Genomic DNA, 144,179 nt, shown 5'->3' with positions numbered 1-144,179 from the left:
TCAACAGGAAGGAGATCTTTTTCTTTATATATTTAAGCACAAAGGCAATTTTCTTTAAGAGATACATTGTTCTAGAATAAAATGAAAAAAAAATCATGTGGTAATTTTAAAATACAATACAGTTAGAGATTCAGCACAAATCTAAGGAAAGGCTCTAGGCTATCCTCAGATTCATCTAATGCTGCAAGGGCCTGAAAGGGGGAGTTCAGTAAATGTTCATATTAAACTGAAAGTGAAATGGATTGAACAAGAGAGTTGCAATGCAGGTTGAATGAAAGATCCCAGGAACTGTGGACTTCTGCTGTTATTTGCACACATAGTTTTGGAATCAATAGCTTTGCTCAGCCAGAGTTACAGTAAAAAGAAGAGTCCTCAAGGACTCTTGACCTCTAAGGCCACCAGTGCAGAGATGATGGAAATAGAGTCTGTCAATGTGGTGGGTTTTTTTTTTATTCAGTGAAATTCCTCCCCTGTGGGTTCTGGTTTTGACATAGTTTTCTGAAGGCTATTGCAAACAGAACTGAGCACCAGAATGTCAGCATGTATATTAAGGTTTACTGGGTGGTGGATGGAAACCACTAGCAGGAGGAACCCATGGCTTTATATATACATACATATACACATATATGTCTCTATATGTGTATATATGTGTGTATATATATGTATATATATATATGTATGTATTTTGAAAATATGAAAATGTAACTTAAAATAACAAGAAAAATATGACTAGATGAGAACAATTCATCTGACACATCTTAATGTCACATTTAAAGTCTTTGAAACTCTTTAACAATTTTTGAGAAAATAAATAAAACTTATGTTACTGAATGGTATGGATAATATACATATATCCAGAGATCAAATGAAGGATAATAAAGTATACTGATGAAGAATTCAACAACTTCTGTAGTGAGCTTACCTTTTTCTTGTTCATCAGGTTTTATTTCAGCAGATGTTTGATTTCATGGCTCTTTCTGGCTTTTAAGTTTATCTTGCTATAAATACTACTTAACACTATAAAATATCCTCTTCATTTTCAGCTAAAATTTTTCCTTAGTTAATTTTTTGCATTTGTTTTGGGAAGAGAGAGATGGGAAAGGAGAACAGGAGGGAGGCTTCAATTTGTAATTATTTTCTTATTTAGCCAATTAATTTTTTTTTTTGTGATTAAGGTGTTTTGGAGCATTTGAAGCTCACAGAGTGATTTAACCTCCTCTAGCAGCAGGTATTTTGTTTTTATTTGAAAGAGCATGTCTGGGAGTCTGTAACATTCTGTTGAAACACACAAAGTATTTTTGTTCTACCATTACAGAATTGCACTAGAATAATAAGACCCTTTCACAAAGGCCCTTTTATGTCCTCTTTTGAAATTGCATACAGTATTATGTTACTAATGTAGGCTTGTAAGGTTTTCTTTAAAATTGTCAGAGAAATGAATGTAAAAACCCCTCTGTGCTGGTGGAAATAAACATTATACAGAATAAAAACTTAGGACATTTCATCTTCCTTTGCTGTGCAAACAAATAGGCAAGTCTGGTGTTGTTTGCTGAATATTTGTACTGTATGCATTATTTGCAGAAAGACATGAAAAGCTAAGGAAAAACATCATAGACTGTAAAATATGATATTTGAAACAGAACATGACAGAGTGACTTATACACTTATGACTTAAACACTTTAAGGAACAGCCTTATGAATTATAAGTTAAAGAAATGGCCTAGTTGCTAATACATAATTATGACTAATTTAATATTTTTTAACATGGAAGCTAATAGACATCTGTGTAGCACAATTGAAATTTTTATTAGGAAGTAACTATGTACCTTGTATATACCTTATATGTATTTTATAAAAACCTCTCAGTTACACAAGTAAAACCTAGAATACTTTTACCCTATACATAATTCTGTTTCATAATGACATGAAACAGAATCCAAACTGTAGAGTGATATTGTTAATACTTGACATACTGTGAGATAGTTATTTTATTTCTATAGCATTTCAGATCTTTTCCGCACCGTTTAATTGTCTTTGAAATAACAGAATCTTAGACTGGTTTGGGGTAGAAGAAACATTAAACCCCCTGTATTGGGCAGGGACATCTTCCACTGGACCAGGCTACTCAAAGCCCCATCCAGCCTGGCCTTGAGTACCTGCAGGGATGGGGCATCCACAGCTTCTCTGGGCAATGTTTCAGTGCCTTACCACCCTCACAGTAAAGAATTTCTTTCTAATATCTCATCTAAACCTACCCTCTTTCAGTTTAAAGCCATGGCACCTTTATCTATCACTACACACCCTTGTCAAAAGTCCCTCACCAGCTTTCCTGTAGGCTCCCTTTCAGTTCTGGGAGGTGCTATAAGGTCTCCCCAGAGCCTTCTCTTCTCCAGGCTGAAAAGTTCCAACTCTCCCAGCCTGTCTCCATAGGAGAGCTGCTCCAGTCCTCTGGTCATCTTCATGGCCTCCTCTGGACTCATTTGAACAGGTCCATCTCCATCTTCTGTTGGGGACCCCAGAGTTGGGTGCAGCTCTCCAGGTGGGGTCTCAGGAGAGCAGAATGCAGAGGCAGAATCACCTCACTCAGCCTTCTTCCCACATGATTTTGATGCAGCCCAGGACACAGCTGGTTTTCTGGCCCACGACTGCACACTGCTGGATCACTCTATGTTGAGTTCTTGTAGACCAAAGCTCTGAAGTCTTTTCCAGAGCTGTTCTGATTCCATCCTCTGCTCAGCCTGTATTTTTGCTTGGGGTTGCCCTGATCCAGGGGCAGGACCTGGTACCTGGCCACATAGAAGTCCATGATGTTCACATGTGCCCACCTCTCCGACCTTCCCAGGCCCCTGTGGATGGCATCCCATCCCTCCAGTGCGTGGAAAAGCTGCTCCAAAAAGCTTGGTGTCATTGGCAAATTTTCTGAGGGTGCCCTCAATCCCACTGTCCATGTCACAGACAAAGATGTTAAACAGTGTCAGTCCCTATACCAGCCCCTGAGGGACATCAGTGGTCTCCACCAGTGACATCACTGACCTCCAGGAATACAGTGAACATCAGCAAATGAAATCACCAATGTGGGGACATGCTCTGATATAATCTTCATTGTGACCTACTGCAGCCAACTCACCCACACAATTATATATTTATCATTTCCTATGTTTTTATCAGAGGTACATGGTTATATGGAGAATATTAGCTCATCACAGATCACAATGGACTATTATAGCATTTTGTGATTCATAAGTCCTTTCTAAAGGAAGATTCCAGCTGTTTTGGAGGCAGCATTTAAAGTATATATCCAAGTCATATTAAGTCATATATTAAAGAAATTTTGCTACTCATTAAAATGTTTCATGTGGAATCAATGCTTTTCCTATTATTAAGAACAAGAAAAATAGATGATTTTACAGAGACTTTAAAAACATTCTTTAAATTATCATATGCATTATTACATTTTCTATCCCACATTATAAATTATAACAGTGATTACTCAATTAAATGACAATTCTCCTTGACATTAAACCAGTTTATTATGCAGAAAGACTTCTGGATTTTTAAGTATTGGCATTTATTTATTATGAAAAGACTAGTTATTGGTCAAAGATAAATTAACTTTTAGTAGTCTTCTTTGTTTATCTTATTTTGTATTATGATGCCACGCTCTACAAGGTAAAAATTTGGCCCTGTAACAAAACCTAGCTCATCTTCAGATCAATATTGATTTCAACCAGAACCTTACATGCATTCAGCTTTTAGGTTGTCTTGATCCAAATGCAGAACTTTTATGCAAAACTTGTATGTGACAGTTTAATTAATCATATTGTCTTTGGCCCTATCAATCCCAGTAAGTTTTTTCAATGAGAGCTTTCATCACAAAAATATATTACAAACTTCATTCTGCATGATTTCTTCTTGTTCTTTGTGAAGTGAATTTCATTTATTCATTTATTTTATTATTTTATTATAATACTAAAAATAATATAGTTATTTACCTCAGCAACAGGGATCATGGAATCACATGGGTAAAGAAATCTGGATATGTGTTTGGAGTTATAATTACATTGCTGATGCTGCCCATGAATGAAAATAGCTCTTCAGTAGGTGTATACAGTGGATTGCTCACCAAAGCAAATAGATTTAATTGATTTAAATGTCCATGACTCATTCACAGCAAATTTGGTTTGAAAAGGGGTCAGCAAAGGAGTTTTGAAAAAGGTGTAAGCTCCTTATATTCAAATCTCTTTTACATAAAGTTAAACATATGGGTGTTTTTGCAATGTCATGCCTTCACTTTTTTAATTTGATTGATCCTTCAATGAAAGAAGATCTAGGGGCAAATACTAAACCTTCTTTTTGCACAAGCTTCCTGCTCTAATTAACTGGGTGGGATTGTTCCCATTCCCATTCTGCATATATACAGATAGCTCTCCCCTAGCATAACTTCACTTTTCTTTCTCACAATTTCCTGTATACCTTTACCCAGCAACTTATTTCTCAATCTTGTTAATTTAGAACAAAAAATTATTCTATTTCCCAGCAAGAGACAGTAAAATATTGACCTCACTTAAGCCACTTATTTCAAATCAGAAGGATCTTACACAGTTGGGCTTTTGTAAAGTTGGAGAAGGTTGCTAAGCAGGCATAAAAGGAAGTTAGCTTTTGTAAAATTTCTCACTAACTGAGGATTTTATAGAATAGATGAAGTTTTAGTCTTCAGTCTAAGAATCTTTCATCAGCTTTTTCTAGGAGAAAAAGGATGGGTTGACAATTTTGGAAAAAATCAAATTATTCATTCTCTGTGAAAATTATTTTTTTAATTTGACTAAGAAATATAACAGAAATTTACTCAAAATGAGGAAAGGATAAGCTTCTAACTAGCAATTAATTTTAGCAGCTTTTATTTGAAAGCACATTCATTTTAAATACAGAGTGCTTTACAGCAAAGAAAGTTCTTTTTTTTGTATTGGTTTCATTTTCTCTCTACGTAGAAAGCTATGACCTTGGATCATATTTAATAAATTTTTCAATTGGAGCTTCCAAAGGCACCATCAATTTTGCATCATTTCTCTCACCAGCTGCACTTTTGTTCACACAGTTTACCACATATGCATGGACAGTTACATTCTTTATTCTAAACAGGATACTTTGTCCTTTTAAATTTTGATGTTTGTTTTGACAAGACCAAAGTAAGAGGCAATCTCCATTAAAAAAAAAAAATAAATCTCTTACAAGAGCAAATTTAGAAGTTTTGCAAGCCCCCACATTCACATTTACAAGAAAACTTGACTCACTGGTTTGGGGAGCACTCTCCCTTCCCAAACTGATAGTTAAAACCCTGTTGTAAGGAGAACGATTTTTAGGTTGCACTGTTGAAGAGCACTTGAAATAATTCTACCTGCTATTGAGTTTTTAAATATGTATTTTCAAAGTTAAAATTAGAGTCTCTTTTAGCAAGTAATATGTTTGACAGTGCATCGTATTTCAGATTCATGAAAGAAAAAAACCAAGAAACAGCACTCACTTTTTTTCTTCAAGTATAGTTTTGCTTGGTGCATTTGCAAACACTTTGGTCTCTACTCACAGAGCTGTGCAGGCAGCATCATGGGAAGTGTAAGTAATTTCACACATTCACTTCTTTCAGCTCTGTGGCACCAGGAATAAACCTCGCATTTCCTGAGATGCAAGACAACAGCCATCTCCTGCATTTCACTTTCTGTCTTGAGAAAGGAATTTTTTTTCCCTATAGCCTAAGTCAGTGATAGGGGGAAAAAAAAATGCCTTATGATTGGATACACCTGTCCTTGTTTATGTTTAGTTAATTGGTGGCTCATCTCATACCAAGGCAGATGTCTCAGAGAGATGCCTATCTGCCTCCTTTGACCTCTCATCAAATCTTAATGAGTAACTTCAATTAGATGTCATTTCACTGACAGGTAAATGTGATACAAATCCTAACCTCTAACTCTTAAAACACTGCAGTGCCTGTCCTTGTTGAGACCTCATGGTGAAATACAGTTCCCTCTCATAATATTTAGACTTGAGCAAAACAGTAAGTGATGCAGAAAATATTTGTACATACAAGCATAGTAACAGGAAAACCAATGTGTCTGTTAGGAAAACACTCAGTTTGTCAAAGTAGAGCCTGTAATGCATAACAATAACCCAGCGATGCTGGTGGATTTGCAGAGCTTCATCCCACTGGGTACCCAGATACCTAAAGTGAAAATGGACAAGTCTCAAGTGCACAGTTTAAGAGTCACAGAGTCATAAAGTTGGAAAAGATATCCAAGGTCATCAACTCCAACGTTTGACCACATAGCAGCATGCCCACTAAACCTCATCATGAAGTGCCACATCATGATCTGCTTGTTTTTTGAACACTTCCAGGGATGATGACTGCATCACTTCCCTGGAAAGCCTGTTCCTCAACCACTCTTTCAGTGAAGAATTTTGTTTCCTAATATCTGACATAAACCTCTTGCAAAAGTTGAGGCTATTTCCCACTGTGCTATTATTCTTCCAGTTGCCTGGGAGAAGAGGCGCTCATCTCTTACAACCTCCTTTCAAGTAGTTGTAGAGAGTCAAAAGGTCTCCCCTGAGCCTTCTTTTCTCCAGACTAAACAACCCCAATGCCCTCAGCTGCTCCTGATGTTCCAGACCTTATATCAGCTCTGCTGCCCTTCTCTGGACATGCTCCAGCATCTCAATGTCCTTTTTGTAGTGAGGGACCTAAAACTGAACGCAGGATTTGAAGAGAGGCCTCACCAGTACTGAGTATAGGTGGACAACCACTGCTCTGGTTCTGTTGGGTCACTGGTTCCTGGTTGTCTGGTGTTTCACCTATGATTACTGTTACTTTATCCTGAATGAATGCTCTACCACTATGATAAGGAGTGAAAAAAATTCACAATCTCTTTCTCTGTCAGATTTTTTGTGCAAAGTCCAACCCTGTAGGCTTGATTGTACAGAGGGTACTGTGGGTGGAGTCATTCCAGTGTCATGGACTCACTAAGCCAAGCAGCAAGGTACAGAGTCATGGATTGAGGGGATTCTTAACAGAGCCTTTGGGTACCTTCAATGGCAGATTCTACCTCACTTTACCTCATTAGTGTGAGCCAGTATAACAGATACACACTGGAACATGAGAGCCACATAGCAATCTAAATAAAGCCATGCTGCTGTTATATGTCCTATGCCTTCCTATTTCACCCTATTTGATTATAGCTAAGGTATGGAAATTAATTCTGGATTACATACATTCAGAGCCTGAGACCTTTAGCTGGCTTCTGAAGGACAAGCATTTATAATATTACATTGATCATCATGGTGTGAGGTTTGCTTTTGGGCTTTGGGTGAAGGTATTCTGACTAAAACAAGGAAGTGTGTAATGTGGAAGAAAATGTTTTCTTTACATTAAAGAGTAATGAATTTTTATGATTAGTAGAATTAGAACACATACCTATTGCCATGGTTAATCTTATTTTGCACAACCTTTGTAAATGGAGCTTAGGACATGTTAGGTAAAAATCCAATTTTTAATGATCTTTCAGAGTGCAGTCCAGTAGATCTGTACCCAAGAAAACAACTGATGGAAAAAAAAAATAAAATTAGGTTCTATAATTCAGTTTTATGAAGGTAACATGAAGCTGGAAGTAGTGTCATAGACCATAATTATATAAATTACAAGGTGCTATCAACCTTGAAGGAACTGAAATGATAAACCAGAAAGCTGTAGGAAATACAGAGAAATTTAAGCAGATTGACAAGTGTGACCATTTAAATATGAATAAGGCATACATTTCTAAATTAACCTGGCTGTTTACCTGAGTATTTTTAAATAGTGTCATTTAGGCTTTTCTACCTACCTGTAAAAATAATAATAATAATAATAATAATAATAATAATAATAATAATAATAATAATAATAATAATAATAATAATAATAATAATAATAATAATAGTAATAATAAAACTTTGAAGACTATTTCAGAAGTGAGCAGGTAAACAGCTACCTTAAACACTCAATGAAGTCTAAATTTATGTATATACATGGGTGTGAATATATATGCACATACTTTTATATCACTCTCTCTATATATAGATATACACACAGGTATATTTTACCCTTTTCTTGTAACTTGTCAGTTATTGCCCACCTATTACACTCTCTTTTCTGAGTTAGCTCCAGATAATCAGATGCTGATTGGGAATGCTAGAATACACTTTCTGATGATTATGTGTTATTTTAACAGGAGAATGACAATAATTTCCTGTAATGCCACTTGTTAAGGTAATTATGCTATAATTGCCTTATCAAGGTGTCATAGAGGAGAGAGGAGAAACTTTGAGATTTCACAGCTGCTGTCATGCTTTGATAAAGTGTTATCTTGAAAATATATTAGCAGTCATCAAGCTAAATTTATACCCGTTGTTTTAAATCAGAAAAAAATCTATCTTGGGTGGGGTATATGACCTCTGCATTTGATGTTTCTCAGACAGATAATTAGGGAGGATGGATTATCTTTGTTTTAAGGCATAAATGTAACAACAGATTTGCATAGATAAGAGTATGTAAATGCAGGTTTATGAAGGTGTCTGTAGTTTTCAAAGGTGAGAAGCTGCCTGCTGTGAAAAGATAGACTCCAACTGTAATCTTGGTTTTAGGTTGCAGTTACTTGGAAATTGTTTCTGATGTAGAAAGAGAAATGGAAAGTGAAACAGAGAATGTGACACCTCTAAAGTATGAATATGACAGGTCTCATAAACATGTTTTTTAAATTATTTTTAAAATAATTAGATAGCCTTAATAAGAGCACTCTCTTCAGGCTTACTGAGGTTTACTTTCCAAGACATGTTTAACAGGAAAAAAGGCTTGAGCTCTGCTTCTTTGGGCCAGAAATGCAGAACACCCAGTGAGAATTTCAGGTATATCAAGTTCCTGTCATCGGGGCAAAATCCAGGTGAAATGTATTATTTCCCATCCCTAGTTTTGCAATAATGTCCAAAGTGATTTTTGTTTTTCACACTCTGTTTAGTCATGCATCCAAGAACTGGGAAATCGAAGTAATGCCTGTGGAATACACCCATTGTGCATCTGATCCTACACTGCCAACTATACACTCATACTCATGACAATAACTCAGAGAGAAGTAGCCACTACTTCAGCTTGGGATGACTAATTGTCTCTTGAATGATTATTAGTAAGGATAAGGCCAAAAGTAATACAGAATTAGGCTCATACTACCTAAATAATTTTTTAGACTTGCACCCGATATCAGCAAGAGTTGAGGGTTGAGTACCTTACTAGATCTAGCCCAAGTGCATGCTTTAAGAAAGGCAAATGAATGTGCATATATTTTTGTGCATTTACATCTGTTTCGTACCTTCAAGCAGCTGATGCAATATACCATGGCAGTGATTATATAAGCAATCCACAGATAGGTACACTAGCTTGATTAATGTCAGATCTTGCACTGAAGCACTTCCCCGATCAGAAAATTGAGAAACTAAATTTGGAGGAGGAAGCATTTTTCTGCTCTTCTTGCCATGTCTTTCCTTCTCTCTGAACTATTTAGAGATGTGCTGCTAACAGTGCTGTGTGAAGTATTTTCTGTGTGAAGGTTCCATGCAGAATATCAACTTCAATTCCTTGGATTATACAGTGCAAAATCTGGTACAAGAAGCATCACTGACAGTTTTGAAACAAATTTGGCAATCCATTTGTCAGCTGGATAAGAAAGAGTTACATTTCTAAAAGTGCTACTGGGACATTTTAACTGATCCATCCACGGAAGCTCATGCTCCACCAAATTTACCAGGTCATGCTCTCAAACTGAGGACATTCTCCTATCTGCTTTTAACAGGTTAACTTCTCAACATCAAATGTATTTATTACCAAAACCTCAGAGAATGTCTAAGAATAAGAAAGTGACCACGAAGTCATACCATTTGTGACTCTACTAATAGGAAAGAATGAAAGCAGAAAAAGGAAAGAACAGAATTCAGCATGTAGAGGGATTAGTAGAAAGGATCTTTGGGTAAAATGGTCTGAGAAACAAAAGGTGAATTTGCATTTTTAATCTGGGGTACTAAAGGCAGAAAACCAATCTATGTATTCTAAGGCCTTCTGAGGCATAAAAGAAAAAGAAAAGTTAATGGTTTTACCATAATTTTTGAGTATATGAAAGAAAAACAATATTTTACAAAAACTAGAACAAAAGGTTCTTAATCAAAACAAATACAAGGAAAATAAAGAAACAAAAAACACCCAAACCAAACTCATCATGTGGGACTAAAATGAAAATGAACAATAAGAGAAATGGATTGTAGATAACAAAAATAGAAGCAGCAAAATGAAAGCTTCCAAAAAATGAAAAAAGAGAAATGAAAGTTACATGATGTGACTGGGATGGAAAGCATATTTGGCATTTCATAGATAAGGCAGCAATATTAATACTTTTTACCTTCTAATTTTTATAAACCAGCAAATACATGGAATAAGGGCCTGAAATTAGCATATTTCTAAGAAAGAAAACATATGAGAGGTAAGAACTGTTTATTTTACTTTGATTTTACTCACTGTCAGTCCCAGAAAACCTCAAAATACCTAAGTTATTCAACAACCACTGAGCTATTTCCTTGATAACACATAAAGAATGAGGAATGTCCAAGTGGCCTTCAGAATGAGAAATAAAATAAAAGAGGGCTTGGGTTTTCAGAACTTTCTATCATATGACAAACCAATTTACCTTTTTAAATGGCCAAGAATAATAGAACAACATGGATTTGTAATTTTAGCTACAGTCAAACTGATTTCCTGGTTATGTTTCACAACTTGACTTGATCCTGATAAACCTCATTTAACTCTGAAAATGCTCTTGCTGAAGAAAGAGTTGGGAGCAGAAGTATTTTCCAACATAAATTATTCTTTAATTCCACAATATCATCACATTTATTGTTGAAGATTGAAAGAAAGCATGGAAAGTTTGGAAGAAAACACCATCTGGATAAATTGGCAAAACTATCCATAATCAGTAAAAAAAAAAAATAAAATCAAAACTCAGAGAAGGTGAGAGCAGAAAATTGCTTGCAAGGAATCTGAAAGTTAGCATCTGAAATTTGGACTTTAAAAAAAAAAATCCACCCTATTAACCAAGGGCAAGGTTTTGGCTTATTATATAACTATCTGTCCTTTTAAAAAAGGAAGTCAAGTTCTGTTCTGGATTCTTCTGTTTGCAAGACAAAAAAAGGTAGATGTAGAAAAATTAAGTAATGGTTCCATTCTAGCTGTGACCTCTTAGACTTCATGTTGAGCATTCTGTCTGGTTTTATAAATGTTATTTTAAAAGGATTAAAGCTATATCAGCAGTAGTTCACAAAATATGAGTGACAATGCTGAGGCTGTTAAACACACTTTATGAAAAAGGTTAAAAGAATTTTTGAAGTCTTTTAACAAAAAAGTGGGGATGATTTTGCTGTAGTTCCAGTACACAAAAACCTCTTTACAGAGGATACTGATGTGCAATGTATCTATTGTGTCATTGGACAATCAAGCTAGAATTAATGCACATAGCGTGCACCTAAGACACCTTTGGGTAAAATTCTGTCAAATATGAATTCTTGTTATAAAAACACCAAAGCACTAGAACAGATTATTGAGGAGTGCAAAGGAACATCAATAGCAGATTTCTAAGGGGAAGTTAGATAATCTACCAGTGATAGTCTGAGGACATGTGAACCTGCTTTAACAGGGAAGGTTAAATCAAGTAAATTCTTGACATTTTTCCTGTATTTGCAGTGCTGATAACAAATAGTTACCATTAGTTTTTGGTACGATCATAAAAGCTGCAGAAGGAACTGCCATTCACATAACACTCTTCTCTGTTTATCACCATGAAAACTTCATCCATTTGCAGTCATCTGTGGTTCAGTGACAAAACCAGTGTCTCTCTCTTCAAACAATACTCAAATGCAGCCAAGTTTGGGAGACCCCAGTCAAGGTTTCTCAGAGTCCTTCCTCCCTCACTTGTTTTACAAAAGTCTCACCAGAGACTGCACCATAACAGAGTTGGCTGTGCCCCCTAGGAGGGCCAGGAGAGGCTTTATCTCACTGTGCCTCTCTTTTCAGTACTTCTTGTATTGGTCATCAAATGGATTTTCTCTGAGCCCTAAAAGAGAGAGAGAGGGAGGACCTTAGGCAGTAAAGCAAGAACAAGACTTTTTAAACTGATGAGCAGCAACCACATTGCTCATGAAACCAGAACTCATGAAAAGATGGAGAATGGGAGACAAAGGGTAGAGTCATGTAGCAGGAAGAGGCAGAACTGCTGGGGGCAGGATGTGGTCAGAGACCAGCAACCTTCTGTCAGGATGGATGGGTGCTGCCATGTCCTGCCAGACTGGGCTCACCAGCAGCTCCCACCTCAAATTCCTCACCAGTTCAACAGATGTTTAAAGGATAGATTAAGGAGGAAGGACAAACTACAGAACCTCTGTGCAATTTGAGGTTTTTTCCTCTATTTACACAATTTTAATTTGCTGAAGTCATTAGTTAGCAGCCGCTGATTTAGTAAAGAGGCTCTCCTGGGTATGCTTGTGTGTTTAATTTACAGCGTGTGTTTTAGTGAAAAATTTAAGGATGAAATGAATTATTAATCTACACACACTCTGACATTTAGATCAATAGAAATGTACTTCCAAGCAAGTACATTCCTTTAATGCCCACTGATGGCTTTATGGATAGAGATACTGTATTGCTCCTGTGTTTCTGTTAAATGACATAAGCCATCATTTTAAATCATGATGTCAATTTATTTTGCTTTCTTGATTTTTTGGAATATTTGATGTCCCTGGTATATGTTAAAAAATAAATTTTATGAGATGGCTTTTTTACATTCACTTTGCATTTATTTTGATGTTTTGAAGCTTCACAAATACATTTCTAATGTCAAATGTTTTAAGATAGGAGATAGTGGTCCTGCTGGTCTTAGAACAGACAGCTAGATATTTTGCAGCCAGAGGACAGAAGACCATTGGAATACTCAGGTTCAAAAAATCAGAATATCCTGACAAAAACGTGCCTTGGAGATATTTACTGGTTTTTACTAGAACAAAACTAAAAATACACAGCATCCCAGTGAGGAAAACTAACAAATACTGACAAGGCTTGGCCTTGTCTGAAGGAAAAACATGTAGCAATTCATTTCTGCAGGAAACCCTTCTCTGTGCTTTAACAGTATTTGAACACTAATAAGATTGAACATCCCCTGCTTGTGTGGAGAACCACTCAGTGAAAAAAGAAGTTTTGATTTTCCTTTCTTGCAAAAATGTGAGAATGGTTTAAAATCTGAAATGTAGTTTAAAAAAACAATCTTTTCCTCAACATTCCATAGTTTTGAAAGGAGTAGAAGAAGAATGAAAAGAAGGAACATTTGTAATTTTGTGTTTTCTAGTAGAAGAAATATCATTTTTTCACACAGTCAAATTTTTATCTAACTTGCCTAAGGATGGAGTGACCCACCATCATTTATTTTCTTCCCAGACTATTAAAAAGTACAATAGTTACAAAATCATGATTGCAAGCTATGCACATCTGTTAAATTAACTAAACAAAACACAAACTTAGCAGGGTTGAAAGTGTCTATAACAACAGTGTGTTGCCTGAGGCTCAATGAGTCTGTGTGAACAAAACTGCAGTGTTGACCTCCCAGAGTTTTAATGTCTTTTACTTCACCCTTGAACTGAATAAAGGCACTTAATCACTCTTGGGAGGCTCTTCTGGTTCCCAATAAAAGTCTATTTCGCTATTATTCTTTATCTTTGTTTTAAACCCATATTTAAAAACAATTTCAAAAAACATAAACCCTCCAGTTAATCTTAAAAGGTGGAAAATTATTCAAGAGACTGAAGTGGATACTGCTTGAAAACAATGTTTTTATTATTTGTTATAAACAAATAATAAAATTGTTATATTATTGTAACAATAACTTCTTATTTTTAAGGCAGGAATTTGGAGTCCTCCTTGAGACCTTTTAGAGATCCAGGTATGCACAGGGCTGCCTGTGATATCTTATGGCTTAAATTCATGCAGTCTCAAAGATTTTCTGCAGATATTTTATACATTATGAATCCTTTGATCAACTGTGAAAACAAGAAAAAAAATGCTTGTTTGAAGTCATAGTTGCCCAAGCCACTTAATTAGAATGGGAATGTGCAGATGTGGGTGGAAGTGGGTATTTGCTATCACCTTCCATCATGTAGCTGAGGGCTGACCTGAAGAGATTTAACAATGTTTGTGGTAGTAGCAGTAACCTGGGGTGCAGCTATGTTAGAAGCAGAATGCTCACAGAGTGGGAACACAGCTGGGATGATTCCCAGGTACTGAGGCGAGCTGGAAGTGCTCGTGCTCAGCCTATTATTCCAACTAAGGCTGCCACAGCATGGAATGTTCATTTGCTTCATTTGTGTGAATGTAAGTTCTCCTTTGTTCTTACACCTGTTTATTTAAAGTAACTTATTCTTGTTTTATAGGTTTTTGGACAGGGGTGTTATGCAGAAGATACAATGCAGTATTTCAAGTGGTAAAACTGGGCTATTGACTAGGAAAATTAGAAAGATTCACTGTGAAGAAAATTCAGTTTTCTGAAAAACAGAGTGACAAAATGAAAATTTGACCTTGTTTAGCTGTGTTTCTTTGCTCTATCAAAATTCATAAATTTGCTTTGCAAGAAGGTATAGCATCATAAGAAGTGAGCTGAACAAATTACATGGCCAAAGAAAGATGAACTGTAAAAAACTAGATCAGTTTAACAGGTCTCATTTAATTATACTGTTGAGAAAAATAACAGCCTTGTAATGTTTTGGTTTTTTCATGTGCCTTTCATGTTAAGTCCACAACAACGGAGATACCTGAAATGTTTCACAATCCTGTCCTTGAATACTGACTTTTACATAGGAAAATGGGAAAATTCACATGCTCTATGCTTCAGCTTCTGTGGTGGAACAAGATTATGATGAGCAACTCCAGAGATTAAATCCTGAAAAAAAAAATATTTATTTGAATTACTATTACAGCTACAAATACCAGTGTGTACCTCTTAGTGATGGATGCTGAAAAGGCTCCTTGTCTTCAGAAACTTAAATATGGATTTTGACCAGATACAAAGGGAAGACATAAATCAAGGAGGAAATTGAAAGGCAAGTATCAGAGAAGCAAGTAAATCACCTGACAAGGGATATGTGTCACATTTTACAATTTACTTAACTATAACCACATTAAAAGAGCTCTTTTCAGAACCTTTTTTTTATTAAGGAAAGGATAACATACATTGCATTGTAAAAACTTCAAGAATTCTACGTGTCCATGGAGTACTAATCATATTGTTGTTTTGTTGGTTTTTGTTGATTCCTAATTATATTTTTGATGTTATTGTTATTGTTGCTATTGCTAACATTAATATGAATATTATCTAATTTTTAACCCCCTTTAAGCCATGTGTTGGCACCTATGCAGTAACCGAAAAACCTGGTGTTCATTCTTGGTTTTTTGCTGGCTCAAGATGAGAAACTGATCCATCTCAGTAATGGGATGGTAAATACCAACTTCTATTTCTCTCTCTGGCTTTCAGAAATTCAGGCTTCTGTGAGCTAAAACTCTGTGCTGCTTTTAAGAAAATCGGTCTTCCAAAAGAATCTGTGACTTTCTGAAGTTAAGCAAAATCTTAGAAAATATTATATTGAAGTAAAAACGTAAAGAAATCTGAAGTTATTTCTAAACCATGTATTCAGTCTCATTTTTGAGGAAGAATAAACAACATTAAAAACTCTCTTAGCATGTTGGCAGTTTATTCATAAAGAAAAAAATAATAAATCTACTTCCACCCACAAAGTAAAACAAGCAAATACAATGCAGTTTCCAATGCTTGCTACTGGAGACCTGTGTCTCAGAATGCTTCATCTTGTTAATGTATAAGGGTATTTTAATTGTTCAGAAGAAATGAAGGGGAACTAGTTACTAAAAGAGATGTCTCTTTCTTTGCTCCTCTAATTTTTCAGAAGCTTTATGTATAATTACTGATTGTTGATGCAGTGATTACTGTGAAACAAAAGAAGCTTGATTGCTGTATTATTATACATTGAATGAGGGGGAAATAATTTGCCATGATTGAATTTACTCATAAATATTTAATGGATTATTTTGTCCTAACATATTTAAACAATACACCATGCAGGGGGTGGTAAGTATTAAGCAGAGCAATTTCAAACTTTACATATTTTTTTTTAATTTAATTGGACATCAGTCTCATATAATAAATTCTTGACTTGGAATAAACATGTCTCCTCGTACTCCAGCTCATACATTATGATTCATGGATTTTTTTCAGTCTCAGTGTTTATTTTATTTTAGCATCCTGTGAGCTATGAGTTATTCTCTCCATTTACAGAAAGCCAAATACAAAGAAATTAACTTAATTTTAAACTTAACTGTTTTGGTTTTTTTATCTTGCAAATATTGCATCTCTGAAAGAAAGATTTTCATATAAAACAAGGGGGAAAATAGTTACCAAAGAATTAATTTAAAATATTCCCTAACCATGTATTTGTTTCTCTGACTTTGCATTAAGCATCAGAAAAGTTAAGTGTTGTGTTATGGCATTTTTACTTTGGGTTATTAATGTCCAGAGAGTAGGCAGGCCCAAGTTTTGAGCTTTGTAATGCACAGAAAGATGTGGATTTTCATCTGCCAGTCTAAGACTGACCCAAATTAAAAATTACCTGCCTAGAGAAGGAAGCATGAAGAATATTGGCACATTTGGTCTTCTGTTCCTACCACAGCTCTGTGTGAAGGATAATGTGGAGTTGCCCTCACCTTTTTGATGCTCAGAGGTGCCCTCTATATTCAGACCAGAGGCCAAGACCAGCACTGCTTTTCCAAATGGTGAAATTATTATCTCTATTTGCAGTGATCAATTGCAGTTCAATAAATTAGGAGGGAGAGTTTCAGATTTGTTTTCTGAGACAGTTTACATGGCTCCAAATCTATGTTTTCCCAGGAACAGTATTAATCACCAGGCTGAGAAAGCACCTGTACATCTGTAATTGCCTTCAGGCCCTTAGCTATAAAAGAGTGAAAAATCCGTTGTGATGTAAAAAGCAGAAAACCAGTTTGGGTCTGCAATCCTGTAATGAAGGCTCTACCTCAGAAGTGTGTTTGAGATGCCTTGGGCTGCAAGGGAATTGAAGCCCTGGTGAAAGCTTGATTATTTCTGCATGTTGACATCGTGGTCATCAGAATTTCATTGGACATAAACTTTTGATGGACCGTCTGTCTTAGAAATAATATTATTTTAAAAATATTTAGCTTGTGATTCTGAAATTCCTAGCACAGAGTAACTAATGCAAATTCTTCCATTTACTATAGGTTGAGAGCTGGTAATCTTTCCTACATGAGAATTAATTTCTGAATAAATGTTGTCTCCAGTGTTAGAGAGACATCCAGAAGCTGAAATAATCATCTCAAAGGTGAAAATGTCCCTGCATTTCCTCTTTTTTCTGGAAAGTGAGAAAGGAAGAAACAAGCTCCATTTTTCTTATTCTCCCTATATGAAAAGCTAGTCATCTGCTACAGAGTTTCTTATCCAAAACTCTCTCAGATTACGTGCAGTGACAGTCAGAAGAAGTTTATTGATTCCCGTAAGTGGAAAGCTTAATACCATCAAAATCAAATTCTTTCATGTATACATGATTTTGAGTGGTAATATTTTAATGTAAATTGAGTAAATGGAAAGCTAAGAGGTAAAGGAAACACTTGTGTTTCATTTTACTTGGAAATTTATAATATTTAAGGCTGATGTATTTTACATTTTCAGCACTGGTAATATTTTCTAAATTAGTTTATTCATTGTAAATAAAGTCCTTAAAAATAAAAAAAAAAAAGTACCTTATTTTGGAGAAGATGTCACTATGCAGATCCAGCTAAGGTGATTTTCTGTAAAATTATTTTTACAGGATCTTATGCTAAAATAGGTAGAACATGGAATATATTTTCCACATTTCCTGACCTTTAGGCCTCACAGAGATTGCAGTCTGCTTGATATTTAAAATAATGTCTTGACACCAACTACACCATTATTTCCAATGACGTAAGGCAGTAACATCAGCACTGTTTATTTTATTTCTGTTCTTTCAGCAGCAGAGTTCAGCTGGTTACCAGTGACCTGTGCTGTTCTGTATTCATACCAGCTGAACAGCTACCACCCAAATCCTTCTTGTTAGCTTTTCTTTGTATTCCACTGTTTAAAATTAGCACCTAAACACAATTCTGTAGGTTCTATGGGAAGCAGCTTCAGATAAATAAACATCTTGTGTCGTGCATTCTGGGCCTAGGCTGGATGAAGCAATTATCCTGGGAAGTCATCTTGGTTGTTTACTCAAAACAGAGTTCTTCACACTTTATTGTTAATCTACTGCAAGAGTCTAACAAAGTCTGTCCAAAGTAGTGGCATCTTGCTTATAAATATTACTTCTGTAACAAAAGATTCCTGCTTAACAATTTAATCAGCTTGTTCTCACTGCTCTTGTATACGTGCTCCTTAGCCAGAGCACCTGCTACTAAAATAGCAAGTCAGACATTTTAGACAGTGGAACCTTGAAAGGAGACAAACTCTTAGAAGTAAAGAAGGTAAATTCGCAATGACAGCAATGTAAGTCAACATATATGATATTTGACATTCATAGGAAAGATCCATGGAAAGGGAGAGTTTTGAAAAGGCCATAAGTCATTTCCATGAATTTAAAATGTTCTCGTCTATAACCTGCTAAAAATGCAAACTTTTATTCTACTCTATTATAAATAATGTTGTGTTTTTTTATGTCAATATTACACTGCAGAAACTCAAAAATAATACAGCATTATTAAAACCCAATATATCATATACCAAAAATTGTTAAGAATTTAGAAAGATAAGTCTAATTGCACTAAATGTGAATTTAGTTCAATATCATGTTTTAAAGATATGAATGCAGTAAAATTTTGAAACAGATCTTCAGAACTATCAAATAAATAAAGCAATTTCTGAAACCAATGATTTTGAAGCCTTTGCAGTTTCTCTAAGTTTTATATCACTTCAAACTAAAAGTAAAATTAACATAAAACTTTTCCCTAAATTAATTCTACAATTAGAATTATATCTACATTATAGAAGTGTCATTTATCTCCAAAATTTTTAGATTTCAAGCTAATTTCTTTTTATTTGTTTGTTTTTAATATTTAGGGTTCTGCATTGCCAATACTAAAACATTTCCTGTTGCACAGTGTTAAAATTACTAATGTGATTAGTTTTCCCAATTGTAGCATTGTGATTCAAGTCCATAAGTAACTTTTAATCTGTTAGTTTAACGAAATGCACAATATGGAACATGTTCTATTTATGCAGAGGTGGTAGGCAATAAAAGGTTGCCTCACAACTCAGTGAGATTTCTTTGCCAAGCATAGAGAATTAGCCTTCTTAGTTTGCCCATCCTAATGTTTTCTGTGGGATCCACAGAAATAACATCTGTTGTTTAGATGGGTTAAAAATATTAAGAGAACAATACACTGAGCTTCTTATTTATTTAAATTTAAATAACACTACTCTACCAATGCAGCTGTGTCTACTGTACACAATTGTTAAGGGCCTAAGTCAGTCAACCAAACCTAGGAACTCAGGACCATTTAAAAGCTACCAAATGTCATGCCTGGCCTCCAGCTGATGTTCCAGGAGGGCATAGTAGAACCTTTCATATCTGACATTCCCATGTGATCATTCTGTATTGTCTAAGGAATCACACTTTATTTTATAAATAACTATAATGAGAGCTGATGTATAGATCACAGGTGGGAATCCACATGTAGATGGCTCCATGTAAGTGTGCTGAATCACATCTTCAATACCTTTCAAATATGGAAATGGAAAATACTGAAATCAATTTGTTTTCTATGTCTGCACTCAAGAAGGCAAGAAGTATTGCTGGTACTTGAACTGCAGCAAGCCAAATTCAGATTTAGACAAGAAGAAATACTGCCTGACAAAAAGGATAGTTAATGAGTGGAGTAGACTTCATGAGAAGTTTAAGGAGTCCTCCTCCTTGAAACTTTTAAGAACAGGTGAGACAAAGACATCAGGAATGAGAGACAAAAGCTAATCTAGTCTTTACAGCAGAATCATCTCTTTAGATGAGATGATTCCTTCAAAAGACATGGGCTAGAAGCCATAGGTACAGATTCAAATAGAAAAGTACGTCTGACAATAATTTTGTCCCCTCTGTTTACTAATTTACTTGTCCCTGGTGTCCTAAAATCAATTTCTTCTACCTTCACATTTGATATGAATCTTAAATACTATATTTCTGTTCCTCTGTTTCATTAGTTAACCTGCCATGTCACATGGCTCTCAAATGTAGTTTTCTGAAAGTTAATTGTCTACAGTATGCGGTAATCAGTAGTCAATCAACTGTGCTATTGTTTTAGCTGTGTCTCAAAAACACTGTTTAAACAAACTTTGAAAAACAATAAAGCAATAAAATGACTACAGAGTCTGTGCTACTCCAAATGCAGCTCTCTTTTTTGGCAAATCTCTATGTTTAAAAACGTGTTTTAGAATTGACATGTAAGGGTGACATGGATAGCTCTTTATTATCTAACTGAAAATAATTTCTAAAATAGTTCCACCATTCTCAATTTTTATGTGTTAAAAATACACTTTCACTTAGAAGCCATGTAAAACAGTGAGGTGCTGATGGACACACATTGTGTCTGCTGTCTGCTGTCCCTGAGCAGGAGCAAACAGCTGGAAGCAGGGTTGGCTGGTGGGAGTGCACAATAAAACAACATGCACTGCACCACCAGGAGCTCAGGTAGAGAAGATCTACATAATCTCTCATAAATTCTGCCTTATCACCAGGCCAAATTCCAGAAAAAGATGGGGATGTAACCTGGTCTGTGGAACTTTGTCAGGTGTTTCCAAGGCAAATGGGACACCAAGTGATCCCTGAGCAACACTCAAAAGTTTCTGAAAACAAACCCACACACATTTAATTCCTATATTCTTGAAATTAAATAAATGTGATCTTGTTACACCTGATCTTCTGCAAAAATATTGACTAAAACTGAATTAAATTTTCTGATGTGAAAGGATTTTAAATATTTTCTAAGTCCAAGAGATTATTACACACTTTCATTAAGTTCATTTCATTAAGTTTCATTAATATAACATGTTAAATACATGTTATATCAAACTCTTCTGTAGTTTTCATAGAACAGATTTTAATCTGTTAATTTTGATATTTTAAGATTGACACAGTGGAAACTATGGGATAATTTAAAATACATATATTTATAATACAGACTAGACAATACCAGTAATAATCCATCTCTGTATTACAAGAGAGAAAAGGGCTATCAACATCAGTATAAATTATTTGCAGCAAGTAATGAAATCTGTTGGCCAATGTCACTGAAAGCCATTTGTGATTGGCTTTGAAAGGTCGTGGAAACTGTGGAGGGTTCCCAAAGGCTGGAACAAAACAAATGTCCCACCTGTGTTCAAGAAGGACAAGAAAGAAGACAGGGAAACTATGGGCTTGTCAGCCTACCATGATATTGGGAATGGTGGTGGAAAGAATAATTTTGAATACCATTCTGAGATTTATTAAGGGGAAGTAATGATTAGGAGTAGTCAGAGTGATTTCACAAAGGGGAAATCACACCTCACTGTCATTTGGGCTTAATGATCTAGAGGTTTTCCCCAGCTTAAAAAAATATATGATTCTATGACAAACCTTTAAATTTTCTTCAAGAAAAAGACTGGCTTGGTGGGCAAAGGAATAGCAGTGGATTTTTTTTTTGTTTGTTTTTCTTGACTTCAGTAAGGCTTTCCACACTGCCTCCAATAATGTCTTTATTGACAAACTAATGAAGTGCAGAACTGGCAAATAAACAGTGGAGTGTAATAAAAAACACCTGAACAGCTGGGTCTAGAGGGTTGATCAGAGGCATGAAGTCCACCTGGATGCCAGGCACTAGTGCAATATTCCAAGGTCAATACTGGGGGACAACACTGGTTTACATCTTTATTAATGCCTTGGATGACGAAGCTGTGTGCATCTTCAACAGGTTTGCAGGCCAAAGGGGATAGAACGGATGATACACCAAATAATTGTGGTGCCATTCAGAGGGACATTGCCAAGCTCTAGAAATGGGCTGAGAGAAATCTCATTAAGTTCAGGAAATGAAAATAAAAAACTCTTTCTTCACCTTGGGAAGAATAACCCCATGCAGCAGGATAGGCTGTGGGGTGACTGGTTGGACTTGCTTTACAGAAAGCAACTTTAGAGAAAACAACTTGGGATTCCTGTTGAACAATACAAACATAAGAAAAAGCTTCTTACTGTAAGTGTGGTCAAATCTTTGAATGGGTTACCCAGAGAAGTTGTGAAGTCTCAAGCCTTGGAGACATTCAAAACCAAGAAGATTTGGCCATAAGCAAACTCCTTTAGGTGGTCCTGCTCTGAGCAGAGGCTTGGGCTGGATGACTTCTAGAGATGCCCTCCAACCACAACTATTCTGTGATTCTGTGAAATAGCACAAAGCAGTGATTGAGTGATACTTAAATAAGTGTCATATAGTAAGACACAGTAAAAAGAAACATGTAATAATCACCTTGACAGCTAATAATTTTGGTTTATGCACCAACAGTCATATAATGCAGGGATTCGGTTTTGTCTATTCAAAAAATTTGACAGTAAAATAGAACTTTTGGAGTATTTTCTTCACTTTAAAGTATATAACTGTAATGCAGGGTAGAGATTGAATAGCGAAGATTCTTGTTAAAAAAGACAGACAAAATATTTAAGTCTCTAACATTCCTTGATACTGAACACAATGTTGATTCTCCTGTTCAGAGAAAGCTTTTTAAATACGATGCCTGATAGAGAACTTCTGACCTCTAAACTTCAGAATTCAGGATAAGGTGTCCAAGTTCACTTCAGCAGTGTTATCCTTTTCAGAGAGTCTCTAGAGGATTGCCATGGTAACCCGGGAATAACTGTGTGAATTCCACTTTTGTTGAATTCCTCACAGATATTTCTAAGGGCAGTGATACATGGTGGGTACTGGTGATCTCACCAAACGCAGAATCCATCACTGCTTGCACACACGAGCTGTGTGAGAGCCCCACTGTCATCTGGGCTATGACAAAAGTCAATCCCTCCTTGTTGGTGGGCCCATTCTGAATCTGCATTATGGGGCTTCATAAAACTAACTACATCTGGAAAAATCTCATTCAATTGTCTTATTCCATACTGGGAGAATGAATATTAAATGACTAAACACAATATACTGAATACACCCATGTGTAACATAAGGGCATGGGAATGTGTTTTGCTTTCTGTAATAAATGAGAGAATTACAAATCCAGAAGACTTTATCCAAAGTTTAGAGGAGGGCACTGTAATGATAATCAAACAGAGAAGTCTGTTCTGTGACTTCCCTACATGGAGGGGAAAAAAGGTCCATTTAATTAATACTTTCAGCCTGGGAAAGTCTGGGAAAGTCTGGGAAAGTATAATAACTTAGTCTGTTATGGATAGTAGAACTAAACTGTAAAAAAAGTGGATTTTGAAAGAAAATTTGTTATATTTGTAAGAAACTGGGAGAAATAGTGCTGGAATTTAGAGATTCTGGTAATAAAACAGAACAATAGAATCATGGACTGGTTTGGGTTGGAAGGGACCCTAAAGATGACCTTGTTCCAATCCCCATGCCATGGGCAGGGACATGTTCAGCTTGGTCAGGTTGCTCAAAGCCCTGGCCTTGCACTACCAGCAACGTGGAACCACAGCTTCCCTGGTGAACCTGTTCTAGTGCCATGAGGACTCTACTAAACATATATATTTTTTTTTTTCCAGCAAAGAAACACTGCTTGTCTAAAAGCTAATTTTATTCATCTTTACAAAAAAAGCTACAGTAATCTGGAACTGCTGATTAACTAGGACCAAGGATTACGTGATCAACACTAATCCTTACACAGGGGGATTTTCTGTAATTTATCCATGTCCCATTGCAGTCCATGGCTGTCCCTCCTTCTGGTTTAGGGAGGGTGCTCAGCCATTTGAGTCTTTACAAATAGACTGTCATTTTAATTTCTGTGAATCTTTCCTGTATGTTCAGTCATTCTTCTACTATGCACTGATAAAATATAGCTAACTTTTCCTTCCACCATGCCACAAAATGTATGTGCCTTATGTGCTGGAAAATATCTACAGATAATCCTTTCTAAATGAGACCAAGACCCTTAAACAGTTGTCATGTTTATGGTTCTTTTCATATATAGGCCATTGTCTATGCCAAGGTTCATCAATCTGGATTATTTTGATAGAAGTCTTTATTTTGGTATGTTTTGTAATTTGCAATGCAGTTGGTTTTTAATAAATCCTACCTTCATACAAGTATTCCTGAAGGAATGCATTTAGCAAAATTTAAGAAGGTTCAAAGTTAAGAGGGCATCCAATCTTTCAACTATGGTCTCAGAGCAGCCATATCTAAAGCTGCATATAAAACACTATTATTGTATTATTAATTATATTATAATAATGTAATTATAATAATATAATTATTAATTATATTAAAGTAATATATTTTATTATATGACCATTGGTAAATATCTATGAATTGAGTGACTTTTTATTTGCAAGTGAGTACAAAAACAGGCTTACATTAAAAAAAAATCCTTATATAAAATACATAAAGATAAAACTCTTCCAAATATTCATTATTGTTTTAGGACAGCAGTAGTATATACAGCATATCCACTTGTAGTGTTATATTCTAATTGCAATTCTTTGATGAGAATAGTCTACCGGGTATGCATTTCCTGGAAATCACTGTCAAATGTAGAGGAAAATTCTATTTCTGGAAGACACAAAATAGTTTCAGTAAATGCTTTGCTTCTGTAAACACTGAATGCATCTCTTCGCTTATAATTCAATTTTTTTTCTTTTCTCTGCAAAGTCGTTTTCATCTCTTATCCTACAGTGTCCAGTGTCCAAAATAACTGAAAGGTAAAGCAATATTTATGCTATATGACCACTGTTGAGGAATACTTTGAGGTTTTCCACAAGAGTTATTCTTAGTGCTCAGTTTCTTCAAGAATAGTTTGCAATAGGCTACTCACATAGACACAGTTCTGTAGGATGGCAAGTCTTAGTCTGCTATTCTTTTCCTTATCCTTTATATCCTATTACTAGCATTTACAGAAAAAAAATAAAAAGCCCATACAGACATGTAAGAAGTAGTAGTCTTTTTTTTTTTTTCTTTTAAGCCACTTACACTTTACACTTTAAAAAATTGTAAATAGCTTTATTTCCTGTTAATGGAGTAATTTATATAGTACCTACTATCTACATTGACAGCACTTTTTATCCACTAGCAAATGTGAGGCATTTACTGAATCAATTACTTGAGTTATGAAGAGGAGCACAAAGCCTCATTGCCACTCCATTCTTCTCAATAACAAAGGAGAAAACACATTAAAAACTAGCATTGATGGGTTGTTGTGAGATTCAGTCAATGAGCACTCCCAGAGTTGAAATTAAAAGGCAGTTAGGAGAAAATTGTTTTCTCTGGTCATCAGTCACAATGTGAAAGGCCTTTTTCACAATGATTAATTAAAAGCTGAAAAAAGACTGAGCTTTAATAAAGTGTCTGGATGGCTTTTTGGTAGCATCATGAGTTAATGGACAGTGGCTTGCCTTGACTAAGTGTTATTGCTCTAGTCCATAATTTCATCTTGAAAATGGGCAAGGGAGTGAATCTTCCTCTTAGTAATTGAGTATTGATTTGAAAATAAATGGCACTGAAACTCCCACTGAACTGTCAGGATATATTCTGGACAGCGCTGACAAGAAATGGCTTTTAGTTGCTGTGAAAGTTATGGATCAGCTTGATACTTAAATACATAGAGCTCCACTGCAATCTATCTTCTGATTTATCAAGATTCAGGTGGTCAATACATGACATTTCAGAGGAAATAACATTTATGAGCCTGAAGCAAGAATAGGGAAACATTATCACCTTCTTTTTCAAATGCTTCCTTCAATTTGTGAAGCTATTTAAAAAACAACAGCAAAACATTGGTTGATGCCTTAAATAAATACTCTCACTTGTAGAAATTAAGCTTGAAATTATTTTAAAAGTGCTTACAATTAAGGTGATTAATGTCACATATGCACATTATCTTAAAATAACTTGGTGGCATTCAAGTGGAGGCAGTATGGTCTGTGTAAGCTGGGAGGCTACAAAACCACTTTTAAAACTACTTTTAAGGTTTCAAGTATCGTTCTCTGCTGGCTGTATTTAAAGATATATAACATACACTGTCACAGTCTTAAAACTTTCACTAATGCTACAAAATAGACATCAGATATAAATCTAAAATATTATAATGAAAAATTACAGAGAGAAAACGAAATTCAGCCAAACTTTTTAACCTAAACCAGAGTTTTAAGGGTGGTATTGTGCCAAACTGCCATAGAAATTAACAGGTGTTAAGAATTTTAGATACCAGAGTCAGAGGGGTCTTTACTTCCTTCTGAAGTAACTCTAGGCTTTGGAGGGAAATACCTCTGCATTACTTGTGAGATCATCACAGCATATCAAAGCATCAGGTTCCACAAAAGAGAGTGAAAAGAGTTTCAGACACAGGTGTGGAATGGGGAATCATTTAAACACAGACAGCAGGAAACAAGCACAACCATGCTTTCACAGTTTTTGCCTGAGAGAAGTCTGTCTTTTTACTCTTGGAAAAAATAAATTTTAAGAGGGTATTACTTTTGCAGCAAAGCTTGATGGCACTTGAATCTACATGAAAGATTTGTACCACAAGAGTGTACAACTGATATGCTTGTCAGCTCTCATTTTTTAGGTCCTTGTCTTTTGAGGGTTCAAATGCCAAAGTCCTTCAAGGCCTCTTGATCCCCACTCGATGTTTTGAAGAGAAACTTCATGGGGTGTTTGTGTGCTTGTGCACATCTGTGTTCAGAAAAAATTGCAGGGTCAGGAAAGACAAAGGCAAATACCTCCACAGCACATTGTTTATGAATCTTACATAGGGAGTTAGAATGTCCAAAGAGAAAGGAGTTTCCACTGTCAAACAAGGCTGAGCTCTGAGATTGCTGCATTTTTGCTGTGACATTACAACAGTAGCTCTAGTAGTGGGGGAAGGAAGTCGCTCTCCCTTTTCTGGTTGATCCTCAGAGGTTTCACAGGGTACAGTAAGTGTGTGGCACTTCCAGAAATTTTGTCATCCTGCTCTGCTATTTATGGTTGCTGCCAATACACTTAAAAGGATGCCTAGAAGGGCATTGTTTTCACAAGGACTTGGCAGGTTCTCCTATTCAATTGTCAAACATCTTAAACATGTTTTGAAGTCAACTATTTCCATTCACCTGCCTGAGAAAAAGAAAACAACCCTGTATTCATAACAAAGCCTCCTTTCAAGTTCTTACTCATGACACACATTTGCAATTGATGGCTTCCAGTATTGTCCCCAGTTCAGCTGAGAACCCAACAGGACACAAAAATCACAAGTCAGCAAACACTGCAAGGCTGCTGCAGTGATCTGAGCAAAGATCATACACAGAAACAGGAATTGCATTCAGTGCTACCTTAAAAACAGATAGTACTGTCTTTTCTGAGCTTCAGATTTTTTTTTTTTTTTTATTTTATTTTTTTTTTTTTAACACCCATTCTAGAAGTTCCAGAGTCTGGAACACAGGAATGATTTTCACTCAGGGGTATGAGAGCCCTGATCTCTCTTACATTCATACTTTATCTTTCACTGAAGGAATTGAAACCAATAGCTCTGGCTTGCTAAAAATATATCCCACTCTGAACTATTGTTTTGTTAGGAAGTAAGAAGAAAAGGAAATAGGAAAGTTCGTATTAGAATCATCCCATTGTCCTACTACTGTGAAGAGAGAATTTAAAATTCACAAGACTGAAAATCTAGCATAGGAAAAGGATAATTATTCTTTCACAGAACTAGAATTTGAAATGAAATTTTTCAAGCAATGTTGAAATTAAGTCTGTACAGAAGAAAAGGGAAATATATTTTTCAGTTAGCTCTCTTTAGAATGCAGAATATATCAAAAGGAGAAATATTTTTTTCAGACAATGTTTTTGATTTTTTTTTTCTGTTTTGTTTTTGTTATTTTGCTTTATTTCAGCTATGTGTTTTATGGACTATTCCTTGTATATGAAGAAGCAGAAAAAGTGTCCTTATTTAGGAGACATGACTACGTAACTCCAGCTACAGATTATGTTGAATTCAACTTTATGAGGGAAGGGATCACTACTGCCAGTACAAGTATCACAAGCAGCTGCTGACCCAAGAAGACTTAGATATGTTCTCTTGATGACAGTGGCCATAATGCCACTCCAAATATGATTCACTGAATATGATTTGAACTTGGATTAGTGCAAACTGCAGATTTCAGCAGAATAGCTGTCAGTTTACCAGCTGGATGGTCAGACACATCCAACAGACTTCACTTGGTACCTGTATGGGTGGACCGAATATCTGAATCCTTTGTTAGAAACATCCATTTTACTTGAATGCAAAACAACTTAATTTTCTTCATCAAAATATAACTTTTGTATCTGGACTTGTAAAACACTTGACCACATTAAGTGTTAAGACCAGATCGAATGAAGCCCTGAACAAACTGATCTAATTAAGGTGTTCCTATTCTTGGGATTATTTTTAAAGTCCCTTCTGACCCAAGCCATTCTATAAGTCTGTGATTCTGTGACTTAACCAAAGCAAATATATTTAAAAAGTTTTATATATCTTACTTTTGTTAAAAATATAAGACACTATAAAATGTTAGTATGTAATAGGCTAAACCTGTGGGAGTTTTACTTCTCCTGGAATTGCTGCATCCAGACATTGTATTGTTTCACCCATCACATTCTGAGAAGCACAATAGTTTCTATGGTTTATAATGCCTATAGCTATCTTTTTGACAATGAATCACAAAATAATACTTTAAATGAGGATAAATTTAAAAAGAAAGTGCTGCAAGTGTTTTTTACTAATCATCTTCTTAATGAAAAGCTACCAGATGTAATTTTGCAGTGCCTCAAAGTGACAGCTAACAGTTGTCAGACTGTAAAAAAATCCCCAAACCCTAGAAACAAAATGTAGTTGTTCAGTTCGTTAATAACCAAGATCATCAGTTGAGGAAATATCTCATATTAGACAGAATGAAATGTCTTTATTTTTTTCTCAATTCTTTTTTGTATTTATAAAATTCACATTTAAGCAAATTGATCTCCCAAGTACTCAGACAGAGTCTGACAATTATAATTAAAAAGAAGAAATCCTACGGTGAGTGAAGCAGTGCTTTTGTAAATCTTCTCATCCTTGCTTAAAACTGTTTCAAGATATATATTTTCATGTAAAGACAAATTCCTTTTACTGTTGTTTTATGACTGTTTTTATGGAGCTAATTTTTATGAAAGATTAAATATTGGTAGTAAAATAGTCAGGATTTGTGACAGAAACACCCTGACTATATGAAATACACATTTTGTCAGTCATAAAAACCTCTCAATAAAACTTTAGCTAAATTTTTTAGCAGCGCAGTTCTTGGAGCCAGAGATGAATTAATGCATGAAGTTTGTGAAGCAGAAAGAGTATTACTGCTTCATCAATACCAGTCATACTTGTAATCATTTTGAAATTTCCTTTAAGTTGAGTAATTTTTTTTGTGTTAGTAGAGAAATGTAAATCCAAGGGTCAGGCTGCTTCCAAGAAGAAAGGAGGTCTAGGAAAAAATACAAGGATATCCAAAATGTTCCTTCAAGAAATTGCTTCTTTCTAATGCCAGAAAAAGAGAAAACAGAGCAGCTTGCAGCCTGGTACATCATGGTAGACACTGGAGTCTTTGGGGTGCCATAGACAGAGAAAACCTTAACCAGGCATTGCATGTTCCCCAGCCAGTGCCTGACAGGCTCTTCCTCTCTTCCTGATCTGCACAGCCACATGTGAATGGGACAGGCAAATATTTTTCATGCCATTCACTTTTCATAATTAATTTTTCTCTTCTTGCTTTAACATACTTCTGCTCACACATTCTGTAGTTAGCAGAACTTTAGAAAAATTGCAGTGAATGCAGTTAACCTGCAGATTGGAGTATCTGGCTTCAGAGGAAAAAAGTATTCAGGTGGGTTACTTAAAGGATTTTATAATATCTACAAGTATACATACTATAAATACACAGACATCTTTGCTTTTTTGATCACTGATTATTTTTAATTAATTCAGGATCTTCAAGGATTATTAATTTCAATTATCTTGTATATTACCACAAGAAACAACAGTGTTTCTAATATTAGAACTTTCACAGAAACACAGAGATATTTTTAAAGCAGGATAAGGCTTGTACGTGATATCTTTTATGACCAAGCAACATAATTGGAAAGAAAACAGACAATGTTCTGGACACACAAGTCTCCTTCAAGTCTGAAATAGAAGCAACAAACTTCAAGCAAAATACTTCTGAGGTTTAGATCTTAAGAAGGAATTTTGGCAATGTTTGCAAATAAAGGGTAAAGTACTGATAAGGCTGAGAAGTGAATGATGATGTGTGAATGTACTCAGCCAGGATGTGAAATGGTAACAAAAAACCAACCTGTGATGACCTGAAAATGATGGTACCTGATGTACTTTAAAGCATGACAACAACAGAAGTTTAAAGGAAGGTAAAACCAAGTAAATCTGGTTTTAACTTTTTACAATGTGTCTCATTCCTCCATGCTTCTGCCCGCCTCCTAGCACCCCCATGGCCATCAAACTGGAGCCATGTCACTTGAGCACTGATTTCTGACTAACCGTGGGTCACTCTCTTGTGCTGAGCACTGGGGTTTCAGAAATCCTTATACATGCTTGTGCCCCACATCACTGACTTGGATACCATAATAGAGCTAAAACAGAAGGTCACTCAGCCAATTTATAGGACCCAGATGTAGTTACTCAGAACAGAGAAAACCAGCAGATGACAGTGTCACCAAAACTTCCCTTTCTGAGGCAGATAAAACAAGCAACCTTACAACAATTTTGTTTCTACCTCCATGTCTTATTTTTCATCATTTTGCTATGTTTTTCTGCATGTATTTCAAGCTTAACATGCTGTTGGGGACATTAGACACAGTAATAAATATCTGCCTTAAAAATCCCCAGAAATAGCACATCAGTAACTTGATGTGGTGCATAGAGATTGCTGCATTAAGATTTCCCACCATGGAGAATTTTCCTGACTTTGGTATGCTCTTGCCTAGATTTGTGGGTGAGTTTCATAAACTACTTTCTTATAATATCTGGACAAGAAGTGTCCTTTCAAGGTTCCTCCCAGCCTAAGCTATTCTGTGTCTGTACAGGAACAGCCCTCACCAAGGCCCAGCAGTGATGGGTACCCCAGGCTCAACTCCTGGCAGAAGTTGTGACTCCAGCATGACTGAAATGGATGGTGAGGGAAAAGGAGCTCGTAATACAGACAGTCACAACAAATCCCTTGATAGGAAGAGAGGGTGACTTAAAAGGGCTTGGAGAGGGGGAGAGACTTCTTAAATGGTCCATAATGGAGAGAAGGTTTAGGTTAGATTATTGCATCTCGCTGGAGCTTATCTGGCTCTATCACTTGGGCCTGCTCCAGGAGTGGGTCACACCCCAGGAGCAGGATGACCCCAGGTGTGACTGGAGCTCTTGCTCTACGGCTTTTTGGCTGTCAGTCTGTGCTCTGAGGAGACAAGGACGAGAGGGAGATCTTTTGCATGGGATAATAGAGGATTTAGTATTCTGGGGAATCTTGGGAGCAAAAGACAAATGTGAGTGTGCAACAGCTGAAATATGGAGGCGGTTCAAAGGGAGGGTACAAAGCATCAGCTAATCAGAGAAATCCTGGGGAGGGTAAAAGGCAGGGTTCACAAAATTGTCATCCAATGAGGGAGGTAGGGGGGGAAAGTTGGGTCACATGGACTAATCAAGCGCTGAAGTTTAGGGGATTTCCGAAGAGCAATTCCAAGCATGCGGTGGGCCTAAGACAGATTGACAGGAGACTCAGGGTAGATTGACAACATGGGGTGGGAGGGTCTCATTTGGACCAAACCATCAACCTAGGTAATAACCTAACATACCATTAACAAGAAACACACTGCAACATTAGATATTAGGAAAAAATTCTTTAGTGTGAGGGTGGTGAGGCACAGAAACAAGTTTCCCAAAGAAGCTGGGGAATGTGTTCCTTAAACATCTGGAACTGTTCAGGTCCAGGTTGGATGGACCTTGGGCAATCTGGGCTAATGGAGTCCCTGCCCATGGCAGAGGTGTGGGACTAGGCTGAGGTCCCTTTCCACCAAACCCATTCTGCAATTCTGTGACTTCTTGTGCTGGTGGCTGCCAGGCAGCTCCTTCTGCCCAGAGCTCTGCAGGAGGAGGTGATGGAACAGGAGCAGCTCTTGCCTTCCATCAGGAGTGGTGGTGCTCTCTCCTCATGGAGAGCTTTGTGGGGTCTGTAACAGGGCTGCAGGGAGTTTACACCCTCCTCTGAGGGGCAAACCTGCCTGGCCCAGCTCTGGACTGTGATTTGCGTTGTCTCATCTGTTTAAATGAATTAAACAAATTGCCACTGCTGAAATTGTCTGGCAGCATTTTCCTGTGTCTCTGTGCCTTTGATTTCTCTCCTAAGTTCATCTGAGTCACTTGATCATACGTTCACATTCTCTACAACATAAATGAAGACACCGTCATTGCTCTAGCAGGCTCTGATTATGTCCTGAAATTAAAAATCTGTAAGTTATTTTTAAATGAAATTAAAATGCTTAATAACTTAAGAGCATTAAGATGGATACTGTCTAGTTGCTTTGAAATAGATCTAATCATACAGAAAGATATTAGTCTAGTCATACAGTAGCACTGATTGCTGTTTTGCTACCATGGTAACTTGTAGCAAATATTAGATTTGGTAGATTTCTTTTGTTTTTCCATTAAATAAAGTCGGTTGGAAGAATGTTTTGGAGAATTTTTCACAGGTGATTTTAAAAGAGTATATTTAAGAACAAAAATAAAATTTTCCATGTAGTTTTTTTTTAATCATAATTTCAACTAAACCCTTATTTTACAAAGTAAAAATAAAATGAAGATTAAAAACACTTCAGTGTGATTTTATTTTTGCACTAATTATTTTTCTAATCTGTCTGCTTCCATGAAATATTAATTTCTTTGTCAATTTTTTCTGAAGAAGCAGGTGAAAATCCAGTGAAATCTAAAGTCTGCAGTAGAAAAATGACTTCCCTCTTCCCACAGTTAAGGACAAGTTTGCTGGGCCAGAAAACAAGGGGACAACAGGATCCTGCAGTTGGAATAGGACAAACTTTGTCCAGACACGACAGCAAAATTATACATTAGTATATTTTTTACTGAAGTTTTCTGAAATTCTTTTAAGAAGCCATTCTGTGTATAAAACCACTGGGCTTATATGAAAACATAAATATTGTATTTTCAAATTATCACAGAAGAAACATTCATTCCAACAATCGCCTTGCCCAATAATTTTCTTCTATAGTTTCTCTCACAGAGATGTGAAGAAAAGATCCAAATCAGGAAAGTTCTGCACTGAATTATGTGTATGTTTTTAGGACAGAATAATAAACTTTCCAGCTTCACCTTACAAACACTTGAAGAAGCAAACATGCACGTGTAAGGAAACGGAATATTGGTTAACTTGTCTTGTAAAAATCTGTCCTCTGTCAGAAGCACTTTCATTTCCATGTAGTGAAAACATCTCTAATTAATGAATCTGATTTCTAATCTCTTCCTGCTATTCCTTTTTGCTACCTTGAAGGATTCAAGGCAGGAACCTTTGGAGAGGTGAGCAGAGGTGCCGCAGCAGCCCTCTGGTCATGCTGTTTTGACCTCTGGCTTCCTGATAAGACAAATAGATTGCACTTTGAGGTTTCCAGAGATCCTGATTTTGTTTGTTTTGTTTGTTTATTTTTCTAATGGGAAATAATGTTTTTTCACACAATATTGTTTTCTGGTAGTAAAACATCTTTCCCTTGCCTCTCCTCATCTTCCCTCCCTTCCTCTCCCCTTCCCAGTCTTGAACTGAGACTTAGGAAACAGACTAGAATCAGAAACAAAGAGAATTATTTCTTGTTACTCATGTTTAAAGGTGTAAAGGCTCTCCCTTTGTCAGTTTCTGTCATCTCATCTAGTACTTCTTTCCTTAGTACATCCCAGGCACGTCATTATTAACTTTGCTTTGCTCATGTAAATAGCATACTAATAAAAATAACATATACCAAGGACGTGGCAGCTCATGAAGCAGAACAGTCAATTCAGATAATGTGGATGAAGGCAGTAAGGATTTTAGAGCAGGGGTCATTTTATTGCCTCTGGCACGGCACAAACATGAGCAGAACATCAGCCTGGGTCATGATGGGTGACCCAGAAGAGGTGCATTTACTCTGTACAGGTATTTGCAATGGGAATAGTAATTATTGTGACAATAATGTTTACATGAGTTAATGTGTTTATAAATGACTGCAACTTGTCTCTTTCCTATGTAAAAACTTTCCAGATCTTATGTCTTGGAAAGTCTTTATTCCTAAAAAGATTCAGCAGTTTTAACTGGTTAATTACTTATGTATTTAATGCTCAGGAGATATTGCTGGCAGCCAAGTCCCCTAAATCATTTGTTGGGTCTGAAGGAAGCAGTTCAATGAAGCAAATAATAGACAAGGATCTATCTGTGCACATATAGCCTATCTTAAAATAGGTGATCAGGACCCTTTTTCCCTCATTAGCAACTTCTTATTCACAGAGAAAAAGACAAGGACTTCTGGAAATGAGTTATATTAATCTCTTAAATCAAGCAGTACTTTTGCTGAGTGCTTAATATTCAGATCCTGAGTCGATCCCTCCCTAGATGACCTGTGTGAGAAGTTGCTGAGTGCATGTTTGCACAGAGTTTTGCATATAATGCTAGAAGGGGGGAAAAAAAGAAAACACACCAGAGAAATAATTTTCTAGTACTTTTTAATGAATTTGGATGGTTGACCATAGAATTGAATCTTTAGATTCAATTCAAATTCATGCATATATGCTACCCCTTCTGGAGGCAGGGACCTTGCTTGGTACAGCTGTTTTTCTAGATTAGTCCTGGTTCATGACAATTTTCAAATGCATGTTATTTCCTGCATGAGATACCAATATATTCTAGAATTAGTAAGGACCTAAGAGAAAGAAAAATAATGTGATAATTAATTATTCACTTGGTGTTTCTCAGCAGCAAAAAAATATATATGGCAATGAAAGGAATATTTCCTTTAGTATATGGTAGCTAAAATAATCTTGGGAGAATACAAGATGTACAAAAAAAAGTTTTTTTTAATGTGATACTAAAATAACTGGTTTAGGCTTTTATAAAAATAGAACAAGAGAACAATAGTACAATAATCATTCTTTAATGTTTGACATTGTCTGGACAATAATATAGATTTCCTATACAAATGACAAAGATAGTAACAGTTTAAGCAAACTCAGTTCAGTCCTTACTGTTATTCTCTTGATGTGCATGTATAATTCCCATTGACTGAAATCAAGGTTACTGGAGGGAAAGCAAAGTGCATTCTTGACTGCTGAAAGTCACTTAGTCAGTCACCTCATCTAGGCCATGGCTTTTTCATCCTCCATATTGCCTCCCTCACAACTAAAATGTTTGCTTACTATTAACTTTGGTTTTTCTTTAATATATTTTTCACTCTGGTTTCATGGAAGATACTGTATTTCAATTTATAATTTAGATCACACAGTTTTCTCTTTAAACTTAAAAAGTGTGGAAGTGATAAAACACACAGTTTTCAGTAGACCATGCCAAACCTTTTTGCATTCTTTTGCAATTTCAGCTTCATTTTCCATTTTAATTTTTTCTCATGTTTTTATTAGAAGGCTAAATACTTTCAGAAGGGCTTTAAAGGTGTCTCTCTGACATGTCTCTCATAACATGCCTGGTGACACTCAGAGAAACCAGGGGCTCTTCCAGTGGCACTGCCAGGATCTGTGTACATCACAAAATGGGTCCAAACAATGGGTAACAAAGCAAAGAGAGCAAGGCAAGCAGGAGAAAAGAAAAATGCATGCACATCTCAGAGCTTGCTATGGCTCACCACACCACTTGAAAGAACTGATGCTATGCCATTGTGATGCTATCAGTCTCTATTAATTTGCTTGATTTTACATTTCCTGCTGTGTAACCTGCAGGCAAGAACTTTAAAGGACTTTTGTATACATGGAAAAATTCCTTCCCTCTCTTATTGATATTTTCTAATCACCTCTTAGGTCTTTCTTCTGAGACACACATTTTCCCTGCTTGTTACCTTGGAGGCACATGAGAAGGGCATAAGGAATCAGAGAAGATTGATTCCCTGAGCTGCAAGTTGTGTCTTTGTTTAACTTTTTTTTTCCTTGTGTTTATACTCTGGAGTTCTACTCAAACAAAATCAACAGAACATTCACAAGAATTTGAAAATAGAAGTGAAAGATGAAAAGGTTTCACTATTCTTTCCTCGAAAGTAGGTATTTTCTAATAGACAAGCTTTGGCTCATCTCAAGCTGTAGAAAATAATGTTGAATGGAGTGAAATTTACTTGGTATATTGCCAGGGAGACCCATCCCCTTGATTGATGAGATGCAAGCCAAGCAGGAAGCTTTGTAAACTCAAACATGGCTCTGTCCTGAGTGTATTGTGCACCAAAACTGAATATTGACAAACTTCTCTGCTTGGATGCCTCTGCTCTGCCTGCAGTGATCTGGGCTCCAGACACCACGCTTCACAAAGTAGGAGAGGAAAACCATCAGCAGGAGAAAAGTTGGAGTGTTTTTCAGGATTTAGAGATCACTTTTGTAACAACACAGAGTACTGAATTTAAATAAGGTCTGATATGCAAGAAACAATGTTTGTAGAAACATAATATTCTTCATTAATATTTTTGCGTAGTACCAAAACAGATTTATAGGATTACAGAAAGTCCATTACCATTAAAGCTGATTTTTAAGGTACAGCATTCATTTAATGCAAGGTAATGGAAAGTACCAATGTGACCTTCACAACATATTACACTTGCTAGAATGGAGAGGTGTGGTGTAATCTATCTTAGACTAAACACACAGAGTACATTTTTTTCTCTCTCTGTCTCCTCCTCTTTCTTTTTTATTTTCCTTTAATAACTGGATAGTGCAATGACATACCACATATACTAATAAAAGTTGTTTTGTAGCACTTGACATTTTGGAAATGTTTATAACAGGTCTTAAAAGGATTTGAATATTTTAAGATAACAGTAAAAACAAGTCTGCATTATCAGAGGTAAGCTGGTAGAATCTCTAAGGGTATTTCCACCTTGTAATGTTTCCAATAATAGATTAGTGTCTAAGAAGAAAAGGAATTTAGAGAGGTATTACATGTTTAATTTGCTGCTGTGGGCATGTAACTAATGAATTAAAGTCCATAAGGTTGTATCTACTTTGAGCATAATCTTGGTTTTGGGCAAAGACTCTCCTCTGCAAAAGCATTTTCTTATCTTAGGTTAGGAAAGAAAAAGATTTAATTCCTCACATAAGTAATTGTTTCTTGACCATAAAAGCTGAGAAACTGTATATCCATATTCACCAAGTTTCCAGTCTAAACATGAGTACAGGAAGGACTATAAGTTACACAAGTTTGTTTTAAGTCGTAAACTTTGGTGTCTTTGTCAGGCTAAATGAGGTCCTGTACTAATTGACCTGATTAATGCCAAAACTTTCTCTTAAGTAATGAATGTTTATTATGATTTCTGCTGGAATGATACACGCTGGAAAACATGTTTATGATTATCACTTCATTAGTCAGCTGAAGAAGTTTCTCAGTTTTAGATTAAAAATGAGAATAATGTATACCCTTGAGGCTAGAAACATGCCCAACACACTCACTTCATCCCACAAATTTTTGTGGGGTGGGTACACACAAGGGCAATCCAGCCTGAACTTCCTTCTGGCCTTGGCATCTTGGAAAAACTTGAATGTGCCATTTTCTTAACCCCAGTCTGTTCCAGTAGCTAGGAGTTCCACATCTTGTTTGTCTAAATATGTCTAAATAAATGAATATAAAATGAAGAGCTGATAATTTATTTGAATTCTTATAAGGACAAATCCAATGGTGTGACACTTTTAAAAACACCCTGTTTTGACCTTTCTTTCTGGTGATGACCTTCTCATAAGTTTAGGAGGAATGTACATAGACATGATCTTGCTTTTCAAAAAGTGGTGTACAAACAATAAAAAGTATGAAACATGTGTGGTTACATTATGATTCCAGGAGCACATGTTTTGATGGATTTTATGTATTTCAGATTGAATGACTTGTCAAATCACCCATGTTTTTTTTCTGTCCCTTATTGAAAGCCTGGGACAGTTTTAACCAGAAAATAAAAGCATAATAAGGCGACTTTCTCCAAAGATGTTGCAAAATAAGTCTTCAGCTGTGCTAAATTTCTTGAAGCTTTCAGGTTTAGCCAATATGTCCTCAAATTCTGTACTTCAACCTGAAGAATGGGAAACCAGGTTTTGAATCAAAATTAACCAAAATTCTGTGATTTTGTTTTCAAAAATGAGATACTTTTGCTCTTGGGTCAGCAAGGAGCTTTTAGCTCCCTAAGGTATTACTTATCAGTTAGAGATGGGGATTTTAATTGTTCTCTTTTTCACTCTTCTTTCTGCTTTACCTCTGGATGACCAGTTCTGTGCTGGTTATTCACCCATTCCATTTCAGTCATTCACACCTCTGAAATATTTATCAGATTTGTTATTGATGTATGAACTTAATTTGTTAACATGAATTTTATAGCTTAGGTGGGGAGCGGTACATGTTACTAATTGGTGAAGGGGAAAAAAAGGTAAAATAATTACCAAGAAATAGCCTTTTTGCATAAAAAGTTGCACATGGAACAAATGCAATATTGCATTTCATTGCATTCTACATTTCATGCAGATCTTAGAGACAACTTTGAAAAGACACTCTTTCAGTTGCTGCTTTTAGGAAAACTGCTTGTTTCTGAGCTGTGCAAACTCCAGTGAATGAGAACTTTAACAGAAAGTACAGATGAAATAAAAAATATATCTTTAGGAAGAAAATTATCTGATTTTCAAACTGCCTCATTCCACAATTGTCCTGGTTTCTTTGATGTTGAGCTGAATCTTTGTTTTACTAAAATAGATATGTTGCATTTTGAATTTTTTGTATTGCTACCTAAAACACATTGCCTTAAAATAAAAATTAAAAAAAAAAAAAAAAAAAAAAAAAAAAAGTGATGATGGACTGGTTTGAGATGGAAATATTCAAGAGTAGAGATTAAAGTGATGGTGTCTGTCTGTTTTTGTGGATAGGTCTTTATTTATTATTATATTCTTTTCTTGTGTTTGTTTGAAAATGAAAAATAGAATACTAGAAAATCTGTATATGTCTCTAAACCAGGAGCTACATCTGTACCTAGGCATGTGATGTTGTGTTCATTTCATTCTTGAACTGAGTTGAATTAATTGAAATTTCATCCTTGAAGCAGCATGGGTTAATGAGAGATGTCATAGAAAAGTCACCATCTTCTACAGTGTGAGGCTATTATCCCATGTCCTTTGCTCTTCAGCACATAACAAATAAAACCATGTATTTTTTGTTCTTAACTGACAAACTTGTTTTAGAACAGGTTATTCAGCAACTCAAAACTCTTAAAATCAAGATTTTTGCATCCACTTAAAGAACAATATTTTTCAATAACTAATTTACAAGAATATTCCTTGGAAGTGGATGCAGAAGAAGAAATAATTTCCATTTCCATGATTTTCACAATTAGCTGCAGTATATATTTTCAACTTCTACAGTGTATTTCCAGTCTCACCATTAAAGTAAAGCAATCAGAAATAATAAGTGCAGTCTCTGAGAAATCCTCTCTTTGGATTCTTGCTGATCCTAAATAGGCTTCTAAGTAGGTAACTGTTGGCCATGCCAATTCCAGTACTTTGTCAAATTTTGAGTTTAATTTTCACCTGTATTTGATATCATTGTCCACAGACAGCCATGCTCAAACCCAGCCTTATTCTTCCTCCAATTCTTCTGTAGCTGTGGTTAATAAAGAATTCTCAAAATTCTGAAAACTTCACTCTTACAATAGGCTTTTAATCAGTCTCTCTTTTTCTAAGACCAAAGAATGCCTTGAATAAGCTTTCATAACGAAAAAATAATTTTTTAATGTTATCATATCTTCTTAAATGAAAGGAATTTAATTTTTTTTTTTTTTTAATGTTGGAATTTGTTGGGAAAAAAACCTCAAAATTCTATTTGTAACCTCTTTTTGATGAAATTAAATAGAAATAATTAATTTCCTGCGTGCTAAAATTTATAGCAATTCCAGATGAAGTTAAGTGATGGTGGAGGGAGAGAACAGGAAAGTGCTTTTGGTGTGAAAATAGGAGCCAGTGGAGGAGCTGCAGTGAGATTTGTGATGCAGCACTGCCTGTGCTAACTGTACCCCATCTGCACTTGGTTCCCATTTGCTGTATGAACAGGCACTATTCCCACATCACTCTTTCTCACAGCTGTGCTACCAGGCAGCTGCAAAGTGGTGTCATGCCTATAAATGTGCCTTCCCAGCCCTTCTCCACAGGCAGCAGTTGTCTTACTTTAGAAAAGAAAGGATAACAGCAAAGTGTCTCGGGAGCTGGGACAGACAGCAGCTGGGACAACAATTCAGTAGATGATGTGAGAATTTTCAAATATCAAAAACTACTTAAAAGTTTTAACCAGAGTGAGAAAGAGCCCTAAATGAAAGAGAAAACTAATTTTGGACAGTTGCTACATTTTATATATTTGATCAGAGATTCTGCCCTGGTGTTATTAAAAAATAATTTAACTATGAATTTCAGATCTTTATGTATCAACACAGTAAGCAGTTTATTGTAGACTTTATTTAGAATTAAGTCTGTGTTTTATGTCTTGTGTTTGAGTGAATTTGTGATATTCCAAGCAGACTTGTAGATATGACCAATTCATAAATTATTTTTCTGATTCCATTAAAATCATTAGATGCTTTTCCATTAAATTCAGGAGTAAATGCAGTTTTTATCTTCTATATATCAGTTATCACCTGTATTCTTAATTTGAATTAAAGGAGTATTAGATTATTATTTACATGGTTCAGTTACAGCAGTCATTGTACTGACCTTTCAATTAATTCTTGATTTCCATTGTAAAGGTTTATTCACTTTTAATTGTTATTGTTTTCTCATTTATAATGACCAAATTACACCCTAAATTTCCATTTTGCAAGGTAATCCACAACCCCTCCACCTATAATGTCCTTTCTCCAAGAAATCTGATTAAAACAAAAAATTGAGTTTTGCTTAATGCTTGCAGCATTTCAGAGGACCAGAGCAGGAGAGACAGACAGTAAAATTTTGAGATAGTATTAGTACTAGATGACCTCAAAGGTTTGAATCACAAATAGATTTTCTGAATTTCCAATTATATTACAGCTGCGCTGTGAAAAAATCTGTCAGTCTGCTTACCAGCTGATCTGTATCTTGTCCATGGAGGACACTGTTGTCACCTGAGATATCAGCAGGGCCTCTGACTCGACTTTGCAAAAAGGCAGAAATTATTCAAGTCATCAAAAATGCAGCACAGTCATCGTGGCTTTTGTTTCCTGCAGTTGCAAAATTATTTGTAGAGATTAGCCCAGAACTATAAATTTGCTTTCTAACAATGCTGGTTTAGGCATACAAAATAGTATTCCTATACCATGGTAAAATTCTTAAATATTCTATTATGACTTTGTGACAAGTAACTCAGGGACAACCACATAAAAAAATGTAGACCTGTACAATAAATGTGTGACTGAGCATGACCTATAAACATGTTAAAATTTACTCTAAGGAGGTGGGATTTTAAAAGGGAACTGGAAATTTTCAGTAGAAGTATGAGAAAATTAGTGTGGTACTAAAGGTACACTGACATGAGGTAATATTGACTCCCAGATCATATTGCTAATCCAGAATATTTTGACATGAACCACTTTTAGATTATCAAAATTCTAATTCCTTCAGGGAAATACATACCAGTAGAAATGTACAGCTTTCATATTTACTACAGAGTGTTCTGCATTCAAAACAAAAATAAGACATGATTGTATTAGATTCTGTACCAAACACAATCAAGATTAAGTACTAGTTTAGATTAAACTGAACAGGAGTGAAACAGCAAATGTGTCTCTTACTTGTGGTTACTGAGAACATTTATTTTCTGTTGAAACTTCGTTAATCTCATCCCTGGCACTAAGCAGAATCACAGGCATTGTGCCATCACACTTTGCACCACAATGCACTGGAAGAGAAAACACACACACCAGAAGTTCTCGGAGAGAAACTCACCAACATTTTTATTATTTATCTTTTTTACTTCATTGGCATCTTTCTGTTCCTCAGCTATTCAAATATGTTATGACAAAGTTCATCTGAATGGTATAGTGCATTTTTATCCAGGCTTGCCTTGCTCTGCAGGATAGCAGGTCATCCTGATGGAATGACTAATAAAAATTGATTTTGGGGAAAAAAAAGTAAAAATTCCTTTTCTTGGAACAAATCTACAGATCTTGAGAAATGATTACAGCCTGGTCATTCTGTAGGTCCCAGGCAATTTTTGCACTTACATAATCCCTAGCTTTGAATACTTTTGTTGGGTTTCCACTGCAAGATGCTGAGTGATAAAAAAACCCATGATGGACAGAAAACTATATTTTTTCATTAATCCTCACATAAGCTTCTATGAAATATCTTAATCTCAAACAATTGCAAAGATTGAGAGATTCAAGAGCACAACAATGCTACCAATTTATGCTGAAAGGAGTGATGTTCTGAACTTATTTTTTTTTTTTAATCTACATTGTTCACACATTTCTTCATCATCTAAGCATTTTAAATGATAAAAATTATACATGTAATAAAACAAGAAACCAAGGAAAGACGGGAACTGCATCTATTCACAGCTGGAAGTTGTGATCAATTATATACCTGTGTAAAAGTGAACACACATTACTAGCAGGAAAAACATTTTCTCCTGCAGTTATGGGGAATTTCAAAGAACTTAAAAATCATTGAGGTGCTCATTGTAAAAGAAAATTTGAGTCTCATTTCTGATTTTATGGCAGCATGATTTCTTATGTTGTTTTCCATAGCATTTTCTTTGAATGAGCACCAGATAAAGGAAGAATCCAGCACACACAAGAAGATGCCACAGGGACAATAAATATTGACAGACCTGGTATAGTCTGATCAGAAAAATTAGGTGGCTTTAAGAATTTATATCCAGCTTGGTGAAAAGTGACAAATATCAAGCATAGTGAATGGTACAAAGAAGTATCTTTTCTTGTCATCTATGGTACTGCAACTTCTTGATAATTGAAATCACATTCCTTCCCTCCTGAGACAGAAGCCTTCCTGGAGTTCACTGTTCTCACTGTTACTCTTTAGAAAATACCAGTTTTGAGGCATTACCTGTTATAAGGAGGTTTCAGCAAAGAGAGAAAGGAGTTAAAAACTGATGTCAGGCTAAAGGTCGCTGTGAAAACTTTGTTGTTCAAGGTGAAATGGCACAGCTGTTTTTATAAGAAGAAAAATTCCACTCAGCATCCCCTGACACTGCTGGGTTCTCTGTATCTGCCTCAGGGTTCTGTGTTTCATCAGAGGGAACTTAACACTCACTACTGCAGCACTAATCCCTGAGCTTCTGTGCATAACAGGAGATGGTGAAACCTATCTGAATAGACCATAAACCCCAGAATGTTTGCTGTCATCTTTTATGAGCATGTACATGTACATATATGTGCTTATAGGTACACCCACAGGTGTACGTGTGTGTGTGCACACATTTATACAAATACACAGAAACACAATGCACCACCAAATCAGACTGTGGAGCACAGAAAAGTCATGTGGTTTCTTACTCTGCAGAAGATGTGAAGTATCTCACAGCATGAATCATGGAGTGTGAACAAAGACTTTCCATGGAGCAGCTCAATGTACTGAAAATCCAACCTCATAACGACAGACCCGTTTGTGTACCCATAAGGGAGAGCTCTGCATGTAGAGAACTTGGTTTGTGCTATCACTTTATGCAGCCCTTTGAGTGCTGTGAAGTATCTGGTAATTCTGAGTGAAATACTTTACAATGAAGATGTCTTCTCATCTAAACGGTGATGTACTCTTGCATATTGTGTGATCTGGAGGTGTACAAGTGAGAAAGTGGCAGCGTTTTTGGCAGGACTGCTTTGTAGTAGAGTAGGTTTGGGAATCTGAGAGCCATATTCAAACGAAAGTGTAGATTTCAGTCTGGTTTCTCACACCTCATATGCATTTTGAGCTCTCTATTTGAAATAGATCCACTTATGTTTACAGAATTGAATAATCATTGATTAAAAGGTTTGAACCTTGGCTGCCTGTGGTTCTGGAGCGTACCTTAGCTGTTGTCAATTATATTAGCTGTCCAATTATTTTTCTGATCGCAGTTGGAAACTCCCATCCTTAGTTGAGAAACTCCTCTTGATTATGTTTTCACTGAAACTTAATCTGTGGAAAGATTAAATTTCTGCAAATTGACATTTCTGTAGAAACCCACCCCCATAAACTTCATAAAAGAATTCTTAACAATTTTCAACTACAAAGTAGAGTTCAGGAAGAGACACACATTTACAGCCTGTCATAGAGGTTATGTAGAGAGTTCCTTTATTTAAAGATTATAACATTTAATTTTTGATTATATGTGTAATTTAGAATTCAAAATGAAATGCCACAGTGATAAATAGTGATCTGTACAGAAATGGCAATAGGAGTGAATGACAAGAAGAGGTTAAATGGTAAGCTGACACTAATTTTCCACCACATCCTCTATGTGTTATAGAAAGAAAATTCATCACCAAGATAAAATCACAACACAAAAGATCAGGCAGGTAATACAAAAGGTGAACCAAAATTCAGTGACAAAGTTCAGATACCTTCCCACTTCAGCAGGGATTTGATGCAAAATCCAACAAACATATCTTTAATTGTTAGTATTTAAAAGATTTTCCTCACTGATAAACTCTTAATCATTCACTGAGGACAAAATTCTTCACTAACTTCACTTGTTATTTCTGTTAATCCAAATTGGGTTTCAAGGCTGTCACTGCATAAATTCTCAGTCCCAAGGGCTGGGAAAATAGTCTAATTCTGTTTTCATTTAACCTTGCAAAAAAAGTACATTTTGCGATACCATTCCAACATCTAGCAATCATTCTCCTTGTACTGAGAGTTCCTGCAGGCTGTCACATTGCAGGAAACAGCACAAGAAACACAAACCACTCAGATAAAATTATTCAGGCTCATTATTAATTGTCAGTAGTGTGACCTGGCTCACTTTGTGGCTCACAAAAGCTGTCCTCCCTATGGTTTTTGCAGACTTGTAGAGGGATAAGTGCTTGCCTTTGCTTCTGCCTTTACCTTTGCAAACATCAGGAAAATTCTTCATCTTGCTACATTGCTTCCTTCCATAGAAGCACAAATACTGTACTGATACAGGTAAGGTGGTGTTTTGTTAGGATCAGTGTTATAAGGAGGAGGAAATAATCATAATGAATGGTAAAAATAGCTGATACTATAAGGTGATGTCAAATTTATTGCATGGATGAACAAATATATGCCTAGACAGGTGAAGTTACACATTGAGCAGAAAGAATAGATGCAGGATTTTAGAGGATCTCACCCTCTCCCCACAAAACTTTTCAGCTGAGCTTTGCAATCAGATTTAGGAAAATAAAATTATGCTTTTCCCATTTTTTTTTTTTCCTTCTTCTATAGTATTTTTCTACAGAAAAGTCTAATGTTTAATTAAGAATTTTCAGCCCAAGTCTTTTATAAATCTACTGGTAGAATTATAAAATTGTATATTATGGGGATTTTGGTGGTGGTAGCTTATGAGGATTTTGTTTTTGTATAGTCTGTGTTAAAACATGTTGTAGTACAATGCCAACTTAATTGAAAATAAATTATTTAGCACACAACTCCATAGGTTTGAATTCCAAGATGGCAAAAGGTTGATTTCTTTTATTTCAGCTTGTTCTTTCTGGCAATTGTCACTAAAAGATAATGCATTTAAACATTTGCATGAGGTTACTATTCAAAATTTTAAAATAAATTGTCCGTAGAAAAAATGTCTGCCATCTCTGATCGGCCAAAATTTTATTCACCTCATATCACAACCACTCTTACAGTTCATTCTGTTCTATCTTAAAAGAATATTTTTTCTCATATACAATATTTCCTTAGGACACAGCATTGTTTGAAAGGGGTTACCCAGATTACATAGAGTCTTTGACATGTCTGAATAAATCTAAAATTGTCAGGAGGGCTAAGCTAAATAGTACATGTGTGTGAGTACTGAAAATGCTTTACTTGATACACTGAGGTTTCTGAAACACTGCACAGGTTTCCACATGGCCAGGGGATGGCCCCTGTCTTTATCCCTGATGGGCAAATTGTAACTGTATTCCTTTTTCCTCCGTCCATCTTTTGAAAACCCAAAGGCATCACCCAAAGTCACAGTCAGAGGACTGGCAGAAAATTTAATCAGTTGGAACTTCCTTGCAAATCAAGTTCTTCTCAGACTTAAGAAAAACTGAAATTTGAAATGGGGAAATTTCTGCATCCCAAACTTTCCTAAAAATTAAGTAACTTCTCAGATATCTTTGGTAAAATAGAAAACTCCTTTAGAAAATATAGGACAAATTAGCTGATAATAATAACAGACAATAAAATTTCTAAATAGAATAAGCATTTTTAATTTAGAATGAGTGTTCTCACAGTGATAAGATTTATTATGGTTATCTTTAAAACTTGGTACATGCATGCATGTCTTTATAAAGTACACTTAAAGCCACCTCTTCTCATAGCTGTCAGTTGCTATATTTAGTGCTATTTTCTGGTTAAAAAAAATTCCAAACAACACTAATTGATCTATTTTTCCTTACCTTACTCAGCAGTCCCCTTGCTAGTTATATTTCCACTGACTGGCGCTTCCTTTTGTAATTTTTGATTTGAGCTTGGGGACTATGGAGAGTGTACTTGAATGTGGATAAAATTGTGTAATGAACCTTCCTCACTGCATCTATCTTTACTAAGTATTTTAGCATTAATTAATTTTTATTGGTTTTTTTTAAACTTTTTTGTTGTGTTGTTGTTTTGTTGTTGTTGTTGTTTTGCTTTTTATTTCTGATTATATATATTCAACGTGATTATATAAAAAAGTTAGTTTTATATATATATACAAAACTCTCTTTTGGGAAGTAGTCCAATGACCACAGTGCTGAAAATCTGAATACACTTGTGGCAAAGTACTTTTAGTAAATATATTACTTGAACTTCAGTTTTCTTTCTGAAGGTCTAAAGCTCCATGACTGTGAGGGTGACATTCTTGGAAAAGCCTGTAATTTCCCTTGGTACCAGGTTTCATTTGTTCAAAATATTCCATTCAATGATGCCTTCCTCTCACCATCAGGACTCTGATGTCTTCTGACAGTAGTGATGGTGGCAGAATAAATTCTGGGGTTCTCTCCTTGATTTATTGCTTCAATGTAATATTTTTCCTTTAACATTCATAGCTGTCCTTAGCAGAAAATCCTTGCATTCAGCTCTGTGTATTCTTCTTTATAGTCAAGCAAACGGCTTGAGATGAAATAAGGATGGGATCCTAGCTTCTCCCTGTCCTATAATAATTTGCAGTTTCAGTTTATCTTCACATATGTTGTTTTGATCTCTGCATTTTTTTACTTCTCAGTTGAAACAAAAAGACTGTGTCTGAAATTCACCTTTTCTTACAGGATTCAAGCACCTTTTGCCAAGTAAATGAGCTGAGATGTTAAATATTTTTCTACATAAAATATTTTTTCTGTGTCTTCATAAATGAGTTCTCTACAGGTCATGGGTGTTTTTGAAGACACTGCATACCATGAAAAAGACATGGGCAAGAACTTTGAGGTGAAATAGGAGGAAGTAAAGGAAACACTGGAGGATGGGAGGTGTCAAGGATGAAGTAAGGACATGGAAAGACTGACTTGGACAAATTGCAGTTCAGAGTGGGACTGCAAAAACATCTAACCATCACTTCTTGTCTTTCTCTTTTCCCAAGCAGCCTACAGCTACAGGTCCTTCAGGCTTTCAAAACTGGCCCTGCTGATGAAAAACAGCAACTATCATCAATCATGCTGATTCAAAGTCAAGTACAGTGAAGTAGGAGCCTTCCCAAAAATCTTATGGCTACTGCATCAAAAGCTACAATAAACATGTGCATGGACATGTGCAATCCATCATTTAAAATAGCTGGGGTACCTCTGGTATGGGTGGCTAAATAAAACAAGCATCTTCAATATATAAACTGAATGTACCCAAGTGGGTGTGTTTATTTTTAAAGGAAAACTATGACTATTCCCATTAGTACCTTTGAGAACATTTTGATAATACTGTATGTAGCTTGTGATTATATTTTTTCAGGTTAAAAAATATCCTAGAGGTCGCTGAGAATCTAGCAATTAAATGTTCAACCTGACTTCTATTCATACTGAAAGTGAAAAATTTATCATGGTAGCACATTAGCTGCAGCTGTAGAACCTAATTTCCCTGAATGCCTAGAGAAATTTTAATGACAGTTTCAAGAGAAGTGATATCTGTTAGAGTTGTCAGTTATATAACATTTTAATGCATTTTTTTGAGGTTTAAATGTTTGCAGTGGGAGAATTTTGACTGTATAATCTACTTATTTATTTTCCACTATATCTGATAGTGAAGAAGACTGATACACAACTGTATCATATCGGCTGCCTGTTGATTTTGTGGGAGTGGTCTAAATGTAATAAAGGAATTTGAATAATAATCCAGAACATTTAACCATGAGAAAGTTGAAGTCTGCAGAACACATTAAGTGGATGCTCTCGTGCAGTCCCAAGGGAGTTACTTCCCTGGTTTTTGGTAGTGCTCTCCAATACAAAGCTAAAACAAGTCCTTCATAGCCAATAGAGAAAATTCAGGATCTGGACATGAAGCAAAGCTAACAAAGATGTGAAAATGAGTAGTACGGTTTAAAATAAATATTTTAGGTCATAGCTTCTAGCAGACAGTTATGTGCCATTTTGTAGTCAGCTTATTACTCTTTTATTTGAGCAAAACTCACTGCAGTGAAATAAGAAATTATATGAAGAATGAAAAATACACTCAAAAAGGTAAAGATGAAAAACAGGAAAATTAACATAGTGTAACATTAACCTGTATAGCAGCCAGACATAGGGGTAAATCATCTCAGTATACAGAGTCAAATAAGGAATATTTGTTTCAGATCCCTTTGCCATTTAAACATTTAGTGTTTTTACTGAAAATGTTACTAAGCGGAAATACTGTGCTTTGTTCTATGGGAAATAGACCGTTTTTGGATGCAGTTTTCTTGTATGAGAAAGGGAAAAATATGCTTCACTACATATAAAATAAGCAGGAAAGGACGGTTTGAATGCCACTCAGTACAAAATTACTTTATCACACTTATGATGTGCAGTTCATATCATCCCAAACTCCTAAAAAAGGAAAGAAGTTATTTTCCTTTTCCCTCTTTCTCTAAAATCTATTTTTGTAATTCTGTTTCCATTAGATATCGAACCTTTTTTTTTGGTTGTTGCTTTTGTGCTCAGCCATTTTGTCAAACCAGCTGGAGGAGACAAAGTGGCTGCTTACAGTCCTAGAAATAAATCTCTAAACCTCCTTTAAGGGTGAATTATGTTATACTTGTAGGCTGGAAGGTGTCAGAGCTCAGAGTGAAAACAGGGATGTAGGGAGTCATACATATTCACATGCATTTTTATTCTCTTCCTGTCTTCACTCTGCTGACATGCACGTTGTCCTGATGTCTTTGGGTCATTAAAATGACAAGCCTGAAAAAAGTCACTTTTTGTCTTTATCTGACACATGTATTTTGCTATGGTGGACAATTCTCTTTCCTTGCAGGCAGAACCATAAGGCCAAGACATTCTAGAAAATGAGAACAAAACATGAACTAATATGATGTGCTCTGGTGTAGCCTATGGCCTTGAGCTCAGAGAAATATTTCTTTTGCACACCATAGGGTCCTTCTGCTGGGATAAAAAGCAGTTGTAATGTGTTACCACAAAGAAAATCACATTATTTTAGAACTCTTTTTAAATTTAAAATATTTAAAATAAATATTTAAAATTAAAATTTTAAAGTTTCAGAATTAAAAATGGGTGAAAAATATCTTGAAGAAAATTTCTGTTGGAGGAACTAGTGAAGAGACTTTTTCCCACCTTGAGGTTTGTCACCTTCATATCAAATACCTGGGCTCCTTGGACTCGAACCCTTTTATGGCTTGACTTCTTACACGCTTTTTTTTGGCTGTTCTCCTAAAAACAATATAACAAGGAAATCTATGATATCTCTTTCTTACAAAGTCATCATTTAATAGGGAAATAAATGTTCAGGGACCTATACTGTGCCATACTGCCTACTGAAATAAAAGTTGGTATTTTCTTATACAAATCACTTCAGAAATACATGAGTTTCAGTACTCCAAGCCTTTTGACAAAATTGAGGTGAAATTAACCATCTGAATTACTATGTATCTAATCCCATATATCAAAACACTACAAGGACAGACATGGTTAAATCTTATGCCTCTGTGCAACAGAATATTTGCACTCCGTGGCACTCCATGTAAATAACTTGTAATATTTTTTTATATTTTTACACCATTAATGTTTATACTTATGCAATCCACTGGTAAAACATTGGGTGTGGAGAGTTTTCAGATACTCATGGGGTGAGATCCCTACCTCCATGAAGGAGCTATATCATCATACTCCATATTTACTTAATGCCATATCCTACACTAACTTCATTAAGAAAAGGTGAAAATTAGAGAAGTGTTTAGTATCTTCATTAGATATGACCTATTTGATAGAGAAATATTGAATTTAGAATATATAGACATAATAAGTAAAATATTATTAATACGTCTCCTGCTCAGATCACGTGGAAAAGCTTTTCACTTCTCAAGTAGGAAATTCAGCACCTGGTCAATCTCACCACCTGCTGCTGAAAGGGTGGTTTCTGGGTTTTACTTTGACAGCCACTGGATGAATCCCATAATATACAGTGTCTAGCACAACATGAGGAGAAATGGGCTTCCTTGGGTAAGAAGACACCTTGCACAAAAAAATACTTCAAAGAAAATTTTAATATTAATAGTCTGTTTCACAGACAAATGAATTTAGCCTAAAAGTACAAAGGAGCACAAACCCAGCATGGGAATGGCTCTTCTTTGGCACCTTCTCTTTGGCTTCATAAGCCTGAAGTGTCTGAGGCAAACATCAGCCCATCTCCCAATTGTCATAACCCTGCCAAGTAATGTTTATCAGTTGTGCCTCCAGGAAGGAATCTGATCAATAAAGCATATTTTTAAACTGCCTGCTTAACACAGTATGAACAATGCCATTTAGCACTTACATATCAGCTTACACTGGTGCTGCTGCATGCACACTGACTAATCAATCCACTAAAACAAAAGAAAGACTTGCACTGTCTCTGTCTAACTGCTGCATTAAAAGCAGAGGATTTTTTAGCCATTCAGTTTAATAAACTGAAAATCTCTCCATTATTGCAGCTTGACTTGTACCCTTGCCTTTTGTGTTTTATGTATGTTTGTATGCTTGTAATAGTAGCCCACACAGTATTCTGAGCACTAATTGAACAGCAATGTCACTCACAAAGCTATGATCCTTGTCTCAGAGCATTCAGGGATGTGTACAATTACATCTCAGTGACTAAATGTCACAGACACAAGGAAACCATGAGGCAAAGAAATAATTCGTAGGGGTACCCTGATTGGAGCAGATCAGGTTTTCCTGTAATGGAAGAGCTAATAGCAATGAAATAGTATTTTAAAATTGAAAGAACTCTTCCTATATGCAGGAAAAAGTCATCAATATTGTGAAAAAGAAGATAGGAAAGAAACGACATCTCTAAAAGGAGAAGGCCAATGCCACTGCTTTGGAGAAACAGCAAGGTTGAAGGTCAGCCTGAACTGTGAGAGTCTCCCATGGATCTGCAGGTGGCAGTGCCAGATTTGCTGTCACTAGCATAGTCTTAAGCATGGCCAAGGCCTGTGCTGTAAAACTCCCTGGAGATCAGCTAGATTGTGTAGAAGTAATCATTTAAACAGAATATCCAGGTTCTCTTAATTTGTGATTGCTCAGGCCTCTTTTTCTGGAGTAAATCTTAGGGAGAGTCTTACTGAATATCTGTCTATCTGAATATCTGTTACCAGCCCTTACATGGATGCCAAAAATCGATCATAAAAGTACCTCAGAAGAAGACAATAGTTGTTCATGCAGTGTGGTGTTAACCCATGCTGACAAGGAAGAAGAATGGGCCAGTAAGTAATTAGAAAATTCTTTTTTATTCATTACTATTTTTCATGCTTAACAAACTTTTTGAATGACATACATAATTTTTACCTCATATGAATTCCTTGGTAGATTTTGTGTTGAACAGAAAATAAAGGTTCATTCTTAATGAACTTAGCAAATTCTGGTTTCAATTGCTAATGGAAATTGTTAAATGCTTTAAAAGTGCATGTCAATACATATGTATGTTCCTTCTCTTCCCCTGGGAATAACTATTTTCTTGCTTCTCAGTACAGTGAGTTGGTATCCAATCATTTAAAAATATTCCCCAAAATGAGAGCACAGAAAAGTTTAGGCTAGTTTGACCAAGATATTAGGTCATGATTCTCAGAAAAAATTAATAGTTCTACATCTCCAATCCTTTAGTATAGGCCAGCTGCCCCAAGGCAGACCAAGTGCTCCAGGAAATCTCATCCTGGGTATTTTGAAGCAGCACTTCTAAAGAAAAAAAAAATTGGCATTTTAAGGGATGAAACAGGAAACCAAATACTGGTGAATATATGTTTCAAGAAAGGAAAGCTCAAACTAAATCAGGACAGTAAAATCAATGCATGGCTGGAAGGTAGACTTTGAATGGAGAACAGCAAAAATGAATAATTTTCAATATTAAATTGTCTTCCATCAATATGTCAATAAATGTTTCCAATTCAAAACTGAAATGACAGGCTTCTGTGGATTACCTATTTCTAACATACAATAGAAAGCAGGAAGTAAGCAGAAAGTGTCTCTGAAAACTAATATTGAAGCATTGACACAGTGTGCTTTGTCACTCAATATTTTTGACAGTTTTTGACTGTATTGCCATTGTTCCTACAAGGACCATGGACCAGCACTCCACTGTGTAAATTGCTGTTCAGTTTTACTGTAGAAAGCATCTGAAAAGTTGACTAGTTGTTGTGATTGTAGTGATTTCATTCCTGTGTTGTTCCAATATACATCTTCCACTGTGGAGTCTGTATGAACTTACTAAGATATTTCAAATATTCATGGCAAGAGTTCATGCAAAGGATCAAAGAACCATAAAATAGTTTTGGTTGGAAAGAAGTACATGTGGATTTTACTAAAGGTCTAAAATTTTACCCAGTATTACACTTTCATTACCAGTGAAAATACTTCAAATACACCTAATTATAATCCTTATCCTTTAATTCTGTGTAGTGCAGTAAATTCCCAAAACTACTGGCTTTGGCATAGTCTTAATACATGCAAAAGACCAATTGAAAATGGGACAAAAATCTGACCATAAAATCAAAATAATCTTTAAGTCTCCCATGATTACAAACAGTTTTAAAAAACATCTTGTGGGTGTCAATGCAGTTTAAGATATTTAAAGTAACATTTTTATTAAGCCTTTTGTTTTGAATTAATCTCCTGACAATGGAAGATGGGAGAGGAGTAAAAAGGAATGGCAAGGGAGTTGCTAATTCTATTGGCCAGCAAATTAGTCATGAAAAATCAGGTTACAGGAAGGAATGAAGATCCATTTAATGTATAATTAAATATCCCTTTTAACAAATCAAGCACATATAATACCAACAAAAGGAAGCAGGAATTGTTTAGTACAAAATATGCTGAATGAAATGGAGATTCCTTTGATGTGAAGAAATGAAACAGATTTTTGAAATCGCATTATCTTAGTCTGAAAAGACTTCCTCCTCAGCACACTGAAATGTAAGAAATTTCAAGAGAGGATAACAACAAGGACTAGAATAAAATGGAAGTAAAGTGTATCTAAGGATATAACTGTGAAAGATTATAACATAAAGAGACAGTCCAGAGCTGCAGACTGTAATACATTTGAGAAGAATTGGAGATTCTGGTTTTGTCTTTGCTGGTGAATAAAGCTCATGAAAGTAATACAAATAAAAAAGCAAGAATGAAAAAGTACAAGTATGAGGAAGGAACAGATACAGTTGCAAAAGGAGTAAAAGTTGGTTCAGAACTGCAAATTTTTTAAATTAAAGAAACTTGAGTTTTTTTGACTGAAATTATATTTCTACCAATGTGAAATTTTCTACCTACTAATATATATGTACGTATGTAATCATAAAAAATATAATTTTGAAATAGTACATGTGGGAAATGAACTTTTTGTCAGAATACAAAATTGCTAGATATTGCTTGTCTTCTGGGGCAGCTGTATTTTTCTAATCCTGATGTCTTTATGAAATTAACTGTAGGATGTGCAAACGTTTTGCTTTGCCAAACATTTGAGAAGGAGGAGAGTTGTTATTCTGTTGTTTTTTACTTCATCTGGCTGTGGTCTTGTCTGAGATCTAAAAATATCTTCATGAATAACCATTCCCAGAGGAATCCTCCTCAGAAAATCCTCCTCAGGCTGATTCTTGTCTCCTGTCTCCTACAGATGTCTTCTGGAAATGTATTCTACAATGGACCTAAGTTTTTGGGTTTTCTCAATTTTCTTTTCTTTTCTTTTCTTTTCTTTCTTTCTTTCTTTCTTTCTTTCTTTCTTTCTTTCTTTCTTTCTTTCTTTCTTTCTTTCTTTCTTTCTTTCTTTCTTTCTTTCTTTCTTTCTTTCTTTCTTTCTTTCTTTTCTTCTTTCTTTCTTCTTTCTTTCTTCTTCCCTTCCTTCCTTCCTTCCTTCCTTCCTTCCTCCTTCCTTCCTTCCTTCCTTCCTTCCTTCCTTCCTTCCTTCCTTCCTTCCTTCCTTCCTTCCTTCCTTCCTCCTTCCTTCCCCTCCCTCCCTCCCTTCCTTCCTTCCTTCCTTCCTTCCTCCTTCCTTCCTTCCTTCCTTCCTTCCTTCCTTCCCTTCCTTCCTTCCTTCCTTCCTTCCTTCCTTCCTTCCTTCCTTCCTTGCTTCCTTCCTTCCTTCCTTCCTTCCTTCCTTCCTTCCTTCCTTCCTTCCTTCCTTCCTTCCTTCCTTCCTTCCTTCCTTCCTTCCTTCCTTCCTTCCTTCCTTCCTTCCTTCCTTCCTTCCTTCCTTCCTTCCTTCCTTCCTTTCCTTCCTTCCTTCCTTCCTTCCTTCCTTCCTTCCTTCCTTCCTTCCTTCCTTCCTTCCTTCCTTCCTTCCTTCCTTCCTTCCTTCCTTCCTTCCTTCCTTCCTTCCTTCCCTTTCTTCCTTCGTCCCTTTCTTTCGTCCTTTCTTTCTTTCTTTCGTCCTTTCTTTCTTCTTTCTTTCGTTCCTTTCTTTCTTTCTTTCGTCCTTTCTTTCTTTCGTCCTTTCTTTCATCCTTTCTCCTTTCTTTCTTCCTTTCTTCCTTTCTTCCTTTCTTCCTTTCTTCCTTTCTTTCCTTTCTTTCCTTTCTTTCCTTTCTTTCTTTCTTCTCTTTTTCTTTCTCTTTTTCTTTTTCTTTCTCTCTTTCTCTCTTTCTTTCTTTTCTCTCTTTCTCTCTTTCCCTCATTCTCTCTTTCTCTCCCTCTCTTTCTCTTTCTTTCTCTCTTTCTCTCTGTCTTTTTCTATCTGTCTATCTATCTATCTATCTGTCTGTCTGTCTATCTATCTAATCTCACAGAAATCATCAAGGACATGGATATGAGTTTCCTAGACATTTGCATCATGAGATGTTCAATTTTACATTGAAAACTTAAGCAGAAATGTTTTAATATGTTCTCTTTTTTTTTCTTTTCTCAAATTCTTTTAAACGATGACTGGCATTCATTTAAATATATGGTTAATGATATTTCAATACTTCATGGATATTACCCTGTTTATAACAGCTCTTGATGGGTTTTAATCCAAATATTTCATGAGTTTTAATCCAGATAGCAGGACTTTCATTGAAATTCATGTTTTCCAATTTCTAATTGTAAATAATAAAGAAAAATAAATTACTATTCTTATTTCTTAAATTAAACCACTTTGAAAGCAAAGAACTTCAGTAAAAGTACAGACAGGAACATGAGCTTCATGGGCCAAACTTATTTGAAGTTTACAGGTTTTTCATGTTAACCTGTAGCACTTCACACGTTGGCAAATTTGACAAAATATTGAGCTTAAACATATAACACCTATGTTAATTAAAAAAAAATAATATTGAAGAAAGGGATATCACATGGAGGAAAACAGATAAGAAAGGTAGTAATGAGATTTTCAGGTTTTGACCATCATAGATTCATGGAGAGACAAGAGTCTTTAAGAGCTGTGACAGTAGCAGGACTGTAATAACCATGGAATAAAATACAGTGGTGGTTATTTGGCCTTAATAGGATTCTACTTTTGTGAAACATGTTGGGAGATTTAGAATAGGCTACAAAGAGAGACAGAATGACACAAATTGGATTTAGCTACTACTTTCATATGAATTTATGGGAACAATAAAGCAGGTGGAGTCACACTTGACAGTTTTAGGGGATTGAAACAAGGGAGTTCCAAGGCAAAAGCTATATAAAACATACAGTTGGAAGGACAAAGTTCACAAAACAACAACAGAAAAATGTGTACTTTCCAGAAGGAAATTGCAACATTTAATACTGAATTTTTCTTAAAGGCATTTACAGATTTCTTTTCTTACACCACGGGTCAGTAGTATTAACATTTTCTGTAAATAAACTGACCACAAAACTCTGTCAATTTTTTGAGCACTGCTTTATCACTCACTGTTGTTAGCTGATATTTTATAATACTGATAAAATGAGACAACATGCCACTGGCATGTGTTTACTATTTTACTATAATAATCATGGTAAAATAATTAGGAAATTTGTTATGCAGAGTAAATAAAGAAGGAAAAAACCACAAACAATAAAAACCAGCAGCTATTTCCTTATCATACATTTCTTTATAAAACAGACTAATAAATTTCACTTCTATTTATCACAAGGCATCCAACAGAATGTCTAATGGACCACATAAGAGTGTGGTAAGTAGGTGGTAACTAGCAGTGTAGAAAAGAAATAAAAATGTGCGAGAGAGTCTGAGATTTTGCCCAAGATGACATTTTTCTAAACTTAAAAGTAAACAATGACTTATGAAATCTCTGGGAGATATTAGTATTAAATTCAGCATTTTCTGGGATAAATACTGAATACTAAAAATTAAGTAGAAGAGATTAGAAATTATGGAGGATTATGAACAAAGCAGCTTTTGCTGTAGATTTACATCTTCCTTCCTTTACTATGCTGCATTCTTTGAAACCTCCAGCTATTACTAAGTGGACTGAACAGCCACATAACATCCATACCAAATGTAAAATCCACATTTTGACCAACATTTCTGCATGAAAGTCTTTCTGACCAATTTATGGCAAAAAATATTCAGGAAAGCATATTTAAAAGAAGTAGAGAAGGGTAGAGCAGAAAACAAGTATAATAAAGCTGTTGGCTGAAATACTGGGACATGAGCTTAAATGACAATGAACTGATTAATGTGTATGGGATTATATCAGCACAGGGATCTTACACTTTATATAATTGTACAAAGAAAAGCAAATATTTAATGGGGCACTCTAATACTCCAGTTCTAACTTTTAACCCAGTATAACTTATAAATTCCCTCTTTAACTGAGGCTAGAGGGAATAAATATATATGTGTCTGTGCATGTGAAAAAAGATATGAAAGAGATATCTTTTGATATTGAGTAGGTGGCTATGGGCATTTTATAATTATGAAATCCATTCACACCAGACAGGTCAAAGCATTTCTATAACTATCTCTCTCCTGTCTTATATTCATATTGTTTGTGGGAATGATTTGATACATTTTCAGATCCTGACAGTAATAGCAAATGTCCAATAAAAAGTTCATTATACATCTAAAATGATATTCTTTGAGAATTTTAAGGTGGGAAAAGTCTACTTCTTCCAAATTGCCTCATTACAACTGTCACAAAACCTTCCCTAACTCTGATGCATTTGAACAATTGTATTAATGATGAGAAGCATGAAATCTGGTAGCTTTGGACACCTTTTGACTTGTCTGAAGATTGTTAAATAATTCATTCCTGGCTGTCCTCATTTGTTTCCAGCTGTTAAGTTACACATGGGATTCAACTGGGGTTTGTAGCTGTTTCATGCTTAATGACAAGTTATCAGCAGGAAGATTTTTCCAGGCTCTTGCAGCTTTGCCACAGGTATACATCTGGGTGATTAGCTGAAGAAATGTGTGATTGAGCCAAGATATTTGCATGAGTGGGTGGGAACCCATGAAGCAAATTAAACAGCTCCATTAACTAAAGCCATTTTAAAAATACATATCACGAGGAGGAATACACTGTGTGCAAGGATTCTAAGGTAGTCAGGAGCTGTCATGTGGAAGACAAAGATTAGGGGTGTTAAGCAGTGCAGGTTATGTTTGTAGATTAGATGACAAGCAGACCTTAAAACCTGCAGCTGTTGGCAATGCCTGAGACAAAGGAAACCCTGGAGGCTACACAAGGGCCATTCATGGTGTGTTTGACAGACTTGCTATTTATTACTTTTAATTTCACGAGCACAGGATTGTCTTTGCTTTTATGGTCTCTCCTGACAGTCAGATGTGGTACATTGGCTTTCTACAGGCAGATTTTCAGAAAAGTAGCATAGTCACTGCAATGCCCAGCAACATTTCTGATGTAGCAGCTCAACTCCTTGAACAGGATAAAGAGTTTCCCATGTTCTGATACACTGAATAGATAAACATGTATTAGACAGGGATTCATCAAAGGAAGAAAATATGCATCAAAGAGAAGCACACCTGAAGGTCTGCTTCATTATATTTGAAAAGCTGAACATAACAGGAAACATTTTGATGAAGGATAGGGAAGAAATTGCAAAAAAATTCCCCAAACCTAAATTTCCAGTTTCTTTTTCTTGTTTTCCATCCTTGGAAAATGAAATAATGAATTATTTTTTTTTTTATAAAATCTTCTGTAATCTATCTTTTGTGTCTGGAAATCAAAATTGTATTCACTATATTGATAAAAACACTATTATATAATTATGAAGTGGTGTACAAGTACAAGCTGTACTTGTAAAGGCAATGATTCTTTGGGGCAGAAAATATTTGAAAGCCTAAATAACAAGGAAATTTATAAGATTGTGACTAAAGCTATGATTTTCATTGACAGTCAAGCAAGACTGAATCTGATTTTTAGCATATATTTAATTCTTCCACACAAAAATTTACTTCCATGGCTGAAGTTTGAATTTTGTTTTTCTCTACACTAAATAGGCACAATATGAATGCCATTATGAACCTGTATGCAAATTGAGATCACATATTCCATGCACTTTCCTTCCCAGTAAGTTGTGTTGCTTTACAGGGGAGTGGGTCCATATCTAAGGCTGAAAAAAATCTTTTTTCCTTTCTAAATGAGTGTCTGTGAAGCAGGGCTCAAAATTTTGTCCCCTTAGGAGGAGCAGCTCTGGAAGCCAGAACAGCCCTGGACTCAACCAGAAATTTCAGTGTCAAATGGGCTCAAGAGCACATAAATGAAAGTATGAGTAAAACGTGAGGTTTGTATTCAATGTCCTTTACAGGGAACTTTGCACACTTCTTAGGTTTAATGACCAAAGCTGACTGAAATAATTGTGATATATGGGAAAATTGCCCAGTACAAGGGAAGAAGGCAATGGAGGTATTTTTGAATCCAACTCTAGTCAGCAAATAGTCTAATCAAATGAATAAAGGTGTGTGGAATTTCTGAGAACAAAAGGGTCGTTTTCCCACAGCTCTATTCATAATTGAAGAAGGGTGTTAATAAACTGAAGAGGCCTCAGAGAAAAGCTGTGACTGAATGAGTGTATAATTTGCCTCTAAGAGAAGGAAGGATCTCTGGCTGTTTATCTTACCAAGGAGAAGGTTAAGGGGTATACTTCCTATGTGGGAGAAGAAAATTGATAATAGAGGGATCTTCAATCTACTTTGCACAGACAAAATGAGACTGAGAATGAAGTCTGGCACATGATCACGAGAATGCAAATGCAGTTTTTAGTTAACAAAGTTAACAGCACGAAAAACTTCGGGAGAATTTTGGTCATCTCCATGCCAACAGCAATAGAAACAGGGTATTTTTCTCAAGTATATATTTTATACTTGTGGGAAGTGGAAGTGGGAGTGTTTTGGGAAAATGTGGGACCAGATGTGCAAAATTTCAAAGTTTAATCCATGTGATCTTTACCAGATTTTTAATATATGGCTGTATATTGTGTAACAACACTATGCTTATTTTGTCATTGCTTTTATTGAGTCAAGATCTTAATTCTAGATTATCTGTGTTAATTTTTTCTATATTGTGGATTCTGTAGACTCAGGATTCTGAAATTTGTACATAGATTTGTTCCTGATAGTGAGCCACAGATAAGAGAAATAAAATACAGGTAGCTGAATTTGAACTAAGGGTGGCTTTACTATTATAGAGCCAACAGATCATGAAATAGACCACCAGAGCTTTTTTGTTAGATGGCATTTTAAAATACAAGCTCCCAGGAAGTCATAGCCTCTAAGATTAACATGAACTTCTACCAGAAGTAACAGAATAGAGACACCCCATGAACCAGTCTTGTATGGAGTGGATTAATTATTGATCAGTTGTGTTGAAATTTTTGGTGAACCAGCAAACTAATTTTTGAAGTTTACTGGAAAATAAACTTTTCTATTCAGGAACCATTTGATAATAATACATTAATCTAGGGAGCCCCTTCTAGCTGTAATTCCTCATACTGTAAGTCATTTCCAGCTGCAATTCCTAACACTGTTATCAGTATGTTTACCTAAGTTTAATACTGCAGTATGTACCTTTATCAAAATTGAAGCTGAAATGAGAATAAAATATGTAGAAGTAAATCCTGTAGCTCTTCTTTCTTCCTTTCCAGACCAAAGATATCCTCATGACCTCCATGCTTTAGTGAGGAATATGCAGTTAGAAAGTTTTGTCTTTGTTCTTTTTTAATTTTTGTCTTTTAAAAAAATTTGTCTCCGTGCAACTCAGGAATATATCATACATTCAAAGTTAATTTTTTAAATTAAATTTCACTGAGATGTGAAGGTGTGACTTTTGAATCCTCAGTCATCTGTTTCCCATCTTATTCATACTAGGAAGTTAATGTAATCATATAAACTTTAAACTGCAATACAAAATGGTGCCTTCTAAACTTTATTTAAAGAATGAGCAGATATGTGTGCCTGACTGTGTGCTCACAGGTGCACTTACATGTGTGTGTTTATGCACACAAACACACAGAAGCATGCAGGTAATTTGGCATTTGGGATCTGCTCTGCAGTACACATGCTGGGGTAGGTGCACTGTATATTTATATTTATGACAATGTGGTGTGGTCCAGAGTGTTCAGTGTTGAAGTGGGTCCTGTTTTACCCCACTCTGCCAGGCTCATTTAAGGGCCCTGAGGAAATTTTCCCTGCTGAAAGCTGATAGTCATGTTTTATTCTGCCACTAATTAGAAGTATTTAAAATATCTTTAAGGAAGAAGGAGAAATAGTCAGCAATAGTCCTGCTCATATTCCAAATGCTGTTGAGTCTTACACATTCTGTCAGCCAGTCCTTCCCACTAGGCCATTGCTGCTGGATAATAGCCAGATGATAATGTGTAATCACTGTCTGTGATGGTGGCTACTTGTGTCTTCTGCCACTGGCCTTTACAATGTATTCATGTGTAGAGATTAATTTGGGATCTTTACACATCTATTTCTCATGTAATGTAGTGTAATGTACCTTACATAATGCCTAAAACTGGGATCCTTCAGAACTACTGGTAAAAATAATTACAGTATTAATTACTTGTGGAAGTAAATATGGATTGGTTTTTTTCTTTTATTAAATGCTATGGATGCTGGTATGAAAGATTGATGCTCCTTGAAAGATGGATGCTCCTTAAAAGATGGATGCTCCTTGAAAGAGTTTATCCTTGTCATAAATTGTCAACAAGGCAATTGTAGATGGGCTTGATCTTTTCTCTGCTAGAACACAAACAAACCTCTAGCCTGGGAGATGTAGTTGCCAGAAGATCTGACTTCAGCTGGGGAATTTGCAGCTCAGAAATCAACTCATTCTTATTTTTAATACTGAGACAGCAAGGATGGCCATAATAAAAGAAATTGGTAATGTCACTGACAGCCTAAACTATTATAATTATCCTTTTATGGGTCTGCTAGTTGGACGCTTTTTTTCCCAAACTTAATTATAACTGATCAAAATTATAGCAACAGGCACTGGTTTATGTCCTTGTTCAGCTGTGCTTAATGTTTCACAGCTTCAGAGGGGGATACAATTTCAAATTACTGCCAGGTCATACCTGAGCCAGTTGCTAAAGATGTGATTGGTTTTCTTTGGTTTGTTTAGCTCCTAACATCATTTGAAGATCCCTTTTCCATAATATGATCTGTAGATTAACTGACCATCTAGCCTATATTATTTTCTTTACAAATGCTTATAATAATCTTGCTATGCAGCTTGATATGCAAATAAAAAGTTTCAAGAAACTCAAGTGAATCCCAAAGCTCTGCAGCAAAAGTTAACAGAGTTGAAATCAAGCAATTTTTAATTTTTAGCTAACATTTGCTGAAATATCTTTCAGTGTTTGAGCAGCTTCAGTCAACAGGAGCCAATATCCTCATGCTGTCCGTGGCATGCACAGCTGCACTAATCAGATCTTTCCTTGCTCTGCAATTCCTCTTTTTGCTTAGCCAAGCTGGGCTCTTCGACAATACAGCTGATTGCTATGGTTACAGACTGCCTGCCGTATGTCAGGCCTGAATAGGCTGTAAAAGAAAATATTTTACTCCAGAGAGGTAAATATTAGACTTTTCTTATTGGAATATTATATACATTTATTTGAACTTTAGTTGAAAATATTTTTTGCAACAGCCACTGCACTGAGTATTTAACAATTTATGACTTTTAAACAAATAGCAAGACTTTGGCAATGGGGAATATCTATGTTTCTCTTTGTTCTCTATAATGAGCTGTGAAGAACTGTGTACAGCCAGGTAAATATAGAAGAATATGATATTTTGATCATAATCCTTCAGGTTTATGTTGTCTCTTCACATTTTGAAGGTGGCAATGCAGTTGATTGGGATGAGGGAGGTGTGCAAGCATGGACATTGTGTGGCAGGAGCTGGCAACAAGAATGAAAGAAAACATCCAGACTTCACATTGCTTGCAAAATCGACTGTAGTGGTCCATGGTGTATCCTTGCCAAATGTATATATTGCTTTAAACAGCCCTGCTTGTTGTTTCTATGTCCTTGCATTCCTACATGTAAAATTTTCAGCCAGAGAGTTTAGTTCATGTCCAGAGGTATGGAAAAGAAGGTTAAAATATAGAGTAAAAGTATAGTTAACAGTATAGTTAAAATATATATAACAGTACAATATATAAATAAAATATAAAATATAAAAATATAGTTAAAATAAAACACTGCAGTCCTGTCAACTTTCCCAAGTCACTCATTATCAGTGAAGCACAGGAAACTGGTCCTCTTGTCCAGCTGAGCAACCCATTTTTATAGGTACAAAATGGGAGCTATGAAGATAATAAAACATTTGAGAACTCTTTTATCAGGTCAACCCTGGCCAGAAAGATGAACAATAAAGTCTAAAAAAATATTCACATTCTTCTTAGTTCATTTACAAACTCTCCTGACGGATGGCTTTCAAAGTTCAAGCTCAAATGACTTTCAAGTCATATTTCATTTTAGTCAATGTATTAATAGACACAAAACTTCTTCTGTTTGCAAATTCTATTACTGCATTTTTACACTGGGAAACAGGCAAAAATGTTAAGATTTTACTCAAATTCTGGAATGAGAGGGAATTCTTAAAAATAGGGATTTTTAACTCAGGTTTTGTAGCCATGCTTTTGACAATGGTGGGTTCACAGGATTACATTGTTTTGTCATGTAACAGTGATTAGTCATTGTGTCGTACATAAGGGAAGCACTTCATTCATTTGGGGAGTTTAAGTTCAGTTTTTAAGCTTGCATTTGGGTAGACGCATATTTATTTCTTTGAAAGAAAAGTGCAACTTAAAAATAGAGAGTAAGGTAAATAGTAGTTAGAAATCTAGCTCAGGTAAATTGTCATGATATTTTTAAATATAGCTAGCACCTTTCAACTGTTGTACACTGATGTACACATCTAGACTTATATGTTTCCTAAAATGCATGGCATTAAACTCAGCTTTACTAAATGGCATGTATTTTCGCATTATGTCCACATCTTCAGCATAATATTCAAATAAACATCAATTTCTTTAATTCTGAAATTGTATTTGGATAGGTTATAGGTGTTTGTGCTTTCATTTAATTTAATTTGATCAACCAAATCAAATAGTGTTCTGAAATCCAATAGGTTGCAAAACACTTGGTAATTTGATGGGCCTTAGCCAAAGAGTGAGTGAAAATGAAAGATTTATAGCTACACACGTTTTGCTCAGGTCAGTTAGGAATTCTAACCCTTCTGATGTGAGGCTAAGCAAAGAACATGCAGAATGCTTTTCTTTTTTACAAGTGTATCTTCAGGGGCCACCAGTGTAAGGACATTCCCAGAATATCAACTGCTATAAATCAGGGCTCTATAAGTAGACTACTGTACATAACTAGAATACAGTAGTATTCAGTATATCACTTCAGGATATACTTATTTATGTTGCAGGACTTTTAAAGTAAAATCAGATTATTTCATCTTACTAGAATTTAACAGCTTTTATTAGATTAGTAGGAACTGCATTTTTCATTGAAACTTTATTCAGATACAAATGAAACCACAGCCTTAAGGTTCCTGGGAATTTCATAGGAAGGATATTGCCATCCTTAAAGAAAAAGTATAATTTTATTTTACATGCAAAATTCAGAAGACTTCATCTTTACACTCTCAGTATATCCCCCTCAAAAGTATTGCCTGGTATCACCACACAGCTGCTTTCATCAGCAGATGCAATGGTCTTTATGAAGCATTTCTAAAACAGATACCAGCCTCTGCAGCAGAAGTTCTTTTAAATTAGCCTCAAAAGAGTGCTAGGAAAAAAACCCCACCAAACAACAAAACAGAAGTTGGAGCCAACAGCTAAATAATGGGTTTTAAATAGTATTGGGAGACAGCCAGTATAGCAACTGTTTTTGGACAGAATTCATAATCTGTTTTATTCTGAATGTTATAAATGTTATCTGTGCTGAATGTTATAAACTACCTTTCTAATCATGCTCGAATGTGCTGCAAGCTCATTCAAGAACATAACATGCCTAAACAACAGTGTTATGGTACCTTGCAACTTAAATCTAGAGAAATACTAAATGGCAGTCTCTACAACTCCTTTCCAAAAGATGTACAAAAGTCTAAATGCACACAAATTTTGATAGAAAGGATGCACAATGCACAGATTTTTTTCTATACTGTCACAAGGGATGCCAGATATATCAAACAGTGATGATAAAAGATTATAAACCTTTGAATCCTGTGGCAATCTGGCCTCTGGTGTGTTCTGTATGTCATAGTGTTTAGAAGCAGTGTGAAGCAGAGTGCTGCAGCTGCTGTTGTAGATACTGCAAGGCTATATCTGTGCTATCTTTCAGGGTGGATAAACGTCTAGGACTTCACTGGATAGATTGAACAGAAAGTCTGGAGTCCCCTGTCCAAAACAGGAGTAGGTTCAGGTTAGATTAAATGGCTCAGGGATGTGTCCAATGGACTTACGAGTCTTCTAGGTTGAAGAGATCAACCTGTTTCAGTGTTTCACCACCTGTATTATGTGTCTTTTTTATTATATTTGATTGGAATTTCTCTTGCCACAAGTTTTGTTAATTTTTTCCCTTCTTTTTGCTCCCTCTGTCCTCTTTTGTCCAAAAATACAGGCTCCATCTCTAGAGTCAACTTGCTGGGAACTAAAAACAGCAATTAATTTCTTTCCACTGCTCTTCTCTACTACAAGTTTATCTGTGTTTTCTCTCTATGTAGCACAAATGCACATTTGGGGAATGCCTGAGTAAAAGCCCTTCCTCTGTGCAGGCAGGGGAATATCCAGTCTGAGTCTAGTTGCTTCTATCTCCTCCTTCTGTCCTGATGGTAATGATCATATTATCACACCATATCTCATGAGACAGCCCTCTTTTTATTTACTAGAATGAAATCAGGTTTTGTACCCACAAAGGGTTCAGGCCACCTCTAAAGCAGGAATGACAGGTTTGGCCTGGCTACATCCTGAATGTCTCAGAATGGACTCATAAACATAATTATCAATCAAATTAAACTCTGAATTGCTTTCACCTAAGCTCTATCAAAAAATGAATTAAAAAAGTGAAGTTTGGGATTGTCAGGTTTCTTATAAAAATAAAGGTCATCTCCAGCTCATGAGATGCTCAATAGTGTTTATAAAAAGCATAGGTGGCAATCCATCTCAGCTGTCTGTAGAGATGCAGGACGTGAACACAGGCATATACACACTGCTCAGGAGATATATTTTCTCTAACACCGGTCTTCTACACAAGATCCTGATGGAAAATAGATATTTTTCCCTGCACTTAAGTGTCTAAAGTTAATGAATCTGTATCCAGGCTTATTTCCATGGGTGGAAATTTAATGTTGAGCAGGCAAGAACAACCAGTTGCTAAGTGAAGTATTCAGAGGTTAAAACTGCCTTGGAAATACCATTTTTGCAACAACTACTGGAGGTTTTTTTTAAAGTCCAAGCACAAAAAAATTTGGACATTATGTTTTCCAAATGATTCATGAAAAAACTGCATATAGTAGTAAGAAGTCGTCAGATCTGAATTTGAAAGGAGATGTTTAGAAATGGTCCTATAGGAAGGAGAAGGAGAAGAGTGTGATGAAACTACGCACAATTATTTGTTGCAAAAATATCATATATTTTCTCCTATATTTATTCTGATGCCAATTCAGTCTGAATAAAAGTAGCATTGCTGGCACTAAGATATGGCAATCTCTGAGAGTGTTTACATGATTACCACACCAATTATTAATAAACTTTTAGGTAAAGAACAAAAGGCATGAATGTTTTATCTAATTATGTATTTTTCCTTTTCTGAATAGTTAAATGAATAGGCCTTTCAAAAGTATTTTTTCCAGGAATGAACAATAAGGCCATGTCTTCTCCAAGATGTCACATTGATCCAGTTTGTTCTCTCTAATTGCATTGATTTAATGTTATTGAACTGAAAACTCTTACTACCACTGTAATGCTGTCTTAAGGTGGATTCCTTTGAAACTGGTACATCCACATGTATAGGTTTTGGGGTTTTTTCCAATTCAGCTACCATTATATCTTTTTCTATAATATATCATGTACAGCCTATCACAAACAATTAACTGGCAGACCAGGGAGGCTTCAACAAACAGTAAAAAAAACAGATCTCCCATAGTCCTTTCCATGTATCCATTAGCTTGGCAGCATTGTATGTACCATATAGAATACTGAATATATGAAGAAGGATGTACCCTGCTTGAAGTGTTATAAGGCCACAGCAAGTATATTGAGCACATACCCTCACACATAAAGAAACAGGTACTCTGACACTGATCCTATTCCCAAGCCCTGGATGTTAATCAGGACACAGGCCATCATATGGAAGGTCCTCACTCATGGAAGAATTCTGGGGAAGTCAGTTCAAACATTGATCTTTACATTCCAAATAGCTATGTATGATCAGATTACTGTCACCCTTCTGTCTGCTTTCTGGAATCAGAAAGGAAATCCTTTTGCCTTGTAGACAAGGGCACCAGTAGTGCTGTGAGACCATCAATCATTTTTGAAGGTCCAGTTTGCTCCCTGCTTCCATGTGTTTTGGAGCCTTTTTAACTTCACCCTAAGGACATTAAGGTGTCAGTGATGTGTACTTTGGAAGAATTGAAGTGCTGTTGGGATGTGGAAGTGGTGTTGCCATTTGTGAAGACACATCATTATGCGCTCCATGTATTGTCAGTTTCATTTCACCTAATGTCTGTGAAACACAGGGAGGAATCCTGGAGGATATGTCTGCTAAGTGGACATGAAGGATTTGGAAGGTTAGAGCTGTCTAGAACAAAGCACTTCAAAATCTCCTACAATATCACTGCAGCAAAGTTCACTGTGTTTCTCTGGAAGTTACAGGAGAAAGCAGGTCTAGGTAATAAATAGCTCATAACCAAGAAAATGTTAAGTGGAGCAGTACTTCCTTGTAACTGTTCTTGATGGCTTGTCTTTCTATGTGCCAAAATGAATATTCTGAAAGAATGTAAATTATGGGAAGTGCTCTTTCTCCACAAAAGCAATAAAAAAGATAAAACATGAGAGTAAGGTAACTATATTGGGATAAGTTTTTAAGTATTCACAGATGTTGTTGTGATTTAACCCCATCTGGCAGCTAAGCCCCATAGAGCCATTCATTCACTCACCCCTCTCCTCCAAAGGATGGGGGAAACAACTGGAAGAATAAAAGTGGGAAAACTCATGGACTGAGATAAAGGCAATTTAGTAGGGGAGGCAAAAGCTGCACACAAGCAGAACAAAATAAGGAATTCATTCACCACTCTCCACTGTCGGACAGGTGTTCAGCCATCTCCAGGACGGCAGGGCCTCATATGTACAATTGTGACTTAGGAAGACAAATGTCATCAGTCCAAATGTTCCCATCTCTCCTTCTCCCACAACTTTACATACAGACCATGGCACATATGGTGTGGGACATCTATCTCTGGTCAGGTGGGGTCAGCTGTCCCAGTTGTGTCACCTCCCAGACTCTGGTGCACTCCCAGCCTCCTCACTGGTGGGGTGGGGTGAGAGGCAGAAAAAGCCTCTGCTCTGGGTAAGCCCTGCTCTGCAATAGCAAAAACATTCTTATATCATCAATACTGTTTCCAGCTCAAATCCATAACACAGCATCACACCATCTACTGTAAAGAAAATTAACTCCATCCTAGTCAAAACCAGCACAAATCTCTGTGAAAAATATGCTTCCTTTCCGTGTAAACTATTCTGTGTAAAATATTTTGGGAATGTTTTAGACATGATTTGACTGACAATTGCTATTAGTATTAGTATTTGTATGCTTAATATTTTGTGGGACCTCAGAACATTTGCATAAAGTGCAAAATGCTGGAAACAAAGATCAGTACCTTCTCTTGCCTCAGCCTAGGTTTTTCATTGTGGTAGAAGACACTAAGAATATAAATTTAAAAGCGTGTCACATATAGCAAAAAGCATATTACAACAAGTATATGCCTCCACTGTAACTTAAAGGTTCCTGTAGATGAATTCTCAAGTATATTCATTCTCCTGGTAAACATGAACTGCCTCCACAAAACCTTATAAATAGAAATATTATAAGGCAGTAAAGATTTTATGAACTTAAGGAAAATATTCTTTCCTCTGTGTGTGGAGTTTTCTGTAGGACATGAATTACAAAGGTAAATTGCAGCCAAAACTTGGACTATTCTACCCCAAAAATGTTCTCATTTTACTAAAGTAGACATCAATGTCATCGTTCCAAAGCTCTTCGCTCACGTGTTGAATACAGTTATGATGTGATTAGGAATTCTTTTGGATAGGCACAATCTCTGATAGCTTGCTTTCCTTTAAAGGATGAGCATAGCCCAGTCTTCCTTGAATCCTCTGAACACCACTTATCAGCAGTATTAGTTTCTTAGAATAGAAAAGTTTGTCTTTACCATCCCTTTTGTCTACTTTTCATCTGCAGAAGGAAGAGGAGCTGGGAATTAATACAAACACAGCCAGTGCCATTCTGCAGAGACAGGCCAGTGTGACTGTGCTGGCTCAGGCTGCCTGTTTGGGAAGGTGTGTGCACTGTGAAATACTCATCCATGTGCAGATTGGGATTAACTGTGCTGCAGATTGGGATTTACTGTGCTGCAGATTGGGATTTGCTGTGCTGCAGATTGGGATTTACTGTGCATGTTTCATATGAGTGCTCTGTGACCAGTCCTTGTGATCATTCCCTGAACAAGGCACCTGCTGCACGTGAGAGAGGCTCTGATGGCAGGTGAGGCACTTGCTGCAGTACAGACACAGAGAGGCCCCAGTCTCAGCACAAAATCAGATATTTTATTATTCTACCAGAGGGCGTCAAACAAGCGTTAGATGTTCTCTCCTTTCCCTGTAGGTAATAACATATAAGTGACACAAGGCTCAGTGCAGCATTAGTGTCTTTAGGTGTCAGATAAGCAAACGAGCATTAGCTAGTTAAATAAACACACTAAACAGCCGTATTTTGCTTCAACAAAGTATATTGAACAACATTGCCCTTTAGGGGATATATAAAGTAGAACTAAGCTACTAAAAATGTAAATTTATTCCTCAGCATATTGCTGTTCAAACTGGGAATATTCAGATGTCTCTGAGGCATTTCTGGATAATTTTATCAGTTTATGGCCGCAATACTTCAGGGCCAGATAATAATGTTAGTTCCTTAAAATGAAATCAGAGGAAAGCAATTTTTTCCTATTTGACAGTTCTGGAGGTCCCAAAGTCCTCTTCTGCTTGTCATCTTAATTCAACTAATCTCAGACTGTTCAAATTAATATATGGTGTCAGAATACAGGGAAATATGAATCAAAGTTAAGTAATTCATAGTGTCATTTCCAATATGTTATTATATTTTTGTATCATATGCATTCTATAAAATCTAGGACCAGCTTAACAGATCTCTGCACAGTGAGGTGAGAGAAATTTTGAACTTAAGGAGAATGTTACAATTAACAGTAGAATCAAAGTCAGAATTTGGTATTTCATGGTTGAAATTGATTAATTCATTTATTCATTCCCTCATACATTCATTCATTGAAAGTGTTCTCACTGACTTCCTTGGAAGCAGCTGTGCATGTTATAAAGAGAAAATGTAATAAGGATGAAGGAACATGTAACATAGTTTCAATTTGATATTCTCCTTATCATGTATTACTGTTTTGTTAAATTAATGTCTGATTTCTAGACTATTATGTCTTGATAGCTGGTGTAACTTTAAAAATAAGACCACCAGAAAAGTCCGTTCCACTCATGTTCTGGATGTCAGGCTGGAATTACTTATAGAGAAGTAAATTACGGTTATGATTCCAGAGAATTTTAAATATTATCTTTTAGGTAATATTAATGTATCCAGATAAAAGAATGGTGTTCCTGCCCGACAAGAGACAGAATGTGCCAGTTGTATCTTTTGCCACTCCCCACTCCCCACATGGATTTAGAGAAGAGAGCACACTGGCTTAATGCAACTAGATTATTTTAGCATGATAGTTAAAGGTTTTATTTTCCTCATATTTCTGGAGCCTGCTTTCTGAATTAATAATTAATGCAATGTCAACAATTATGAGATAGAACAGTAAAGCCCCCTTATACACCTGTAGGACACTGTAAATTTTAGCACTTAAAAGAGTACAAAAGAAACTTCTTAAAATTTTGAGTTTGTTTAGTCAGTGTTTGATACAAAAATGCATAAATAAATTTCTGCACCAGCTGTGTCACTGACATTGTCAGAGATATGTGAAATTATGTCCACTGTGTCTCATTCTCTATTTTGTACAAACTTTTTTCCCCCCTAAACTGTAAAACTTTAATAAATCGACAAAGTATGATGGAGAATGAGTAGAAGATCACTTGCCTAAAGCCAAGGATGAAACTTGCAAGTATCATAGAAGTAGTTATGAATTGAAGAAAAACTATGTATGTTAAAATACTGCCTACAGTTGGATAAAAAAAAAATAAAAACCCAAACAAAGCAACAAAACCAACAACGGCAATTATATATATAGGAGTATTCAAGCAGACTAATGGATTTATTGCTTCATGTGAGATAAAATGTCAGTAAGTTTTTATTAAAAATTACAAAAAGACAGAAAAATGTGTTCTTTTGGTATACAAATATATGTTTAGTAACAGACTAGCTTTACCAGTGACATAGACAGACACACAAACAAAAATATTTGTGGTTACATTTTCTCCCAGAGTTTCTCCAGAAGGTCTGTTTCTATCATTTATTGTTATCACCATATACTGAGAAACAAGGACAGATAACTTACAACCCTCTGTTGGAAGTTTTTTCCCTTTGGTAAACTCTGTCAGCAGAACATAAAAGTCACTAAAATCTTCCAGTTATTGAAGATTCTAAGGGAATCTTTTTTTTATTATTTAGGTGTTATCCATTGTTTTAATTGTAAAGCAACAGTCGAAAACCTCTTTATTACACCTCCAAACTATTGCAATCTAGACACAATTTAGCCTTTGATCTAGTTCTCAGCATGAATTTCACTATTCTTCTATTTTTTAAAAAAATATGTATCTCATTCCAATCATGATATTACCTGAATGTCTCTTGATAGCCCATTATGGTGCAGTCATCAAGTTGTCAGTGTAATACAGTGCTTTGTTCTGGAATCCACACTTCAAAGATTATGTTAACAAATTGGAATGCAGCAAGGAAATGACCTACAAGATTGCTCAAGGTCTGGAAAGTCTGCTATAAAATACAGAAACTGCATCTGTTTAATTTATCTAAGAGATTAAGAGCTGTCTTGATCCTACTCTGTTGCTATATTTTATATATTAGTAAAGGCCTGTATGCACAAACCAGCCTTTGAAATAAGTCGTGATATTAAGGGCTAAAATCCTTGAAACTTACCTGCAGAAAGTAAAACAATGTTCTTGTGTAATAAGACAAGAATGTAAACTTGTGTGTGTTAACCAATAGTAGCTCGCTCTGCCTGCAAACCCTGTAGAACCCTATAAAAGTGTGTTGATAATAGAAATAAACTGGCGTTCACGATTACTTCTGTGAAGACTGGTGAATTGCTCGGGGGTTCTTCAATATTTGGCGCCCGAACAGGGACACCCCTGCGGGCAGAGGGGCTTTGGAGTCAGCGGAGTGGATCTGGGCATTAATCGTCGCGGGCTCGGATCGGCACCAGATAGGCAGCCTGTACGCGGTGAGACGCGGAGCGGTTAGACGTGGAAGGCAGGCTGCTGGGGGGGACCCAGGAGGCAAGTGCGTGTGAGAGGGATAGCGACCTTCCGCCTTGCGGGGTGCCGTCAGCATGGAGACAGAGTTTGCGGCGGCTAAAAAACTGCTTCTCTGCATCCTCGTTAAACGAGGCGAAGCAGCCCAGGAAAGGGGCCTGGATATGCTCATTATATGGGCTAATTGTCTTGAGCATTTGCAGTGCTCACTGCTTCTTGCGGGGCAAGAACGGACTGATATATCGGCTCTGATATGGGAAACGGCAATTACGGAAAAGAGCAAGGACACTGTGTTTCTCGGTCAAACTTGGCAGATTGTAATTAATACCCTAAAAAACAGAAAAGTGAGATATGCTGAAGCTGTGAGCTCCGTGGTTCTACCTGCGTCACAGTGGCAGATGCCTTTACCTCCCACTGCTGGGCAAGCTCTCCTATCTATATTGCCCATGGAGAGAGGGAGGGAGAGTTAGGGAAAAGAAAATAATGAGAAAAAAGTTCCACAGGGAATGCTGAAACAACGAACAGAATCTGTTCAGTTATGGCAGGATGTGATACATCCAGAACTATTTGCTTCATTTTTGGAGTCACTTTTAGCACTACAACCTTATTTAAGTTCCATCTTTACCACCCTGGAAGAAAAGAAGCCGGATTTGGACTGGTTTCCACCTAAACCAGGGGGAAATGAGGGAGCAGCGAGGTGAGCGCAAAGAACAAAGGCACCCTGGGGGTAGAAGCAGCGCAAGAAAAGTTCCAAGGCCACTCTGAACAATTACAAAAAAAAACTGAACAAAAACAGGTGGCTCAGACAGCTTCAAAGAGAGACAAACTAGTCAAAAAATCTCAAACTATATGGTATTTAGTTCAAAATTCATCCTTGTAATTAGAAGCTGATAAACTGCAATGATCACCGTTGTTAGCACCTGGCCGTGAGAGACTTTTCGTGTAAAATCACCTGCTTTTGCAAAATCATGCCTTTCTTCCTCTATCAGCAAACAACAAGAGAGATTAAGAGAAAAAACTGCATTTGTTAAAGTTAACTTTGTGAGGCTTTTTTTTTCTTTCTCTCCGTTTTTCCTCGCTGCGAGAATACGTGGAGAATGTGAAGAAAGATAACAGCAGAGCTGCAGCAGCGGCGGGGCGGACAGTCCACCCCCCCGCTCCCTCTCTCGAGGGGGGGCACTGGGACGGTGCCTAGCTTGTTGCAGGGTCGTGATTTATTGGGTTTTCAAAATGTTTTTATATACCATTGTAGAGTTAATTTTGTGTTTTAAATAATTATAAGTTTATGCAATTGCAGTTTTTAGGATTTTACTATAAAAATTATTGTGGTTTTTTAAAAGTTAAAAAAAAAAAAAAAAAAAAAAGAAAAAAAAAAAGAAAAAAAAAAAAAGAGTGTTTAAGATAAATACTAATAGAAGTTGTCTTACAATAATTGGTTTTAGAACCCAAGGTTAAAACATGGTGTGATTTACAGCTTCTAGGAAAACCTTCTAATTAATGTTATTTATAAAAGAGATTTGTGGTTTAAACAATAATTAGTTAAAAGAATTTTACTGTATAAAATAAAGCTAAGTTAAAGTATATATTATCCATTTGTTCATTTTTTTCCACAATTTTAATAAGGTAGTTTTAATATAAGTTTTTTTTTGCTATATAAAACACATATAACTGTATATTTACCAATTTGGATTTTGGGTTTTAATTTAAAAGCTGGACTTAATGTTTTTAAAAAGTGCTACAAAAACTGGATGGCAACTTGCCAAATCCCATGTTGTTGTGGTGGTTTTTCTTTAGAAAAACTGCACTTTAACATCCTAACCAATTTAAACATATACTAGACAAATTTCTATTATGAATAAGTATTTTTAGTAACATTTACAGTTATTATAAATTATTTTCAAAGCTAGATAACATAAAATTGTGACATATTTGGTACATTTTTATAATCTTTATAGTGAATTTATGTTATTGTTATATTGTGTTTAAAAGATATATATCAAATTTTTAGTTGCTCTTTTATAATAACAAAATAAGATTAAGTTATGTTTTTATTTAATATAAATTAAGTGTTAATAAAGTTAAAGATAGTCAAGTTTTATAATGTTTAAGCTTAAATGTTTTTAAATTAAGTTTTTTAACTTAGATATTTTTTTAAGGTTAAGTTTGTTATTTTTTTTTTTGTCATATATAATTATTGTTAAGTTTAGATATTGTTTGATTGAAATTGTTTTATGTTTTATTAGAGACACTTATTTAAATTATAAAGTATAGTTGTTTTCTTAAAGAGAGGAGGACGGCCACAGCTGAGACAGCTGTGATGGAGCACTGGTGAACACCTGCTTGTGGATGGAAGTGAATGCAGTCTGTGACACCCTTGACTTTATCAGGAGTTCTATTGGTTGTTGCAATTTCTGCAGTTTTGTTTGTCATAGCTTTCTTATTTTTAGTGTTTTTAAAATTTTAAGAAGATGTGCCATTGTTGAGGATCAGCTGCCATAGGAGAGGCTTCAGATTAAACCAACTGCTGCATGGTTTAATTGGTCTGGTACCTAAGGCTCCTGATCATTTGTTTTGTACAAATGCATTTTAACAGTTTGTTATGCTATAAGCATCTCATAGCTGCTACTATTGAGAACCTTGTTTTAAAAATAAGTTAAAAGGCATCTTTCCAGTTTAAAGCCAGACCCTGGCCAAGCCTTGACTTTACCTGGACAGAATGTTTGCCAACAGATCCAGATATTTTTTGTCCCAAATCAGTATTTGAGTCACTTTTTGACTCAGCAATTTGACCCTATTAATATGACAGCTGGATCAATTCTGAAGTGGGCTTGGAGAATCATTTTCTAGAGGTGATTATCCAATCCTTTACTGATTTTTGTTTTTGTTTGTTTGCTAACTATGGGATGCTAGTGCAGTGTTTTAATAATTAATAGTAATTTTATATTATATATGTTATTAATAATGTTTAAGATTTAATTAATTTTTAACTAGTATAAGTTCTTATTAATTGTATATAAAGTTTTATGTTAATGTTGTTGCTTATAACAGAAGTACATCTCATTTTTATTTTTTTTTAAGAAAAACGGGGGAAAATGGATGCCCCACAAGCATTTAATTAGTGTAATTCATTAACTTCAAAAAAAGAAGTGTCTGTGTTTTGTTGGCAGGTTCAAAAAGGTCACCTGTCCATCTGACCAGACTGTCTGCCTCTGAACACATGAGATCCAGTGAACAGAGATGTCATCACACAGCCGTGGTACTTCAGCCATGGATCAAAAGTAGACCTGTCAGGACACAGTTGTGTCTGAACACTATATAGACAGTTGCCAACAGAAATTCTATGTTGTTATTATGATGTTGTGTCTCTACCAATTTTTCAGGTATCCTTTGTTTTAAGATTTAAAAGGATCTGAAGAACAACTTGAACATCAAAGCCCTCAGTCACCGATTAACTGCCAGCTGACATCATAGGAGCAGTGAACGTTCCAGGACTGAATCGTGCTGAAAAAATTCTGTAGAAAATCTAAGAAGTGTAGAGACTCCATTTAATTGTATATAAAGTAAATTGTAGTTGTGTGTTTACCCTTTCAGCAAATTGCTTTCATGCTTAGACTACATATATACCAGAGCACCTATGTTAAAAGTAGTTAGATAATAGTTTAAGTGTTTAGCTTGTGTAGTAGTTGTTATGTTAGTATAAAGTATAAGTATTCCCTCTTCAAGAGGTAGTGTAAGCATCTTTGAAAGTTCATTTAACGATTAAAGTCCTAGCTGTGAGTTTGCAATTATGGTGTCATTTACATGATAAAATGCTTATGGTAATTGTGTTGTGTATAGTCATGACCAACTGTCTGCTAACTAACATCCAAAAGTGACAGAACATATGGGTCACTCTGGCACATTGAACTGGCCAAAGGTCAATGTGTCTGAGCTTAGCCACCCCTGGAGATCCTTTCGCACCTGTCTCCCAGGAGTCCCTGAATGAGATCCTCCGGCATTTAAAAGTTTAATTAGTAATAAGACTCAAATGAATCGATTGGCAGTGTTGCAAGAGTGCAGTCGCACTGTTGGCTTCACATTAAGACAATTTGAAGCCTGTTAGCAAACAAAAATTACCAAAGTTCTTAATGTTACAACCCTCAAAAAAATTAGATTTGTTATGTTCCACCAATACCTCACGTGGATGGATAATGTTTAAACCCCCGACAAAAAGTCATTCTAACAAAGTAATACAGCACTGGGTTGCAGTCAACCCTATAGCTGATCTCGTTACTACCACTATAAGTAAAGCCTTTATTTGTGGTGCAATCTCACAGGACAATTACCAAAGCAATTACCTAGTTCCATATTCCTAATCTGTGAAGATAGAGCATGGAATTAGATTCTTGCTAATCCACATGGAAGACCCTGTTATCTTGGGAAACTCACTTTGTTCCACCCAAGCTTACATCAATTGTTGAATATAGCTAGCAAAATGAAAAACATCAATCAGTCAAAGCGAAGCCTGAATGAATTAAAGTTTAGCCACTCTAAAAAGGCTCGCTTGTTAGACTAAAAAAGAATTAAACTTAACATCCACAATGTTAAATGAGCTTTCAGCTGATGTGAATAGTGTATATCATGCAGTATTATGAAATCAAGTTGCAATTGACTTTTTGCTCTTAGCACAAGGACATGGTTATGGAGTTTGAAGGCATGTGCTGCTTGGATCTTGCTGGTCATTCAGCTTCCATCCATGAGCAACTACAACAGCTACAGGATGGGTTACATGCCCTAAAAGAAGATAGTGATCCCATTGAAAGTTGGTTCGCCAGCTGAGGCATCACTGGATGGTTGAAGTCTCTTATGCTAGAAGGGGGACAGACTTTACTTATAATGTTAATTGAGATGACAGTCTAGGTTGTATGTTATCTTATCCAAAGCCTGGTTTGTGCAAAAAGAGAAAGGGGGATTTGTTGCTATATTTTATATATTAGTAAAGGCCTGTATGCACAAACCAGCCTTTGAAATAAGTCGTGATATTAAGGGCTAAAATCCTTGAAACTTACCTGCAGAAAGTAAAACAATGTTCTTGTGTAATAAGACAAGAATGTAAACTTGTATGTGTTAACCAATAGTAGCTCGCTCTGCCTGCAAACCCTGTAGAACCCTATAAAAGTGTGTTGATAATAGAAATAAACTGGCGTTCACGATTACTTCTGTGAAGACTGGTGAATTGCTCGGGGGTTCTTCAATACTACTCAATAGGAAAAGTATTTTAGATAGATTAATTTTTAATCCAGCAGAAAAGAAAGTGCTAAAAGATCCAGAAGTTAAAAGCTGATATATGACACATTCAGTCTGGAAACAAGGTGAAAATGCATAACAAAGAAATAATTTAAGTACGTGAAAAACTTTGGGATGTTGTATATAAACCAACCATTGAATTTTACATTTTTGACTTATTTTCCTTTTGATGATGACCTGCGGTTAAAAGAATGTTTAACTTCCATAATCAGCAAGTGATTTTTTTTTTCACTAACTGGAAGAAAATGCATTTTCAAAGTTTCTATTTTTCCTCCTGACATATATGTAGTAAATGTATATTGAACAACCTAATTTGTTCACATCATTCTTACATTTCACAGTAAGACACTTGTGACTCAAAATTTGGAGTTTAACATAATCAAGAAAATTTTGGTGTCTAAAACTTGACTTAAATATTGTTTCCTAGCTTGGAGTCTAAGGATTGTATTTCTGGTAACAAACCACAGTGCACATAAGTCCCTTCTAAAAGCAACCTGCAAATTTGGCTTAATTCTTTTTATGTCTCCATGGGAATTTCTGAACCTTATATCCAGACTATGACAGTCTGGTAGATTTAGCAATACCCTTCTCACAGTTGAGGTATGTTGACCTGAACCTCGAAAAGAAGAGGGCAATATAGAATCAATTGCTCCTCACTTCACAGTTATGAAATATGGGAAGAGACAACATTTCCTTCAAGACTATTCCTTCTTCACTGGCTTTTAAAAGATATTGCCACTGCAATTGCTTTTGGTGGGGAACTGGAATCTTCAGATTTGTGATAGGTGTCTCTGAGCTCAACCCAGGGACAGAATCCTTAGAGGACCTTGTAAGAGAAATATCTAATTTCTGTGATTACTAACTTATTGCAGTGATCACATTTTCAGAGTTTTCAAGAGACAATTTTAGGTACAGAGAACACCCCTGAGCACTCATAAAATTTTCATGTGTAAAGTGGGCGCTGATCAGTTTGGATGGCTATCATTAACTTATATTTGAGCACTGGGGTCAGGTTGATAATATTAGATTTAGCAGAATACATTTCATTTTAAGAATATAAATACTACTGCCTATCTGGGCCTTATATTTTGGGATTTTATAAGAGCTCAGCACCCTGGTGCATCCACCTAGAGCCTTGACTACACTGCTGGGTATTATCAGTTTCTGTGCTGTGCTGCACACAGATAATCTGTTCAACCAGAAGTTGCACTGACTGACCCCCTTTGAGGATACATTGGTCCTTCACTATTTTTATGCCTCCCACTTCCTTATTCCTCATCCTTTTAATTTCTCATATTCTCAGATTTGCTCTGTACTGTTTGGTTTAGATATTCCTCTTTTTTTCTTAGTTTTCCCTGGTTTTGTTTATAGTGCACACAGGTAGTATTAGCCATGAAATTGGCACCAAAGCACATTAACAGTACAGTGCTGGTTTTCCTTCTTGTGTGACTCAGACACCACTAATCTGTGAACTGCTTAAAACCTATCTGTCTGTACACTGTTTAACATTATCAAAGTAAGACTGCATTTAACTCCTGAACTGGAACCCACAGGAAGACCTCTTAAGATTTAATTTTTAATAAACTATTTTATCAAATAGTTTGATTCATAGTTTTGTGTCAGATATTGTACTGTAAAATCACAAATGCAAATATCTTAAATGGTTAAATTATTGTTTATGCCACAACTGTATAGCAGGAGAGTCAGTGAACTGTTTTGAACTATGTCTCATTAGATTTAAAAATAAATAGATTTTTTAATAATTAAATCTTCCTCTTCACACTTTATTTTGTTTCCAGTACAGATAGTTTAGATCTCAGTCTAAGCTATCCAAGTAGCTTCTATGCAGAAAGAAAAATAAATGTGTAAAAAGTATTTTAGAGATTAACTGAAAAGAATCAAATATCTTTAATAAAACTATCCTTATTAAAGTTTTATGAGATAAATTTTCTCTTATGAAATCTGGTAACAATAATAAACTGTACCACTTTTAAAATATTTTTTTTAAATAATAGCAAAATAAAGTTAAGAAAATAATGAATGTGTTTCTATAATCATGTACACATGCTATGGCTAATGTCAGTGTGATAGGGAGCTACATTCACTTTAACTAGTTCAAAGATTAAATCAAAGCTGCGTTGTCCTTGTATAGTTTTTCCTAACAAACTAGACACGACAGATTCTCTTTCATTCAATGTTCAATCATTACATTGTTGTTTACCATTAAAGGCTGGATGGTTATCCTAAAATTTGTTTCATGCTTTCAATGAAATAGAATTTACACTCTGAGTTTGGACAATTTTGGTTTTTTAACATAAATAACTCAGTTATACCATGCATCATGAAAACTGTGCCTTCTTTATAATGTGCTTTTCCCTTTTTTTTTATGAAATCCTGAATCTATGTGCAGAGTTGCAATTTATTAAATGTCATGGATGGGTCATCTGACCAGTAGTTTGAGCAAGAAATTCATATCCCATGATTCTGAAGGCTGAAAGGTTAATACACAACAGATGCTGCTTAGGAGGAAACCATTCCAGGCAATGCTTTTCAATCAATGAGATGCTATTATGAGCAATAGAACCAATTTCTTTTAATCAATGAACCTTTATTACGACATTTACTAAGAGAAGCTCTATGCAGTTCTTATAAACCATTCCCCAACCTTTGAAAAAACAATTCCTTTTGTTTTTGAAGCCTTTTTATGGTTTCTGTAGTTTTGCTCATTTTAAGGTGGCACTCTGGATTTACACTCCACCTTCCTGATCAAAAAGCAACAAAAGAAACTTGGTGGCAAACATGCATTTAAACCTGAGGTGCAGTAAGGGCTGTGTGTGAGTCCTGCTGGGCAGTGGGATGTCCTGAGCAGAACCCATCACAGGTAGCTCAGCCCACATCTTTGAAATGGAAGATTTTGTTCAGCGTGGGGGCCATCAGCTCCCGTCCTCAGAGCAGGACTCAGCACAAGCTGTGCTTGCCTGTGTGACACCACATACTTTGCACCTTAGTTTCATATTGTGTGTTGAATTAAATGATAGGCACAACTGAATAAAGATTATCCATAGTGACCTTGCAATGGTCTTATGAGAGCTCCATCAACACAGGTGAGTTCACCCCATCAGCGCCCATGGACCTGTGTATCCCAGCTCTCCTAAGCACTCCCTGACATCACCCTTTTCATTAAAGATAAATTTTTATTTGTCCAGCCTTTGCCATGGCCTCTGGGACCTGAGATATCTGGGAGATGCTCTGACATTTGGTAAATCAGCCTTTATCCTGTATAACAACAAGGTACTTCATCTTGTTAAACCATGGGCCTGCATTTTCCTCAATCTCCTTTCTTTCACCTAAGCACAGGTAGAAAGCTTTTTTGGCATTGACCTCCCTGGCCATATTTGATTTCCCTTGGGCTTTAATTTCCCTTGGACTTTTAATTTTTAATTTTTAATTTTTCTAACTTCACCCCAGAGTGCTCAGAGATTGTTTCTGTGTTTCTCCCATATCCCCTATCCTTGCTTCATCCCTCGGTATGGCTTCTTCTTATCTCTGAGTTGTGTCACAAGCCCTGCTCATCTGCAAAGGCCTTCTGCCATTTTTGCCTAATTTCATATTCACTGGCTTGAAGTACCCTTGAAAATGAAGGAGTTGATCTTTGGCTATTTTACAACTTTCTTGCACAGGACTTTTCCGAACAGGCCTGTGAGAGGCCAAAGCCTGAGAACATGTTGTTCTCAGTATGAGACCGCATGCTGTGACTCAGTTGTTTCTTTTTCAAATTTGTTAAAAATTCATTAACTTCTCTGTGTTTGAAATGTCGTTGATGATTTTTTTGTGGCAAAACAGACCATTTAAAAGACCTCCAGAAGACCATGAATATGATTTTTCAGCAATTTGAAGATCCACAGAGATATATTCAATAGCATATATATATATATAGCATATATTTTACTCTATATTATCATTTACCCATGTTATACCCATGTGTATGAATTTATATGAGAAATAAAATAATAAACACTGTTTAAGTAATTAAATTTGTGTATATGGTTTACTCTCAGTAATGCTCTTCTCTGAAAATATTGTCACTTTCTTGTAAGTATGTGAAATTAAGTATAAGCTGTTTTTTAAGAATGATTTGTCCTAAAAGTAGTAATGAAAAAATTAAGTATTCTCCACAATTCTCCTCCATGCTTATTTCTATTCTACCTATTCTGGAGACATCAGAAAATTTCAAATTGGTAAGAAAGAAAAGTATAAATTTCAAAACAGTCATAAAAAATGTGGAGAAAAATGCTTTCAGGCTGTTTTTTTGTTGTTTATTGTTTGTTTTTTTTAGCTCAGGGTGTCCTATTTTTGTAGCAGTATTAATCTTACGTATTATATCATCAAGTATATGCAGAGAACCCACAAAATAATTTTTAGTTGCACAGTCTATTTTCATAGTGAGCTTTCTAAAACAATGCAGCAGTATTATTGTTTTATTTTCACACAATCCTTTTATTGTGTGATTATCTAAGTGAAAATAGCACAGAAGCGGAGACGCAGCAAGAAGAGGAGTTGTCTCCATGGCATGTGTCATGTTCACAGAAAAAGTACAGCTTTCATTCCAGGATGTCTGCAAAAACCGCTGGACATCTTGCCAAATGCTGTCTTTTGTAAAGAAAAGAAAAACAGTCTGTCTAACACATGTTAGCAAGGCAGCCCAGGTGGACATTTGAGAAAGAAAATAGAGCAGAGTGAGAGCAGCAAAATGACACTGTTACATAGATCTCTAAGCTGGCAAGGAATTTACCCCAAAGCTGTCAGGAAGGTTTCCTTGTCCCATATTGAACCAAGCGTGCTGTGCCAAGCCACACAGAGGAGCTGTGAGGTCTCTGAGCTTCTCTGAAGGATACACTCTGGGTCAAGTCCATGGGAGTAGTCATGGGAAATTTCAAAGAGTTCGCTGTATTTCCTGGGGAAAAAAAGCCTATAGAGATGCAGAATCTCCTCTCTTTCAATTGAAAATGTGAAATAATAGAGAATTGAGTGCACAGGGTTGTCTCTCATGAGCATGTCTTGCAAAACAATCATCACAGGCTGTGCTGATTTCCACTGTGATCATGGGAAGAAGAAATTAAGTAGAATTTTCTGTCTTTCTTTCTGGCCCCTTAATTTGTTTCAGAAGACTACTTTAAGAGAGAAGCCTGGAATGGTCATTGGCTTGAACACTGGTACCAAATTCCACATACCTGTTGGCACTCACTGCTGGTGCCTTTTGAGGAAGGTGGAAACTGCATAAAATGTACTACATGAGCTGGAGATCTTTGCAGATATTGGTGAGAGCTATGGTATGTGTAGATGTGATTCCATCACAAGATCAGAGGGATCTGAAGCCACAGCTTGGAAAGAGGGTACCAATAAATGATCACCAGCACAGAGGAATTCTGAGACAGGAGCATCAGCATAAATATATACACACAGATGGATGTAACTGTCATGTGAAGGGAATATTTATAGAATAGCCTTGTGGACTGTTTAAATGAATTAATGAACAATCACTATCCAGGAAATAATCCTGTAATCACACAGCCAGAAATAGACCTCCATAGACTTACCTACAGGCTTTTAATTATTTTTTTTTCCAATAATCCCCAAAACAAAAACTCAGAAAAACTCGGATGCTGTCTTGCAATAGCTCTTCAACATCTTTCTGACCTAGTCAGGTGGAAGAAGTGACCCATATCTTATTAGTTTTCTTGTCACTGGTTTCAACATACAGTATAGGGTACATATAAAAAAGTGATATTTCCTGATGCTGGAAATTAATATTTCCAAATAATTGAGCAAGGTCTTACAGTCCTTAATACCTATAACAATTTCTAAAAAGCACTGCTATATAATTTAGGTGACAGAAATAGTTTATCATTGCAAATAATAGAATATAATACAGTAAAACATATTCTAGATCTTTATGTCAAAATTAGCATTGAGCTAGATCTTTGAGTTTGTGAATTTCTGACATATTTTAAATGTAACATTGGGATTCTTCATTAGTAGGTACATGAAATGGCATTTATTACAATTCTTTTTTTAGTCCCTTTGACAAGTTATAATTTTTACTAAAAATCCCCACAACATATCAAAAAGATTTCTTGTGAAGTGTTTGAAACTAATTATATTAAAGGCTGGTTTCAAGTAAACTATTTTTGAAATTTGCTTCTGCACAGAATAGCAAACAAGTTTTTTCAAAAAAACCAGATTTTTCAAAATCTCAGAGATTTTTTTTCTGGTTCAGTTCATTATTAGGATGAGGGTTTTTTGGTGGCTTTTTTGTTGCTGTTGTGGTTTTTTTGGTTGTATTAACTTGGCTTGTACTTTCATGTTTTTTTCCACCAAATATCTTGTGGGATGCATCAGTGCTGATTATAATCTTTAAAGCATTTTCTTTCCTATTGATATAATGAGTAAGATTATCAGCTTTATCTTTCAAGCTCTCATATCCCCACATATCCTCTTTTCTCTCCCTGTTATTCTCCTATTTAATGAAAGGACTTTCCAAGGAAAAGTTTTTTTCCTTAAGGAGTTAAATTCAATGCATTGCATATACAGTTAACACTTCATTGTTAATAATATGTGTGAATATAATAAAAATACAGATATAATAAAAATGCCGTTATATATTCAATTAAATATATATTTTTTTTCCTTTCCTGTTTAAACCTTGACCTGAGCACAGATAAATTAATCTATTGCTTAAGTTTGTCCAATTTTATTTTCTTGTATAGACATTTTTCATATAAACAAGTGTTTTTCAACAGCCGGACTCAATATAGTTTTATATAAAGAAGGATCACTTTATTTAGCATGAACAAAATATCCTTGCCCTGGCCTTAAAGTAGCTGCATGATTTTAAATTATAAATTAAAGAACAATTTCAACATCTGCATGTGATACAGGAGTGTTATTTCTTATGCCAAGGAAAAGCCACGCTGTCATGTTCACTGTTGTTTCCAATATTTCATTCTTGAGATGGTGGGACCTAGAGGTGAATGCCGAATCCTCGTGTGATAGCTTACAAAATTCCTAATTGCTTTTGCCAAAACATGACTTACTTAGTTCTGAAGGATACTGCTGTTACAAAAGCATGTAGCTGATGAGACAGTGAAATGGAGAGATCCAGTCCTGTCACTTGTGGGGGCAGCAGTGAAGTCAGAAAACCTTTTCATATGACAAAACAATTAAACTGCAGTTTTTTATGAATAAATGAAGTCACCACAGTGCAAACAGAGTTTGCAAATTCTTCATGAGGAATTACTCTCCCAGTATGTTTGATTTGGCTTCCAGATGTCTTCTTTTTTACCCTTTACAAATCTGTGATGTTTGGGAAGGACTGTGGGAATTTGGCAAGTGCACATCTGTCAAGTCATCAGTGCATGTGCAGACCACAGCAGCAGCAGGTGCTCCTCTGTTCCCTTTGAAGTGCAGTCAAGGCAGAAGAGACTCTCAGCTGGACATGTATCCAAAGCCACACACTGCTTTGCACTAGCTCCTTTCCAGCCAGCACCAGCACCTCCTCAGAAGTTACATGATGTTTTATGGACATGCTTGCCCCCATCCCCAATCTCTTGAACACAAGACATGCAGTGCCATTTTCTTACATCTTATTCTTGCCGAGAAAACCAGCCTCAAGAAATAGAAAGAAATCTTCAGAATTCCATGGGACAAACAAAAATTTAAATGTAAAATACACTTCTTCACAGATCTTCTATCACTTATACCTCTGCTGAGATTATTATCTATGCTTATTTGGGCATCCAGACATTGAAACAAAACAAGAGACTAACCACAGTACTACAGTCCAGTCTATTTCACCTCTGCTAGAATAGTGGCATAGACAATGAATGAAACTGGCAGGTCAAGGCCCCCTATGGTTGCTAGTGTTTACCAGAGTAAGAATAAAGAACAGTTAGAAATATCAGAACATTTTCTAGCTTTCTAGTTTCCCACCCAGGTCCATTACTTCTAGCTCTCACTGGTTTTGTTACTGAAGTGCATCCCTAGCATGTATAATGGCAGGATAAAGTGCAAAGACTTTCAGCTTCTAACTGGTCCTATTTTAAAGATTAAAAAAAAAAACAAAATAACTAAAACCAAAACAAAAAAAACACAATCCAAAAACCAATCAAACCAAAGCAAAACGAAAACAACACCAACAAGAAAGGAAAACAAAAAAAAAAAAAAAGAACGAAAAACAAACAAACAAAAACAAAAAAAGCAAAACAAAACAAAACAACAGATTTAAGGATGACACAGCTTTGTTTTCACACTTATCCCATGGGGCTGGAGAGAGCAGTGCATGCCCTGAGCATGCCTGGCTGAGAGAGTCTGTGGCAAGGGACAGGCAGGGAGGTTTGAAGCCTGGTGGAGTGGCTCTCCCTTCCCCTCCTTGGGAGGACCTCAGGGTGAGTGTCCTGTGCAGTTCATGGCCTGTGATCATCTCTCATTATTCACAGAACGTGTTTTCCCTCAGCCTCTCGCTCAGTGTCTGCTGCCAGATGGAGGGAGGCTCGCTGCCGAACTGCGCTTTGCCAAATGCCTTCATCTCCATCTCTCTTGGACCTGAGCTGTGGGCCCATCACTCACCTACCAAGCCATGATGGGGCCTAAAACCTCTGGTCAGCAGAGTGTAGCTAACTAAAATTTTACATACAGTAAAGGGAAGGAGTAAATTTGGACATGCCAATGGAATTAAACCTCTTCCAGAAATCCATTGTCATTAGTGCCCAAAGGCTTCGTTAAATCTCCATTTGTCTTGGCATTTATCATCTTTTCTGTCAAATGTAGCCTTCAAAGGATGCCTCCAAGTCATTGGGAGTGCTGTACTGCATGACTGCACAGTGCTCAATTTACTGCAGACACTGTAAGAACAACAAAACTCTTCATAATACATTTGCCCATCCAGGAAGCATCAGTTTCATTTAGCCAGAATCTCCACTTTTTTCCAGTTCATTTCTATGTAAAATTCAAGGTGCTGTCTCTGATCTGTTAAGCTCTGTGTGATTTGTTTCTTGGCCTTAACCAAGGCAGTTAATGTCAAGATTGTCACATCACATTAACAGCCTTTCCAAGCTGCTGGACACCAGTCTGAGTGAGATTAAATCACTTAAAAAGGGAAATTCAGTTACAGCATGGGCTAACAGCTGGGATTGAAAGTCTAGTCATGTACCTAGAAATTCAGCAGTGTTCCTGAGAATCTGGATACTGGAATTGATATTTGTGGGTTTTTCCTAGAATACATCAGACAACCTTAAAGTAAACCTATTTCCCAGTGCAGAATGTCTATTAGAAATATTCTCAGTGAAAGAATCTCTTTTCCAAACAACTCATGCAGAATATAATATTATTTAATAATTTAATTGTCTTTAGAGGTATGGAATTTTTAGTAACTACAACATAAGAAATAAAAGATTGGATAGAGTCTTGGTATTACACTGCTGAGGGAACAATGTGAAACACAAAATGATGCCTCTAATCTATGATTTTTCTAAATTTTTGTTGCCTTAAGGTCTCCCACTGCTGACTGACCATCAGTTTCCAGCAGAGCAGACAGTTACAGACACCTGAACCGGTGCCCATTAACCCAGAAGCAGTGAGCTGCAGCAGCATCTGAGCACCTCAAGAGGAAGAAACAAGCTGGGAAAACGCAGCTGTACATTAGCTGTATTCATATATAGATTTGAAGAAATGAAAGATACCATGAAGAAAAAAATAATGAGAACACAAACCAACAGAAAAAATAATCAGTTAAAAGTAGTTAGATGCTGATAATACAGAGACAATCAGAAGTTTGTTTACTTTTCTCTCCTAGAACTTATTGTTGTTATTGTCACTCCAAAAACAGTCTTTGTAAAAAACCCAAGCTATATGGAGTTAGTTATTGACTCTTTGAAGCCTTTTGAAATGATACTCTGTTGAGGATATGTTACATGTAATAAAACAGAAAAAGTGGCCTTTTCTGCAGCAATAACTTAGACTAGGAGTTTTACAAAAAAAAAAGAGAGAGGGAGGTAATTCAAACAATATGCACATCTTTGGTCAGAACCATGGTGAAATAGAGGACAGTATTAGTAGCCATATTTTTGAGACACATTTTTCTCAGGCCAGGATTTTTATTGTGTATTTTTTATGTGCCTGTGATTATATCACTTTATTTAAGGCCTTACTGAGACAGATAGTACCTGGATACTCAAATAACCCCATCTATTTCAGGGTGACTTGCTTTTCCACTAGGAAAACACAAAATAAGACTTCAGGAACAAACAGTGATTCAGAAATTGTTAGTAGGCATCTAATTAGATTTTACTAATTAGTTCCTATTAAGTTAAATTGAAAGTTAAAAATACTCTCAATTAGACACCAGAAATGGAACTAGGACCCCTGAAATTATCCTTATCACAATAGCGTTGATTGCTGCTGAACAGAGTATTGAGAGGATTAAAATGTGAAATACTGCACACTTTGGATCAGTGAATAAAAAAAATATTTTGTTTCATTTCAGAAACGTCACTTTTGGCATATAGTTCCCATGGAGAATTTCAGCCCAAGTTTCAGGGTGTTTGTGTGCCATGTATGCTGCAGATTGAGACATTCTTTGGCCAAATGTCATAGCAGGGCTGTTCAACACCATCAGTCCTGCTTGGGAGAGGAATGACAGAGATGGAAGGAAAATGGGCATGAAGCAATCTGTGATATTTTTTAGGTTTCAAATGAACTGGGTACCTAGCATAAGTTTATCTGGTGGTACATTTTCTTCCCTTACTAGCTTTATAAATTGGTGGAAACCCATTACAGAGCAAGCAACCCAAACCCTTTAGCACTGGCTTTGACTCAGTGCAGTCAGAGCCAACAGACTTTGGCTGTTGGTGTTAAAAGGCATGGGATCATCATAGGATCATAGAATGATTTGGGTTGGAAGAGATCTTCAGAATCCATGAAGTTCCAATCCACTTGTCATGGGAAGAAACATCATCCATTAGATCAGTTTGCTCAGGGGCCCATTCTCATGTGGCCGTTATCAAAAGCAAAACATCTAACAGTAAATTGTTAAGAACAAACAGAAGGAAATACTCAGCCAAGGAGATAATATCTGGCATTCTGGGAATAACATTACTAATGGCAAGTCAGTGAGGAAGGCTTGATTCTCTCTTCCAGTGCATCAGCTTTAAACAAGATTATTGTGCTGCTGATGTCAGCTGACCTTGGCTTGTGTAATGGATGAAGGGATCATGCACAAGCAGAAGCTTCATGTCACCTAAAGACTGCCTTGTTACTGCTGGGATTTTTGGTAGAAATTCTAAGACTCTTTTTTCATTCTTACAAGATAGACCTTTTGTAACATTATTTTATGGCAATTTGAATAATGCTATCTATAATTATCATTGCCATTGGTATTACAATTTCTATTAGTTTTTTGTCAGTTTTCTCAAACTAAATGAATATTTATGCTACAAAAGTTTACAGCTTCTCTTGTTGACTTTCCAACAAGACAGCACTAATAGACTACAGAAAGGATGAATTGGATTTCTGGCTTTGTCTAGTGTAGGTGGCTCAGTCAGAATGAGAATTTCTATGAGTGTGGCAGGTATGCACTGAATTAAGAGTAATGTCCTATGAGATTTATTTAATGTAGATAAAGTGGTGGGATGAGGCAGCTGTGAGTTCAAGTTCACGTCTACATCCCAAAAGGACTCACCAACGCTTTGTACCATTGCAAGTTTTTATAGGGAGAGTTGTATATTTATTCATTTTGTCTAGGACTTTGTGCATTAGATGCTGAGTTGTACAAAAATAGAAATACTTTAACTGAAAAAGAAGGGAAATATTGTATAAGTATGGCATGCAAGTCCTTTGCAATCCTTCTCTGCTAAGCTATATAGGAAATTTACTGGAAGAATCCTTTCTCTGGGCAGCATGTCTTTGGGTAAAATTTCAGGTTTTTAAAGTTTTATATTTTCAATTATTTCTATTTGAATTTTAAAGAAAAACTAAATGGGAATTGCAAATTTTTTTTTTTTATTTAAATATTTCAAATATTTATTGCAAATTTTAAAGAACCTATTCTAGCAACAAGAGTGTGAATATTTAGATGCTTAATAAGTATGTACAGTTGAAAACAAGAAGTATTGCAAGTTATTTGTGTCATATTTACTGGCTGTTTCTGTTGGAGATATTTTTCAACAAAACCAAGGTATGATGATAATAGGAAGAATAACATGTTAGTGAAGTGACCACTGTGTGTTATACACTCAGCTCTGTCAGTAGCTGCTGAACTGACCCAGATCACAACAGGATGAACATGAGAAACATTTCTTCAAGGGACAAGGGGGAGCAGAGGGTAGAAGAGGACAAAAATCACCTGGTCTGTGATGCCTGCAAGGGACATACTGCTGATATCCAATAATTTAATAATAGCACAGGACTCAAGGGGCTGTTCCTCCCTGACTCAGCCTTAATTGGGAAAGCTAACTTTAAAATTGTTTCCTTGGCAAAACCTTTCCTGAATATAGATGGCTAAAACACCCTGGGTTTATACATCCCAGCCTATTAGTCTGGGGGAATGAGGCAATAAAAACTGCATTCTTTCCAAACCAGGGTTAAAGTCTCATGATTTTCCATAAGCTCATAACATTTAATCAGATATCAATGCATATCAAATGCATTGGTCATGTATCTTAAAGAGATTTTCAATTGTGATTTTTTTTTTCATCCACTGATATTTAACTGCTTAGTGTAAATCTATAAAAGATTAAATTCAAGTTGTCTTCACAAGAAAAAGTTGTTATTTAGAACTCTGAGCTTATATTTGAATATTTTAAATAGTTAAATATTTAACTACTTTATAAAGGAGGAAAAAAAATCAAAATTACTCCTGTGAGACACACAATTCTTATTTGGTTTTATAATTATTTTCTGAGGAAATGTAGGTCAGCACTTTTTTGACTTTTCTTGTCAGGGATTCTTAAATTTAAGATTTATAGTGTGGAGGAATGACAATGTGAATGACAGAATGAATGTTAAGCTATTACCCAAATAAAACCAACTATTTTTAAAAAGCATATCTAAACTGTCTGATCAAAGGAATTATTTCAAATTGCCAGAAAATTAATTTAAATTTTTCCCCAGGTTTTTTTGGTTGGTTGGTTGGTTGGTTGGTTGGTTGGTTTTTGTTGTTGCTGTTTTCAGGTTTTTTGTTTGTTTGTTTTGTTTTAGTGAAAGAAATATTATTTTGAAAATTTTTTATTTAACAAATGAATGCAACTAGATTTTTCTTCTTCGACCATGGAGTGGTCCCAAATAGCATTTTATAGGCATTCATTGTGCATGACTGCTGGATACAATGCTAATGGTGAATAAGTTTATAGGACACCTGTTAGTTTTGATATAAGTGAAAAATTAAGCAAGAAAGGTAAGAAAGCAGTGAAGAAATGACCATCATCAAAATAAAATCTGGATGCTCTGCAGGTTAGCACTGGAGACTTGGGCTCAAAGTTTGACTATAAAAGATGTGAGTGCTTTTGGAAAGGATATTTAACAGGCAGATATCCAAGTTGTCAGATGGAACTCTGTGGAGGGAACAACTTCTATAGGAAATGTAAAAGCAGGGATTAAGAACATTTAGATACTGTACTTAGGTTGTTAGAGATTATATTTTTCTAATTTAAGATGCAGTATATGTTTCATTCTGAGTCGTGGAAGGAGGAAAGTAGGGATATATAGTTAATACAAATTGCTAGGAATAAAAAGTGGGGAGGAAATCCCCTACTACCTTTATCCTAATTTGCATCTATACTTAAGGAGAAGAGTGACTATAATTGCTTTAGAGGAATGCAAGTGAAATAAGCTAAATTAATACTAGTTATGAAGCAAGATTAAAGTTCAGCTTTTTTTCCTCACTTTAGAAGAGGAGACTTCACAGTGACATAGCTGAATTTTCTAAAAATATGAGGAGTGAAGATTACCAGAAGCAGTGAACAAAACATTAAGACAAAAATGAACTTAATTGGCAATGAAAATTGAATGAAAATTGGAAAAAGAGAGGACATATACAGAGCTGTTTCAGATAAATAGGGCTGCTCCTAGAGAATCTTTTACCAGAAGAGAGCAGACATGCAAACTCAGGAAAAGAGAGACAGTCTTCTAAGCAAAAAGTTGGTGCAATTTAAAATAAAGGAAACCAGAAACTGAAACTTAGGTTTGAGAAATGAGTCTGCACAAACTGATAACAAGAGACGCTTTCAGCTAAAACTCAAACAGCTTTTTCCAAAGCCTAAAACAAAGGAGAAGGGTTGTGTTTTTCTCTCTTTTCCCAGGCACATGCATCATTGCTTCTGTTTAGTAACATGTGATTTCAAAGTAGATTTGCTGCAGTCATCCCTGAGCAGGAAGGTCAAGAAAACCTGTTGATATTTACAGTAGTATATGGATAATAGCTGGAAGTAGATGCTCGTGCATGTTGGAAGGATGGAGACATAATGGGGAGTAGTAGGAGCAGAAATCGATAATTTATGTTTTGTGCGTGATTTGAATTAAGAAGCATTGGTACCTCAAGAAATGCAATCAGTTTTCACATTCTGATAGCTTTTGTAAAAATGTATGGGTAACTAATATTACAGGTTAAAATACTTTAAATTTTGATTTGTTCTTTAACAGTGTCTGCATGGCAAGAGCTAATAATGTATTCTTCAACAACTTTTCTACACTGGCACAGAGCAGCTTTCCTAGTGGAAGTCTGCTGTTATTTTAAAGAGAATGTGCAATTCTGTGGTGATCCCACATTTCAGGAATACCTGCAACTCTCACATCTCAAAAAATTAAACACTGGATTGAAAATAACAAAAGTGAAGAACGAAGAAGACAATCAAAGGTAGGGAACCCTGTATTTTTACAGCAGAGAATATTGAACTACTGAGTCTGAACTAAGACTCATGAGTCTTATGACTCATAAGAAATATTCTTATGAGAATGAAGTCTCATTCTTAGTCTGGGAAGAGATGACTAGAAATATGACATGACTAGAGGAAAGAAATTAGAGCCATGAGAGTGTCTTTAGGAAATTATTTATTCACTGTTTCCCCAACAGAGATGAAGGGGATGGAGATGATTTGTAGAAATTTGTCAGGTAGCCATTAAAAGAAACGTCAGTGTCACTCTGTTACATTCTGCAATATTTTGTCACAGTATGCTCTTGAGACCATATCTTAGATAGTTTCAAAAAGTAATTATGCAAATTCTTGAAAGAAAGTCCTGTAAACAAAAGTGTTAGGAATTCTTTCAGACAGAAATTTTCTGAAAACTAGGGAAGCATACTGGAAGTAAAGCATTTCTCTCTATTTTACTAGGTTTTATATGCTAATCCCAAGCATCCAATCCTAGTAATCACAAAATGCAAGATACTTGATCAGGTGGACCCTTTTCTGATACTGGACAACTCTTTTTCAACATAGATATAAAGATTCAAACATTATCCACAGCACTATGTAAGTCAAATAATTACCTTTTAGCTGAGTAGAGGGAAAAAATGTTCAGAAACAGCAAAACTACTAGCTGTTTGCACATGCTGACATTTTAATAAATATGGTTTTCAATTATATTACAAAAACAAATGACATTTTAGGTTTCCATTTCATTAGCTTGATAAATCAAATCTATTTCAAAATTCTGATTAATTTCAAACACTTTTTGACATGGTGCAGAGCAAGTATGCTGACACTGGTTACATAACAATTTATACCACAGCTCCCTTTGGAACCTCTTTGAGAATCTCTTTCCTCACCATTTTTGTGGGATTTCTGAGGTCTTCATTATTTGTCATTTCTGGATTGACTGTTTCATATTTCACTGAAGTTACTTTTTCTTATGGCTTGCTTTGATCACTTTTGGTACCAGAGCTAAGAACCATATTACTACCTACACATTTCATATTACAGATAATCCTGCCACAAATCTTCTCTTGATCCTTGCAGTTATCTGCTGCTAGCTCTGTGGAAGTAATTTTACTTTCCAGAATTTCAAGGTTATACACAGCAACCCAGCAGGTAAGACAGGCATGTTCTCTTTTCTGCTTCAACATACTTGTTTTGCTTGCTTGTAATTAAATCTGAATCTATTTGTTGTTTTATTAATTACATTCTGTTGTTTCAGCAGAAAATTGAAATGTCAATTAGCCATACTATTTACAGAATCAAATATCGGTATGGCCTTTATCTTCTTTTTTGGCCCCGCAAGAAAGATCATCACATAAACCAAATATTTCCTGAAAGATGTTTATCTTATGTAAATATTTATGTAATACAAGTTCTGGGAGCTTCCAAGATCCTGTCTGTGATGTTGAATGTTTCTGGTTGCAAGATGTTTTTCTTTGCAATTTCCAATGTAGATCTTCTTTGAAGTGACTTAAAATCTTCATCTCTTGCTTTTGTCTAAAAAGAACAAAGATAAAACTTTATTCCCATTTGTTCTCACTGCAAATTTGCACACTTCTGAAGACCTGTCATATTTCTCCTGTGTCCAGTTCTCTAACAGACACCTAGTTCCTACCAGCTTTCAGAAAAGATGTTTTCTAGTTCTTTGATCATTGTTTTTGTTCTTATGCATTGTCTTCTTATAGTTTTCAACTCTTACCGTATCAGGAGTGGGATAAAGGAGGATAAAAGTTTTAAGAAAGTAAAATATCTCAAATATTTTGTTTTAAATTGCATTTAAAGTCTTAGGTAATATATAAATCTGTCTGAATCTTTTAGTTGAAAACTTCACATAGATTTTTTTCCTCCCTTAGAGAAAATATATTTATGTTAGAATATTTAGGTGTACAACACCAATAGTATAAGTAGAAGTTAACTATGTTAAAACACACATTTGATTGAAATGCAGATTTGCAAAAAACAATAAAACTCATCTGTAGTTTAAAGAAATGACACTATTGTCATTTTGTGTTTCCTTCTAGCCTTTATCCATCTCCCACTTAAAGCAAAAAAAAAGCCAAGCAAACAAACAAACCCAGGAACTGGACTTGTTTATATATGCTATTAATCCATATGATTATTCCATTTTACTCTAAGGTGAAACTGGTTGTTACAACTATGGCTGTACAATTGTTTTGTAGCTTGCTGACATTAGAGTTTCTATATTACATGTGCATAAATTACAACAAAACACTTACTAGAATATGGTTGGGTGAATACATTATAACTATTGAGCACTGGTTCAGAAATGATCTGAGATATCAAAAAGGGAACAAGTAACATCAATGCTGGAAGGATTAAACATGATTCTGAAAACAGGTTGTCATGTCATAGGCCAGGATGGAAAATAAAGCATGTAGAACAAACATGGATACTGCATGGGGGACGAGGTACTGTGAACAAAACAAGTGCTGAAATCAAGGAAATACCATACAGTGAAAGTGAATGAGTGGCATGTGGGGACTTAGATTGGGCAATACAACTGATGAGGCAAAGCAAGAGGGATTCATCAATAGAGCAGAGCAAAGAACAAGGAAGTTAAAAGAAAATCTTTGATACTGTCAAGAAGTATCCTAAATCACTCAGCCTTCCTTGCAAAGTCATCAAGACAGCAGATGGCAGGGCCCTAATGAGACTAGAAAACATCAATACCTGCTTTGAAAGGAGACTTCCAGAATTATACAAAACACTGAGGGAAATTCCAGTCTTGAGTAGCAATGAAATACCCTCTATATAGAACAATATCCATACATAACTACTGGCAAGCTAGCCAATAAACAGTTATAAATTGTACATCCAATATTATTTTACATAACCTAATTATACAAACACAATATCTATTTGAGTTGTCAGGATGACATGGTTCAGTCTCCGTGGAGAAAGCACCAGTAACTTTTCCTGCTCATAATGCACAGTAAATTTTTGTGGAACTTCCTAAATTATTAATTTGCAGATTATAAGGATATGAAGATTTGAACAGAGTTGATGTGCTCAGGATGCATACCTTGTGTGCATATATTGCATAATCAAGACTGTAGGTAATTTAGGCACAGTTTTATCTGGCATTGTCTTTTTCTAAAACTGATTTCACAACTGGAGCCCAAGACAGTTGAATTCTCTTTCCCTCTCAATGTCTCCTGTCTCCTTCCCCTTTAAAGAGATATATTTTCCTCTGTTGCAGAAATGCTTTCTTTATTTCATTGCTGTGAATGTTCTTTCTCCAACTTTCCTCATCAAGTCATATTAAAATTTCAATAACAAGAGGCAGAATATAAAGTGGCATCAACAGCAACTTGATTTTAATTTCATTACAAGGTTCAGATTACTTTTCCTCTCCATTCTTCCTTCTCCCTTTTCCTTATTTTTTTTCTGTTCCCATTCCGACACTGTCCATCATCACTGTTTTCCTCTGCCTTTCCTGACTGTTATATGCTATTGTTTCTTCACTTAAAGTGTAATAGATATTGTATTTATACTAATTTCTTTATTTATAGGGGCAAACCAACTTTTTTTTTTTCCCTCAATGATTATATCATAAAGAATCTCAGAAAATAAGTTGTTTCCTTTAAGAAATTTGCAGCATCTGTAGAAGCTTCCTAATGGAGAAAGCAGAAGGCTGTGGACAGCGGTGCAAATAATCAGCTCATACCCTTCTAACAGAAAAGGGAGAGCTAAATGAGTGTGAAACTGCACAATAATCAATCTCCTATGGGAATAAGATTCTGCTGCATTTCATTAGAGATCGTTTCAAGGGCAAGATGGAGATGACAAGATTCAGCAACTGTACATAAGGCAAGAGCAGGCCCTGACTATATATACAGCAATTCTCACAAAGGGCATAACCCCTTGCACTCTTTTCCATCTACCCAAAAACAAATGCAAAAAAGCCCCACTGACATGCAGTGCATGGAATTTGAAACAGCAGGCAGTAGTGAATTATGAAATGTACCCTGAGTATACATGTATACAAGAGTACCCTGAGGTCCTGCTTTGGGACTGCCATTCTGCTACAGTGGCACACAGAGAAGAGCTAAAGGCTCTATCAGTGGTTCCTCATTGCAGTTGCAGCTTCCTTGGGGGGAAGCAGAGGGGTGCTGATCTCTTTCTGGTGATCAGCAAGAGGACACATGGAAATGGAATGAAGCTGCATCAGGGGAAACTCAGACTGGACATTAGGAGAAGATCCTCCACCCAGAAGGTGGCTGGTCAGAGGCTCACAAAAGGAGTGGCTGCAGCCCCAAACCTGTCAGTGTCCAATGAGCATCTAAAGAATATTCTCAGTGATCATGTTTATTGTTGTGAGGTCTTGCAAGGAGCAGAGATTTGGACTCTTATGGGCTTCCAGCTTCTGGTATTCCAATTCTACGAGTCTGAACGGTTGTCCACAAAAATAAATCTGTTTAACGTAAGCACCCCAATACTTTCATGCTGCTCTTCACGTATTACCTTTGTTTCTTAAGTAATTTGGGATAATCTATATTTCAGATTTTCAGAAACTTCATAAGTAATTCTGTTGCCTGGAAACATATCAGAGGTGAATTTTAGATCCATTTACAGCAAGCTAATGCTGGAGAACTGCTTAGGTTGGGTATGAAACAGCTGTCAGACCCCTGCCCAAATGCAATATTCTTCCACATCCTGCAAGATATATCTAATGAAAATATTTTAAGCCTTTCCAAAAAACAGTGTTGTGAATTTGGAATGATCAAGTAGGTTTATTTGGTTTTTTATTTAATTAAACTGTCTGCACCTAAACCAGATTAATCCCTCTAAAAGGAAGATCTGCCATCAGCCAGACTTTAGCTCATAGTTCCATGTTCAAAATTTCTGCCCTCTTGGGTTTTCACTTGGTTGCTCCCTCCACACCCTTTAGCATCAGGTAAACATTCCCACAACGCTTTGAGGGGGCCATGCCTGCTTTTCATGCTTGAGTATATCCCTATTACAAACTGAGCCATCTCTAGAAATCATGGCAGTGCTGCTTGAAAGAAATTAAGGACAAATATGGCCTAAGAAAATTTGTGAGTAACTGGGTTGGATGGCTCAGGGAACTGTCCCATGCAAAATAGAAACAAAAAAAACAACAAGCAAAGATTGAGGCATAAAACCATGGGGAGCTGTGAAACTAATTTCCAGGGTTAGAGACATGGGAGTAGTTTTCATTTCTGTAAGAGCAGCTGGGTTCAGAGCAAGATGGTGTGCTCAGAGGGCTGGTATCAGAAACCTAAGATCAACACCAAACCATGTTCCTGAACAACACATCTACATGTCCTTTAAAGAGATCCAGGGACTGGCACTCAGCCATTTGGGCATTGTTAGGGGCAGCAGAGCACCCGTGCACCCAGCAACCCCTGCACCCATAACCCATAACCTTTAACCAAAGATCTGACATTCGTAGCCACAGGAATGGGGTACGGGAAATGGACTTTAAGACTCATTTGTCTAAAAAAAAAATAAATTCTAGTCTTAAAGTGCTATGTGAAAATGCAAAGAAAGGGGTTTTATACCTGAGGAACAGCATGCAGGCAGCTGCTGCTGATTGCAGAGCCTGTGCTGCAGAGCTGGGCTTGTGAATGCCATGCAGACAGAATCCCCTGGAAAGGGGTTTGTCTTTCAGGTCAGTTCACTTCTGAAGGATTCTCTGGTGCACTTCAGAAGCCCTTTCCTTCCTTTTTCAATATTTATCTATAAATATATCTATGTATATATCTGTGTGTATATCTATCTATGTTAGGCCTTTATAATTTTTTTTCAACTTCCTAATAAAATATAAAAATATCTGCAAAAAATGTGGAATTTTCATAAAATAAGAAAGCTTCATGAGTATTTAGAGGATGAAATAAAAGAATGAAACTACCTCACCAAATCTATGTCAATATTTCTTTACTTTTTGATTTTTTTAACACTTTATATTTTTTTCCTTCACAGCCATGTCCTACTTCAGGATTGAAGATAATTCTCTTCTTAACTCTGTTTCTAAAAAGATCAATAGTGAGCTGATAAAGCAGACATCTGAAAGACATGCAGAATAATTATGAGCACTGGCATATCATGATTTGGACTTTAATTACCTGTTAGAAGTAGTCTAGGTGAGATTATTATTATTATTATTATTAGTAGTAGTAGTAGTAGTAGTAGTAGTAGTAGTAGTAGTAGTAGTAATAATAGTAATAATAATATTATTATTTTATAAAGTATTGTTGTCTTTGCTTTACCTACCATGCCCAGAATTAATTTTTTTACAGTTTTGGATGCTTAATAGATTCATAGGATCTATTGCTATAAGCACATAATATAAGATCATTGGAGCAGAAGACACAAGGAAATACAACTGAGTTGTTTTCAGGAAATGATTGTTGCACTTTTTATTGTTGAGTCAAAAAATAATTCAATTCTTGCTCTCTTTATCAGTTTAAGGAGCTCACTGATTGCTGCTAGAGCAACTGGCCAAATTAGGAGGATAACATCCCCAGTCCAGTCCATATTGCCATTTCAAATCAAAATCTATAATCATTTCCAGCACGATTGTGATTTTCTAAAAATCCTAGAAATGTAAGTAAAGGAAGAAGAATTTGACTCTTTAGCCTTGAATGAAGATGTCAGTATACAAGACGTGTCAGAAAGCCACGTGAAGAAAGCAAGGAGAACACTGTAATATACCAACATACAGAAAAGAATGCTGTCAGCAAAATTTTCTTGTGTCTTAAAAGGCCTTGAAATCAGAGCAAAGGGAAGAAACAGCTTAACTACCTCAGTAACTAGCACAGAATCTGTCTGAATTAAAATCTCAAGCCTCAAAAACAAGTAAAGCAGAGTCTGCATTATCAGTTGTCTGCCTTAGATGGGTTCATTGACTGTGATATGCTGAGAGAAATCAGAGGTACCAAAGGCAGTAACTGTACTGCAATTGCCTCCATGCAGACTGGTCAGATGGTGCACTGGAATGTGAATCAGAGATTAGATTTTCAGGTGTTTTCACAAAGTGTCCAGATAACAGGACAGAAGAGCACCACAGCCTTGGACTTGCTTCAGAGTAATCTGCAGGATTTGGCTCAAAGGCAAGATATTCTGATTCTACGATTCTAAAGATTTAATACCAATCTGTTAAAAAAAAATAGAAGCAGTTTCCTGCTGCTATAGGGAATTCAAACCACATGGGCAAAGGACCACCCCAGAAATGCCACAACAATTGGCTCATCTCTCAAGAAGTAAAAGAAATAACCTCAGGTAAGTTAAACTTCACTAAGAGGAATGATTTGGAAATGCAGAAGATTAAAAGATAGCTAAGATAATTGTACACCCATGTTTAGCTTTTAACGTTATTGAAGATGCCATACTGGCAGCATTGTGGCAGTAAAAAATAGTTGTTGGGAAAGACTTGAGAACAAGAATAGGGAAGGAAGATGTCATTCAAAAAGGTGAAGTGGCATCTAAATGAGGAAAACAGCAATGATCCAATAGAGCATATGATCCAAGTGATCATAAACTCTGTAAATTTGCATGCAAAAATATAATATATAAAATTATGTTTAATGCAATAAAAATAACATGAGTAGGTGGGCAACCTAATGGTATCAAAACCAGTACCTGATCGTTTTTCTTTCATTAGGAGTGAAGAATCTGCCCAGAAATAGAAAATAATAATTTTGTAATAGAAAATGAGTAATTCGACTGAAGATGCATAAAGATGATTAAAGACAGCCATGTGCTTGAAATAAAAGTTATACATTTGGGTTAAAACAGGAAAAAAAAAAAAGATGACTAGTATAAATCAGATGATTTTCTAAAAGTAAAACTACTTTTGAGATCTTCTTTGATGGATAAAAAGTCTGGAAAATGCAACCCTTTTTTTTACCCATGACATGGAGAAAAAAATGGACTTCACTGTTGGTTTTGTTAGGGGTTTGTTAGCATTTTGTAATTGTGGAGTTTAGGTTTTTTCTTTTTGCACTGTTAGCATATCAAGTTTGTAAACTTTTTAAAGTTTCTAAGTCCTATTAAATCTCTTGTCTTTGTGACTATTCTACTCTACAAAGGAAGAACATAGGTGTGAATGAAATTTCCATTTTTGAAGCAATATTGACAGTCACAGAAATCAAGACGTGAACACACTAAGTTCTTCACTAATCAAAAACAAAAGACCAATCTGTCAAAGAAAACTATAGTAATGTCAATTTTGCTCTTTTTCGCTTAAGGTACAGAATTTCCCCCACAGTTCAGAAACATATGGCTTAGCAAAGAAATATTTTTTCTTTTTTCTTTTTTCTTTTGACCTTTCAGATCACTCACAGCCTTCCAGCAATTTTTAGTTCTTTACATAACTGTTATATTTTCCCAGGGGCTGTCATTTCCATCCTATAAAAATTAAGATTCAGTGGCTGCACAGACATGTGTAGGTGAAACATCAGCTCAGCTGCTGTTGTTTCTGGGTTACCTCGCCTGCTATGATTTCAGGCTCTGGGATCTGACTGACCTCGTTGTCAGCTCAGCACTGTTTCTCCACAGCTAATATGGTTGTAGACATTCTGCTGCTGTACACAGCACATGCCAGAGCCTGCAGGAGCAGAGGTCAGTGTACCAGGAGTCTGTGTAGCTGTATGTTTTACCTAAACTGCACTGTGTCTCATCAAATATGAGGAAAGGTTGCTTTATCTCGATACAACCTTGTATTCTGTTGATGTTTGGCACTTCAGGGCAGCACACCATTTTTCCCAGGAAATCAATGTAAACTGATGGGGTGGATGTCTTTGTCTATTAAAATTGGAATGGATTTCCTGGCTGCATGAGCAAATGAATGCATACTGTTATTTCAAGGGTACTCATCCAAAGATCCAGATAAATATATGTTTTTCAATGTATTTACTCCACGAGAAGGTCAGTTTGCTTTAACCAGAAGGTTTCAAACATCTGTTTTACAAGTCAAACTATTGGAGGAATGATGCTTAGACAGCTATATTATTCCCTTTGGAATAATTTGCTCATTCTCAGACATGTTGTTTTGCATATACCCTGCTCTTATTGTGTTTGTACACATTGTACTGTTAAACAGAATTATCCTCCATAGGATGCTATTCAAAATATTTTGCAGTGTGAGGTTTTAAAGTGACCCTGTAAATGCTGCAGGTAGCATTTCTTTCTCCACACAGAGGTCACAGAAAACCCACAGCAAGTCAAGTGGCTCTAGCAAACTTGAGACCACTTTTTATTTCACAAGTAAATTTAGATAAATAAATATTTTTTCTAAACCTACACAGGTTTCACACACACCCACCCACACACACACACACCAACCCACACACACACACACCAACCCACCCACACACACACACACACCCCAAAACCAACCCCCCAAAAACAGAAGGGTTGGTTTTGTTTTTGCTTATACCCATGACTATGAGTATCTGGAACGTAATAAGCAGAATCAGCTGAAATAAAAGTAGAAATTGAGAGGGTGTTTTCGGTAGATATCTTTCTCCCCATATTTCCTTGTAAAAATAATACAATTTTAGGAGATTGTGTAGTTGCATTAAGAACTGTTATGATTTCCACAGTAATCCCCATGTTTTACACTCGATGAGAACCAGTACCTGAAATACAAACACCACCAACACACCACCTGGGTCCAGCAACCTGGTTGGGTGCAGTAAATGGTAACAAGCATTTGCTTTGTATTTATAATATTGTCCATAGCAGCATCCATTGCAATAGTCATATAGCAATGTGATACAACCAGTAACTATTGTGAGTTCACTGGGGAATTTATATGAAATAAATGAACACCCTGTGAGCCATATGTTGGGTGAATACAGAAAGATTTCATCTGTTGGAATGATTTTCACATGTACACTATTAGAATTTTTACTCGTGAAAAATCATTGCCTTTTTCTCTTCTGAACAGAAGTAATTTTCCATACTGATAACAATCTTTGTTTGTTTGTTTATATATTTATATACATATATTATTTAATTAATTAGTTAATTAATTTAGCCTATATGTCTTTGATAAGCACAGTTGAGTAGGATAATGTATGTGGTGAGTTGCAGTATAAAAGTCAATTTTAGTATACAAAATTCTCTGTTTCCCTAACATAGAATAAAGCAAGTAAAGCAGTTGTAGTACATTAATTAAAATTTGAAGATTCCATCCTCCCCTTCCGTTTCCAGCTGGAAAAAGGAAATAGTTTTTTCTTTTTCTTTTCCTTTCTTTTCTTAGGACAGAAATACTTTTGCTGAGAACTATATCCACACAAAAGCTTACAGAGCTGAATATGATGTCTTGTCTTATCACTTCTGAACAGACTCTGGAGTTTGAAAAGACTTCTGAAATTTGCTTAACTTGCCGTTTCCTAATATAATGAGGAAATCAATGTGTCTTGCTTTTAGAAATGCTGGTGGCTTCAGAATAATTTGAGAGTCAGCAAGGAGAAGCAGAAATGAAACTGCAAGTACTTGCTCATCATTGAAATATCTGAGACGATCTAGAGATAAAAATGTGCTAATTTACTGTTGTCAGGGAGAATATGTCATTCAGACACGCTCACTAATCTGAGCATTTTTTGAACAACCTAATTCAGGCTTTGGGGGCTTCTGAACAAAACCTCCAGGGATTTCCACACCCACCACCCTGCAGCTGAGCAGGGCTGCAGAAGGGGACAGCAGCAGGGGTAACAGCTCTGGGGGATGAAATGCAGCAGTGGGAAGCATGAGCTCCTCAGTGAGCAAAGCCCAGACCTTCCCTCCCACAAAGCAGCCTCCTCCTGGCAAGCCTAAGCCCAGACCTGGTCACTGGATGAAATCTAAAATTGTTCAGGAATATATATACATACATATATAAATATATATATATATATATATATATATACACATATATATATGAGAATATGTTTCTGTGTTTAAGGAGCATCAACAAATATATTGCAAATATACAAGTACCAAGGGAATTCTTTAAATAAGAAAATTATTTGCAAAATACAATCTAAATATACTTATCATTATGTCTGTGTCTTAGCATTCCTTATGTTTGTCGCTGAGGGTTTCAGAGGGTTTCAGTTTGTGTGTGAAGCAGAGAAGTTAAATTTCAGTTTGACATTCAGGTAATTTTCCAGTCAACTGCTACTGTAGAGGATTATTTGAATGAGACCACACTAATTTTAATAAAGTCCAAAGTTTAAATTAGATACAGCAGTATGTAGCTTTAATGCAAAAGTTATTTAAAATTGCATTTTATGTAGAGTTATTCACATGATTGCATTTTGATCTGATTCCTCAACCAAAATTTTTTTAAAAAGCTAAATTCACAATGACTGTCTTGATCAGCTTGAAATATTTTTACATTTTAATTTTTTTTTTAGTTTTGTTTCATTTTTCTCAATTTTAAAACATAATCTTCAAATGTTAAGAGAATAAAATGGAACACTAGCATTTTTTTCCTGAATTTTTTATTCTTGTTTCAAGAAAAATACATTTTTAAAATTTAATTTATCCCCAAATTAAACTGCCAAAGTGTAATTACATGTAATTTAAAGCATAAATATTCTGTCTGTTTATGAAAGCTGTATCTAACTTTTTCATTGTTCCTTTTCAACTCTCTCCTATTTTTGTATTCTCCTTTGTTGCATGTTGATGAACATTTTTCTATTATAGGATTTGACATGATTCCCAATGTTTTTGTAGAAATTCTATCCTGACTATCAGCAATGACTGTTAAAACAGGTCTGCTTTTATCCATCTGAAGTCTTTCTCCTGATCTTAATTCCACCTGTACTGAAGAATGTTAACAAACCTTCCAGCTGTTTTAATTTGAGGGCTGTTCCCAAACCTTCTTACTCTGCACTTCCCCATGAAGACTCAAAGGATGCTCGTCTGTATTCTCAATGTCCTCTCATTCTCCACACCAGAGCATTTTAGATTATAAACTGAAAACAATTAAAGGCTCTGGTGGCTGACACGTAAACAGACATAAATCCTATTGGTCTGAGTTGAGAACAGTTTGTAGCCATGCTGCTATAAAAACAAAACTCTGGAATAAAAATTTAGGAGAATATTTTACAACATTCGTCAGTGCAAATGCAATGCTAATGTTTCCAGTGCGGACAAAAGTCAGGCAGCCTTTTGCAATGTTTTATAACTCAATCATAAAGGCAAATAACATCCTTGCCACTAGAGAGAGCTCTCACACTAAAATAATAGAACGTTGCTTTGGGCTCCTTTTTTTCGGGAGATGAGGAAAAAATGTAAGAGGGAAAAAATTGTACCATCTGGACTCATGATGGGAAGATATGACCTGACAAAAAGAAGAGTCCAGAGGCTGGTTCCAGCTGGACATGGGGAGAGGGGAACATGTTGCCTTCATTCCTCACTGTGGCAGATTCTGCCTGGATCCTATGAAAAGGAGCAAGAAATGTCTGAGAGCAAATAGGTTTATTTTTCCACTTTTGGCACAGAAAATTTGAGTTGATGGGACATATGGTAGTTGCTCCCGTCTTTTCATTCTACACAGGCAAGGCCAAACAGAGTAAGAATGGTTGTGTGTTTTGCCATTTTCAAAAGGGCCCAAAATCTGTCCCCAGAAACAAACCATGAAGAACCATCAGCATTATTCAAAGATGTCCATGTTTCTAAAAGCATGGAGGAAAAGACTGCAATTGCCTTTTTATCCTAGCAGCCATGAATGAAAATCAGTGCTAAGGAATACCAGGAACAGAATTGGTATCTGTTGTAGAGCAGGTTGGAACTGAAAACTTCAGGGCAAGATGATGAAAGAGTTCAAGTTAAAAGAAAGGATATTTTTGAGCATAATTCTGAGTACTTAAGTAAACCTGTATTCAAGAATGACATAGACTTTTGAGGAAACTGACACAGGAAATTTTGGATGGCGTTTCTTGGTATTTAGAGCAGTATTTAAATTTCAGTGAAAGTGTTCTGCATTTGATTAAGCTGCTAGAAGTGTACATTTATAGTAAATATTTTTAGACTAAGAAAGAGAATATGTTTGGGAAATTATGGAAAACTCAGAGTCCCACATGCCCCTCTTTCCCCTTCACTTCCTCATCCTCCACATACAAAAGAGGAACCTGAAATGTGTAAAGGGCTTGAATTTCCTGATTTTGTGACTAACGCTCTATTCTACCCTCTAGAAAATGGAAATTCAATAAGTTCTATCATGTTCTTTAGGTCTAATGTTATTTCTTACTTGAGAATTTATATTAATTTTGGCCCTTTTTAATTAAACATGTAATTTCAGTAAGTTACTGAAAGATGAGACACCTCATATTCCCAGGGGATCAAAGAGGACTCATGATGGTCTTCTGTCAAATCCTGAGATTTCTTTACAAAAGCAGATGTTCCAACAGAAAGAAGAAATACTTTTCTTTTTTTTTTTTTTTTTTGCCATAAAAGATGTAGTTAGTGGCATGAAAGGCAAAGGAGTGTTGTTATAATCATTTATCTAAGAAGTTTCTTAATTTGGCATTTGTGTGAATTGAAACCCTTTTGAAATGACTCGTGAATTCAGTCATCTGTGTGACCAGAGACAACTTTGTAATTGTGTGCAAGGCTGGGTTCCTAATTACTCTGAGATCTAAGGCAATTAAAATTATACAGTTTTCCCCTCCATCAGCTTTCCTGTCTGAGAAAAATTTCCTTTGTTTTTTACCTCAAACTCTCAATACTGCTTAAGATACAACAGTAATCTAAAATGTTTAGACTGAGAACACAGGAATTTTCATCATTTCTGAGTGTCCTTTTTTCTCACAGTTTACAGGAAGGTGTTTGCCTATTTGCCATTTTCTTCCACTCTCTTCTACCTCCCTTTTGCTTGGATTCTCCTTCCATATTCAGGATTATATTACAAGACTATGAGTTTTGTGCAAACGAGTAGTTAATGTTACAGGAAGAAAGAAAGGGGTAACTAGACAGGTAATATTAGATACCTATAAATATTCCAGGGTGTTCCTAGTTGCCCCTACTTCTGAACAAATCGTCCCCTCATCAGTTCAATTAAGCTATTAAGAGCTGAAATATTTTTCTACATCTAAAAACAGAATTGTTAGTATTCTACTGAGAAATAACCTCTTACCTCAGGCTTCAGTAAAGTCATTCAAGGACAGACGTTCCTTTTCACAATCAATTTAATTCAAGTCATTAACCAAGAAGCCCAAAGAAGTTTATAGACCTTAAAAATACAAATAACAGAGTGTGCTATGTCTTTAATTAGTAACACTCCAGATTTGAAACAATGACCTAGAGGTATATAACTCCATAGCCCATTACCAATCCCCTGAGCCACTCCAATCTGTCAGAGACCTTGTCCCCGCCTTACACTTTTAAATAAGGTTAAGAAAACCTAGGACAAGGTGGAGATTTTCCTTTCCTTTTTCTCTTTTTCTTATAATTTTCAACTGCCTTTCAAAATGCTTAAAAAAGCTCCATAGTTTGTGGTAAAATACAAAATATTTGAAAATTTGCCAATATTTAAGAAAAGATGGCTATCAATCCTGTTGTAAAAGTTTTTGGGGGAAATGTATTTGATAAATCTTATTAAACTTGAAAATATTGATATTTTCATTTTTTTTGTGTGTGTGTGTAAAACTAAATATAAAACAAATGCCATCTTTTTAGCATGAAATTAGTCATCTATCATTGCAGTGTTACCATGGTCAACATCATCTCTGATCTCAGAGACCCTTGTTAACAGTTCTTCCCAATTCATAAACATGGGGGATATGAAACTACAAATTCAAATTTCCTTTAGAGGAGATGCCTAGTACTGACAAAAAAAACTCAAAAAACATTACTGTTCTTATGTCCTTAAAAACAGCATCAAATTTTATAAACTTTTGAGCATTGCAGTACCCTTAAAAAAATGAGTTTCTAGTCACAGAAACCCTGGAAATTGATATTTACTTCTTTTTTGAAGATAACCATCTCAGGATTTTGTGAAATAAATAATTCAAATATATATTTAATTCATTTTTTTCTGCTTTAAAGCTTTGAATACGTACTGTGATATATTGCAGTCCATGCTTTATGCATACTCTTTTCCTTCTTTTTTTTAAATTCAGGGGGATTATATTCAAAACTTTCTAAATAACTATGCACATTCTGAGAATGCACACACATTCAATACTGCCAGGGTGATATAATTACTCTGTTTATTAATTTTTTTATTTTTTTTTTCTATCTAGCAGGAATGTTAATAGCAGTGTCTTTCCTGAAACCGTCAGGTAGATGAAGTTGACTGAACTTCTGTGAGAATTTTCAAACACCACCTCAACCATTCAAGGCTCAAAAGAGCAAGGGAGAGGCTCATAACTCAAGAGTGGGTTCATTGGAATTCATTGTCTCCTCCTGCCCTTCAGAGGAAGAATTTCATTCTTTGGAAGGATGCTTAGAGGTCAAATATTTGTGTTGTTCCTGCCTCAGTCCAAAGACCACACAACAGGAGATAAGGGCAGCACCAGTAGTGAGATATAGTTAACTCATGAACTGATACTGATACTTCAAACCTAGAAATTGCTTTTATTCATTTTTTGTTAGTATGCTCACTCAAAGCACTGCATTATTATTGCCATCACTACTGCTGCTGAGTTCCTCTGGCTTTGTCCTTGTGAATTATGATTTTTCAACATATTTAGTTACAGATGTAGTTCTAAATAATAGAATGTAGAAGGACAAGAGGACAGGGCCAGCCCTTGCAGTGGTGCCCAATGACAGGATAAGGGACAATGGGCACAAACAGAAAGGCAGGAAGCTCTGTCTGAATACAAGGAGAAACCGCTTGGACAGAGCACTGGAGCAGGCAGCCCAGAGAGGATGTGGAGTCTCCTTCTTGAGATATTCAAAACCCACCTGGACATAAACCAGTGCAACCTGCTCCAGCTGAACCTGCTTTAGCAGAGGGGCTCGACAAGATGATCTCCAGAGGTCCTTTCTGACTCCAAGCATTTTGTGATTCTCTGACAAACAACAGATGTTTCAGGTTTCTCCATGAATGCATTCTCTGGACACTATGGAGACAAATGCTCTTGGCCAGCTGAAGCAGCTGCCTGAAGGCAGAAGGCAATTTCAGCCCTTTAAATAGTGAAATGGCAATATCAGAGGTTTCTGTTCTCTCTATCCCACAGTCTGTTCTTCCTTCTGCAACAGCTTTTATATTTTAGATCTAGACCTGACTATTGTCTGATCTTTGACAGCTCGCCAGGCAGGGTGCTTTGCCATATATTTTTACATTCTTTATGCTACAGTTTACTTATTCTGTGTCGAGTGGATTATTTCCCTTTTTTCCACGAATGTCCATTGTCTGTATGGCACTGACAAAGCCAGACAATGGATGCTCTTTTAACAGCAAAGTAAGATTCAGGATACCTTAACACAATGATCAAAAAGCCTGTCTGAATTATGCAAATCTGTTTAATTACAGCTTTTTTTCTGTGAAGTCTTTATGCCAGAAAGATAGTCTCAGCAACCTCAAAACTGAATAATTTGCAAACATTTGAGGATATGCTAAGATAAAAGGGTTTGTCTATTTCAGGATCTTTTCTGGTTGATAATTTCTGTCAAATGGATTTTGACATTATAATTGAATGGTTGGAAACCTGAAAGTAAAAGTGACATTATATTCCCTTTGAACATGAAATGAAAGGAAGCGTACCTTATTCTTACTAGGTATCTTTTTTAATCAATGTTATTCTTACTCCAAATTTTTGTGGAGAAAATACACAGTTGCTAAATTGGGTACTACAGCCTGGTACCTGCCCAGGGCTGGGGAACTGATAGGGAGAAGGAACTGAGACCATCTCCCCGAGGAAAGCTCTTGTGTTATATTGCCATATATTTGAAGATACTATTATTGTGTTATATTGCCATATTTTGAAGACACTGAAGTTTCTCTGGAGACATGTAGAAAAAAATTTCCAGTTCTCTTAAATTAAGTAACTAGATTAATCCCATTGGATCAGTCAAGTGATCAGAGGAAGAGATTGTGTGCACATGAACAATATAATTTTTTGCTAGACATAACACCGTATCATCAAAATTCTAGAAGACAACATCACCCAGACAATAAGATTCTTACAAATATTCTGAAGTTCTGCAGAGCCAAACTCTCAGCTCATCCTCCAGCATCATCTCCCCTTCTTACATGTCTTAGCAAAAGGGAACTGCACATTCCACTGCTCTAGAGCATCACAATAAAAAAGAGTTTGTGGAATAGAGGTACTTCATTGGACGAAAATGTTGACACGATGGAAAGTTTATGCTATTCATGTGTTCATGTACATCACCAGCTAATTTTCCACATGCACCAGGAGAATTCTGAGATAACTGACTAACAAAAATTAGCTGAAACATCAGACAAAGATTTGGGCATAAAAAATATAGAAATACAACCTTAATGTGTGACGGGAGAACTAATACATCTTGCCATGGACTATGACTTCATTTTGCAGGATATTTCATAAAGACAAAACTAAAAAATAGCTTATTAGGTTCTTAGGTTTTTAATTTTTAGGCATAAATGAATGAGAAAACTAATTACTGGAAGACAACAAGGAAACCCTGAGATAATACGCATTTGCCTGAGTAGTCCTGACATGTAAATCATCCTTATTGATGGGTAACCTCTCCAATGGGTTCAGTTTTAAATTAAAATTTCTAGTAAACCAGAATTTGTTGTCCAAGTAAATTTTCAGATAATCCATGGTCAAACATACACTGAAACTTCAAATAAAATAAATGCTTAAAATATCAATGCTGGAGTGATTTAAAAAGCATTTTAAGGGAGTGTTTGCTTGTTCTATGTTTGTTTAACAATCCTGAAAAAAATATCAACTATCTTTATTTTAACTACCAATTATCCCTTTCTTCTAAATTAACTTCAAATCCTTTGCTCATATTGAATCAAAGTGACTTCAAACAGAAGTCCATTTATTAAATATTTTATTAAGTCTTTCATTATGCATGCTTGTAAAGATCTTAATAGAGATGTTAAGTAATGGAATTTTACAAGTTCCTAAAATTTCATAAATCTCCATAAATTTTCTTTTTATGAGAAACCTGCTTTCATAGTGTCTGATTTTTTATTCATATGCAACAAAAATGTTAATATACTGCAATTAAGCTAATATGATTTATCTTTTCACTCATTATATAAGTTAATTTTGTTCTAAAGAAATCCTGTTTTCGAATTCTCTCCAGCAATGTAGAATTAAAGTAATTATAGTTTGGCACAGGAAATTAGTCATAAAGGGCCATGATTTCTAAAGAAAATGGAAGTTTTCACAGGCTGGATTAGCCATATACTTTAGAAAAGGGGAGAATATAAAGGAAATAATTTGCAGTGCAAATTATTCTTAGTGCAAGGACTCACCTTCTAGGTGCAAATTCTTCAGGTGATAAGTAGTATATTAACAGGTCAAGAAGTCTGAATTTTTTAATCTATTCTATATTTATTCTTGCTGAGTGAGGTCATTGACATCTTTGGTTTTTTGGTTGGTGTTTGGTTTGGGTTTTTTGGGGGTTCTGTTTAGTTTTGAATTTAGAAACTGTGAAGATCATACAGTGTAACTGTCATAGTTTCCTTCCCAAATCTCTGACTGATGGAAGAATATAGACAGCTTCACAAGTGTGGATGTACCCATTGAAGCTCGCACAAGTTCTTGCACATAAATTTACTAAACCAATGACTGTATGACAGATTTTATTGTGCTGCTAATGCAATATTTGAAGCCTCCATGACTCACACCATCATTCACTGAGATCTTTGAAGCTTCTGCATTGAAGTAAAGAGATCTTATCAGCGTAACACTGGGCCTGGTGTTGATAAAGTGGGTGCTGATGAGAATTAAACAACCACAGTAAAGGATGAGTCTGACAATAAAAAATATAAGGCTACCTCTATCAACTTGATATTAAGTGCTATGAAATGAACTCTCCCTTGCCTAGAAAAAGCTGGCAACAGAGCCCTAACCAGGAAAATTAAAACACTGCTAAAGGTCAGAGGATGAACTTGATAGAGTAAAACCTTAGCCAGGGAGAAGAGAACAAAAGAAATGGCACTTGTTATGCTTTATAATATATTACAAAGTAATGCACTTAAGAACTTAATAAACTACAATCATTGTCATCCACATCTGCAAAGTGCTCCAAAATATCCAAAGTTATAGTTACAGAATACACTTCTGGAGTGCTGATTAGGACCACTCTAAAGGGAAACAGGACTGTTCCCCATTAGAGCTATGAAATCTACTTTAGCCAATACATTTAATAAAATACAGAGGGAGAAAAAAGGAAGTAGACTTCTTGAGAATTTAAAAACACATTTGAAACTAGAAATCAAGAGAAAACTAAAACATCAAATTGATGATGGTTTTTTTTTTGCTGTTCAATGAAATTGAATGGTTTATGAGACTTAATCCATGATTTTTTATATGAGAAGCTTAGCATGAGATGTCAGAGAGATGTAATTTCTATACATCTACACACGTATATTTGTGCTTGAATAAAATACCCTAGTGCAGAATACAGATATCATCTTCTGTAAGATCACCAGTCCATGACATCAATTATGCAATGAGGTTTCCCCTTGAACTTTTTTCCTCTATTATATTTTCATTACTACATTCAGTGTAGGAGTTAGGCTGGACAATTTTCCTGCTGCCATGATGGATGATTATGACATATTATGAATAAGAGGTGATTAAATACAAACTGTGTGTTGTCCATCAATGCAGTTATTATGGAGGCTTTGTTATTAATATATTTTTAATTTCTCAGTTCACGGATGAAAGGATCAGCCTACATTAATAGTGCTACATAAAGGGATAATTTAGTAAGATACCTGATGCCCTAATCCTGATTCAGAAAACTTCCCATTAAAATATGTGGAAATGTCAGTGTGACTAAACCCTTTAGTTTGGTCTTAGGGACAATCTTGTGCTATTCAACACAGTAAGTTTAATTCAGAATATTTATTCATTAAATATTAACCTTCTGTTTGAGGAATATGTTGAAAATATGGTATACAGTTAATTTTCTTGTTAAGAGAAGCATAATTTATTTGATTCTTCACATTTTTGTCATTTCCTTTACCAATAAAAAGAAAAAGTGAGTGAAGAAAGCACCCTAACCAACAGGAAACAGAAACTTGACTTGCCTCTGTGTCTGCTTGCCAGCTTATGCAATGAAACTTATGGAAAATTTTAATTTATAAAAATCTTCAGAGACTGACTTAAAATATTTGTTGATTGGTTTTTTGGTGGGGTTTTTTTTTGTTTTTTGGTTTTTTGGTTTTTGTGTGTGTGTGTGTGTGAAATAATAAATTCTTTTCCACCTTCTTCTCTCTTGTGGTTTAGACACATTAAGGAGTCAACTACACATTCCTGCTTTTCTTTACACATTACTATTCTGCTTTTTCTTTCCCTTCTTTGTTTTCAAAACAAATATTTTTATGATTTTTTTGGTCTCTATTTTTGGTTTTATACTGTGCACTTAATACACTTTGACTACAGAAATTTCAGAAAGTAATAAAATGCTGAGAAGAGGCAGGATTTAGGGCAAATATATTGTAAAACAAATATGATGTGGTCAGAATATAGACTTTCATTCCCCAGTAGACAATTCAGTGCAGAGCCAAGACTTTAAAAGAAAGAGATCTTCTTGTTAGAGGAAAAAAAGAAGAGAAAGGACATGTGAAGGATATTTTCAGCTTCAGTGAGCTATGTGGGGGGAAGGAATAGTACAAGGTTGATAGAAAAAAACTCCTTTTAAGTAAATGAATGTATTTCAAGAGCTAATTTTATTCTGTGGACAATATTTGGTGACATTATTCACACAGGGTTTCAGAAAGCCTGTGGCACCTCAGTGAGCCTGAAGGAGCCTGAAGAGGGACAACTGAGAAACCCTGGTGACCTTCCTTCTTATCAACTAACTCTGATCAAATTCTTTCAATCCATGCAAATAACAGATGCAGCTCCTTTGCTTTCTATCTTGGATTTAAGGAGAATGTAAAAGTAGAAAAGTTGTACATTAGATATAGCTGGACCCAGAGATAGAGGAATGGCTGGTTTATACATTGGCATGAAATTTTCTTCACATACTATTGAAGTAAACGCTAGAGAGAGAAAGCACTCTGTCATTAGCCTAAAGTGAACAGGTTTTTGTTTGCCTAGGAATGGGTTATGTGTTTCATTATGCTCCTTGTCAGTTGCAAATTTATTCCTACCTTGTATAATGCCTGCCTCTACTTTTTGCATAATATTATTCATTCCACTTAACATGAAAAATAAAATACAGAAATGATGATTATAAAAGAAAAGAATAATGTGATTGAATTATTTTATTTTTTTCAAAGAAAATGTTTTCAGGCTATTACTGTACTTAGAAGAAAACTAAAAGGAGAAGGGAAGTTGGAAGAGCAGTTAGTGGGCATAGTAAGAGAACAAGATCTCACAGAATCTGGCTATTGTCTTACCAATAATTATGTTCAGCTCAAGTCAAATCACTAAAATAACAGAGTACTTGAAGAAAAAACAATACCAAGAATGTAAGCATATAACATATATTATCCATTTACAAAGTTGCTTTATCACCACAGTACACCAACAAAATGATTCCACAGTGCAGATCATTTCATCCAATTAAATATAAAACATTAATGAAGTCACATGTGAGGGGCCAAACAGGGATGCTAAACAAATCTGGAAATCACAAATAGACTCTACTAAGTCTCAATCAATTTTTGGTTAATGGTATATTAAGTAGGGGTAATTATTCAAGTTAGGGGTTTCTTTGTACAAATTACAGGTAATAAGCTTAATGTAGATATGACATAGTTCCTTAATTCTAGCTATTAAGGAAAGTAGATTTAACTCCATTAAGTAACCTCACTTAAATATGACAATAGATAACCATGGTCATTAAACTAATGACATCTGTCATCAACATTGATGTTACCACTATGACATGCCTGCTTCCAGAATAAAGATCCAGTCAGTATTTCTGTTATAAAATGATTCAGGGGGTTGTAGCTTGGCTGTTTTAAGTAATGGTGGAGGAAGAAAAATTTAATCCACCCAAGATTAAAGTTATTGAAGAAGGCCTGCACCAGTAATGTCGATTGAAAAGTCTCTACAGTTTATGTACATGTGGCAGAGCAGGATGAATTTTGATAATACAGAATTGTGAAATGACATTTAACACATATATGCCTTCATCAATCTGTGCTTTAGAAAAACTGCCAGCACAGAACTCCTCAAAAAGCCTTATAGAGATGAAACCTGCACTGTTTAAATGTTCTCTCTTTGTTCTGTTCTGAGTTCCTAGTCATCTTCAATAAGAGGATTCCAGTATATATTCCCAGTATGAAGCATTTGCTCCTTATACCTACAGACAAGCACAGATCAAACACACATTTCTAAACAGCAGCTAATAGCTTTTGGTGGAAATATGAGTGATGTCTAATAAGTTTTCAAACTTCAAGTAGCTCAGTTAGAGATATCCTCAGGGTATCTCCTGCTGTCTATACATTCAGATTTACAGAATAACCTGCTGTTCTGTAGCTGAAGTTATTAGCTCAGAGCTGAAGAAGTGCTGAAGTTCTTAGTATAAAATTCATTCTCTACTATTTTTGCACACTCACTCCCTGTACATCTTTTTCTGCTTGCTCAGTGCTTATTTCTTATCTGGTAGGGAAAATATAAGTCAGTGAGTTTACCTATCAGTCTGATAGAACTGACTAGTGTACAGTGAAAATGATGCTAAATAACAGACAAGATGAATTATGTTTTAAAGCCAGTAGAAAAAATATCACTTGAAACCTATTGTTCTGCAGTACAGGACAGCATCTTCTGAATGAGGCTTGAGAGCAGAGCGCATCCTCTCTGGTCTCCCTGATGCCTTGTTGAGACCCCTTTCCCAGCACCTCTGTCTAAGCCCTGAGCTTGTGTGCTGGTTTCACTTTGATTGACTTTTGGGGAAGAAGTAAGAAACCAGAAGAACCAGTAAGAAACCACAGAAGTGATTTCTCTGAGAGAAGCTGCTGGGACCTTCTTGTGTGAATAGGAAAGGCCAATAGCTGGCTACTTCTGAGAACTGACAACATTTTTAACCATTTAGAAATTAGACCTGCCTCTGTGAGATCCACATTTTTAAAACAGCAAGCATAGGAAATCTCTCTGTTTGCTTCCAGCCTCAAAAGGAGCTCTGGTGGGGCTGGCCCCGCTCCCCCCGTGTGCCCTGGAGGAGGCTGGGCCTGACCCCAGTGACTGCCGGGCAGGGGATGGAGGCTGCAGGGATGGAGGCTGCAGGGGATGGAGGCTGCAGGGGATGGAGGCTGCAGGGAAGGGGATGGAGGCTGCAGGGGATGGAGGCTGCAGGGAAGGGGATGGAGGCTGCAGGGGATGGAGGCTGCAGGGAAGGGGATGGAGGCTGCAGGGGATGGAGGCTGCATGACCCCAGCCCCAGGTTGGGCCAGGCCATGGCTGCTGACATCTCACCAACACTGAGCTCCCCCGGCCGTGCTGAGACAGGGTCTGCTGTGCCCCAGGCTGAGCCCCTTCCCAGGGCTGCTGGGCAGAGGGAGGGGCCCAGCACAGCCTGAAATCCATCATCATGACTGCTGCAGCCACTGCCTACAGCCATCTGCAGGCCTGGGTGAGATATTAACCTTTTCAGTGCACAGATGAGACCTGCAGATCTCAATTCTCCCCTGAGAGAAAAGGAGTGATGGCATGTAGAACATGAACACAGACAACATGAAAACACCAAGTAAAGAAGGAGTCAAGTCCCAGATGGAAGGAGAATGAGGAGATGCCTTAATGGGGCCGAAAGCTCTTTTGGTAGTACCATGGAGATGGACAATGATATACTGAAATATCTCCTTTAATTCATGAGAGAGTATGGGGGGATGAAGTATTCAAACTGTAGACATGAGCAGAGGTATCCATTGCTAAGCAGATGTTGGAGTTGTTGTGATCCCATGAGAAGCTTGAACAGAGAGAGAGATGAGAGTTGATGAAGATCCTTTGCCCCCAGGGAGAGAAGAAGAAAACCTCTGTTCCCAGGGTGATCACAAAGACAGATGGAGAGAACCTTTGACTTTCAACAACTCATCTTTAAAATAATACCCCTTGAGTTCATGACCCATGGACATACCCATAGGAGAGCTGTGAAAATGGGAGGAATTTCACGATGCAGAACTTTTCCCTCTTCTGCTATTTGTGGAAATGAAAAACTGTTTCTTGTGGAGAAGTCTCCATGGCATGGCAAGAGAAAACTCCTCTCCCTACAAGAACTGATGAAAGACTATTTTATAGTTGGAACTGATTTAACATCCCAAGTTTTATGTCTACGTTGTCAGATGGGAAAGGAAAGAAGTTAGGCAGGGGGAGGAAAGGTGTTCTGGAGGTTTTATTCTGGTGCTTCTTATTCTTTTAATTAAGTCCTTTTAATTAAGTTTCTTTATACCTTTTATGTTTTGAGCCTGTTTTGCCCTTCTCCTAATCTATATCTCCCAGCAAAAAATGAGTAAGTATACTGGTGATTTTAGCCAGTGCTAAACCCACCACAGCTTGTTCTGGCATTGCAGCAGCTTTCCTCAGCACTTGTGAAGGAGATGGGACTTGGCAACTCTGTGTGTGCAGGGCAGACCTGTTCTTGGGGAAAGCAGCTTGCTTGACTGCCTGTTCCTGTGCAAGAATTAGACAAGACTGTTCTTTTTTATTTCTCTTGATATTTCAGCACTGGACTTAAGTTTTCTGATTTTTAGTTTTGTTCCTTTGAATTATTAAATAAAGGAAAAGCACACACACTGTTAGAAACACCACTGGGACATACCAGCTATGGCCTTCCCTTTTTGCATTTCCTTTTGCCCTTGCTCGAAAATTCTACAAATGATCCTCCTTTGTCCTCATGTTCACTCCAGAGAGTGCAGCCTTTCTTCTGCAGGCAGAGCCAGTGAGAACAGCCAAGCTCAAAGTCACGAGCTAAATAAAGTATCAGTATTTTTCACCAAAGGAGGAAGAGGGGAAATTGATACAGCCTTTGGGGTGCAGTAACTGATGTTCTGAACAGAAGTCCATGAAGAGACTGCTTTGCTTCAGATCTCTGGGCAATTCCTGCTGGTTTCTGGTGAGCAAGTAGGTAATAATTTATAATGCAATAAGAAAGAACTGTATGTTCTTTAAACTCCCTTGTAAATAACAAGTGAGAAACTGCTGGAATAAAACTCATATTGTTAAGATCAAACAAACAAACAAATCTAAAAAACATTGCAAACTATTTTAAAAATCAATTATATGGGATAAAAATGAAAATAAAAGAAAAATTTATGTTAGAACAATTATAGTGTTTCAAGATAGAGAAAAATCATTAATTCAACATGGTCAAAGCCCTGTTTTTGTTTTCTTACCTGCTGGGGACAAGTGCTAAATATGCTAAATGGAAATGGAAACTTACCAGTGTTTTTGCTTTCAGTTTCTAATACATGATGTGGAGTAAGCAAAATAAAGGAATGTTTTATTGATAAAAATCAATACAGGTATGAAAGTAAACACAAGAAAAACACATTCAAGTAAACAAATGAAAATAATTGTAGCTCTAGACTGCTGGAGTGGTTACTGTTGATTTCTGCAGACAAGACCCTGTAGTACACAAGGTACCACAAACAACTTTTCAGATGATGATTACTTCAAAGGTAAAATCAAATGTCAAAACTTTTGTTAATCTACCTCAGTCTGTGAAATCACATGTCATAAAATGAAGACCAAATTATAGTGTTTTTTACTTAAATTTTGACAGCTAACATACAATAAAGTTAAATATCAAAATGAAAGTCTTTATTTTACAAGTACAGATGAAAATTTAATGAGAGTTTGCATCCTAATTCGCTGCTACTCTGGATAATGGAGCAGATGTCTTCAACACACCTCTGTGTCAGTCAGATATGCCTGCAAACCTCAGTGTGGTGTGAGCAGCCCATGAGCACTGCAGACATATCAACAGGGCATAGCAAAAAGAGTGCAGTACCATGCCAAATGACACTGTTGATTAAAGCTCTGCTAGATCCCATAATCAACATCTTGGCGCTCTCTGAAACACAATTTCTTAGGTGCTTTGCATATTTAATCAGTAATTCTATTTTAGATGGAATTGAAATCCTCACTAGATCCAGGGAATAGCTGGTTAAAAAACCCTCTTCAAATTTCTAGGTGTCAAAATCTTTATTGTGGCATGCTTGAAAGAAGGGGATGAGAACTTTCTCTTCCACTTTGTGTCTTTCCTCCCTGGCCTTCAAAGCTGTCAAAATACTAAAACACTAAAAAATATGAGATGCAACTGGGGCAGTGAGGTCTTTCTGCAACCAACTCCTTGCATGTAGGGCAGTAAGCACATATCACATGAAAATATCCATAAACCCCTCAGGTTCATATCTGAAAAGCCCAGTAAATAAATGGTTTTCCTACAGGCTAACAGGATATTAGAATGACCTCAGCTGGTTCATGTTTGGAGAAAAACACCAGGTGTATTTTAGGTAGTTAGATTCACATGGCACGTTGCCATTTTGAGCTGTCTTTATTCTGAAGCTTTCCCAATTTGCCACTATGCTCAAGAACCACATCCTTTAAACATTTTACACAGTCAGCTTGGCAAGATGGACAACATTTCTACACAATGAGTTTTTTAACTTCTGATGATAAATCTTACAGACAAGGTAAGGGAATGGTCAAAGTAACAAGTTTAAGTTAATTTACACATGAGATTTTTAATAGGGATAATATTTGTAGCTTTTCAAGCAAGGCAGACACCCTGGTTCAGAAGCCAGCACGGTGGCCCCCCTTGGCCACATGGACCATTTACCCACAGCACCAATGTGGTGGATGGCGAAAATGGCATTTATTGCAGGAGAATTTAACATTTTATAACCTAGGGTCACTGTGTTACTCCCATCTGCTTTCGTCACAGCTAGGTGCTATTGGCTAATTGCAGGGGTCATTACCATAGTACGGAGAGGGGGTTTACTAACTTTCCGTAACATCCCGAAATCTTCAGAACGCCAGGCCTTAGACTACAACAACTATTTACTATTACTATTTAATAGGGATACTATTTACTTTAATAGGGACACTCATAGGGATTTCTCATTGGATAAACCTTATCCAAAGAGAAATCAACCTTGTCATGTATAAAGACTTATGGATTTGAAGAGGGTTTTTTGCTGTTATTTATGCTCGTTAAGTCAGATGCCATTTACTCTTGGCTTTCCCAGAGAATATATCAGTATATGAATAAGAAGTATGAGTCAAGGCAAAAGAGGCTTTTCAGGAACAGAACACATGAAATCTGAGAAATCAGGAATGATATTAGGTGTAATATAGGTGCAATACCTATTGTGTTTACAATAGGTGTGAAAGGGTACTTTTATTGTAAGTAGGAAACTTCAGAAACATTTTTTAGGAGGTACATTGTAAATATTATTCTAAATGTTCTTGGATAAAATATCGTCTTCCATATTTTTAGAATTTTGTAGAAGAAAAACAAATAAACAAGGTTTCAAAAGCATATTGTATAGCTGTGACTTATGGGAAGGTGGACAAATCACCACAGGATAAAACAAATGCCAGAAGTATGAGATAAAATATTCAGACAGGTGACAAATCCATGTTTCATAGTTGGTAAAACATAACTAGAATACTGGGTGAGCAGGAAATATAATTTTCAAAAACTGATGGATTTAGCAAGTGACTGGATGTGAAAAAACAGAGCTAGAATTTGCAAATAATTATTGCCAGCTTGGATGACCAAAGGGAAAGAATTTCAGTTACAATGGGAGAATAAGAGGTAAAGAGGACATATAAAGGAAAAGTACTTTTGGAAACAAATTGCTTGATGAAAGGTATAAATATTTGATTTTTGAGTCACAATAGAAAACTCCTTACTAAAGGACAGAAAAAGTGCAATGGACTGACAGCTACTCCTTTTTCCTCTTATTTGAGATTAAAATGAAAATCTGTCAGATTAAAGATTTTTTCTAATCTCTTTATAACAGAGACTGAAAGTTTTCTAATCATATTCTGCAGTAAAACAAATCTATTTTAACAGATGTTTCAGAGGAAAAGTTTCAGGTCAAAGCAAATTACGTGGAATTTCATATGAATGTGGGAAAATATTACTTTTTTCATTTTAGTACCACTTAAATTCTCAGAAAATCATTTATTTTGCTGTTGTCTCAGTTTTGAAGTAATTCTGAGGACCCCTTAGCTGACCCAAGGAGTCTGACCTCTGTGCTCAGTGCTGTGACAGTAGCAGAGTTTATGGCTGTAAAGGATAGCCAAGCTTCTGGGGGTCAGAATGGCTTTAGGAAACCAAAAAGATCTGGGACATAGGGTTGGAATGACAGAGGGGTTTCAGGACAAGTGATTCCAGGAGCCTGGATGTAAAAGGAACAAGAGAAAACAAGGTCTGTGAGAAGGGACTTGTGTTCAGGCTTTTGGGATGTTTGGGTCTCTCTGAGTCCCAACAGATCTCAATCTATGCTCTTCTTTCCAATTTCTTATGCTTTTCGCCTGCTCGTTCTGGAATTCTCACTTCCCAGCTGCCCCATCACAGCAAAGTCAGCCTTTTCCCAGCAAAAGCCACACATCTGCCAGCTTTGCACATGTCTAAGGCAGAGAAACCGAGAGCGTGGCCAAAGTGACTTTTGAAAGTACTTAAGTTCTTCACAATGTATCCCTAGGGGGATTTCCTTTGCATTGAAAGATTTAGGATTAGGGTTTAAAATGAATCAATTAATGATTCATTTAAATTATTTTAAACAATTTATCCACTTCAGCAGGTTTTACCAATTATCAGGGAAAGTAATGGTCCCTTACTGTTAAAGATGAGCGTTATTTGTGATTTTGTCCGTAGCCACATGGGTTTCCCTGATAATGACTGATTGCAGAAGGGAAGAACAGCAAAATGCAGTTATGATTCTCTCCTGCCCTACTTTGCACTGAATTAATTAAATATTAGCAGACTGTGAAGCACTTCTAACATAGTATAAAGACAAAATATTATTTTGTAATAACTTGAGTTGAAGTTTTCTAACTTTATTCACACATCTGAAAGGCATTTCAACTCACAAAATAAACAGTAAATACCATCCCTGTGGCATTTTAACATTATTTACTTATACTGAAAGAATTAGAAAATGCAAGTTGTATAGGGTGTGAAATGCAGACATCTCCTTCTGTCTTGTGCTTCTGCACCTGATATGATGGCAGACCCAGACTGGCTTGACAGAAAAGTGCCACATTGCAGGTCATGTGAGGAAATGGTAATTGGGACAAGCAAACCCTAAAAAGATAAATTCCAAATTCCAACTAATTTTAAAATACTTGTAAATTTGATCTGTTTTTTATCTGAAACTACTAACAGTATTAAATCGACAATATGTGGTCTAAGTTAATAGTAAGAAGAATAACAAAAAGCTAATACCAAATCTAATATTACAATCTTTCTGGCTGATACAAGCAGATTTTTCTCACTATATTCTTATAATTCTGTTTCTACTTCTCCCTAGAACACAAAAATCAAGAAAGGCATAAAAATGTAATAAGTCTATTTGATTGTTCCTGCTGTGTAAGCTGTGTAGGGTCTATCCAGCCTGACAGCCTGTTATTTTTTCCCAATATTTATTCCCTTTTATTTAAGATTCTGAAATAACTTCCCAAATCAACATTGGATGAATTTTCTTCATTTTCTTCCTTTTCTGTGGAGAGATAAAATCTGTTAGCAAGAGATTTGTGGGTGACCCATGAATCACACCATTGGTTAAAGTGGGAAAATCTAAGTATTTTCACTGTTCACCTTATGTTTGAAAATTATAAAACCCCACCAAACGCAAACATTTAAATAAAACATTTTTTGTTTCCAATTCTATGGAAGTCTGAGATTGCCTCTGAACACAATACTCCCAATAAAAAGAAAGACCTGTCAGAAGAATACCGGCATTTTTTTACACAAATTTTGGGTTTTTTTATTTTCTACAGTGTACTTGGGCAGATTGAAATAGTACCACTGGTATTTGTACCTGGATGTTCTCAGACCTACAGTTTTGCTGGGTCTAAACTCAAACTTGCCTTTACTTTATCCTAGATATTTTTGTTTAAATACTTTTTTTATATATCTATTCAGTAAAAAATGCCTTTTCAAAGAATTACTCAGCATCTAAGATTTGTGCATTTCATGGAGCTACTCAGTGATTCTCTTAGTCCAGCAAATGATAAAAAATGAATCATTTGACGGTTCTTCCTACAACAATATTTATGAGCTTCCCATTTATAAAAAAAGGAGACCAAATTAGTTCCCAGGTGTAGTGGGAAAAAGTTCATTTATATATGTGAGATGCCCAAGCATTTTTGGATAAAAACTCCCTTGGTGATGAATCAAAACTAGTAGTGTGTCATTGTGTTGTTATTTTGTCTATGCGTATTTTGCATATAAATATTCCCAAAATATGGAATTATTCACAGTAAGTTACTTTTCTTGGATAAAAATGATGAGTAATTTAAGAGCTTAAAGAGCATTAAAAATGCCTGAGAAATCACTTTACATTCAGACTCGGTGATATAGATAGATACAAGGAGGGGTTTATGTAATTTAATTCCAGTACTGAAATTAAGAAAAAATTGTCAAATTCCAAACTCCTTCACAGATTTATGATGTGACACTGGACATTTTACTTCACCTGTCTTCTTAATCTACAATAGAGGATACAATTCTTTGCTTTTTCATCATGCAAACATAAATCCTTTGAACAAAGTGAACAATAAGGATCAATTCCCCAATCTTCCAGCTAAACTAAATGTCCTGATGAAGCACAGTTGTAGTGGAAACAACATTACTAAACATCAGTTTTATACATATCATAAAATTATTTCAGGCAATATTTCAGTAGTTTTACTCCCTTTGCATCACATGATTCATTCCTATTTTCAGTTTTGGTCTATAAGACCAGGAGAATGTGTGTATTTTAGTTTTTAAAGACAGGGAATCAATTATGAAAGCCTCTGTCAAAAAAAGACAAAGGCAGCACAATTAGATGAAAACATAGATCAAAAGACAGAAAATCTTCCATCCTCCCTGGATAATTGTTGCTGTAAAATGGCTTCAGTATGAAAATTTCTTCTAGCTGAATTAACTGGGTTTTTTAAACATATTGCTAATACCTAGAAATTTTAATTAATAGTTGGAAATTACAGCATAGAGTAGCTATAATAGACTAGCATATTCTTTTAAAGAAAAAGAATATGCTTACAGTCTCTGAGATGAGACTTAACCTCCTTCCTCCCATATCTGCTCTGTCCCTTGGCTCCCTGAGGACCCTGCCTGTGGTGTGGGGAGCACAGTGTGTGTCCACCTTACAAGGAGATGATGAGAGTGCTGTTGTCACCCTTAAGTGACTGCCAGCTGCTGCTATCAAATCAAAAATGGCTGGAAAAATTGAAAGGGACATAAGAAAATAATCCCTTCAAATTGCCACAATATTTACTGGAAAGAGAGGCTTTCAGGGCAAATCAAGCATGTAATCCTGTAAGCCCTCTGCCCAGTCATAGCATGAGCACACAGGGGCACCTATCGAAATATGGTAATGATCACAGCTCTGCAGCCCAGGAAACAAATGGAAATAATGGAAACTTTTTAAAAATAGGGAGAGATTCACTACTTAAGTCTTTTGCATGGGTTCAGAACAATTGTTGCTATTCATAATTAAAAGCACCTAACTCTATATTTTGGGTTTTTATGTAAATTTGTTTAGAACTGAGATGGCGAATAAAACTCCCACCCAACAAACACACATTTATAGAAATAGTCACAGCATTACCATGCTGCATAATATAAAAAACATCCATTTTATGGCTGCACAATTTCCTCCTCATAATGCTGTGTGCCAGCAGTAACAAATATGAAAGCGGATCGATTTAAAGTTCAAGTTAAGTTGCATGAGTTTCCCATGGTGAAGCAATTATTCCCTCAGAGGCTCTCATTTTCTTTATCACACCATGAATTCCTCAGGAAACGAATGTGCAGTTTCTACCATGTGGATACTTGTATTGCAACAAAAAACCTCAGAAACAGTATTTAAGGATAGATATTCTTCTCTCTGTGGAGGCTTCCTAAATTTTGAGTTTGACCTCTCTACAGTCAAAAGCACTTAGTCTTGGCAAAATCATCTTCCTATTAATCTAATCTGAGCCATCCATTTCCCTTTAAACTCAGAACCTATTTATTTATCAATAATATAAGTTAAACTTTTCAGTAGAAGCCTGAGGTGAATATAATAACTCTACATATATTGGGGTGAACTGAAGTGGTATCACCAATATTTTATATATCTAGGAGCTGTAAATCAACATCATTTTCGAACCTTTGTACTATTCTCTGCTGTATCCCATTGAAGTGCATGAGAAACATTGATTTCAAACCTGTCAACAGGCTCAAAATCGAGCTTCCTCCTTGCAGCACTCAGCTCTTTGGACCTTCCATCTCCAGCTGAAGCCTCCCTGAAGCCACCACTGGGAGTATGGTTTCTACCTGTACTTTCCTCTCTCTGATGTGACCATTGGGGAGCAGAGCTCTGCCAATCTGCTCTGCCATTCCATAGCAGGGTTACTCTGCAGAGAAAAATCCTTACTTAAACCCATCAATTCCGGTTGCCATTCTTGTGGGTATTCCACATAAGGTTTGATGAGAAGAGAAAAAGAGTGTAAAAAACAGAGAAAAAAATAAGAATGGACCAGAGAAGTTCACATTGAAAATGCACACTGCATAATAATGATGATGGTTTTATGTCCAGTTTGGCAAAGATATCCTTGAGCATCTTCAGTGGACAAGAAGAGTCATAATAAAACCACTGGTAAAAAGAAACTAATATATTAAAATAATAAAATTGATTCCTTTAGGTTCACCTTTCCTTTGTTTTTCTGCTAAATAATATTTATTTCCTTATTATTCCCTTTTTCCATTTAGTTGCAAAACTCCGGAAAACTCATCTGATCAATTAATAAAAACTACACCTAAATTCTATTTTCATTCTCACATTCATTAGACATGATATGAATGCATGTTTTAGAGATTTGATTTGCATTAATCCCCTCTTTCTATAAATTTCCCAATAAATTTCTATAGATAGTTGAGCAGTTGTTTTTCCTTGTGGCAAAAGTAATAAATACAACTTCTGCATAGTGTTTCCTAATGGCTTAGACAAGACTTCTGAAGGCAAAAGTTGGTATGAAACACTAGACTGAAGGGCTTATATAGAATTTGGGCATGTGAACATGAGTGCTGGATGCTGCATGGTAACATTTCTCCCAGTCATCTCCACTAAAACACAAGAGTGTCTGAGGGGAGGAAGAAGAAGTCTACTGTCAAATAAGGGTAATATTTTTAATCAACTTTTTACATTAAAATTACTTGCATGCACACACACAAATATATATACACACATACACCCACTGATTAATTTTCCTATTTTTGTATGCTATTTTTAGTAGTGGTTGCCTATAGAAAGGAAATCCAAATTAAGTCCTGACTTAAGATCTGGAGGAAGAATTATCACACCTGACAGAATTCTGGCAAAAGAGTCAGGATCAGGGAAAAGACAGATTTTCCTGTGATATGTGGCTCAGTGTGAGTATAAGAATGGAAGGAAAGAGCAGGAGACAATCTGTGGAGCCTAGAGGGAGACAAGCACAATGAGCTAGAGATGCAGAAGGCTGTGAAGGAGAGAAGCTCAAATCCAACATGGGAAAAGACAGGTTCAGTCCAAGAAAGATATTGTCACCCTGAAGTCAAATATCACATATCCAGGTAGTATATCCACTTAATCACCGCTGAAATAATTTCTTAAAACAGAGATTCTTGTATTTATGTCACTGAAATCAATATTTGCTGCTGAATAATTTCTGCTTTATTCATTCAACCATCACCTACTTCTTGGCTTCGGAATTACAACTAATAGGTGAATATGATTTTCTACAGTAGGAAAAATTAACATATTTCCTTCTCTTCAGAAAGAAAAGAAGTTCTTTCCACAATTTACATGTAAAGGAAATTTAAAAAAAAAAAATTCAGGAAAACAAATATTTCAGCTTGCTTGCATGGAAATGAAATTCAACATCTTGCTGGTCCCTTGGGCAATTCCCTGCCACACATGAGCAACATCCCCAGGAGTTGCAGGTGATGGTGATGGTGAATGATGGGGCTCAGCTGCAGGCAGTAGGAAGGTTTGCATGTCTGATCTGCAGGGCAGAAGTGGCCTGAAACCATGTTTCTTTGAAATCTGAACTCCCAGCCAAACTCTGCACTGGTGAAAGTGCATGAAAATCATTCTATTTCCATCAAAATGAATGTATTTCCATGCAATACTTCAGTTTTGACAAAGCATTGTTCTCCACATAGAAGTACACTGCAAAATTCCTGATGGGTTTTGTTCACAGGACAGAGCCCAGTAAGGGCAGATATCTGTATTTGCAGCTGGTTTTTGTGAAGGAAGTTACATTTTGACAATCTTAGATACTTACTACAAAAAAAACATCTTCAAGGAAAATTATTTTTTCTTTTAAAAGAGTATTCATAATCCTTCTTACACCAAAAGTATAATGGTGGACATTTAGGTCTTAATATGTACTAAATCATAATTTTATTGCAAGTGAAAATGATAAAAGACAAAAAGGGAAAAGAGCATGTGTGTCATTTTGAGGTACAGCTGAAACCACAGCTTATCAGAAATTTGATAACTGGTCAGCCAGCAGTGCTCACTAGTTCATGACTATTATCTACATGTTTTCCCATTTATTACATGCCAGCTGAGGCCAATTTTCAGCTGGGAACTATAGCAGCTGTCTCTGTGGAAAATAAAGGAATGTCACTTTAAATTTCTTTGCAGCATGACAGAAATGTCAGCTTCATGCTGGAAATGTACAGTGATTCACATTTCTTCTGACCTGAACACATTGCATCATTTCATGCTCATGAATATGTCATTTGTGACTTTTTTGTTTATTTGTTTGGTTTTTTTTAACAATTTCCAACCTAAAAATATTTCTCTTCTAGCTACATCACTGATCAAGGTGTAAATTTAACACTGACCTCTCATACAATATTCTGAAAGCTTTGAAGATTTTATATTTTTGGTGGTCTCATATGCCATTGAATAAATTTTGATAGAAAAGACAATAAAAGGGAGGGAGGGAGGGAGGGAGGGAGGGAGGGAGGGAAGGAAGGAAGGAAGGAAGGAAGGAAGGAAGGAAGGAAGGAAGGAAGGAAGGAAGGAAGGAAGGAAGGAAGGAAGGAAGGAAGGAAGGAAGGAAGGAAGGAAGGAAGGAAGGAAGGAAGGAAGGAAGGAAGGAAGGAAGGAAGGAAGGAAGGAAGGAAGGAAGGAAGGAAGGAAGGAAGGAAGGAAGGAAGGAAGGAAGGAAGGAAGGAAGGAAGGAAGGAAGGAAGGAAGGAAGGAAGGAAGGAAGGAAGGAAGGAAGGAAGGAAGGAAGGAAGGAAGGAAGGAAGGAAGGAAGGAAGGAAGGAAGGAAGGAAGGAAGGAAGGAAGGAAGGAAGGAAGGAAGGAAGGAAGGAAGGAAGGAAGGAAGGAAGGAAGGAAGGAAGGAAGGAAGGAAGGAAATCTGCTTTCTCTGCTCCTCACAAGCTGCAGCAGCAATTCTCTACTTTTTCAGTCTGTTTTCTCCTCAGTCTATATAATCACACAAGCTGTTTATCTTATTTTTGGCCATTTACATGTTTGATCAAGTGTACAGTAATAAAATATTAGAGATACCCAATCTTTTAATAAGTATTTCTGGAACAATTTGCTTATTCTTCCATCATCAGCAGCCACTATTGCCAGAGAAGTTAAACTTGATAAAGAACTAAAAAAACTGCTGCTATAATAAAATATCCAGCTCTAAGCTGTTGGAAAGAAACACAAAAAGGTCACATTTCATCAGGCTTTAATTTTCCATTCTAATTTTCAAAGAGACTCATCTCTGTATTCTTCATGGAAATATAAAGCCCTCCCTACCTCTGATAATCCTTTTATGCTTTTACATTAATATAACAGAGTACAGAGAATTAATTATTAAGTACTGCTTATATAGTGCTGTAAATAGACACTATGTTACAAAACTTAAGATAAGCAATGGCTCCATTCCTAATGAGCTTACTATAATTAAATTCATTGTTGAATCTACATATAAAATGTAGCTAGGAGTCAAACCACACGGGGAAAAACCTTTAAACCAGGTAGAGACACAGATGTGAATCTAACTTGTTCCTCAGTTATGAAAATTAATAGCAATTGTAGACTGGTTAACTGTTAACTCACATAATTCACTGAGATTTTTGACAAGGATTGATAAAATGTGGAAGTTGCATGCTATACATGCACAGGGGAGCTGAAAAACTGACCTGAGGTGTCTGTTGGTCCATATTCTCTGTAATGTGTGAGGTTATTTTTCTTTCAGATGAATATGCTGGATATTAAAAGTACATAATGGTATGCTTAGCATTGTAGGCACATTATTTCAAATCAAGATTCATTCTACCTTCAAACCTCAAATGAAAAAATCCCTTTCCCTGCCCACATTACAACTTACAGCTGTGGCATGGTTATGTGTTTCTTTGTCTGAAAAGTGGAATCCTTCTAGGCATCAGTTTATAATTGTGTGTCTTTCTGGGACTGTTTATTCTTACAGGAGAAGGTACAGGAGATCAAGTACAAAAGAATCAAAATAAAAATTAAAAAGAAAGAAAAATCGGTAATGCTGAATCTTGGTTGTAGGCTGATATTTGAGAATTTACAAGGTACAGTAAAGTGATACCCATTAAATACCCAGTAAATAGTAATAATTTAATTGTTTTCAACTTTAAAAGGAGAAGAAAATCTGTCCCCTGTTCCTAAATCCAAATGAACCTGTTCTCAAATATAACCTCACATACTGTTGGCAATCATTCCACCTCAGTCTCACATGTGGGAAGACTCATCACCGGCAGATGAACAACTTCCCAGGGAGGAATCCAGTCTCCTCTCTACATCATGCCCATGAGGTGGCTGGAGGTTAAAAGCAGTGATTGGGTGTTGTCTCTAATTTCATGGTGTGAGCAGAGTTGATCTGTTTATAAAATATAATTTACCTTCCTTTGGTGCTCCATTCACTTCACTTGGGGTAACAGACTGTCCTCCTTAAATATCTGCTTTTTGGGGTTTGGGGTTAAAGGTGAAGGCACACAACCCTTTGCACAGCAGAATGAAGGAAATGGGGTCATTTCTGTGATCAATTTCTTTTCCTATCCCAAGTGTTTAGTGGTGGGATGGTCCAGCATGGCAAACCAAACAGCCTGTGCTGCTGGCTGGCTCTATGGCCAGCCTCGGGTTTGGACAGATAAGGGCAGGAAAGGTGAGAATTTTTAATCACAAATCACAGCTGTCTTGATCTTGATATAAATCAGTACAGTAGAGAAAAAAGACTTTGTACATATACACTATCCACTTTACTATTCATCAGCATTATTCATCAGCCAAAGTGCCAGGGAAAAAATTCTAATTGTTGGTTTCAGCAGTAAAGCTTGGCAACATATTGTTAGGCAGGGATTTTTGAAGGCTAATCTTGGAAATACAGGAATATATTTTCCTACTCTCTATATTGCCCATATAATTTCTGAAGAATCCATGCAAAATTTTTATTTCTAGTGGATTATCTTTAATGGCAGACTCTCTAGATTCCTAGTGTTAAATACAAATTCATACATTTCTTGTTTATTTGCAGCATATGTTCCTTGGCTATAGTACATGACACACACTGTGTGTTGCTGCCATAAAACAGATGCTACAAAGAAGCCAAAAAGCATGAATTTAACTTTAATGTTAAAAATACCCAGAATAGTGGAAAAATACTAGGAGAAGAATGCTAGATGCAGAAACAAAATATCTATAATTTTTCTAACAGTACCAATTGAAAAGCATTTATGTAATGAACTGTGATATAAAGGTGGACCCAACTTTACGAAGTCTATTTTCAGTTAAGTGTGTTTTAAACCACTTAACTTGATTCTTTAGGATTATGTATATTGACTGTGCCCTAATATTTAATTCTTTATTTACTCAGGAATTTACAATATAGGAAACTCTAAATCCAATTCACTAATTTAAAATAACTAATTTATGACATATTTAGACTATTAGATTTTCACACTCATTATGAGGAATTGTTTTCTGAGAGCAGATGCTTTTGTGTCAAATACTTTCCTGTGTTAACATTAATTTTATTACTTAAATTCCACTAGCATTGATGTGGCTCTCCTTGAGTGCTTGTTTATAATCTGTTTTGCCTTCAGCACAGAACTCATTTTGCTACTCTAATAGTTATAATTTGTCTGGATTGTCATGCCTTCTCACAGTGACAGACAAACTGATGGGGTCAGTGACATTTTGGCTACTGTTAACCAGCAGAAGTGTAAAATACACTGGATGTTCTTCCCTTTTTAGAGATGGTTATTATAAACCAATGGTCATATTGCATCACCATTAACCTCTTTCAAGACGAGTAAGAGTGAAAAGTGTTTCTGTTTCCATTTTTTCCATGAGCTGATTGATTAATGGAGGAGTTATAAAATTCCTAAGAAACATCCAACATCTCTTGATTCATCAAATCATGACAGGCTTTTTCAAATGAAAGCAGAGACAGTTTATCTCTTTGGGTAAGGAATCTTCGTGTGAACTTGACAGGAAGTATCATCACAGTTCCTCTCTGGAAGCTTTGATGAATTATAGCATCTGACACTTCAGCAAAGCTTTCTTTATATACTCAGAGATTTTTTTTTTCCTAGATTCCAGTTATTCAGCCTGATTTTAACAAATTTCCTCTGTGAAAAGGAGAGTGAAAGGAAATCTTTGTCTTCTTTTTTAAGAAAAAAAAATATAATGTGCTGTTTAATCTGTTGTGAACTGTTTAAGTGCTGTTACAGCCAGAAGTCAGTTTTTTATCAGAGATGTTTCTTCCTGTTCATACTTTAGCTGACAGACTTTCTCTCTATGTGTATTGAGCACATATTTGACACTTCTAATTAATGAAACTCTACTGTGGCTCCTGTACATAAGGAATGTGAGCACCATTCCCCAGCCAGGAGTGGAAGGCTCCAAGCATGGAGCTTCATGGGAAGGATGTTCTGTATCCTTAAAATCATTGTTCAACTTCCATGAGATAAAATACTAGGAGCTGTTTCAAAACCAAAGGATGTTTTCAAATACAAATTATTTCCTTCACTATTGTTCATTATTTTTATAAGTAATACACCCTGGGAGGTTGCATGAGGTACCAGGGGCTTGCTGAGCAGCTCATATCCCTTTGGTTCAGTGCATCACCAGATTAAGCATGAACAGCTGACCATGCATCTATGCACATCCTGAGCACGGGCATCTCACAGGTTCCAAGAAGAGCAGGTAAAATTGAGAAGGGATTTATTATGCTCTGTGAATTTGTGAGAATGGATTTGGTCAAAAAAGAAATCTAATGAAATCTGAGTCAATAGTTGAAGAGTGTAGAGGCTAATATAGAATAATAGATTTATTTTATTTTGTTCATCATTCTATTAAGAATTCTACTAAATATTTTCAGACAACTTAGATAAAAGAAAGAAAAAAAAATTAGTTAGCAAATCATATAACAGATTTCAAGCTCAAAAGCCCTCATTATCTCAAATTCTGAAATTCTTTCTAGTGGGAAAAAAAAAAAAAAAGAACAAAGAACTCATGGGAAGCCCAAAACTCTGGAATTACCCTTCTAAATATCTAGTTAATACATCTTAAAAAAAAAAAAAAAAAAAAAAAAATCTACTGTGGGAAAAGAGTAAGCATGATTAAACTAGATGATGCAATTCATTTTTTATCCTCATTAATAAATATATTTTTATAACCTGTTCATTATATGCAATATATAAACTTTCCTGAAGATAAATGAAATTTGCAGTTTACATATATATAGGTGTAAGTAAAAATGATACATTTTTCCATTATATGAGCCAGGACCTGAATTATTAAACTTTTCAAGGAACAAAGTGAAATACAGCCCCTTTCCACTGTTGCTTACCATATCATAATCTTATGCAATTTATCCATACATAACATAACAATAAAATTGAACTTTGATTCTTGCAATCACATACTTGTTTATTTAAAGGTCAGCCATTACTCTTAGAAGCAAACCCATTAAAATATTGTGATGTAAGGATGTAAATTACAACATGTCTAAATGTGAAGTTATTACTTAAACATCAAATGACATTGAAGACGTGACTAAAAACTAAATAAGATTCATCAGTATTCAGCTGGAAAAATCAAGATCAGAGAGTGAGTATGATTTTTTTCAGCAGTCTGATAGAACTGGGCCTGAAAATTTGAAAACTTCATGAGATTGTGCTTTAAAAAACAAATCTGATATTTTCTGATATTCTGTTTCCTTTTCAAGATACAGACAGTCATCTGAATGTGGACTGGCTTTAACCAGCCATCTCCAAATGATTTATGGAGGAAAATGAAATGAAACAAGGTCAAAGCACCTCTGCGTGAAAAATAACAGTCAGAAAAATATATCTGTACTGTATCAATTTATAATGTTATCTGATTTTATACTGATTGCTAAGTGGATATATCCCTTATCCTCCTCATTAAAACAACCTCACTGGAAAAAATGAAAAGGATTACATTCAAAGAGCACAGATATAATTCATGCCTAAAAGCAACTGCAAAAGATAATCAACTGACTTAGGAGAAAGTCAAGAGGGCTCCTGTCTGAGCTACAGCAGTGCTTCTGGAAACCAAGTTTGCAAGGGACCAAAAAGAAAGGCAAGCTCTGAGTGGAACAGATGCTGAGACAAGGTACTTAAATGAATGAAGGAATGAAATATCTGTCATCAAAGTGTGACCTATTTAGTCTAGTGAAACAAAGGCTGAGAGAGGATAATATTACTGTCTATAAAACCTTCCAGAGAGGGGTTTAAGCTTTTGGAAGATCTTCAAGCAAAAGGATATATAGAATCATGGTTATGAATACATTTAGAGCAAAAATACAAGAACACTCGGGGAGTCAGAGCTCAAAAATGCATCTATTTAACACTGGGCACAAAACATAAGAGGAAGGCCTTGTATTAATATAAAAATATTAAACAAAGAAAACTATTACTTTGCTGTATCAAGAAAAATCTGTTAAACTATCATGCTAAGATCTTTATGGTGTTTTGGTTTTGTTGTTGTTTTGTTTTATTTTGTTTTAAATACTTTACTGCCTTATTATGGCCATTGAAAGGGGAGTTGCAATCAGCTGACTAACATACTTATCATCATCAACAAAAATGTACAGCTCCTGTATGCAATGAAGGAGGAAGAGCATCAGAGTATTTGGTTATTTTTCAAATACCCAGATTTGATAACATTTACCAGGGCTACTTATATATGGAAATTTTCTCTAAGAAATTAGATACGTGGCTGAGCTTCCAAATCCAGCCAATCTGTATTTAAAAGTATGGGTAGTAGTGAGAAAGGGAACCTGGAAAAGCAAGGCTATGGGTTTGACTGTCTTACTTTCAGCTCCTGGGAATAGGAAGTGTTACAGAAAATTACAAGCTGTTAATATCACCTAGACCAGTGACAGATCTCATTTCTATGGCTGCTGGGGGCTGCAACAGGAGATATTATAGCAGAGGTGCATGTTTGTGTGATTGTGTGTGCTGAGTGTGTGTGTGCATGTAAGGCAGCAGAGATCTAAGGAGACAGTAGCAAAGGAACCAAGACAGTGAAGATTTCTGTCTAGGTAACATCCCCAAGACTATTAATTTATTATAGTTTTAAAAAAGGTCACTATCTTTTGAAGCACCTTGTCAATGCACTCTCTTCATTAACTTCTCAGGTTGCCAAATATCCCTTTCTGTTGAGTTTGGGAGTAAGCCAGAAAAATGTCCATGGAGGGGCACTGTGCAAGAGCAAGGCGGAAAAGAATGCCATGGGGCACTTGTGGGTTTTACTTGTCAGCTCAGAAAATCTGCCTCGTTTAATCTCCCTGGAACGAGGAGCCTCCAGCTCAGAAGTCAACTGAAATAAAAACCCAGAGTGCCCACCCGTTTGAGTGTCCAGTCCCACGTCTGAGGGCATACCTCAGAGCTATCCAGGGAAATTCCCAGTGGGGCTACAGCATGAGCACAGCCAGTGTGGAGCTGAGCCAGCTTCCAGGTGCACCTTCTGCACCAAGCACAGGAGAGAAGTAAGGCTCAGAAAGTTTTCACCAAGTGTTATACAGTTCTGGTGGAGATGGACACCATTACCCCCAAGGTAAGAATCAACCTTGTTGGAGATTGTGACAGGAGATGATTAACTGTCAGCATGTATTTCTCAGGAAAGTCATAGAAAGCCAATCTGATTTGCTTCAAAAATTAGCATAAAGAACAGGTAAATAGACAAGTCATAGACATACACATAATGCTAGGAAGATTTCAAACTCTCTTTGTTAGGACCACAAAGTCCAGACAAAACTTACTGGATGTGTGCAAAACCTTACTGTAAAACTGTTCTTAGTGGCTGTATACAAATTGTACCACAAATGTTCATCTACAATGCAGTTGATGTAAGTTAGGGTAATTTAATTAATTGCTCAGATGACATAACTGATTGTTTCATATCTAGAAAAATTTAAATGCTCTGAGATAATATATGTTGCAATTTCTCATGGAATCATAGAACCATAGAATCACAGAATCACAGAATCATAGAATCATGACTTGAGTTGGAAGAGGCCTTAGACATCATCTAGTTCCAGGTCCCCTGCTGTGAACAGGGACACTTTTCACTAGATCATTTAATATGGAAATGCAAAATTTCCATTTAATATGAAAATGTGAAATTCTATTTAGAGACAAAAAATTGCTTTCATATATGTGGGATGGAGAATAAATAAACAGCTTAGAATAGTGCCAAAATAATTTTTGGCTTATATTATGATCAGAAACTGAACTTAAGCCAATTGAGTCTGACATGAATGTTGCAAATATTCAAACACAGTACTGGCATGTTTGAGCAGAACACCTGAATTAAATGAAAATAAATAAACTGATGTACTCAGAAGATCCTAAGACAGAATACTATTCCTAGTTTTCATCACTTTATTTTTCAAATTATGTGATGAGATGAGAACAGATGAGATGAAAGCAATAAAGATGCTCAGGTTGTCTAAAAGAAACCGAGTACTACAAGGAAAATTTGAGAAAACCAGGATAATTTAGGCTAAAGAAAATAAAGAAAATAGGTGATAATATATAAAAGATTCGTACAAAATACAGAGAAAGAGAATAAAATTTCTCCATTTATACAGAGATGGGAAAACATTTTACTTAATGTAAGTTGAGTTTAAGAATTCAACTCAGTAAGTTCTATAAGTACTGAAATAGATCACTTTGAAAGTCTCCAAAATGCTAGGATTTTAATAATAATTTATACCGATTTTTTTAAGAGTAAGAAAAATATCTTTTCCCCTAGGACACTGATGTTGCTAAGGTGCTTTCCAGAACTATTTACTTATGGAAGAGATGCAGGATATTTAATGGCAAGGTTTGATATACCTTTCCAAGTAGAGTCTTAGTGTCAAAAATCTCAACCATTCTCAGATGGACTTTGGCACATCTATGAGACATAGTCAGGCTCTTGACCCATGCTCAAAACTATACCCTGTTTTCCAAGCAGGTAATCAAAATCGTTTCACAGAACTTGGTTTTGATACTTGCTTTCAGTCAGATTCATCTAATACCTACTGAAGACAATCAAAAAATTCATACTTCGGTCAGGTTTTGTCAAGCTTCCTTACATCTCAAGTTCATTTGAAGCGAGTGTATCAAGGGAAAGAGTAGAGGACTACTCACTCAAAATGTGAGTGGTATCGTTTGGCCTGAAGATCACTTCAGGTAATCATTTATATGATGAATGAATATGAAACAAGTGAAAGAGGGACTTGAGGCCAAAAGGGTTTAAGAGGATTTTGCAAGTGTAATGACCATATCCCAGTGAGTTTCAAAGGAACTTCATTACTATAAGTGCTTGTTAGAACCCCATGCCCCACAAACAGTGTAAGAGTTCTGCTCTAGGGCACAGGGTGTGTGCAGTTCCTCCTCCTCTTTCTTTGGGATCTGCAGATATACAAAGACCAGCTTAATTCCATACCCAAAATGTACCAACTTAGTCCAAAGTAATTGCCTTAATGCCAGTTCAGAAAGGACTCAAATTTCTTAAAACCTTCTAAATTGTAGTGGCAAACCTCCCCAAAAACCCCAAACCTTCCCACAAAGCTTTTTGGAGAATTCCAGTGAACTTTAGCAAAATATTCAGTCTTAAAAGTTGTTCAGAATATTTTCTTATTTTTATAATTATTTTTCAAGTATATTTCCTAATCTGATTTTTTCCCTAAATATAACTGATGTTATCACATTATATGCCTTAATCCTAATAATGGAAAGATATAATTGCAAGTTCCTTGAGGTAATCCATTTTGAGTTAATAAAAATTTCCAGCATTTTTGTGTTAATTTTGGATTTAAACTGGGAACTAGAAAATGCCATCCTTCCATATTTTATGTACAAACAATTTCTTTGTATTGTATTTAAACTCTCCATAGAGATTGTTTTGCACTTTTTTTTCAGGGAGTATCAAGTGTTACCCTTGATTAGGCTTTATTCACTTGGATGTTATTTGATATCAATATAACATGGACCCTATACAATTTATGGTGTTTTGTTTCAGACTGCATGTGATCAAACCTCTTTAACTCAATGCCTTTAGCAGCTGAAACACAATTGATGTGCTCCTGGACAACATCTTGCAGACCTACTTCATGTGTGAAAAATACATGTTGTGTGCTCAGATTACTCTGTGATGGGAACAGATATGAGGAGAATTAGAAATTCTACTCAAAAGCATGTGCCTCATCTGAAATAAACTTTTGTGGACAAACACCCTAGGAAAGAAAATTCCAAAGTGTCATTTTTTATTAAATAAGAGAAAAATGAGTTTGGAAAACTGTCTAAGGGAAATTAAAAATGAGATTTATATTTTCATTTGTTCATATATGAAACACATAGTTCAGAGTGAGGAGGCTGTGTTTCAGCATAGAACAATGAGGCCATTTTTAATTGAAAACAAGAATTAGTAATTGCTGTAGACATTTCTAAGCTAATGTGTGAATTCTAAGTTGTATTATAGAAGAATGCAGTTAATGTGATCAATGGCTCAGACCAAGTGAAGATGCATCATCAGTCGTGACTCCCAGGGGTCAAGAGCCACGGATATGTTGGAGTGAGTTCAGTGAAGGGCCATGAGAGTGATTAGGTGATTCAGAGATTTTGACATATGAAGAGATGCTGAGCAAACTGTGGTTTCTCAGCTCAAAAATAGAGGACTCAGGGGGTTTGGTGGATCTTACCAATGCATGCAAATACCTGCCTGGAGCAGGGCAAGAAAGATGGCACAGCCAGACTTTTATTGGTGCCCAGGAATGGTCCAGGCAGATAGTAGGGGACAAGTTAAAATATGGAAAATTATGTTTAAAAATATTCTTTTTTCCATTCTGTGACTTTTTTGATTCACTTCATTTCTTTTTTATGTAAGGGGAAACATGTTTTCATGTAGTTGCATCCTTGCAGAGTACAGTGTGCAGGAATTGTAACTTATACCAAAAGACATAAGTTACTCAAACCCTAAACACTTAAAAGTGTATTTTCCAAGAAAACTCTTTATGATATAGTTCCCTAAGCTAACACTGCAATGAGTTCTGTCTCTGCATGTAAACACTGACTCTCTGATGCTTTGAAGTTAAAAGCATGATTTTAAAGTTGGGAGCTTTCAGCTCTTTTCCCTAATTACCTGTTGCTTTTGAGTTTGCAGAGACTGTAATGTTTTTGAAAACTGTCTTCTACTTGCTGGAAGTAACCTAAATTCTATTGTTTACTTGCATTCATGAGGGTTTATAGTTAGCACTGTAGTCTTCCAGTGGTCAGAGAAATCCTTTTGTAACTACTGTTATTTTTATTTTCTAAATATTTCTATTAGCTCTCCTTTTTAGCAGCCTGTGCCTTGCAGTGCTGTATAAACACTTCTTTTACACTAATACACATCTAAAGTGAGTGAAATATGTTTTTCTTTATATTTACTATGTCCACAAGCTATCATTCTAAACATAACCTCTTGCTCCATGCACTTTTCAGTTGTATTTCTCAAAAGTTGTCTGAACAGCCTGTCTCAAGGGCCATCAGCAAAAACATCAATAAAAATTTAGAGCTTTTTAATGAAGTACTAGGGTACATTGGAATGGACTCTAAAAAGTTTAAATGATGACTATTGAATACTACTTTTTATTTTATATACTTCAGGTTTTTAATAAGTCACAGACAGAAAGAACACTTGTGCATGTATTTACAATAGCTGATAGAAAAGAAACTCAGCCCTGACTCAAGTAAATTAATTAGAAACCACATCAATACACATATAAATATCAGTCCATTAATGCCATTGTGAAAGAAAATGCTTTAAGGCATGACACTGTAGAAGGAGCTTTTTTGTTTTATAAAGGTAGTGAAGAATTTGCTAAAATAGGGCAATAAGTTTCAAATAGAAACATTTTATAAGCTTTTTTTTTTTTTTAATTTAGAAAATTTCATCAGTCTTATGTAGACTGATTTAAATATTCCCGCTTTAGTTATGTTTCAGAATAGTGAACTTGCTTATTGGTATAAGTAAAACAATATTATGCCTTTATTCTACAAAGGAAAGCCTCTGTTTTCAGACACACCCATATTATGTATACAGCCATTTAAAGAGGCACAAAGAGCAGAGTTCTCTGCTAGATTTATTAAATAAGACCTCAATTCAGGAGGAAGAAAATGCCAGCTCTTAAACAGATTTTTAATGTAAGTCTATTCCTAATACATGTTAATTTGTGCAATGGGTGATTTATGAAATGACACCTCAACTATTTTAACAAGACACTTGATGTCTTATTTTTCATTTTCATGGCTTCTACTTTTTAAAATTACATGTAAAAATTCAGCCTTTCTGAAAATTTTACTGTACAGAGACTATACAACTAGGAAAAAGTGGTAGGCTTGCCCCTGAAAAGGAAATCTCACCAAGATGTGTTCATTGCTGGTTTGGGCTGTAAAACTGATTCCACGCTGTGGTTGCCTGCCTGGCATTTCCTCTGTTCACTGCCTCCTGCCAGCTGTCCTAGAGGTGGAGGATTGCACAGGGCACTGGGAAGAAGCCAGCGAACCCTCTCGGGCTCTCCACTCCACTGGTGTTCTGGAGGTCTGACAGAGAAGGCATTGTCTCATCTTGAAAAAAAAAAAGAAACATTCAATTGCATTCAATTATTCTAATACATCTTTTCTGTCTTGCAAAACTAAAGTTGCAATTAGGGATGGAGCTGATGCAAAATGCAGTACCTAGAACTGAGGCCGTGATGGGTTTCAAAAGTAAACACAGATTCCATGGTAGCAGCTGTTCTCTACATGACCTATGTGAAAAAAAATCTCTGATCTCTGAAAATAAGAACTGCCACTTTTGACATTCCCATATAATGCACAGAATTAAAAAAAATTATCAAGCATCAATTCTAGCTGTACCTAAAAGTTGTATCACTGGATTACATAGTCTTATGCTTGTTTTCTGATAACACAAATTTAAGATTAGACTGTCACATAAATGAAAAAGTAAGCCATGTTTATGGATCAGCTCTTTTTCAGATGGCATGTGAAACTTGTTTCACAACTTTCAAAAGTCTTATGAAAGTTTATGAGGAGTACGTTCACATTAAAATACTAAAATTGGACAAATAAATAATGCAGATCTCATTCCTCTGCAACAATGAGTTTACATTGTAGCTTCAAATTAGAAAGGAACCTTATATTTTAGGTGCTGTGAAAGTAGTTTAATTTGAATGAAAGTGATAAAAATTTTGTGTGTCTTCTGCCTGCCTGGTACAACTTGGTTTAATTCAATTTTAGGAAATAATATTTATAATTTCCTTGGAGATCCTTTGCGGAAAGATGCCATGCTGTAGCAATCAAGTACCTTTGCTAAAATTGTTCTCTTTATGTTTGGCAAATCACTTTCTTCTTCGGCTTTTCATTCTGAAATTGTCAGTTTAAATGAGATATACCTGAATTCTTGCCATTAGAAATATCGGTTTTGTCATCTAAGCCACCATCAAGAGCTCACTAGAGAGATTATTAGGTATTTACTGGTTAAAAACAGAAAAATCAGGCTATTAGAGATGAGCTACAGTGGTTTTCATCTGTCTCAGCAGTTGGTACATCAAGACATTTGAACTCCAGTGGTCATCTAGCAGATGAAGAAAAGTGATGCAGAGGCAAGGAGGATCCCCACTTAATCCTGTGGCTGCAGGAACTTTTCAAAGCCAGTGAGTTACTGCAGACACTAAAAAAGGTATGTTAATTTACCTGGGGGTCTCCCTAGTCAGACTGGGTTATTTTCCTGCGTTGGACCTCAGAGGCTGACATGTTCTTGCCTCATGCTATGATGGCTCAGGTTTAATCACGGTCCAGCTTCTAGGTGCTATGTTCTATGAGAATCCAGCAATTAAGCAATGAAACAGATTGGATTTGGGCCTTAACTGTCTCCTTGGCCCTAAGCTGTCTAAGCACTAGCACACAAATTATATAAATCCAAGCTAACAAATAGAGCAATCAGGTAAAATATGATGACTTAAAAATAAACATGAGCAAAACTCCTGAGGGAAACACTACCCATTAACAACTAACAGATATAATGTTTTAAGAAATAGCAAGAGAAGTATAAAATTGATGAACAGAATAATTCAAATGTTACCATAATTTGCCCTCTGGTGGATATGTATAACCTATTATACAAAATTCTATGAATTTGTGCAATTTTCCCTCACACTCTCATATTATTTAGTGGATGGAATGGATGATGATTACTTAATGAGCAGCTACTCAAGTTTTCTTTCCCCCTGTGTGGTCCCAGGATTTATTTACTATAAAGTTAATCTGCTCTAAAGGAAGAATAACTAATTTTCTCATGGTCTAAGCCACTCTTCAAAGAGGTACCTGAATGCTTTACAGACATAGGGTTTGGTCAGGTTTTTAATACCCTGCCTACTTAAAGATGGTCTTGAGAGGAATTCTCTGGAAAAGATACACTATACTGCTTTCAATTCTGACCATGCACCTGGCTTGGGACAATTGCAGACACACCTCAGGGTTGGGTGGAGAAATGATTGAGAGCAGCCCTGTGGAAAAGGGCTTGAGGGTGATGAAAAGCTCAACGTGAGCTGGTAATGTGTGCTCACAGCAGGACAAGCTGATGGAGTCCTGGGCTGCATCCAAAGAAGCCCAGTCAGAAGGTCAAGGGAGGGAATTCTGCCCCTCTGGTCTGCTCTTTTGAGACCCCACCTGGAGTATTGCATCCAGATCTGGTGCCACCAAAACAATGAGGACATGGAACTGCTGGAGCAAGTCCAAGAGGCCACCAAATTTTAAGGGAACTGGAGCACGTCCCCTATGAAGTTAAACTGAAAGTTTGACCTGGAGAGGAGAAGGTTGCATGGAGACCTCATAGCAACCTTCCAGTATCTGAAGGGACCTGCAAGGAAGTTGGAGAGGGAGTAGTAGTAATTAGCAGCATATCAGGAGCTGTAGTAGACAAGGAGGAATAGCTTCAAACTGAAAGAGAGTAGATTCAGATTAAATCTTGGGGAGCAATTCTTTACTGTGAGGGCTGGAACAGTTTGCCTAGAGAAGTTGTGGGTGCCCCATCACTGAAAATGTTCAAGGCCAGGCTGGATGGGGCTTTGAGCAGCCTGATCTAGGGAGAGATGTTGTTGCCCAAGAAAAGGAAAAGAAACTGCACAAATTTTCAGTTTTCATAGTGAAATCCATAGAAGTAGAAAAATCTTGAAATGGTAGATGAAGGCATTCCCTTAACAAAAAGCTTCTCAGTGAATGAAGCCAGTGTCAGGCAGATTTAAAAAACAAGGAAATGCAATCAGTCTTCCTATTGATTTATATTTATCCTTATCTAATTCTGTATATAATCTAAATTTAAATCCATCTACCATCTAGTTCTACTATTTCCATCCACTGGAACTGAAAATCCGGTTGTTTACCCCATGCTGAATTATTCTATTTACAGATACTTCATTTATGATTAATCAGAAATTTCAATTGCTTGAGCTAGGTAGATTCATTACTAATGCACATGATGGAGCTCACTAATCCCAACCCACAGCTTTTAACGACCTCAAACTCCCTCGCTGTGTACGTGCAGATATTTTG

This window comes from Poecile atricapillus, chromosome 2 (genome assembly GCF_030490865.1).
Source record: "Poecile atricapillus isolate bPoeAtr1 chromosome 2, bPoeAtr1.hap1, whole genome shotgun sequence".
NCBI lineage: Eukaryota > Metazoa > Chordata > Aves > Passeriformes > Paridae > Poecile > Poecile atricapillus.
Note: the sequence above shows the minus strand (reverse complement) of the source record.